The following is a 144,179-nucleotide window of genomic DNA, read 5'->3' as shown; positions in this document are numbered from 1 at the left end:
CGTCAACTCAAATCGCAGGGCTTGTTTGGTCTTGACTTCACGCTCACTGATGATGATGAGGCGGTTGAAGAGCTTGAGTGAGTCAATAACCAGCTTCTTCCCATTGACTTTGGGTCCACTTCTGAAGCTCTCTAATGATTTGACCTTGTGCTTAGTTTCCATTGTATCCAAAAAAATTTTTCCATCCATCTTGGCCTGCATGGCTCTGCCAACCTCCTCTGCCTGATCAGCATTGACTGGGTCCTCGGGAGTGCTACTGAACCCCGTGGAGAAGGATACCAGGGTCTTCGAGTCCCGTGTTGCATTCAAAGGGGTTAACCTCCTCCAACCATCCAACAATGGCGTTGACAGCATCATCGTCTTTCTTCATCTGGGCTCTTGTGACGTCTGTGTGGACAGGTACTCCACGTGTGTTCATACCTCCTTCCAGCTCCTGGTGAATGAACGAGAAGTGGTTTAGCGTCTGAACCCAAGACTTATAAGCAGATTCATTCCGGAAACGTCCTCTGTTTAGACCGCCTGAGGACTTGGCATCACACATGAGTGTGGTTTCTATCGTGATGTCGGTCCATGTGCCTGACCACTCATGGTCTGAGAACCTGACTGCATGGTTGCCATACACGGTGAATTTGGTTAAAGTTTCCTGGAACGCCGGACTGTCCTGTCGCTGCTGCATCAGCTGTACGTGCAGTGGATATACTTTTCACACGATTGTATAACTCGGTTCTGCAATCCAAATGATATCTCAACTTGGGGTCATCTCCGTTTTTCCAGTCCTCATTTAGTCTCCTGATCAGCGCCGCATCGTCCACGCACTCAGAATATGATAACATCTGTGAGTGGCCTTTTTGGGTGACTTTTGACAGCTTCTGCATCTCAGTCCCAGGATCATCACAGATGAAACACCTCAAGCCATGGCCAGGTGCAGCTATTACATCCCCTTCCATAATGAATCAATTGAGAGGTCTCAGTAGACACCTATTATTGAAGCAAGATAATAATTATTACATTTCTGGCCAAGCTATGACTTAATCCACAATTTTCACATTTTAGCGGCCATTTTGGACATCATTTTGGCCACCATCTTAGATATAAAGCAAGATAATAATACAAATATGCTTAGCAAGAGTTCACAATTGTCCTAGAACAATATTTTTGTGGTTTCTTCCCCATATTAAGTATTAAATTTCTGGCCAAACTATGACTTTATCCACAATTTTTCCATTTTGGACGCCATTTTGAATTTTGACTTTTCCCCAAGGATTTGGGAAGGAATAAATTGAGAGGTGTTTGTAGACACCTACATGAACACATTGGTGAAGAAAGCTATTGGTAAGCAATTTTTTCACAGATTTTTCAAAAAAATTATAAAATGCCCTAATTAGTACGAAACCTGCAGTAAGAAACATGTACGAACCCTGCAGTACAAAACATGCACGAAACTGCAGTAAGAAACATATACGTATACTGCAATACTAAACATGCATGAAACCTGCAGTAAGAAACATATACGTATACTGCAATACTAAACATGCATGAAACCTGCAGTAAGAAACATATACGTATACTGCAATACTAAATATGCATGAAACCTGCATTAAGAAACATATACGTATACTGCAATACTAAACATGCATGAAACCTGCAGTACAAAACATGCATGAAACCTGCAGTAAGAAACATATACGTATACTGCAATACTAAATATGCATGAAACCTGCAGTAAGAAACATATACGTATACTGCAATACTAAACATGCATGAAACCTGCAGTAAGAAACATATACGTATACTGCAATACTAAATATGCATGAAACCTGCATTAAGAAACATATACGTATACTGCAATACTAAATATGCATGAAACCTGCATTAAGAAACATATACGTATACTGCAATACTAAATATGCATGAAACCTGCAGTAAGAAACATATACGTATACTGCAATACTAAACATGCATGAAACCTGCAGTAAGAAACATATACGTATACTGCAATACTAAATATGCATGAAACCTGCAGTAAGAAACATATACGTATACTGCAATACTAAACATGCATGAAACCTGCAGTAAGAAACATATACGTATACTGCAATACTAAACATGCATGAAACCTGCAGTAAGAAACATATACGTATACTGCAATACTAAATATGCATGAAACCTGCATTAAGAAACATATACGTATACTGCAATACTAAACATGCATGAAACCTGCAGTACAAAACATGCATGAAACCTGCAGTAAGAAACATATACGTATACTGCAATACTAAATATGCATGAAACCTGCAGTAAGAAACATATACGTATACTGCAATACTAAACATGCATGAAACCTGCAGTAAGAAACATATACGTATACTGCAATACTAAACATGCATGAAACCTGCATTAAGAAACATATACGTATACTGCAATACTAAACATGCATGAAACCTGCAGTAAGAAACATATACGTATACTGCAATACTAAACATGCATGAAACCTGCAGTAAGAAACATATACGTATACTGCAATACTAAACATGCATGAAACCTGCATTAAGAAACATATACGTATACTGCAATACTAAACATGCATGAAACCTGCAGTAAGAAACATATACGTATACTGCAATACTAAACATGCATGAAACCTGCAGTACAAAACATGCATGAAACCTGCAGTAAGAAACATATACGTATACTGCAATAATAAACATGCATGAAACCTGCAGTAAGAGACGTGTACGAAACTGCAGTACTAAATACGCACGAAACCTGCAGTACTAAACATGCACGAACCCTGCAGTACAAAACATGCACGAAACCTGCAGTAAGAAACATATACGTATACTGCAATAATAAACATGCATGAAACCTGCAGTAAGAGACATGTACGAAACTGCAGCACTAAACATGCACGAAACTGCAGTACTAAATACGCACGAAACCTGCAGTAAGAAACCTGCAGTACTAAACATGCACGAACCCTGCAGTACAAAACATGCACGAAACCTGCAGTAAGAAACATATACATACGTATACTGCAATACTAAACATGCACGAAACCTGCAGTAAGAAACATATACGTATACTGCAATACTAAATATGCACGAAACCTGCAGTAAGAAACATGCACGAAACCTGCAATACTAAACATGCACGAAACCTGTAGTAAGAAACATATACGTATACTGCAATAATAAACATGCATGAAACCTGTAGTAAGAGACATGTACGAAACCTGCAATACTAAATATGCATGAAACCTGCATTAAGAAACATATACGTATACTGCAATACTAAACATGCATGAAACCTGCAGTACAAAACATGCATGAAACCTGCAGTAAGAAACATATACGTATACTGCAATACTAAATATGCATGAAACCTGCATTAAGAAACATATACGTATACTGCAATACTAAACATGCATGAAACCTGCAGTACAAAACATGCATGAAACCTGCAGTAAGAAACATATACGTATACTGCAATACTAAATATGCATGAAACCTGCAGTAAGAAACATATACGTATACTGCAATACTAAACATGCATGAAACCTGCAGTAAGAAACATATACGTATACTGCAATACTAAACATGCATGAAACCTGCATTAAGAAACATATACGTATACTGCAATACTAAACATGCATGAAACCTGCAGTAAGAAACATATACGTATACTGCAATACTAAACATGCATGAAACCTGCAGTACTAAACATGCACGATCAGGCTCATTCGTACCGATCATCGGTTGATATGTCGGTTTTTAATCGCTGCACGGAATAGTGCTCACCCGCTCGTCGATCATCTGATGCGAAGATCTACACTTTACAAAGACAACCAAAGGGATCTAAAAATGGTGTTTCACTCCTGCCCCGACGAATGTGGGACAGAATGTTATATAATGTGGGACACCGTGTCCATATTCAGCTGACACCTTTTTCTGCCAAAATCCCCAACAAGGGGTCAGTTTGGCATCTCACCCTGCCCTGCCTACGTGATCCCTCCACCCCGACACCTGCCTGCATGACACTACACTGCACGCACACACACACACACACACACACACACACACACACACACACACACACACACACCTGGGTGGGCTCCGCTCCATCTGCTAAAAACCCACATATGGAGATACCAAGCAACCTCCGCCCCCCCACCCCCCCCCGACGCCTCCCCACCTCACACACGCCCGTTTGGCCTGAAATCGAACACTTCAATCATTTAACGGTCATTCAATGGCTGTCCGTTTAGCTCCGTTTTCCCAAGTTGGACTAGAAACCGAACACCGACACCGACACCACCTCCACTCCTGGCCTATGGTGTACAACGTGAGTCGGGCCACCAGGGTTGAGAGGGTCACTTGGGTCACGGGGGTCACGTTTCTCTTGAACCGAGACAGGTGTTGTCATGCAAAAGGACGTTTCACATGTCCGAAGGTCGTACAAAGAGCGACACGTGTCGGAGATAAGATGGATGGGCTCACATGTACGAGGTGTACGGGACAAAGGGGTGACAACATGGGAAGCATTGCGGATTGTAAACACAATTGACTTGGACCGAACTAGACTTAGCCATGCGGAGCGATTGAAGGAGACGCGAATTTATACCTTTAAAAGGTGATTACAACTTGCGAGGAGATGTGATCGAGATGTTCAAGATAACGAGATGATAATGCAGGTCCCCTGCCTTTTGGGTGGGATGAGGAATAGATCTGTGTGATATGGAAGGCAACAACAAAATGGTTGTCATGGCAACATAATTCAGTCAATCACATCGAATCAGGTTGAGATAACGTTATGAGAAAAATATATCGACAACAAGTAGAGATACATTCAAAGTACACCACCTCCATACAAAACAAGCATTGAGTATTGCGCTGCAATACATGTCCCCTCCCGGCAGTCTGTCGTCCGGAAAACTGTTGGGGAAATTACCAAGGGTTATTCACCCACATGTTCTGAATCGTTCCCAATCGCTAATTATATACCGGGAGCCCAGGGGGGTCAGCCTAGCTGGAAAGTTAACCAATTTTCATGTATATAGCAATGGTCCATGTGCATGTCCATATAAGGAAATGGACGTCTGCCGGGCACATTATGGTGGGGGTGGTCAAAAGGGCCATTAGAAAGGGACCCCAAAATTGAGCTAGATCAGCTATGTGAGTTAACCCGGTGAAACCTACTGGGAAATGTTCGGCATAGTCCCAGATATCATGAATGATCACTGCCAGACAGTTTCAGTGGTGGGTTGTGCCTACCAGACTTACATAACCGGTACCCCAAAATTGAGCTCGATCAGCTCTGTGAGTTAACCTGGTGAAACCTACTGGAAAATGTTCGGCATAGTCCCAGATATCATGAATGATCACTGCCAGACAGTTTCAGTGGTGGGTTGTGCCTACCAGACTTACATAACCGGTACCCCAAAATTGAGCTAGATCAGCTCGTGAGTTAACCTGGTGAAACTTACTGGAAAATGTTTGGCATAGTCCCAGATATCATGAATGACCACTGCCAGACAGTTTCAGTGGTGGGTTGTGCCCGCCAGACACCTCCGAATGCCTCCACCCCCAAAATTGAGCTAAATCAGCTCGTAAGTTAACCCGGTGAAACCTACATGAAATAGTTCGGCATAGTCCCAGATATCATGAATGACCACTGCCAGACATTTTCAGTGGTGGGTTGTGCCCGCCAGACACCTCCGAATGCCTCCACCCCCAAAATTGAGCTAAATCAGCTCGTAAGTTAACCCGGTGAAACCTACATGAAATAGTTCGGCATAGTCCCAGATATCATGAATGGCCACTGCCAGACATTTTCAATGGTGGGGTGTGCCCGCCAGACTTACATAACCGGTACTCCAAAATTGAGCTAGATCAGCTCGTGAGTTAACCCGGTGAAACCTCCTGGAAAATGTTCGGCATAGTCCCAGAAATCATGCCAGCCAAGTTTCAGTGGTGGGGTGTGCCCGCCAGACAGCCCCAATGCCACCACCCCAAAATTGAGCTAGATCAGCTCGAGAGTTAACCTGATGATAATAAAATACTATGGAATAACAGCAACATAACTTTTGAAAATCAGATGTTTTATTTCAAGTCATGGGAAAAGCAGGGATTTGTAAGGTATAACACGTCATTTGTCGTGGGTATTGTAAAGACGCTGACGTTATCTGTTTAATGTAATACGTTGCCGAAACTATTATTTCCCTTTAAGTTCGTAATATTAAAGAAAGCGTTTCCGATATCATGATTGGATAAATTGCATACTGCTGAAACAGGTATGGATTAGTCAGGGGAACAATTTATAGAAATGTCAACGGAAAATGCTATCAATGTTTTAAACATGAAAACAAAACACTTCTACTCATTGATTGTAGAGAAAAAAAAAAAAAAAGAAGAAGATAGAACCTGATGTATTTAATCTTGGGCAACAACGATGAGCTGTGGTACCATGAGGTCGATGCTGACATCGGTACCATGTGGTTTTACGGTACCATGAGCGCCGCTGTAAATGGCATCCGATGCCATTGCAGTTACCTTTCGGTCGACTAACTTGTGTGCACCACTGAAAGTTAGTGTCATGCCACCAAGGAGACATCTGAAGAACAGGTCCAGCTGTGCTGGTATCTGTGCTGGTGCATTCCTTCAAATTTTGGACTGTTGCAGGATTTGGGGTCTTGGTCTTCGGGAGCTGCATCATCAGAGATCTAAGATGGAGAGCGGCCCATCTTAACTTGTTATCCTGTTCATACCGTTTAGAATCCTCATCAAGGCGAGCCTTGGCATCCTCTTCTGGAAGAGCAGAAGTATAGATGAAGTTGCCTTTCCGAGGGTCTGCCAGGTTTATTGTGATTTTTTTTTCTTTGAAATGGTCTTTTACCTTCCTGGTAAGATTTTGAGCTGTGTAGGTCTGGAGGTCTGCCCCATCTCCTCAGACACTGGTGTACTCCTCTTTGTACATGCAAGTAAATCACTAACTAACACAGATCGTTGCTTTCCTAGCACCTCATTCTGGATATATGAAAGCAGAGATGCAAATGCTCTCTTGTGGTAGGACTGAGATGAGCTCACTTCATTGGGCCTATCTTGATCATCAGTCTTCCTCAGGAACTGGACACGGCATGATTTGTGGTATTCTGCTTCCTTTGCGATCAGGTCCACGCCACTCCGAATGAGACTCTTGATACGTTCGTTTTTCGAAGACTTTACCCGATGGCAAAGTGACTCGCAACCGGCAACTGTCGCTATCTTCAGTCTGGGCTCCTCTTTTTCCATTTTTCTTCTTACGGATTTTGCCACAGAAAATACAAGTCCCTTTCAACAGGCCCTGCTGATCCGACTTGGGAAGGACACTGCAGCGTCTTGTTTGGATAGAAGCCTTTTTGGCAGTAGGTTCATCATCAGGTGGCAGGGGTTCTGTCAGGCGCTTCACTGCTGTGTAATGCTTAAGACAAGAAGGGTGATAGCTGACAGTAGATTCGTGATCACTGCTTACCAAAATCTGTTGTGTGAGGATAATGCATTGTATTAAAAAATCCCCAGAGCCACACTTTTGCTAACACCCATTATAAAAAGAAATGACTACAGTAATATTAAATATTAATTGAGAGGAATCAAAATTGACATTTTTCGTAGTATGGGCATTAGCTTACCTTGAGGGAAATGGTTCAGTCACATGTACAAGAATGATCATAATGGTCCAGTCAGACACGAAAAATATCTGCCTTCATTTCCCTCAATCAAGAAAAGAGCATAAATTCACATTGTTTAGCTTTAAAGTTAATGACCGTACAACTAAGCATAGAGGTGTGGTGCTATGCACACACAATTAGTTTGCCAAGAAGGCAGGCCACCACGCGTTGAACAAAACCAAACACTTTATTCTATGCTCGCACATAAGCACTGGGCGGGCTCGACTTTCGAGCCCGCGTATATATCCCGAGGCCACGCCTTGCCCTCGGGCGTGGCCGGTCGGCCGAAAGGCGGGGCGTGTGTGCCAGTTCAACCCTTAGCCTCATGACTCCTTTGCTCCGGGCGTGGCCCGAGGCTTGCATCCACGACCGGTCACTCGCGTCACCCACTGGTGCGCGGAATTATGACCCGCTGGCATTGTGTCCGCCACACGCGCCCCCCAGAATTCCCACGCACTTGAAGGGTGAGCTTGCGGGGAGGCCGGATGACTCGGAGGAAACGCCCTCTGGCGATGCGTGCAGGGCTGGGGGGTGGCGGGACGGCGGGGGTGGGGGGTGCCGGGGGTCTGCCCGCCGGGGGGCGGCCTCGACGCGGAGGCAGAGCTGCTTGCGGGGGGTGGTCCTGCGTCGCGGACCAAGGAGCCGTGGAGTCGGGGATGAATTCGCCCGGTACCCGCAGTGGTTGTCCGAAGACCAGCTCCGCCGAGGACATGCGCAGGTCGTCCTTGGGCGCCGTCCTGAGGCCCAACAGGACCCAGGGGAGCCTGTCGGCCCAGCTGCCATCGCGGAGGCTGGCCCGGAGCGTGGCCTTCATAGAGCGATGGAAGCTCTCGCACAGGCCGTTGGCCTGGGGGTGGTAGGCCGTGGCGCGGTGCAGCTTGACGCCGAGCCCTTGCGCCACCGCTCCCCAGAGCTCCGAGGTGAACTGGGGGCCGCAGTCGGACGAGATGTCCGAGGGGGCGCCGAACCGAGCAACCCAAGTGGCGATGAAAGCATGCGCGACATCAGCCGCAGCCTTCGCCGCCAATGGCATGGCCTCCGGCCACCGGGTGGTGCGGTCCACCATGGTGAGGAGGTGGGTGAAACCCCGCGAGGGGGGCAGAGGTCCCACCAAGTCGACATGCACATGGTCGAACCGACGTTCGGGCACCGTAAACGGGGCCAACGGGGCCTGGTTGTGGCGGTGGACCTTCGCGCGCTGGCACGCGAGGCACGTCCTGGCCCAGTCGCGGACGTTCTTCCGGAGGCCATGCCAGACGAACTTTGCCGCGAGCAGCTTCTGGGAGGCCTTCGTGCCCGGGTGGGACAGGCCGTGAATGGCATCAAAAACCGGGCGCTGCCAGCCAGCGGGCAGGATGGGGCGAGGCCGGCCGAGGGAGATGTCGCACAAGAGGGCAGTGCCCGTGACGTCGAACGGTACCTCGGTGACGCGGAGGCCCGTGACGGCGGTCCGAAAGGCCTGGACGTCCGGGTCGGCAGTCTGGTCCGCCGCCATCCGGGCATAGTCAATCCCGAGGTGGACCGCGTGTGCGACGGACCGGGAAAGGCAATCCGCCACCGGGTTGTCCTTACCCGTGACGTGTCGGATGTCCATCGTGTATTCGGACACGGCAGAGAGGTGACGCTGCTGCCGGGCCGACCACGGCTTGGCGACCTTGGCCATCGCGAAAACAAGGGGCTTGTGATCGACGAAGGCCGTGAACGGGTGGCCTTCGAGAGGATGGCGGAAGTGTCGGACCGCCAGGTGGAGCCCGAGAAGCTCGCGGTCGAAGGTGCTGTACCGGCGTTTGTGCGGGCGGAGCTGCCGGCTAAAAAACGCCAGCGGCTGCCAAGCACCCTTCACCCACTGTTCGTGCACAGCGCCCACCGCGTAGTCCGACGCGTCGGTGGTGAGGGCGATTGGTGCATCGGACGCCGGGTGCGCCAGCATGGTGGTGTTGGCCAAGGCCAGCTTTGCGCCCGCAAATGCCGCGTCCATCTGCTCGGTCCAGGCGATGTCATCTTTGCCGGGCTTCCCCCGGAGGGCCTCGTGCAGGGGGCACAGGAGCTGGGCGACGCGGGGCACGAAGCGGTGATAAAAATTCACCATGCCCAGGAATTCCTGGAGCCCCTTGATCGTGCGGGGGCCCGGGAAACTCCTGACCGCCTCCACCTTGGCCGGTAAAGGGATGGCCCCGTGCCTGGTGATGCGGTGCCCCAGGAAGTCGATGGCGGTGACGCCGAACCGGCACTTCGTGGGGTTGATTATCAGGCCATGCTGGCCCAGGTGTTCGGAGAGCGTGTGGAGATGGAGCAGGTGCTCCTCCCGGGACGCGCTCACGACTAGGATGTCATCCAGGTAGACGTAGACGAAGGACAAGTCACGCAAGACGCTGTCCATGAGCCGCTGGAACGCCTGGGCCGCATTTTTCAACCCAAAAGGCATCCGCAAGAACTCGAAGAGGCCGAATGGTGTTATAACGGCCGTCTTCGGTACGTCTTCCAGTTTAACGGGGACCTGGTGATAGCCCCGGATGAGGTCCACCTTGGAAAAAATGGTCGTTTTCGCCAACCGGGTGAAAAAGTCCTGAATATGCGGGACCGGGTAGCGGTCGGGGGTGGTGGCGTCGTTGAGCCGGCGGTAGTCACCGCACGGCCGCCATCCGCCGCCGGGCTTGGGCACAATATGCAGCGGTGAGGCCCATGCGCTGTTGGAGCGCCGGACGATGCCCAGCCGCTCCAGCGTGGCGAATTCCGCTTTCGCAACGGCGAGCTTCGTTAGGTCGAGGCGGCGCGCTCGGGCGTAGACCGGTGGTCCGACGGTGGGAATATGGTGTTCCACCCCGTGTTTGACGGCCACCGCTGAAAAGGTGGGCCGCGTGAGTGCCGGGAAACTGGCGAGGAGGCGGGTAAACTCGTCCGCTGCCGGAAGCGTACAGACTAACCTCGCCGGGACGGAACCGCTCAGCAAGCCGCTTGGTAAGCCGCTCGGTGAGCCGCTCAGCGAGCAAGTGAGCGAGCTGAAGGTTTCAGCCTGGACGAGGCGTCTGCGCTTAACGTCCACCAACAGCCCATGCGCACAAAGGAAATCCGCACCAAGCAGGGCCATTGGCATGCTGGCGGTGACGAAAGACCATTGGAAGCGCTGTCCCCCGAACCGCAGCGAGAGACAACGCTTCCCGAATGTTCGGATGGGAGTTCCATTGGCGGCGAGCAAGGCGGGGCCCCGGCCCGCGGCTTGCTTGTCGGACGCGGAGGCAGGGAGGACGCTTACCTGCGCTCCAGTGTCGCACAGAAATCGGCGACCAGACGAGGTGTCTGTGATGAAAAGGAGGCTGCCGGAATGGCCGACGCTCATGGCCGCAAGTGAGAGTGCCGGCCCGCCCGTTTCCCGAACCGTCGAAAGAGCACGGCGGGCGGCACGCCGTGGCCTTGCGGCCGAACCTGGCATGATAATAGCACCAGGTTTACCCCGGTGGTGGCTGCCGCGTCGGTCGTGACGGCGGTGTAGCAGCGGCCACGAGGGCATCAGCGGGCGCTGAAGCCTCCGCACCGGGATCCAGTACGGCAGCGCCATACGTCGGCCGTGTGTCGCAGGCCGCGAAAAATTTGTCCGCCTCTCTTGCCAGGTCGCGGGGTTCCGTTATGGCCGTACCGGCCAGTGCGAGCCGCACCTGCGCAGGTAGCTGGCGGAGGAAAAGCGCTCAGAAAAGGAAATCCGGGCATTTGTCTCCAAGAAGGGACAACATATAATCCATCCGAATGGACGGTCGTGTGTCGCCGAGGGCGGGAAGGTCAAGGAGGCGGTCGGCGCGGTCGGCCTCCGTGAGCCCGAACGTGGTGTGGAGAAGTCGTTTGAGCGACGTGTACTTGTGGGCGCCCGGCGGGCGCCGAAGGAAGGACACGACGCAGGCGGCAGTGCCGGGCCCAAAGGCGGCGACCACGTGAAAGTACATGGTGTCGTCCGCTGTGATGCTCCGGAGCTGGAATTGGGCCTCCGCCTGCACAAACCAAACGTCAGCCTGTGCTTCCCAGAACTCCGGGAGTTTGACGGCGACAGCGTTGGTAGCCATGGCGCGTTCAGGGGTCAGCTACGGCTGAACCAGTCAGGGTCACCAGTGTGGTGCTATGCACACACAATTCGTTTGCCAAGAAGGTAGGCCACCACGCGTTGAACAAAACCAAACACTTTATTCTATGCTCGTACGTAAGCACTGGGCGGGCTCGACTTTCGAGCCCGCGTATATATCCCGAGGCCACGCCTTGCCCTCGGGCGTGGCCGGTCGGCCGAAAGGCGGGGCGTGTAATCCAGTTCAACCCTTAGCCTCATGACTCCTTTGCTCCGGGCGTGGCCCGAGCCTTGCATCCACGACCGGTCGCTCGCGTCACCCACTGGTACGCGGAATTATGACCCGCTGGCATTGTGTCCGCCACAGAGGCTCCACTTGTAGTATATAGTGTGAGTAACCTTGGCTGCATAAGGTTCATTGACATGTCTATATCAGTGGATAAGGTAGACCTAATTAATGGACAAGTGGCCCTCCATATGATGGATGGACAGCATCAGCAGGAGGGTGAGGGTTAGGTGAATTCTAATTCTATGCATTTTGTGATTAGGCCTCAGCGCTATTCTGGTAACATACACGTACCTGATGGATTCAAAGGGATGTACATGTACCGCTTTGCATCATCATAAACACACTGATTTTGAGTATAGTTACAAAGGAGAGACTTCTCTTAAATCTTTAAGTTTTCAAGCTTGATTAATGAGATAATAGGTGGCAGCATGATATCTATGGGGAGCAATTTAAGTAACAAAACCTACCTCTCATACTGCTTCTAATATCTTCTTGGATGTGTTGATGACTGATCATTAATAAAATGAGTTGGGTTGCAGTGAAAAGAGAACTTGACTACTTGATTCCTATTTTAAACTGAGTATTTCCCACACATATATCGGTAAAAGTGTCAAAAAAGTAATACATGAAAAGTAACATGCCTGGCACCTTGTTGTCCAGGTTCAGGCTTGGTCAAATACATGCTATATTGATAATTGTGAGTAAATTACAAAGCCACAAAATCAAGAGATAAATTGGGCTTTTTCTCAGCTCAATCTAGCCGTCTAGCTTAATTTTGGGGTGGTGGCATTCGGGGGTGTTTGGCAGGCATAACCCACCACTGAAACTGTCTGGCAGTGGTCATTCATGATATCTGGGACTATGCCGAACATTTTCCAGTAAGTTTCACCGGGTTAACTCACGAGCTGATCGAGCTCAATTTTGGGGTACCGGTTATGTAAGTCTGGTAGGCACAACCCACCACTGAAACTGTCTGGCAGTGGCCATTCATGATATCTGGGACTATGCCAAACATTTTCCAGTAGGTTTCACCAGGTTAACTCACATAGCTGATCTAGCTCAATTTTGGGGTCCCTTTCTAATGGCCCTTTGGACCACCCCCACCATAATGTGCCCGGCAGAAGTCCATTTCCTAATATGGACATGCACATGGACCATTGCTATATACATGAAAATTGGTTAACTTTCCAGCTAGGCTGACCCCCCTGGGCTCCCGGTCTATTACCTCAGGACGGGCTCACCTGTGATTCGCACTCGGGACTTCGATTTATACACCTTGCAGACAGGTCAGCAGAAGCACGAGAAAATAAGTTGTTGATAAAGAACCTTTCGAGTCGCTAAATATCAGTAATTTATTATATTTTCCGGTTCACGATCAATGATCGATGTGTGTATATATATGTTGCTCGGCTTGGCTCCACCCCTCCGGAAAGCGCGTGCTGTGTCGCGCTGTTGACGTTCGCGAGACGAGGCTGAGGGCGTGCGGTGCGGCTTGAGGAGAACTCGAGAATAAACAAGAGATATCCATTTAAAAAATATTTTCGTTTAATTAACGATATCTGCCAAACCACATGCCCTATCACAAATTCCAAAAATACATTTTAGTCGACTGACATGCTCAACAGATCTGTGAAGTTTCCCCTCGATTGGATCAAAAATGAGGGAGGAGCTCGGTTTTAAAGGTTCATGCTTAAAAACGTCTTAACTCTGAAACCATGAGACACATGACGTCATGCTCGCTGAATTTTTTGTTCGTCATGGGTATGCGATCCTGCCTGCAAAGTTTGGCCTCGATTTGTTCAGCCGTTGCAGAAAAAAGGGGTTTTTGTGTTTTCACGAAAAACAATATGGCGGCCGAACCACGTGACGTCATAATTACCATTAAAATATTCTACAGACCGAGTCACTCCTACGGTGAAAACTTTGATCTCAATCGGTCCAATTATTGCAGAGAAAATCTTTTTTAAAGGAAATTAAAACATAAAATGGCACTGAGTTACTAGACGGGTCAATATACAACCAGAACAGCCGTACCCCAAAAAAATTGCAAATTTTAGTTTTATTGCATTTCCTTATATTTTAAGACTTACTTAGGAACATATCAAAAGTTGGACAGAAATGGACCATGGGAAAGTAAAAATTTTTGACATGATAAAAATGTCACAAAACCATGCACGATTCACTACGTCGAAAACGTCTTTGGTTTTTTATTTTTGTTTCTTTTTGTTTATATAAATTAATTTGTTCCACTGAGACCAGCTGCAAAGGCAACATTTTATAACACTTGTTTCGTGTCTTTAACAATGTTTACATCTGCTACCTGACACATGTCTTTAACAATATGACCTCCCAGCATGTAGGCTAATGACCTAATTCCTCACTGGTAGTTGTGCAGCTTGACTGAGTAACAACTCCACATGAATGAGTTAATTACACCTAATTAGGACTCAATTGGACAACGTTGTATGGTAAACATTGGAGATACAATACAATACAACCAAGGAGATACAGTACAATACAACCAAGGCCAAGGCAGTAGCAAAAAGACAGGTAGGCCTATGCATACAATTGCCCCATATATTCTACATGTATTTTGTACTCCTACAACTGTAGTGTATGATGGTATTTATTTTCCAGGTTCTAGAGTTGTGGGGATGCATATTTATTTAATAGGAATGGGACCAGTTGATTGGGGGAAGGGGGGGGGGGGGGGGTTCTATCAGTATGTTTTTCTTCTGGACTATACATATCTTTTCCTGGTGCACCTTGTGACTAAGCAACAGAGCCCTTGTATATAATTCATTTCAGATGCAGAAAGCAATGGGATGACCACTATGCAGATTATTCCATAGTATGTTTCCTCCTAATATATATCTTACATAAATATCTCAGTTTCAGGGGCGGAGAATGCTCTGATGGCATTCAATGTATATGGCCAATGTAAATTGACTGCATGCTTCTAAAAGATCTCATTTTTGTATTTTCAGAGATAGAAAATGAACTCTTTATATGGTAAAGAGACCTGCCCTTTATGCCAAAGGGGATTGGACTGTGAGGAAACAGTATCAGTTCGTGAGAAAGGAGCAGAAGGCATCAACCGTGCAAGTGCCGAAAGGGGTGTTGACATCAGAATTCTAGCTGGTACCAGTGTTCACAAATCATGCCGAGTGAATCACATAAACAAAAAGGACATTGCTTTAACCAAGAAGGATCATGCGGAATCAGGTCCATCAGTCAAGAGGAGTGCTCGCATTTCCCTGGGACCATATGACAGTAAAACACATTGCCTTTTCTGCGGCACTGAAGTTAAGGAAGAGGGCCCAAAGCGAGGCCATGCAGAAACAGCCAGTTTTGGCTACGTGAAGACTGACGCATTTGTTAAAACTATATCAGTTCATTGCAAAACAAGGAGCGATGAATGGGCCCTTGCTGTTCAAGGCCGCATTGAATATTTTGAGGGTGATCTCCATGCAGCTGACTGTGTGTACCACAAGTCCTGCAACATTAATTTCCGCACAATGCGAGACATTCCACAACGGTTCAAGCCGACTGAGTCAAACAAGAGACGAAAAATGGGAAGGCCTAAGGACAATGGGAAGGCAGTTTGGACTCTGTCTTCAACCATATCGTCCTCCTACAACCTTGCTATGCAAGAACTGACCTCGAGTAGCTACTCAACAAGTGAACAACATAAGGAGTTGACAACATCCAGGGTGAGTCGAGATGAAGCTGATCGTGGCAAAGTTGCCGAAAAACTGGACAGCTTCACACCATTTTCTGATGACAAGTCATTGCGCAATATCATCACAGGGGTTACTGCAAATGAGGATGTCAATGTTCATGACCTATTCAAAGTAGGTAGTGACATTGTCAAGAAGATGGATGATCACCCAGCTTACTCCTATTCACACAAAAGGAGTTCTAAAGCCAAGACACTTGCATTCAGCAGGGCAGTCAAAGTTGCTGAGGACCGCACAATAGATCCAGCGTTACTATTCCAGAGGTTCTTAGTGGTGTCACAGACGGGAGATCTCCAGATAGGTGAAGTGATGAAATATGAACTCTGCCCATACCCAATGTCTCTTTTTGAGGCAAAAAACATCCTGCGCCAGCCAGATAAACCACAGTTGGCGGAGGCAATAAGGAATTATGCTACAACCAAATCTGACAATGCTGTCAACCAGACAGTTCCAGGAACAGATCACTATGTTCTTGACGGGGGATCACTTATTCACCGCTTAAAGTGGACAGAGGGATTCACCTACAGTTCCATTGCAGATGAATATGCCTCATTTACAGTACGACACTATGGCAAAGCTACTGTTGTGTTTGATGGTTATGAGGCTGGGCCAAGCACAAAGGACTGTTCTCATCAACGTCGGAATAGAAACAAGAATGCCACCAAGGTTAACATTACGGAGTCAACAAAATTTGTTGGGAAAAAGGAGGACTTTCTGTCGAATGAGTCAAACAAGCAGGCAATGATACTGTTGATTATAGAGGTGTTGCACAAGGAAGGCTGTGAGGTGATCCAAGCAGAGGGAGATGCTGATGTTGAGATTGCAAAAGCGGCCGTCGCAAATGCGGCTTCCAGATCTACAACCCTCATTGGAGAAGATACAGATATCCTTCTCCTCCTGCTCTTCTATATGGTGGAGACAAACTGCATTGAACTCTATTTCCGTTCTGACACGGCAAAATCAAATGTCTACAATATCAAAGTCCTTCAGCAGATACTTGGAAATGCAGCCTGCAGAGATATATTGTTCCTTCATGCATTAACTGGCTGTGACGCAACGTCTCGTGTCTTTGGGATTGGAAAGAAGTCAGGGTTTCAAAGAATCATCAAGAAAGAAAAGGAACTGATAGACAGCTCAAAGGTGTTCTGTAAACCACAGCAGAGTCAGGATGTTATTGAAACTGCAGGCTGCAGAGCAATGGTGGCATTGTTTAAAGCAAATCAGAACGACTCATTGGCATCGATCAGATACAACATTCTCTGCAAAAAGGTTGCAAGGGCTAAGGCATTTGTCACTCCTGAAAGACTGCCACCCACATCCGCTGCCTGCAAGTTTCATTCTCTGCGGACCTATTACCAGGTAATGGAATGGATGGGCCTTTGTTGTGGAATGGAGCCAACGGAGTGGGGATGGAAGGTAGAAGGAGGAAAACTTGTTCTAGTGATGACAGACAAAAGCCCTGCTCCAGACATACTACTTCAGATGATTCACTGCAACTGTTCAGGGGGGTGCAAAACACTAAGGTGTTCATGTAGGAAGCATGGATTAGAGTGCACCAGTGCATGTGGACATTGCCAGGACAGCAACTGTGACAATATGAGTGTTGAACCAGACATAGAGGAGGAGGAGGAGGACGATGAAACTGGAATCTAAGACTAGAAGGCATATGGTACTTCCACATGTGTCAAAATTGTCCAATTTTTTATATGTTGCTTTCCATGTCATAGACTGGCAGAAACAATCAAAGAACATATATTTGTGCAAATATTTACTTTAAATTGCGAATGGTCTCAGGATTAGCACTGCATAAACTACCAGCAACGATCATAATACAAATATTGGTGCAAAATTAACTTTAAATTGTTAGTGGTCTGATGATTATCAGTCAATTTTTTTACGTTTTATCTGCCGGCAGCCATCTTGTTTTCTGACGTCACTGAGGGACTTTCCCATGCGTCAAAATTGTCCAACTTTTAATATGTTGTCTTCCACTTCATAAACTACGAGAAATAAGTATAAAACAAAAATTTGCAATTTTTTGGGGGTCAGGCAGTATATTGACCCGTCTATAAGGATCATCAGAATTATCAGAATTCCAAAGTTCAAAGTGCCATAACTTTGTCAAAAATGATCGAAACTTCATGAAGTTCCAACTTGACCTGTAACTTATCATGAGGAAGCCATGTGCCAAGTTTGAAATCTTTAGCGTTAAGCGTTTAGAAAAAAAGTCCGAAATACTGTTCTTTGCGTGACGGACTGACGGACGGAGGGACGGAGTGCAAACCTATAGTCCCCTCCAGTGTACACCGGTAGGGGACTAATAACAAGTAGAGATATTAGGGGACTAATAACAAGTAGGTACACCGGTAGGGGACTAATAACAAGAGAGGTAGAGATCTGCAATAATTCAAAGTACACCACCTCCGTACAAAATAAATAAATAAATAACAAGTAGAGATACATTCAAAGTACACAACCTTCATACAAAATAAATAAATAAATAACAAGTGGGGACACATTCAAAGGACACCACCTCCATACAAAATAAATAAATAAATAACAAGTAGAGATACATTCAAAGTACACCACCTCCATACAAAATAAATAAATAAATAAATAACAAGTAGAGACATTCAAAGTACACCACCTCCAAACAAAATAAATAAATAAATAACAAGTAGAGATACATTCAAAGTACACCACCTCCATGCAAAATAAATAAATAAATAAATAAGTAGAGATACATTCAAAGTACACCACCTCCATACAAATTAAATAAATAAATAACAAGTGGGCACACATTCAAAGTACACCACCTCCATACAAAATAAATAAATAAATAACAAGTAGGGATACATTCAAACTACACCACCTCCATACAAAATAAATAAATAACAAGTAGAGATACATTCAAAGCACACCACCTCCATACAAAATAAATAAATAAATAAATAACAAGTAGGGATACATTCAAAGTACACCACCTCCATACAAAATAAATAAATAAATAACAAGTAGAGATACATTCAAAGTACAACACCTCCATACAAAATAAATATATAAATAACAAGTAGAGACACATTCAAAGTACACCACCTCCATACAAAATAAATAAATAAATAACAAGTAGAGATACATTCAAAGTACACCGCCTCCATACAAAATAAATAAATAACAAGTAGAGACACATACAAAGTACACCACCTTCATGCAAAATAAATAAATAAATAACAAGTAGAGGTACATTCAAAGTACACCGCCTCCATACAAAATAAATAAATAAATAACAAGTAGTGATACATTCAAAGTACACTGCCTCCACACAAAATAAATAAATAACAAGTGGAGATACATTCAAAGTACACTGCCTCCATACAAAATAAATAAATAAATAACAAGTAGAGATACATTCAAAGTACACCGCCTCCATACAAAATAAATAAATAAATAACAAGTAGAGATACATTCAAAGTACACCGCCTCCATACAAAATAAATAAATAACAAGTAGTGATACATTCAAAGTACACTGCCTCCATACAAAATAAATAAATAAATAACAAGTCAGGATACATTCAAAGTACACCGCCTCCATACAAAATAAATAAATAAATAACAAGTAGAGATACATTCAAAGTACACTGCCTCCATACAAAAAAAACAAATAATAACAAGTAGAGATACATTCAAAGTACACCGCCTCCATACAAAATAAATATATAAACTAGAACGGGCACTCGGTAGAGCGCATACCTTCGCCGCAGCTACTGTTCTGTACTTGGCATGGGAGTGTAGGGAACAGAACAACAAAAATACGATTTTGACCTTTTCGTGACCTTGACCTTGACCTTTGACCCGATTGCTCCCAAAATCTAATCAAATGTGTCCCGTATAATAACCAATCATCCCACCAAATTTCATGCAATTCGGTTGAACACTTTTTGAGTTATGCGAATAACATACACACACACACACAGACATACAAATAAATACACAGCGATCAAAACATAACCTTCCGCTTTTGCGAAGGTAATAACAAGTAGAGATACATTCAAAGTACACCGCCTCCATACAAAATAAATAAATAAATAACAAGTAGAGGTACATTCAAAGTACACCGCCTCCATACAAAATAAATAAATAAATAACAAGTAGAGATACATTCAAAGTACACCGCCTCCATACAAAATAAATAAATAAATAACAAGTAGAGATACATTCAAAGTACACCGCCTCCATGCAAAATAAATAAATAAATAACAAGTAGGGATACATTCAAAATACACCACCTTCATACAAAATAAATAAATAAATAACAAGTAGGGATACATTCAAAGTACACAGCCTCCATACAAAATAAATAAATAAATAACAAGTAGAGATACATTCAAAGTACACTGCCTCCATAGAAAATAAATAAATAAATAACAAGTAGGGATACATTCAAAGTACACAGCCTCCATACAAAATAAATAAATAAATAACAAGTAGGGATACATTCAAAATACACCGCCTCCATACAAAATAAATAAAAAAATAACAAGTAGGGATACATTCAAAGTACACTGCCTCCATACAAAATAAATAAATAAATAACAAGTCGGGATACATTCAAAATACACCACCTTCATACAAAATAAATAAATAAATAACAAGTAGGGATACATTCAAAGTACACTGCCTCCATACAAAATAAATAAATAAATAACAAGTAGAGATACATTCAAAGTACACTGCCTCCATACAAAATAAATACATAAATAACAAGTAGGGATACATTCAAAATACACCACCTTATAAAAAAAACACCTTTAGAGGCCATTTTTCCCCGCAAAGCGGGGGTTGGCCTTTTTTGGGAACCGTGGTTGTTGTTGTTTTTTGGTCCCCTTTTTGAAGCAATGTTTTACGGCCGGATGATGCCGAAATCATGACATGGTCCCTTCCTGACGCCAACCCTTTTTGCCGCCTTTAACGACAAACAGGGAATTACCAGTGAACTGGTACCACCTTCATACAAAATAAATAAATAAATAACAAGTAGGGATACATTCAAAGTACACCACCTCCATACAAAATAAAGAAATAAATAACAAGTAGTACGTACCTATTCGCAAACAAACGGGTACGTTCACGCACAGAAACATCGATCGTGGGTCCGTGGCGAATCTGCATATGGCGATGGCAAAATATCAGAAATTGAAGGTTTTTTTATTTTAAACGATTCATATAAACATCCGTTGAATCATATCACACGCAAATCATCAAAATCTAAACAGTATCTTTAGAATTTCAACAAAAGCCACATCACTGTTCATATCGGTAAATATTATTCCATCGTGCTTCAAATCGTGATCGATACACTATGATCGTGATGATCGTGAATTGTGATCGATAATCGTGTTCACAATCGCTATGTCGAATGTACTCCCGATTCGTGTATCAAATTCCCGATACGTGTAACTGTACCAAATCAACAGTTAAAAGGATTTTGAGCCGATAGGTGTTATGGCCTTGGCAAGATCGATGGAGACAGCGATCTGTTCGATCTGATCCTACTTCATGCCGAAGTTCAGATCCTCCTTCATGCCACATCCGATCGATGCAGCTGTGCAGCGATTGGTGCAGTCATTGTGCGGCACACGGTGCAGCGATTGGTGCAGTCGTTTCTGCGGCACACGGTGCAGCCATTTGTGCGGCACACGGTGCAGCGATCGGTGCAAACGTGGACTCCCACACTGCCACATCCTGCTGATACTTGCTCCCGCATGACGTTATTTTCCCGGGTGCCGCACAATGTGAAGACGTCACAATGAACGTCATGCAAACGCGAATGTTATGCGGGAGTCCAAACCTGAGAATGCTGGAGACTAAAGCTGAAATTGGGAAAACTAAATAGCCTATTTTACTCCTGGAGATCCCAGGATTATCCACCCAAAATATCTTTGCGATCGGTTCAGCAGTTTTTACGGTACCTTCGAACGGACAGACGGACATTTGGTGAATTATAGTAAGGTACATAATGCACAACTAATGCTGCGCTTTGCAATGTGCACTAAAAACCCACATTTTGTGTATAAATATATGATATATTCACAAAAAAACAAATAAACAGTTTGTTGCAACCACCTTATTGAGTGAACTTCTAAGTTTTTATATAGTGGATTTAATTTGGGTGTGATGTGTACAAGTGCGTAGCCTAGTGCGGTTTGGGGAATTCTCGGCCAGAGCATCATCTGTGAACGTGTTTTCTGTCGTCTGCTATTGATTCTACGAATATCAAGACGTAGCCTACGGTAGGCCTATTCTTCAGTCTAGATCTAGATCGATATGTATAGATTTTTTTCCACCTGAAAATGCCTCCGAAAAGTTCAAAGAGATCCTCATCTGGAAGGTCCTCTTCAGAGGCCAGGAGAAAGAAAGCACAGCGATCTGAAGAAACTGAAGAAGCTCGGCAGGCCCGTTTAGGTGCTAACAGGATTCAAACTGCTGAGGCCAGGAGAAAGAAAGCACAGCGATCTGAAGAAACTGAAGAAGCTTGGCAGGCCCGTTTCGGTGCTAACAGGATTCAAACTGCTGTGGCACGAGCACAGGAATCAGAAGTGCAAAGACAATACCGTTTGGATCAAAACAGACAAAGGACTGCTGCTGCAAGAGAACAAGAAACTGAAGAACAACGACAAATTAGGAGAAATACTGATCAAGCACACCGTTCTACAGCCCGAGCGGAAACAAGAGCCACAATAAATATAAATTGGCTGATGGGTGCTTTCTCCAATGACCCCCAAAAGGACTACAGCAGCAACCCAAAAATCACCATTGGAAAAATGAGCAAATGCTGTCAACATTGTGGTGCCAAGAAGTGGCCTGCAGAAGCACCAGGTCTATGCTGCTCAGGAGGCAAAGTCAACCTCCCAAAAATACAAGAGCCCCCTGAATTTCTCAAGAATCTGCTCCTCCAGGATACTCCAGAAGCACGACACTTCAATAGCTACCTTAAAAAAATACAATTCAGCATTTCAAATTACATCATTTGGAGCTGACAAGAACATGACAGACTTTGGATTTTTTACGACATAAAATTCAGGGACAGTGCTACCACTTAATGGGCGGCCTTCTTCCACGAACTGAAGAGCCTCACAAATTTGTGCAGGTTTACTTCATGGGCGGCAATCAAACAGAGGCCCAACAAAGATGCACCAATGTCCATGGTGGATTGAAGTTGGACAGAGTCATGAAGTTACAGGAAATGCTTCACCAAAACCACAAGTATGTCAATGTCTTCAAATATGCACTGGAGCACATGGAAGACACCAGGAATCAAAAAATCATCATCAGAGCAGACAAACGTCCAGCTGCAGAACATGAACGGAGATACAATGCACCTGTCACTGATGAAATTGCAATCATAATGGTTGATGAACAGCACGAACGACGTGACATTGTTTTGCAACAAAGAAGTGCACATTTGGAGCGAATTTCTGAAACTCACAGGGCCTATGACTCACTCCAATACCCTCTCATCTTCTGGAATGGTCAAGATGGATACCATTTCAGATCAACCCAGGAACTTCACGAGTCACAGGAACTTCACAACCCACGAACTTCACGTCAGCTCTTTCACGAGCCTCGATTCAGTATACAAAAACAAACAAACAAAAAAAAAAACAGGACAAGAAACCGGTCAATCAATCAGTTGCAAAGACTTATACTCCGATCATTTCATGGTACGGGATCAGTTTAACCAAATTCTGCGATTCAAAGAAGTAACCAGCCAGTTGATGGTGGATATGTATGCCAAAATTGAGACAGAAAGGTTGGGCTTCATACGAAGGAATCAAGACAAGTTAAGGGCAGAGGACTACATCCACCTTTGAGATGCCATCAATTCTGACGGTGACCTGATCAATTCTGACGGTGATATCAAGACAAGTTAAGGGCAGAGGACTACATCCACCTTTGAGATGCCATCAATTCTGACGGTGACCCAAGAAATATTGGCCAGCCAATCATACTGCCATCAAGCTTCACAGGAGAACCCCGTTACATGCATGAACAAACTCAAGATGCGATGGCCTATGCCAGAAAGTTTGGCCGGCCGGATCTCTTCATTACATTCACCTGTAACTCAAAATGGACTGAAATCTCCGATGAACATTTTCGACATCAAAAACCCAATGATCGACATGACCTCATTGTTCGGGTGTTCCATGAAAAGCAAAAGAAACTCCTCTGGCTCCTAAACGAAGGAAGAATCTTTGGTGAGCTTTGTGCCTGGATGACTACTATTGAATGGCAGAAGAGAGGACTTCCTCACTCTCACACACTGATCTGGTGCAAGGAGAAGATAAGACCAGATGATGTTGACAAGATCATTTCAGTTGAGCTGCCTGATAAAGATGATGATCCAGAGCTCTTTGAAACCATCAAGACTCAACTCATCCATGGTCCATGTGGAGTCATCAATCCAGCCTCACCCTGCATGCAAGATTGAAAATGCACCAAAAGATATCCTAGAGACTTTCTTCAGGAAACTCATACCGACAATGATGGATACCCCCTTTACTGCAGGCGTAAGCCAGAAGATGGAGGCAAGACAACAACCCTAAAAGTTCGAGGAGAGGAGCTTACTTTGGACAATCGATGGGTAGCCCCACACAACAAATTGTTGTGCGAGCTTCTAAAGGCACACATCAATGTTGAGTACTGCAGCTCTGTCAAAGCAATCATATATGTCACAAAGTATGTCAAAAAGGGCAGTGACATGGCTACCTTTGCTATTGAGATGGAGCTCAATGAGGACAGGCTGCATGAAGTCAAACGATATCAGAAAGGCCTGTACATCTCCAGTAATGAGGCTATCTGGAGGATCTTTGGATTTGACATCCACCAACGCTACCCAACAGTGGTCAACCTAGCAGTCCATCTGGAGAATGGACAGAGAGTGCACTTCACCGAGGCCACAGCTCACCAGTTGGCACAGGCACCACCCGAGACTACTCTAACTGCTTTTTTCAAGCTCTGCCAGGATGACGAATTTGCTTGATCCCTCCTGTATGCAGAGGTCCCAACCTATTACACCTGAACTAATCAAAAGAAATGGAATCGACGGAAGCAGGGTCAACCAGTTGAAGGACACGAAGAAGTCAAGGCAAGCGATGCTATTGTGTTTATACTGTCCTCCCCAACAACAGAGTGTTTTTACCTGCGGCTACTTCTCCACACTGTGTTTGCTATTATGCTCACATCCTGTGAAATTGATCAACCTCATCTACTCTGGGATGAGTACAAAAACAATATGTCAGAATACTTCCTGAACCAAGCCAGAAGACAGAATGAAAATGTGTACATTGACTTTTGCCCTGAAATCTACAACCAAGCTCTCTGTGACCTATCCTGTCGAGTTCAGGCTCTTAATAGCACATTGGCTAACTGTGGGATGCCAGGGCCAAATGAAGAAATGGACGTAGCACAACAAATCTTTTGGGAAACCAACTATGATATTCAAGCCTTGGATCAGTTTTGGATGAAAATGAACCTCGATTGGTGGATGACCAGAAGCATACCTATCACAGCATCATGAACAGCATTGAAAATGACAAGGGAGGACTCTTCTTTATTGATGCTCCTGGTGGTGCAGACAAGACCTTCCTTACAAACCTCCTGCTTGCAAAAGTTCGCCAAAGACAGCATATTGCCCTTGCAGTGGCATCAAGTGGCACTGCAGCAACGCTTCTGGATGGAGGAAGAACTGCACACTCCATGTTTAAGCTGCCCCGAGACGTCACACGACATGAACGACCTCTGTGCAACATCAAGAAGAGCTCACCCAAGGCCAAGCTCCTGCAAAGATGCAAATTAATAATTTGGGATGAAGCCACCATGAGCCACAAATGAGCAGTTGAAGCCTTGTATCGGACAATGCAGGATCTGAAAGACAACACACAGATAATGGGAGGAGTGACCATGGTTCTTGCTGGTGATTTCAGACAAACCCTGCCTGTAATTCCTCGAGGGACCTGAGCTGATCAGATCAATGCCTGTCTGAAAACATCTTATCTTTGGCCCCAAGTTCAGCGACTGAGCCTTACCACCAATATGCGAGCGCACTTGAATAGTGATGATGCTGTTGGTGAGTTTGCCATCCAGCTACTCCAGGTGAGAAATGGACTTCTTGAAAGGGTTTCCAATGACCAAATTCAATTGTCCTTTTTTTTTTCTTTTTCTTTTTTGTATACATAATCGAGGCTCGTGAAAGAGCTAACATTTATCACACAAACAAATCAAACAGACAAAGAACCAAAGTATATAAAAAGGGGAGCGGTAGACAAGATGGGGAGAGAAAGGGAAGCACATAAACACAACATTTGTGAGGGACATCGGGAATGTGTGGGAGGGAGAGGGCTTGGGGGGAGGCGGTGTGGGAAGGGGGGAGGGGGGGAGTACAAACACAAGGACACTAAGGACTTCCAGGAAATAAGTTGGTATTTCAAAAAAGAGGATTTGGGGTGAAATTAGCGGGGGAAGAAAAGCTCAAGGTTTTGGATGGGGGAAGATAAGAGATGGTGGTGAACAGCTGTTTTAAAGACCTGGAGGGAGGAGTGGGATTGAAGGGAGTGGCGGAGTTTGTTCCAGAGGCGGGAGAAAAGAGGATTGAAAGAGTGAAGGTGAGCAGAGTCTTGATTTTGGCAGTTTAACCATAAGAGGGTTGCAGGCAGATCTTGTGCGACCTGAAGGAATATTTGGGGGACAGAGCCCAGAGAGAGCTGGAGGAGCAAGGCCAGAGAGGAGTCGGTAGAAGACAGAAAGACCACCAACCTGCCTGCGGTGAGTAAGTGAAAGGCCCTCAGAGGTAGCTTCATCACAGGAGATTCCAATGATTCTGAACGCTTTGGTTTCAACAGCATGAAGACGATCTAGGTGTGAGGCAGGAGCACCAGCCCAGAGGGGAGAGCAGTATTCCATTGAGCTGCGGATGAAAGCCTTGTATGCGGTGAGGAGCTCAGGTGTGCCAAGGAAGAACTTCGCATGACGGAGGATGCCCAGTCAGCGACTGGCTTTGGAGGCCAGATTTGAAATGTGGTTTTCCCAGGAAAGATCATGGCAGATAGTGAGACCCAAAAGCTTGAGTGACAGAACTTCTTGGAGAGGATTATTCAGAAAGTGGATGGGAGGGTTGTCCAGTCGGTCTTTTCGGAGAGACATCGTCACTCAGTTGGCCTGAGTGAAATGCCAGACTCGTCGACGCTGAGCAGGCTCCCTGAGAATGGTCAGAGAGATGTCCACTTTAACAAGCACATGATCAGATGAGCCGATTGGAGCAGAAGAAGAGCAGCAGACATTTTCAGGGAAGTTAGTCATAACCAAGTCCAGAAGAGAAGATGCTCCGTTGACTGAGATCCGGGTCGGGAAATTGACAGATTGTGTCAGTCCCAGTGAGTCACAGAAGTCCTTTGCTGAAGAGCCATGGATGGTGAGAGAGGTACCCACACCCAGCCAACTGGCATGGTAACAATTGAAATCACCACATATGAGGAAGAGAGAGTTGGGATGGGTAGATAGAAGTTGGTCCATATTATCAGACAGCGAGATGTAGATGGCGTCATCACTGTTTGGTGGACGGTACAACACACATATGAACAAGAGGTGGGAGCGAAAAGGGAAGCCATAGCCAGAGGTATTCCTGGGGGTGAGGTGGAGAGAGGGCAGTGGAGAGAGGGCAGTGCAGGGCGAGTGAGAAAGAGAGTTTTTGATAAAGATAGCAACCCCACCTCCAGGACGAGGCCCAGGTCTATCATACCGGAGGAGGGAGTAACCCGGGAGAGATACTAAGGAATCAAAGTCCTTTGGCCAAATCATTCAAACAGAACAGGAACTGATTGCCAGAGTCTTTCCAAACATTCACATCCGACAATCTGATCCCAAATGGCTCTGTGAGCGAGCAATCTTAGTACCAAAAATGTTGCTGTGAGGTAAATTAACAGAAGGCTACTGGAGATGCTACCCGGAGAGAAAGATGCTACAAATCAGTAGACACAGTCAGTTCCCAGGACCAGGTTGTAAATTATCCAACCGAGTTTCTGAACAGCTTTGAACCAGCAGGAACCCCTCCACACAATCTGATGCTGAAGCTTGGAGCATCGATCATGCTACTTCGTAACCTAGATCCTCCAAAACTTTGCAATGGCACAAGACTCACCATCAAAAATATGATGCCCCATGTCCTGGAGGTCACAATCATGTCAGGAAAATTTGCTGGAGACAATTGTTTCATTCCCAGAATACCTCTGAAGCCAACTGATTTGCCATTTGAATTTAAAAGGCTTCAATTTCCTGTCAGACTCAGGTTTGCCATGACCATCAATAAATCTCAAGAGCAATCATTGAAAGTTGTTGGACTGAACCTGGCGGATCCCGTCTTTTCACATGGTCAGCTTTATGTTGGTACTTCAAGAGTTGGGAACCCTGATGGTCTCTTCATCACAGCACCACAGGGCAAAACCAAGAATATTGTTTATCCTGAGGCTTTGGAATGAACAAGTCAGTGAACAAGAAAATTTTGCTGTAATTCCTACTTTAGTGAAAATACACAGAGATCCTATTTTATTAGTCAAATAGTTTGTAATGTGTGCCAAAATCTGCACATTACTGCATGGTGTTACTTTGATACAATACCCGGGCATCGCCGGGTACCTCTGCTAGTACAGAATAAATTTTTTGGAAATACATTATGTTGAAATAAATAACAAGAAATAATAACTTTTTTGTCAACATTGAAATAAATAACAAGTAGAGATACATTCAAAGTACACCGCCCCCAAAAGAAATACAAAATAAATAAATAAATAACAAGTACAGATACATTCAAGGAACACAACCTCCATACAAAATAAATACAAAATAAATAAATAAATAACAAGTAGAGACACATTCAAAGCACACAACCTCCATACAAAATAAATAAATAAATAACAAGTAGGGATACATTCAAAATACACCACCTCCATACAAAATAAATAACAAGTAGAGATACATTCAAAGCACACACACCACCTCCATACAAAATAAATAAATAAATAACAAGTAGAGATACATTCAAAGTACACCACCTCCATACAAAATAAATAAATAAATAACAAGTAGGGATACATTCAAAGCACACCACCTCCATACAAAATAAATAAATAAATAACAAGTAGGGATACATTCAAAGCACACCACCTCCATACAAAATAAATACAAAATAAATAAATAACAAGTAGAGATACATTCAAAGTACACCGCCCCCATGCCAAATAAATAAATAACATCCCCCAGCACGGCATTGCCATGGTGCTTCACATAGAGACGGTATTGGGAAGGAGAGGTGTACAGTAATTGATTGATTAATTGCATAATTAAAATCAATAAATAGTAATCTTAAAATAATTTTTTAATCAATTGTCTAATAGCATACCTAAACCACCAACCAGTGTTTCATCGAAAGCTGTAATTTTTTGAAAAATAATTAAATAAGTCATTAATCGAAATAATTAAATAATTAAATGATTAATCAATAAATAATTTATCGATTAATTGATTCATCAACAAATCAAAAATATCCTTTATAGCCACATCACTTGGTCACTGTCGTGTTCAAATATCAGCTTCCTAGCTCAAAAGGTGCCTGATTTTAGACAGACAGAATGAAAAAAAATCACTCAGAGCGACACTTGGCAAAATAGAACAAAGTAGAATGGCACTCAGTAGAGCATCCTTTTGACCTCAAAAATACTTTGTGGTAGAATTCAGTGACCTGATATGCAAATAGTCTTCAAAGTTTAAGTTCATCGGATGAAAATTGACAATTTAGAAAATTGGCCTGTGTTGACCTTTTGGCCTATGTTGACCTCAAAAATAGTTGGTGGTTGGTTTCAGTAAGCTGATGTGCAAATCCTATTCAGATTTCAAGTCAATCGGATGAAAATTGAGGATTTTAGATATTCGAAAAAAAGTGGTTAACCTTTGGCCTATGTTGACCTTTTGGCCCATGTTGATCTCAAAAATAGTTGGTGGTTCAATTCAGTTGGCTGATATGAAAATCCCATTCAAATTCCAAGTCAATCGGATGAAAATTGAGGATTTTAGAAATTTGAAATTGTTGTTGACCTTTGGCCTATGTTGACCTTTTAGCCTATGCTGATCTCAAAAATAGTTGGTGGTTGAATTCAGTTAGCTGATATAAAAATCCTAATCAAATTTGATGTCAATCGGATGAAAATTGAGGATTTTAGGAATTTGAAAAAAGTAGTTGACCTTTGGCCTATGTTGACCTTATGACTTGTTGACCTCACAAATAGTTATTGGTTGAATTCAGCTACCTGATTCGTAAATCCCATTCAATTTTCAAGTCAATCTGATGAAAATTGAGGATTTTAGAAATTTCAAAAAAGTGGTTGACCTTTGGCCTATGTTGACCTTTTGGCCTACGCTGATCTCAAATATAGTTGGTGGTTGAATTCAGTTAGCTGATATGAAAATCATATTCAAATTTCAAATCAATCAGATGAAAATTTAGGATTTTAGAAATTTGAAATTGTTGTTGACCTTTGGCCTATGTTGATCCTTTGGTCTATGCTGATCTCAAAAATAGTTGGTGGTTGAATTGAGTTAGCTGATATGTAAATCTCATTCAAATTTCAAGTCAATTGGATGAAAATTGAGGATTTTAGAAATTTGAAACAAAGTGGTTGACCTTTGGCCTATGTTTACCTTTTGACCTTTTGACCTCAAAAATATATCGGATTTTTTCGGACTACGAACTCTACCATTTGGTGAAGTTTCGTGAAGATCGGTTTAAAATTGTGACCTGTAGGCAAGTGTAAGCGAGCGGACACACACACACACACACACACACACACACACACACACACACACACACACACACACACACACACACACACACACACACACACACACACACACACACACACACACACACACACACACACACACACACACACACACGAGTGATCAACATACAGTACTTGTAGAAAAAAGATATTTTTTTTTCGCCAAGTAATAACGCACAAGACCAACCAATATACTTGAATGAATGAAAAATCTTCGATTTTGCATGTAACAAATTGTAATTGTCGACATAAAGTACGTCAGGTGGTCGTATCATGACAGGTATGATGAAAATCGAGAGAATCAATAATAATTGATTGATTAATTCCGTAATTAAAGGTCCCATGTAATTCAAAAGTTTCTGGTTATTTATATATTAACTTGACCTTCCTAGTGAAGAAATCACCCATGTTTCTTTTTTAAAACCAACAATCGGATAATTATACCAATATTTTTGAACATTTGTAGTGTTTTTCACAGCCTGCTATGCCCCGCCCCTCAAAAAAGTGGAGTTCAGCGAACCGCAGGTCACGTGACCGGTGACGTCACCTCCAGAACGAAATCCATGCCATCTCGATTCGCTATGCTTCGGCCCGCGTTCCGTTCCGTGTAATTTGTACGGACTCTACTTTTGATTTGCTTGATCTTGATCTGAGGTATGCTGAGACACATGTGTGTCACGCCTCGCCTCGTTGATAAGCCCGCAAGGTCGCTCCGTGGAGCGGCCTGCACATAATCAACTATGTGTGAATTATATAATTAACAACTCACGGTCTGAGGTAACTCGGCCAAAATAATATCCGATTTGCACCAAATAAAGTTTATGAACGGTTGCACAGACCCCTACTTCTCACTAAAAGTGGAAACAGAATGTAAATTGGAGTTAAAATAAGTGTTTGATTTGTATCAAGCAAATGCACGTGGAGCGTGCTTGCGAGCGAGCTGCGTTCTGGAGGTGACGTCACATGGATTACGTCATCGGCTTTGAGGTATGGGGCAGAATTTTTAGGGGCGTTCCCAAGTGGTTCGGTTTTCTTTCATTTCTAATGTTTCAGAGTGAATATAACAAAAAATCAATGCCATATTTGAATTCACCATAAAAACACTCATTTGGATGACATCAAATGCATTTTGAGTGAGATTCCGTGTCTGTGGACCTTTAAAATAAATAAATAATAATCATAAAATAATTACTTTTTTAACCAATTGGCTAATAGCACACCTGAACCACCACTGTTTAATCCGAATCTGTAACTTCTTGAAAATTAAGTAATTAATCGAACAATGAAATAATAAATCGATTAATTGATTAATCAATAAATCAAAAATATCCTTTACAGCCAATTCACTTGGTCACTATCATATCCAAATATCAGCTTCCCAACTCAAAAAGTGCCTGAGATATCACCCAGATGAGAAAGAAAATAAATAAGTACTTAATAAATCAATAATAATTAAATAATTAATTAATTTATTCATCAAAAAAATATATATACACAAAGAATTAAGTTAAGCACCCCCCCGTTTTTTTTACAACCTCGCACATTACAAGTTTGTTGTCGTCAAAACAGTGTAATATACCCATGATATTGCTATATTTTCTGGAGAAGTGATATTATGGTCACATAAAAACATAACAATCATGCCGTTTTCAATATTTTATTCTGAATAATTTAAGGTGAAATTTTTTGGGAATTTTAGGCATATTTTCACCTCAATTTAAGTATGGAGCTATAGGTCCATCACGGACAGTGTGGATGACGTTTATGTTTTCTAACGTACAGTCATTGTTCTGAGAAGACCTCTAGCGATCTTTGCGTCAATAACGTGTGTAGGACCCACGTGATCGGATCACTGACTCAACCCTACGTCTCATAGACCCTGTAAGCCGTCGTATGCGTTGCTGTGGCAGGTTATTGTCATACCAATCATTATTTGATCTCACATACCTTAGAATATATGCCAATGTATACATATACACAAAGAATATATATTAGGGGGTGCTTACCTTAATTCGTTGTGTAGGGGTGCTTAACTTAATTCTTTGTGTATATATCGTTTTGGCCAAAGCGCATGTTCACTATTGTGCCCAGATTCCAGCTTCCTAGCTCAAAGGATGCCTGAGATATCACCCGGACAAACAAGAGAACCTTCACCTTTGACCTATATTGTCAAAAAATATTGACAGCCTCACTTTGTCCTTCAGAATCCTCTGGTAAAGTTTGACGCAGATAGCTGAAAGGCACTCACAGACAAAAACAAACAAACGGGCCAGCCTGACATGGACACAAACAAAGACAGAATAACAGAGGTCATAGGCATGAGCACGACGCAGTCACTCCAAGCATCTGAGGTCACCAGCACGACGCAGTTCCGCCAAGCATCTGAGGTCGCCAACACAACGCAGTCCCCTCCAAGCATCTGAGGTCACCAGCACGATGCAGTACCTCCAAGCATCTGAGGTCACCAGCACGACGCAGTCCCTCCAAGCATCTGAGGTCACGACGCAGTCCCTCCAAGCATCTGAGGTCACGACGCAGTCCCTCCCAGCATCTGACGTCACCAGCACACCGCAGTCCCTCCAAACATCTGAGGTCATGACACAGTACCTCCCAGCATCTAAGGTCACCAGCATGATGCAGTCCCTCCAAGCATCTGCGGTCACCAGCATAACGCAGTCCCTCCAAGCATCTGAGGGCATGTGCCCAATACAGTCCCTTCAAGCATCTGAAGTCGCGAGCACAACGCAGTCCCTCCAACCATGTGAGGTCACCAGCACAAAGCGGTCTCTCCAAGCATCTGAGGTCACAAGCAAAATGCAGTCCCTCCAAGAATCTGAGGTCACCAGCATGACGCAGTCCCTCCAATAATCTGACGTCAGGTGCACAACACAGTCCCTCAAAGCATCTGCAGTTACCAGCGTGACATAGTTCCTCCAAGCATCTGAGGTCACAGCATGACACAGTCCCTCCAATAATCTGATGTCACATGCACAACGCAGTCCCTCCAAGCATCTGAGGTCTCAAGCACAATGCAGTCCCTCCAAGCATCTGAGGTCACCAGCACGATGCAGTCCCTTCAAGCATCTGAGGTTACCAGCATGATGTAGTGCTCCAAGCATCTGAGGTCACCAGCATGATGTAGTCTCTCCAAGCATTTGAGGTCACGTGCACAACTCAGTCCCACCAAGCATCTGAGGTCATGAGCACAATGCAGTCCCTCCAAGCATCTGAGGCCACGTGCACAATGCAGTCCCTCCAAGCATCTGAGGTCACGTGCACAATGCAGTCCCACCAAGCATCTGAGGTCATGAGCACAACGCAGTCCCTCCAAGCATCTGAGGTCACCAGCATGTTGCAGTCCCTCCAAGCATCTGAGGTCACCAGCATGACGCAGTCCCTCCAAGCATCTGAGATTCCCAGAACGGATCAGTCCGCCAAGCATCTGAGGTCACCAGCATGATGCAGTCCCTCCAAGCATCTGAGGTCATGAGCACAATGCAGCCACTCCAAGCATCTGAGGGCATGTGCCCAATTCAGTCCCTCCAACCATCTGAAGTCACGAGCACAACACAGTCCCTCCAACCGTGTAAGGTCACCAGCACGATGCAGTCTCTCCAAGCATCTGAGGTCTCGAGCAAAATGTAGTCCCTCCAAGCATCTGAGGTCACCAGTATGACGCAGTCCCTCCAAGCATCTGAGTTCACCAGCATGATACAGTCCCTCCAAGCATCTGAGGTCACCAGCATGATGCAGTCCCTCCAAGAATCTGACGTCAGGTGCACAACGCAGTCCCTCCAAGCATCTGAGATTACCAGCATGACGCAGTTCCTCCAAGCATCTGAGGTTACCAGCATGACACAGTCCCTCCAATCATCTGTGGTCACCAGCATGACGCAGTCCCTCCAAGCATCTGAGCTTCTGAGGTTACGAGCACAACACAGTCCCTGCAAGCATCTGAGGTCACAAGCATGACAGAGTCCCTGCAAGCATCTGAGGTCACCAGCATGACGCAATCCCTCCAAGCATCTGAGGTCACGAGTGTTGTATTCTGTGATAATGAGTATTGAAACTAGCCAATGAGCTTTGGGCTGTGTTTCAACGAATATGAGCGGGCGTTCTGGGAGTGCCCTCTGGCTTTGTGGAGGGCAATATCCCATAAAAAGTGCCATATGTCAACCCCAGTCTCATTCAGCTTTGATGGATTCCAAGAGGGGAGGACGCTAGTCCACCTTCCCTGCATTCAGTCGATGTCACCGTGGACATAGCCAGCCCTCTCCATGGTCAAGACATTCGACGACGCACTCCAAGGACTGTGGGTGATGTGGTGGACAACCACATTTCTGAGAGAGGTGCCCTGCCAGCGACAAGTTATGTCGCAACTGCTCCAAGAAGGAACACTATGCCAATGTTTGCTGATCGGATGACCGCAAACACAACATTCAACAAACCCATGTGAGGAACATCGAGCAGCCAGAAACTCAATACTCTTCGGACGAAGAATACGTGTTTGGCGTGTCTGGCAAGAAACCAGCAACACCCACCATCCACATTGGCATTCAAGGTGAGCCTGTTCCTTTCATAATTGACACAAGTGCGTCTGTGAACATCATGACTGAACAAACATTCATGAACATTGAGTCACACCAGTGCATGCTGAGGTCTTCGTCACCATATCTGCCCATCTATGCATACGGGTCAAGCACGCCTCTACCTGTACGTGGCCAGGTTGACCTAAAGGTAAAAGACCCAAAGGACACATCATGCCGACGATTGATGACATTCTTATGCAACTGAACAAATGAACAGTGTTCAGCAAGCTCAATTTGAACTCTGGGTATCACCAGCTGGAGATAGACGAGGAGTCGAGGAACACGATGACATTTTCGAATCACGTTGGACTGAGACGCTACAAACGTTAAAATATTGGTGTCATGAGTGCAGCTGAAATTTTTCAAACCACATTGCTGAGATTTTAGCCGACATCCTGGGAGCCCTCAACACCAACGATAACATCTCGATTCATGGCAAGACTCAGACTGAGCATAACGACATGCTGAAGAAAGTGTTCGCTCGCTTCAGAGAAAGACACCTCACACCCAACAAAGGAAAATGTGAATTCAACAAGGACACAATATAGGTACATGGCTGCATTTTCTGTAAGAATAGCATGTCGCCTGATCCAAAGAAGGTGGAAGCATCCACAACGCACAGAGGCCCACCAATGTACAGTCGTGGCCAAAAATATTGGCACCCTTGCACTTTTTTCAAATAATGCACCATTTCTTCCAGAAAATTGTTGAAATAAAAAAATATTTTGGTATCAACATTTGTATTTATTTGGTTTGCAATGAAACAAAACAACAAAAGCTGAAAAAACTACTAAATCTTAGCTTATTCCATACAACAACAAACAACAACAGGCATTTTAAGGCCATTTTCCCTGCAAGAGCGGGGGTTAGCCTTGCGGTCCCCATGACTATCTTCTCCATTTTGCCCTATTTTCTGCATCTCCCCTTGTTAACCCCCTTGCCCGCATTTCTTCTTCGACCATCTTTAACCAAGTCTTTCTCGGTCTTCCCCGTCCTCTACTTCCTTCTACATTCATTTGCATCACTCTTCTCAACCAGTCACTTTCATCCTTCCTCAACACATGACCAAACCATCTCAAACTGTTTCTCTTCACAGCATCAATCACAGGCTCTATTCCCATCATCTTTCGCAATTCATCATTTGTCTTCCTCTCTCTCAACGATACTCCACACATCCACCGAATCATTCGCATTTCCACCCTTTGTTGCTGCTCTACGTTCATTACCCATGTCTCGCTCCCATAAATCATAACACTTCTCACACATGCAGCATACACCTTTCCCTTCAGCTTCAACGACACTCCCCTCCTCGTCAGCACGCCACTCAGTTCCCGAAACTTCTTCCATGCACATCTCACTCTAGCAACCGTTGGAGTCTGATCCACCTTCTCCATTCAGCATGTCTCCGAGGTAACAAAATGTTTTCACACCTTCCAGCTTCACGGCATCTCCAAGATCCAACTCAACATTTCCTCCATCTGCAGCTCCCTCTGTGCACACCTTACACTTGAATGTAGCTACCACACTGGTTAATGACCCTCTCAAACCACTACATTTTTGATGAACCCACTCAGCGCACATTGTACATTGAATGGAATTCACTCCGACACCCTTCCTGCACACAGCACACGGCCACTTCCCAGTTCTTCCCACCTCACCACATGCTTTACCACTTGCCATCACCTTCATCTTTCCGATATTCACCTTCAGACCTTTTGTCTCCATACATTCCTTCCACTTAGCTTATTCCATACAGATATCTTAAAATTACCCGGACAAAATTATTGGCACCTTTTAGAGGTTGTTAGAAATAATTAGATTTCAAGCAGGTGATTCTCCTTTACTTTGGAATTGAACTTACCTGCAGTGAGTTTCAGGTGCCTGCAATATAAAAATCACTCATTCAACCAGTTTGTATAGAGAAAAGGAGTCATTCTGCAGTTTTGTGTCACTGTGTGTACCGCAATGAGCATGGAGAAAAGAAAGAAAACCAGAGAATTGTCGGAGGAGATTAGACAAGATTGTAGCCAAGCGTGGACAATCTCAAGGCTCTAAGTCCATCTCCAGAGACCTTGATGTTCCTGTATCCATCGTTCACAATGTTATCAGGAAGTTTAAGACCCATGACACTGTAGCCAACCTCCCTGGATGTGGCCGCAAGAGAAAACTTTATCAAAGATTGCAGTGAAGGATTGTTCGAATGGTGGAGAAAATACCTCGATCAACTGCCAAACAGATTCAAGCCGACCTTCAGACACAAGATATGACAGTTTCAACTCGCAGCATCCGTCGCCAACTCAACGAAAGGGGGTTCTATGGTAGGAGACCCAGGAGGACCCCACTGCTGAGAAAGAGACATAAGAAAGCCCGACTGGAGTCTTCCAAAACACACCTGAACAAGCCAAAATCCTTCTGGGAGAAGGTCCTGTGGACAGATGAGACCAAATTAGGGCTTTTTGGTAAAGCACATCATCTCTATGTTTACTGAAAACAAATTGAAGCCTTCAAAGAAAAGAACACCTTCCCTACAGTCAAACATGGAGAAGGTTCAGTGATGTTTTGGGGTTGCTGTGCTGCCTCTGGGACTGGGTGCCTTGAATGTGTGCATGGTATCATGAAATAAGGAGATTACCAAGGAATTTTGGAGCACAATGTTCAACCCAGTGTCAGAAAGTTGGGTCTCCATCAAAGGTCATGGGTCTTGCAGCAGGACAATGACCCCAACACACTTCAAAAAGCACCCAGGAATGGTTTAAGATAAAACGCTGGACTGTTCAAACGCTGTTCAAATGAGTTCAGATCTAAATCCCATTGAACACCTGTGGGGAGATCTGAAAACAGCAGTTGGGAGAATGTACCCTTCAAATCTGGGAGAACTGGAGCAGTTTGCACAAGAAGAGTGGGACAAACTGCAGTAGAGAGGTGGAGGGAGCTCATTCATGGCTACAGGAAGCGCTTGGCTACAGGTATTTTGTCCAAAGGTTGTGCTACCAAATGTTAAGTCTGGGGTGTCAATAATTTTGTCAATGCCATTTATTTTTATTTTCTGATTTGAAAGGATTTATTAAGTTCTGAATCAAAAACAAAGGTTCTGTAATATTAACAGTGAAATAAGAATTTTGGAGACTGTGGAAGTATATTTCAAGTTTAAATGGCTATTTATTTAAAAAAAAATATAGAAATTTAAACTATTTGCCATGATACATATAAGTTTATACATTTTTCTGATACTACACAAATATGTCCATATATTCTATATGATAATTCCTTGGGATTTAGTGGTCAAACAGCGAGTGCTTGTATATAAATTCCATTTGGAGCTGCATACGGGAAACAATGGGGTCGTGGTTTGCACGGAGACCTCCCACCTGGACAGGACGCCAGGCGCCATAAATCATAAACTGCACATGCAGCTTTGCATTTCCACGGAGATAAGCTGATAAGCTTGTCTCTCCACGTGACACGCCGTACACGCCGTACACGCGTCAATGTACACGCGTCAATGTACACGCGTCAATGTACACGTGACACGCTTTCTTGTCTGCGCATGCGCATAGCAAGTTTCAGGGCTGATCGAGTAGGGAAACTCAGATCTTTATATTTAAATATCAATTAATTGACCATTGACCACTGCAGTCGATGCAGTATGCCAAAATAAAGATGAAAGGAACACGAAATGTCAGTTTTTTTTTTTTTTGTATGCAAGATCGAGGCTCGTGAAAGAGCTAACATTAATCACACAAAAAGTCAAACCGACACATAAAACACAAAAAATAAGGGGAGCGGCAGACAAGATGGGGAGAGAGGGGGAAGGACACAAACACAACATTTGAGGGCAGGGACATCGGGAGAAATGTGGGAGGGGGAGGGCTTGGGGGGAGGTGGGAGAGGTATAAAACATATTAACACTGCAAGGACTTCCAGGAAAGAAGTTGTAATTTCAAAAAAAAAAAAAGTGTATCTGGGGTGAATTAGCGGGGGTAGAAAATATCAAGGTTTTGGATGGGGGCAGATAAGAGATGGTGGTGAACAGCTGTTTTAAAGACCTGGAGGGAGGTGTGGGATTGAAGGGAGTGGGGGAGTTTGTTCCAGAGGCGGGAGAAAAGGGGAATGAAAGAGTGAAGGTGAGCAGAGAGCCTAGATTTTGGCAGTTTAACCATAAGAAGGTTGCAGGCAGATCTTGTGCGACCTGAAGGAATATTGTGGGGACAGAGCACAGAGAGAACTGGGGGAGCAAGGCCTGAGAAGAGTCGGTAGAAGACAGAAAGACCACCAACCTGCCTGCGGTGAGTGAGTGAGAGGCCCTCGGAGTTAACTTCATCGCAGGAGATTCCAATGATTCTGAAAGCTTTGGTTTCAACAGCGTGAAGCCGAGCTTGGTGTGAGGTTGGAGCACCAAAATTCAGAGTTCAAGTCGAGATCCTTTGTTCAGACTGTTCTCTACGACGTCATCAGTGATGCGCCGACGTAGCGAATCTGCCGCCGAGAAACCGCGACTCGTGATGGTTATTGATCACGTGGTTCGCTTTTGCCTTGACCCGTGACTGGAGGGTTCGTGATCACGTGTCCCGTGTGCGGTGTGTAGCTATTGTCATGAAATTCTGTCTAACGTCTGAACCCAGGTGTCATGCGTCTTTTGCCCGCTACGCGGCTGTTATAAGAACTCGGTCATTCAGTGCTATGATCATACCTGAGACATTTACTGGAAGCTATGCTAGTGCATAAATAGATGGTACGTACCGCCACTTTGTTACGGCTTGCGTGTGCTCATCTGTAAACTCATTACTAGTTCAGATGTATGCTGAATATTGATATGATGTTGGCTGGTTCTCTTTACAGGTATTGTTAGGGATCGATTGATATTAAACTCATGATCTGAGCCAATGTTGTAACTCTGATTCTTACAACAATTAATATCAATCGTCCTTGTCTTGATCAACAACGATGACTCATAAGCTGATCCTCGTCACGATCTTCGGAGCGGATCCACAAGCATCGGACTCGGCTGCCCAGCTGCAGCACTGGCTTCGACTGCTGACGAGTTACCTCAGAGCCCAAGCTGATCTCACGGATGAGACAAAGCTCGCAGTGCTTAACTCTCGTGTGTCCCATTCTGTCTATCAGTACATTTCTCAGTGCGTCACGTACGATACTGCTGAAGCGGAACTATGCCAAATCTACATCAAGACTCGAAGCGCGGTCTACGCCCGGTACCTGCTCTCCTCGCGATGGCAGGACCCTTCGGAATCCATCGATCACTTCGTTCAGGATCTCCGCCGTTTAGCGAAGGACTGTACAGGTGAACCAAGATCCCATGAACAAGTCTGTGATGATTTAATGAGAGATGCATTTGTTTCCGGGGTACACTCACCAATGATACGTCAAAGATTGCTAGAAACTACCGATCTAACTCTTGAGACTGCCCATAAGTCGGCGCTCGTTTACGACGAGGCGCGGAGACAATCTGAGGCATACGATCGTCACGATCTTCCGTACGTCACTGCGGGGCTAACCGGTGAGCGACCGGAGAGGGCTGCGGAAGCGGAGCGAGCGGATGCTGAACCTCCGCTGGAAACGGGGACAACGGACACTCTCGAGGCTTCGAGCCCGAGCATGGCCGCCGCTGCTGCCATGACTCCATCTGCCGGCGGTACCGCAAAGTGCTATTTTTGTGGAAATCAAAATCATTTGAGAACAGTTTGATCGCGCGCAAAGCGACGTGCCATTTGTGCTCACGGAAGGGTCATTTCTCAAAAGTATGCCGATCGACACGTGTCCCGGCGAACTCGCCCGACATTGTCCGTGCTTTTCGCACAGTCCGGGGCACAATCTGCATCTCACGCGGCCTTGACTAGGCTCCACTCGCAGCCTGCGAGGCGCCGTCGCACGCCCTTGACTGGGATCTCCCCGCGCGGGCTTCGCGCAGCACGCATGCCCTTGATGGGAACTCTTTCATCGCCCGCGCGCGTGGCTCGATCGCCACCTCTGGATGTTTCGACAACTACGCCACGCTTGACACTAGCTGGCGTCGGACCTGCGCGTGTGGCTCGATCGCCAACTCTGGATGTTTCGACAACTACAGGGCCACCCGGGTTAAACAACGCTGTTATTCCAGTCATGATTGAGGGACAGATGGTCAACGCCTTGATCGACACGGGCTCTACTGATAGCTATGTTGACTTGCGGCTCATCCAGAAGCATGGCTGGCTGATTCTCGGGACAACGCGCAGGATTTTCATGGCTTCCCAAGCTCTTTGGCTGCGTACCAAAGGCGAATGCCGGCTGAAGCTAGTGATCAATGACCGCATGTTTCCGGATGTGCATTTAATGGTTTTACCAACGTTATGTGCAGAAGTGCTACTAGGTCACGATTTTCTCTGTCTACATGGACGGTTGGAAATGGAATTTGGAGGTGACAATACTCTGTGTGTGTGCTCTGGCCGGGGTGGAAATTGAACCCCTGACGCTGTTTCCAAATTTGACTCCTGACTGCACCCCGGTTGCCGTTAAATCGCGACGATACTCGCGGGCTGACACGCAATTTATAGCGGAGGAAACTAGCCGACTTCTAAAGGAGGGTATAATCGAACCTAGTCGATCGCCTTGGAGGGCTCAAGTTCTGGTAGTCCAGACAGAAAATCATCGCAAACGCATGGTAATCGACTACTCACAGATGATTAATCGGTTTACACAATTGGACGCCTACCCACTCCCGGGATTGGATTTCCTGGTACGGCAAGTGCCCCAGTACTCGATCTACAGCACATTAGATCTCCGTAGCACGTATCATCAGATCCCAATAGCGGAGGCCGATCGCATCTACAGTCACGTGAAAAAGTAAGTACACCCCATGTAAAGTTTTGACTTTTTCAACATATTTCAACATACAGCTATTTGATCTTCATTTCAACAATATTGATAGATAAAGGTGATATAATATAACAAATAACATGAAACATTTACATTTTGTAGTCCATTGTATAATTTAAATAAACATAAATGCAAATTTCGCATGTGGAAAAAGTAAGTACACCCCTACATTTATCACTACTTCAAATACCTAAAATTTGATTCAGGTGCACCAGCTCAGGTGCAAATGATTAGAACATTGTTCGAGAGGATCTTGGAGGAACCTGTCTTATTTAAACCTCAGACATTTAGTTTGGTTTGCTCTTTGTTGTTGAAGTGTGAGGCGTCACCATGCCTAGATCAAAAGAGCTCTCTGAGGCCTTCAGAAAGAAGGTTATAGATGCCTACGAGTCTGGGAAGGGATTTAAAAAGATCTCCAAACAATTTGAAATCAATCATTCGACTGTCCGGAAGATCATCTACAAGTGGAGAAGATTCCAAACAACTGCCAACTTGTTCAGGTCAGGCCGTCCCAGCAAGTTCAGCCCAAGAGCAGACCGCAAGATGCTGAAAGAAGTCTCTAGAACCCCAGAATGTCATCACGGGACCTACAGGTAGCTCTTGCCACTGTTGATGTCAAAGTGCACGAGTCTACCATTAGAAAGAGGCTGCACAAATTTTATCTACATGGGAGGTGTGCCAGGAGGAAACCTTTGCTGTCCAGAAAGAGCATCAGGGCAAGAGTAAAGTTTGCCAATGAACACCTAGGCAAAGACCAGCACTTCTGGAACAATGTCCTCTGGACAGATGAGTCAAAGGTAGAGATATTTGGCCACAGTACCAGAAGACATGTTTGGCGAAAACCAAAGACAGCATTTGACCACAAGAACCTGATACCAACTGTAAAGCATGGTGGTGGAAATATTATGGTTTGGGGCAGCTTTGCTGTATCAGGGCCTGGGCAGCTCACCATCATAGAATCCACTATGAATTCTTCATTGTACCAGAGGGTGCTTGAGGATAATGTGAGGTCATCTGTCAGAAAGTTGAAGCTCAACCGAAGGTGGACCTTGCAACATGACAATGACCCTAAACATACCAGTAAATCCACCAAGGAATGGCTCAAAAGAAAGAAATGGAGGGTTCTGGAATGGCCAAGTCAAAGACTGGATCTAAATCCCATCGAGATGTTGTGGGGGGATTTTAAACGAGCTGTGCATGCAAGAAACCCCTCAAACATCGAACAGCTGAAAGAATTCTGCATGGAGGAGTGGGCAAAAATTTCTCCCAGTCGATGTCAGAGACTTGTAGACAGTTATAAGAAATGCCGACTTGAGGTTGTTTCTGCCAAAGGGGGCAATACCACCTATTAGAGGCAAGGGTGTACTTACTTTTTCCACATGCGAAATTTGCATTTATGTTTATTTAAATTATACAATGGACTACAAAATGTAAATGTTTCATGTTATTTGTGATATTATATCACCTTTATCTATCAATATTGTTGAAATGAAGATCAAATAGCTGTATGTTGAAATATGTTGAAAAAGTCAAAACTTTACATGGGGTGTACTTACTTTTTCATGTGACTGTACACCGGGTTTGAATCCGGACAGAGGTTGTACCAGTTCACTCGATTACCTTTTGGGGTCACAAACGGGGTGGCATGCTTTCAAAGGGCTATAGATGACATAATCGCGAAGGAACACTTAACCGATGTCTTTGTTTACCTGGACAATCTAACAGTTTGTGGGTACGATCAGGCCCATCATGATGCTAATTTGCAGCGTTTCCTCCAGGTTGCGCGCACATATCGGCTAACTCTGAACGAGGCTAAATGTCGCTATTCCGCCCAAACGATAGATCTCCTGGGGTACACCGTGACCCAGGGCACTATCACTCCAGACAAGGAGTGGCTGCGACCTTTGCTCGAAATGGCCCCACAACATGATCGCGCTTTGTTGAAGCGTGCCCTATTTTGGGCACGCTATTTGCACATTACTCGAAGTGGGCCCAAAATTTTTCTGAAAAGCTCCGCCCACTTGTAGATTGCAAAGTGTTCTCCATGGGTCATGCCGCCAAGGCCGCTTTCCATGGCCTGAAGTCCGACATAGCTGGCGCCGCTGTGTCGTCTATCGATGACAGTCGACCCTTTGTTTTGGAAAGCGATGCGTCAGACCACGCGATAGCTGCCACGCTCTCTCAAGGGGGGCGACCTGTCACCTTCTTTTCAAGGACTCTTTCCTCCGCGGAGAAACGTCATGCGTTTGTCGAGAAGGAAGCGTACGCCATCGTTGAGTCTATTAAGCATTAGAGACCCTATCTGCTTGGCAAATGTTTTGAGGTCGTTACTGATCAGCAAAGCGTCGCTTTCATGTACGACACGCGCCATGTTCAACGCATTAAGAATGAAAAGATCACTCGCTGGCAGATAGTGCTAGCCGATTTTTGCTACACTATTAGGTATCACCCAGGGCGGGATAATCACACCGCAGACGCATTATCGCGTCCTTCGGTGTGTGCGAGTCTCACCTCCTTTGAGGATCTGCGTGTTCTTCATGAAACGTTGTGCCATCCCTGAGTGACGCGTTTCGCTCATTATGTGCACAGTCACAATTTGCCCTACTCTGTTGAGGACATTCGGCAGCTGTGTCGCACTCGTTCCGTTTGTGCTGAACTCAAACCTCGTTTCTACAAACCACCGATGGGTACGCTGATTCAGGCTACTCGGCCTTGGGAGAGATTGGCAATGGACTTTAAAGGGCCTCTACCGGCTTCGTGTCTCCCTGCTAGTCCTAGCCTACCGGCATCGGATAGCTCTCACTATCTCCTCGTGATATTTGATGAGTTCTCCAGATTCCCTTTAGCTTTCCAATGCAATGATATGTCCGCTGCGACAGTTATCCGGTGTCTGCAGATTTTGTTCTCCATGTTCGGGAATCCGGCTTACGTACACACCGATCGAGGTGCTGTGTTTCTGTCCCAGGATGTGAGGACCTTTTTGCTCCAGCGCAATATAGCTTCAAGCTATACTACCCCGTACAGGGCACAGGCCACAGGCGAACTGTCAGGTGGAAAGATTTAATGGCATTATATGGAAGGCCATTATTCTGGGCCTTAAGTCTAGGACTGGACCAATGGACCTGGATGGTGCACGGGGCGTTAAACTCGATCAGGACTTTATTATGCACAGCTACTAATCAAACTCCTCACGATCGTCTGCTTCGTTACTCGCGCCGTTCTGGTGCTGTTCGACCTTTGCCGGGCTGGCTAGCTGAACCCGGACCGGCTTTCCTCACACGCGCTGTTCGTCAAAGTAAATATGACCGGCTTGTCGACAAGGTTCACATTCTCCAAGCCAATCCCGAGCACGCTCGAGTGCTGCTGCCAAATGGACGCGAGTCTACAGTCTCGGTGCGTCATCTTGCTCCGTGCGGGGATACCGTTCAGCCGGAACTCAGCCAGGGGGACCCGTTGATGGGGCATTCACCGTCAACTCCGCTCCCGCACACGCCCGATCCGGTCGGCCGTGAGCCGCCGCCGCCGTCTCCCGAGATAGGCGGTTATTCAGAGGTGGGGGAATTTGGTCTCGCAGTTGAAGCTCCCGATGCTTACCGAACACGCGCCGGAAGAGAAATTTGCCACCCCGATCGCTACGGCTTGGACTGACATGCATTGCTGCTCTATGTACCCTTTTGCTAAATGACGTTTTCTATACTGCTATTCCGCTTGCTTTCACCCGTCGGGGTAGTGTAGATTTAACGCCGGGGAGAATGTCATGAAATTCTGTCTAACGTCTGAACCCAGGTGTCATACGTCTTTTGCCCGCTACGTGGCTGTTATACAAACTCGGTCATTCAGCGCTATGATCATACCTGAGACATTTACTGTATGCTATGCTGGTGCATAAATAGATGGTACGTACCGCCACTTCATTACGGCTTGCTTGCTTGTGCTCATCTGTAAACTCATTACTAGTTCAGATGTATGCTGAATATTGATTTTTTTTTTTTTTTTTTTTGGATACAAGATCGAGGCTCGTGAAAGAGCGAACATTAATCACACAGAAAGACAAACCGACACAAAAACATATACGGGAGCGGTAGACAAGATGGGGAGAGAGGGGGAAGGACACAAACACAACATTTGAGAGCAGGGACCGAGAGACATGGAGACATCGAGAGATCTGAGAGAGGGCGAGAGCTTTGGGGGGAGGGGGCATGGGAAGGGGGGGGGGGGTGGTGGGAGAGGTATAAAACATATGGACACGGCCAGGACTTCCAGGAAAGAAGTTGGAATTTCAAACAAGGTGGATTTGGGGTGAATTAGCGGGGGTAGAAAAGATCAAGGTTTTGGATGGAGGAAGATAAGAGATGGTGGTGAACAGCTGTTTTAAAGACCTGGAGGGAGGAGTGGGATTGAAGGGAGTGAGGGAGTTTGTTCCAGAGGCGGGAGAAAAGAGGAATGAAAGAGTAAAGGTGAGCAGAGAGCCGAGATTTCGGCAGTTTAACCATCAGAGGGTTGCTGGCAGATCTTGTGCGACCTGTAGGAATATTTGGGGGACAGAGCACAGAGAGAGCTGGGGGTGCAAGGCCGGAGAGGAGTCGGTAGAAGACAGAAAGACCACCTACCTGCCTGCGGTGAGTGAGTGAAAGGCCCTCAGAGATAGCCATCCTCAGAGATTTTACGTACTATATGATGTTCGCTGGTTCTCTTTACAGGTATTGTTGGGGATCGATTGATATTAAACTCATGATCTCAGCCAATGTTGTAACTCTGATTCTTACAACAGCTATTATTTTATTTTCATAAATGTAACAATGAAAAACAAGGCATTTCCCAAGTCATGATATTTCTGCTGATATTACTTGATGCCACATTATCACACATAACGTCGACACTGAGGTAAATGTGTCTAGCGGCCCTGCCCCCTTCAAACTGATTGACAGTCATAGCCACGCCTACCCCAGTCCTATTCTTTTACAAAGGCATGTAGTTTTACGTACTTTTCGTGGATTCCCTTCAAGCTATTAGAATTATAATATCAAAGGATGTTGCAGGAAGTAAAACTCTGTCGAATGGTAGCAGAATCATTGCCATTGATAGAGGCAGCTCGGAAATATGCCGTCTGAAGAAGAATATTATTATTATGAACGACAAGATGAATTCCCAGGTTTGACCGATCTAGTTTTTTTGCGTTTGCCTTGGTCTGGAGAACTGAAAAGTGATCCCCACGTCGACAATCAGCTGAATAGACCAGGTAGGCTCTCATATGTAGCCTAAGCAACTTTTTAAAGAAGATAATCCAACTTTAGTTTTGTATGTAGCCAATGGGAGCGACATTTTTTTTCCGCGCCATCCCTACATAGAGGGTACTACTCTCTGATAAAGTGTAGAATGACAAAATGTACAAACTGTTTGAAGTAATATCCACATCCAGAATAGGTTCAAAAAGAGTGGTAATAATACAGTATGTTGTTGTTGTTGTTGTTTATTGGCCATTCATCTTCCAGCAAATGTGTGTGTACTACTAAGGTGGGGAGGGATGTAGTATTGAAACTTAGCCAATGAGCTTTGAGCTGGGTTTCAACGAATATGAGCGGGAGTTCTGGGAGAGAGGAGAATTGACGTCATGGCTGCGACCGGAGGAAGTGGTTGGTTAATGTGATTGCTGTTTTCAACGAGAAGGCCTGCCGGGTTTTCATCGAGCACACTCAGCTGTGTTCGTACGTGTTGTGTGCGTGTGTAACTCTCACACCACAACAACGAGCCTGGCACGGTGTCTTCTCAAGGTGCTGCAGCACTCACGGCTCATCTCCATCCAAGCCGGTCAGCTGTCACCTGCTTCCAGAAATTTTCATTTGTGGCACACTTGGGCAGACTCTTCTTCATTACATTGTGGAGGGAAAACTTACCATCCGGAAAGCTGAGTCACATGAATTGCAAAGCATCGAAGATAAAATGTTCAAATTAATGTTTTAATGGTGGATTTACATGGAAAGATGTCTTTAAATGTTTTTTTTGAAAGCTACATATGAAGAAAGAATTCAAGATAACAGGCAGGTCGCATTTCACCACCTGAGTTCACCTCCTCCCTCTCTCCACATCTGGGTTATCATCTTGTAAAGAGCTGAATTTGCATTTTCTACAAGCTGGAAGAATGGCAATTCAGTGAAAGGAGATGTGAATACTACACATGGGCACCTCCATGTCTGAAGAAACAGACTCCCTTTTGGTTGCAGAACTTCTTTATCTGACATGAGATTATCTGAGATTTGATTATCTTTATCTGAGATTTGTGAAACTTGTACTTCCCTCGACCCATCCTGGAATTAGTATTTAATCAGACCGCCCGGAGATCGAAAGTGAATGTGGTTGTAATCTGACGCATTCCTTCCGTAGCTGCATATACAGAAAAATTCTGTTTGTAATCAACCTGTTTGCAAATGTGAATTGATAAATTGAATGAATGTTTTGACGAAACGCTGATTTTCGTCGATCAACAAGTTTCGCTTCCACAACGTGCTCGTGCCGCTTGTACTGAACACTCCGAGGTTGTCTGCTTCCGGACAACTCCTTATGAAAGACGCGATGATTATCCATCTGAGAGACACGGCCAGCCCATCTGAGTTGGGCCCTCTGGACTCTGGAAAGCGACTTTCATGTTTGTATAGCCTGCAACGTCCTGCGTTACGACCTGGCCTTTGGGTAGAGGGCTCAGGGTACGGCCCGGTGCTCCGGAGGTCCTAATTGACATACTTGGCAGGTCAATGCGTTCCCCGTGTGCGGGTCGCTCCGTTTAATCAGTCAAATGTGACCGAGCGGAGTTATCATTCGAATGTTGACAACTTTACACCCCCACTCACCGACACACAGCATGCAAATGTATGCCAATCCAGTAATACCATGCAAATTCAAAACAGTGGAATGAATGCAAATCCTTCTCAGGATAAACCAAAACACAGGATATAAAGCCAATCGATAGATAAACCATAGGAAAATCCCAAGAACATGTGGTGGTAAAGAATAAGTAATGAAATAAAGACAGACAGACCGCCCGGAGATGCCAAGACAATGCCAAGATGCCAAGACAATGCCAAGACAAGACGGAGATGCCAAACAGACAGACCGCCAAGACAATGCGGACAAGACAAGCAAATACCCCACCAGATATCCCCATATAATCCCAAGAGGGGGAGGGAGGAGCAAAATAACAAAGGAATATTTGTCGGGATATAAAAATATATATAATACGTAAAAGAAAATTGGGGGTGGGGTGGGGTGGGGATTGCAGCCTGTTTGAGATATTGTTCCGGGGGCCTCGCCTCAGCCGCACTCCCCAAGGATGGCTCCTCACCCCCCAGGGATGGCGCCTCACCACCCTTCTCTCTCTGGATGTGTCCTCAAACTTCACGAACCAACAGACCAGAACAATTCCCACAACACCAGAAAAGAACACATTACCTCACCTTCAGGTGGGCCAAGATGATATTCGATGAGGAGCAAACTCTTCTGCTCCCTCCCTCTTCATGACAACTCCACCTGCACTGATAGGCTCTCCACACCTGGCCCTCCCACAGGCATCCCTCGCAGGGATCACAAAGTCACATTCATAATATCACATCACAAAGTCACACTGTCCGCAAAGTCACATTCATAATATTTCACATCTTATGCACGCCACGTGAACCGAATCACTTTATGCAAACATCAATACCACTCCGATCTCTCCCCACATGGCATGATTTCCGCTCTCACATCCTGCCCCGACTGAACCAGCCAACAGGAGACAAAGTGTTACGGAACAGGTTTTGGTCTTCTCTTGAACAGCTGGTGGTCCGTTGAGGGACTCGTTTATCATAAATTGCTCAGCAAGTCTCTCCAGCCCACGAGAGTACTCAAGATCAATTTCCCCTTCCTAAAAACCGTGCCGCAGAACTCATAGTTTTGCAGCTTTGTCCTTCTCCGTGTCCCTGCTCCCGTCTCTCTGTACGCATCCTCTTTGAAATCCGTGTTCCACCAACATAACTCTGTGGCCGGCTGCACGAACACAGCCGGACAGACAGACAGGGGCGAAACCATAACCACAATTAAACCACAATTATCTTCCTCTGAACAGGAGATCAGAGTATACCTGCACCTGCTCCTCAATCGATTCCCCGGCCCTACATCTCAGAGCCGGGAGCACTCGACTCATAGTAAACCTGGAGAACCCGCCCGCAACCCAAAGCACACTCCTCCAGGGCAGCCCGCCAGACACAATGCCCCCAGAACCATAATCACCCCCATCACACACAACACCATTTATTTATTTATCACAACACCATTTGCATTCTGGTCAAGTCTGGCCACAACTTTTTTAGATGTCCTGCTCACAGACAAGCAGGCAAACAGACAGACAGGGGTCTAGTATGGGTTTCAATCCTGACCCCATTATAAACTCTCATCCCGATGTTTCACAGGCAGGGCGACCGAACAATGTGTGACCCGTCCCTCAGATAGACGTTAAAAATGTAAATGTATTTAACTTCATTACAATTTTGTCGCACTCCTCACATTGCAAAGTCGATGCTAGAGCTCTGTGCTATGCAGTCTGAAACGCAAGATGTCGTGCTTTTAAATGATACCCCACAAAGAACTTCGGTACGTACGTTCCTGCAGCCCATCTACGTATTACGTACGCTTGCCGGCAAACGACGGCTCTGAGGGCGACTCGCCCTTCATGTCTCTCCGATTTGCCACGTTCCTATTTTTGTATTCAACGCGAAGCCAAAGCCGATTTATTAACACCTTTAATAAATTAACACCTTTAATAAATTAACACCTTTAATAAAAATATTAACACCTATTAACACCTTTAATATTAACACCTTTATTTATTAACTCACATCCCAAGCGATCACCTCGCCTCCGGAATTCCAAATACACAGCAAATAAACGCGCATTCATTTTCTCCTCGCGATTCCCCGCTGGATCGTGGCCCGTTGCCACGGGAACCAGACTGCTCACGCAATCGCCTGCTGATCCGTGCGATGGAGGAAGGATGGGGGCCAAAAACACCTCCCACACGACCGGCGCTCACCCCGCGCACGACAATTATACTGTATTCAATGCAATAATACGACAATAATACAGACATTAATATCCGATTGCCAATACTGTATTCGCGAATCCATACATTAAGCTCACATTCATTAGAGAACGAGCTGGGTTCGGCTAACTTGGGTAGCAAGAGACTTAACTTTTGTTGCACGAATCATCCGAATCATGAAACAATACCCAGTACCTGGTTCCCAGACGTGGAGAGGCCTCCTCCAACTTCATGCTTCTTGTTTTCGCTTGTGACTACTCACCCAAGTCCAAGTGCCGTTCACATGGAACCCTTCTCCACCTCAGTCGTCAACGTCTCTCGTTTAATTTGAGTGCCTGATCCGACTGAATCCCCTGTCCCACCTACCTATCGTCCTCTCGACGGATACATTTCTCAGCCCACCAGCCAAATGGCTTCCAGTGTACCTTAGATTTGGTGATCATTTTTCATCTCCTTTCACAAGATTTTCCTTGTCCATTACCCATCTTACTGGTATTTCCTCCCTTTCTCCGCAACTCGTTGGGTTAAAGGAGGCGCCCCTTATCCGGCTTCCTCCACCGACGGGTGCACGACAATACCCATAGAGTGTTGCCGTCATTCACGTCCTCAAGGCAGAGTGTAGCGAGCATCCGAGTGTATAGGTACTACCTGTCCCTTAAAGAGACACTCAACGCATCCAACTGTGTCACTCCTGCCGGACCTCCAATGCGTGTACGTCCAGACTTTCTTTCAAGGCTGCCTCTTTGAAACACTCACAGCGCGGCCGAGTGTCCAGGCTATTCAAGCCCCCTGGAAACACTCACAAGTACTCGGGCCCCAAGCCACTTGTACCCACCCCCTTATCTTTAACAAATCTCTGCACCCTGTCAGTTCCCCTTTAACTTTCCTTCGAATCCGCGCTGGAGATAAAGCCAAGACATTATCCTTCACTCAATGGTGGCAAGTTCATCGTACTACCGAGAAAGTTCTCACCTTTTAGTAGGCGCCCAGACATCTTGCCACCACTGAGCCACGACACCGTCTCTCCCCCCTCCGGGCTGGATCCCATCCTTGTCGCCATCTGTCGATGGGTTTAATAAGTGCCTGGTCGAACTCGGACAGTGTACAAGGGATTTATTAATTATAAAAATAATACATGCATGGAAGATGCTGAAGTGGCGTGTAGGACAGCAACGCCAGTATGGATGACTTCACAGTCATTACAATCATGCACAAACCGCACCAACATCTCAGCGAGCTGCAACCCGTATTTGGCTTAACATACTTTCCCCCAGGGTCAGAATAACTCATAACACCGCTCCAAGTTGACAAGGCAGACTAGGCCTCATTCTGAGAGAATGCTTTGCCAAGGCCAAACATGGGATATGGTCAACATTTCATACGCGAGTCAGACGCCAATGAAAATAGGTCACAGTGTGTCGCTGCTGCCACTATCAGGATAGGGAATTCAATGAAATCCCCCACATATACATAAATATTATTTGAGCGGTGTATAGGCAGGTTTTGTTTGGGCAGTGTGTCAGTTCATATTGCATGAGCAGTGTGTTGGCAGGTGTTGAATGGTCAATAGGGAAAATAACTTGAGTGGTGTGCAAGTTGATATTGTGTGAGTCGTGTATAGGTAGACATTGGTATGAATGCGGTGTTGTATGCCCCAGGCGGAGCTTGCCAAGCAGAGAAGGACACCAGACTATGTCGATTGCTGGATAGTTAGTTGTCCAAGGAAATGGTCCTGACTTTGTACCGAACCAAGTGCTCACATTTGCTCACACCTCAACCACTTCACTCTAATCACACATCTTCAACACAAAGCGCAACCTTGCATGAAATAGACATTTTATTAGAAATAAAAGATCATGCAATACTAGGTCATCTCGGCCGAAGGACAACTAGGCCATCAGGTGCAAACGAGAGTATCGATCACAAAACAAAACAAATAATGCGCTCGAGAAGAGAAATGCAGATTTAGATGAGATTGTCTCTCGCTTGCTTTAGCTCGTCTGAATCACATGGTCAGACGACACTCTCCAATTACGAGTCCCACTCCTTGTAAATACCATCCATAATCCTCATACTGTGTCACAACCCCTCCCCTCTTCCACTTTTCCTCAGTCCAAAATCACTCCGTGGCCCCAACCGTCCTCAAGATGGCTCGTATTTGAAGACCACACTGTACAGCTCACCACCGAGACGCTGCGCAAGCCAAGCATTCTTGAGGACGGCCACCTTGAGGACATCACAAAGAAAAGTCGCATGGAGGTTTGTATGCACGGCTCGGCCCATACCCTCGATCAACAACAGGTCCACTTTCCGGTTTTCAACCTCAGTGACAAGAGCTTCATCCAACCGGCTGAAAGGCATGTAGGAAGGGAAAACGATGAGAAAAGGAAGTGCAACATATTATACGAGCGCAACAAAACTAGAGGGAAGTCAATGGCGCTCCATGGCAAATCCCCATGCTTCCCACCTAAAGCAAAGTTCAAATATGGCAAAACGTTTCACCAGGAATGACCCAATATCAAATTTCAAGTCCCCACACTGGGGCATGAACCGGGGGTCAAATACCAAAAATCTTTGCATGTTTCATGCGTCCCCAAATGTTGATTGCATATACAAAGTTTCATTCAATAATTTGCATGTAATTGCTATTTTGGTATTTGACCTTTTGACCCCTCACCAGGAGGGAGGGCCAAAATTTATACTACTCTTGTACCTCTGTGCCATGTGGTGATCCTAACTACCAGGTTTGGTGGATTTCTGCATAACCGTTTGAGGAGATAGCATGACAGATGAACGGAGCCAACTACAATATGCCCCCATTCTTTTCAAAAGGTGTGGGGGTGATTCAAAAGGGAGCACAGTAAAGCACCTGCTCACCTTCACACGACTCATATGCACATTAAAAAAGATTTTAGAACAGCAAATTGAAAGGCCTTGACCTATGAACCAATCGAGCAAATATAAATGACCAGCACACAGATCCATCACAGCCCATAAGGGGGAAAGGTCCTTGGGGTACATGTCATGTCCTGAAACCGGCAAAACAGTGTAATTTGAGGTTTCAATCTGTTAGCCATTTGTAGCGAGTAGGGCATCCAGCACAGCACAATCTCCGACAACAACAACATGTCGTACCCTTTAGTCACCCACCTGAAGTCCAGGCAAGGTGAACTAGATCCTGATTGGACCACAACGAGCTGGTCATTGCTGAGGGCTGAGCTGGAGGAAGAGGGTGAGGTTGGAGGCTTTATAAACATTTGGAAGATTGAAAAATGTGATAGAACGTCATTTATTCAGACAATTTCATTTATTCGTCATTTATTCATTTATTCAAAAATATTGGCACCATTGCAACTTTTTCAAATCACGCACCATTTCTTCCAGAAAATTGTTGAAATTAAAGAATATTTTGGTATCCACATGTGTATTTCTTTGGTTTGCAGTGGAACAACACAAAAAACACTGAATTTATTACTAAATATTAGCTTACTCCACACAGAAATCCTAAAATGGCCCGGACAATATTGGCACCTTTTGGAAGTTGTTAGAAATAATTAGATTTCAAGCAGGTAATTCTCCTTTACTTTGGAATTGAACTCACCTGTGGTGAGTTGCAGGTGCCTGCAATATAAAAATCACTCATTCAACCAGTTTGAAGAGAGAAAAGGAGTCATTCCTTTCAGTTTTGTGTCACTGTGTGTACTGCAATGAGCATGGAGAAAAGAAAGAAAACCAGAGAATTGTCCGAGGAGGTCAGACACAAGATTGTAGCCAAACATGGACACTCTCAAGGCTACAAGTCCATCTCCAGAGACCTTGATGTTCCTGTGTCCACCGTACGCAATGTTATCAGGAAGTTTAAGGCCCATGGCACTGTAGCCAACCTCCCTGGATGTGGCGGGAAGAGAAACCTTGTTCGAAGATTGCAGCGAAGGATTGTTCAAATGGTGGAGAAAGCACCTCCATCAATTTCCAAACAGATTCAAGCAGACCTTCAGACACAAGGTACGACAGCCTCAACTCGCAACATCCGTCGCCAACTCAATGAAAGGGGTTTATATGGTAGGAGACCCAGGAGGACCCGACTGCTGAGAAAGACCAACTGAGTTTGCCAAAATACACCTGAACAAGCCAAAATCCTTCTGGGAGAATGCCCTGTGGACAGATGAGACCAAATTAGAGCTTTTTAGTGAAGCACATCATCTCAATGTTTACCGAAAACAAAATGAAGCCTTCAAAGAAAAGAACACCTTCCCTACAGTTAAACATGGAAGAGGTTCAGTGATGTTTTGGGGTTGCTGTGCTGCCTCTGGGACTGTGTGCCTTGTATGTGTGCATGGCATCAAGAAATCAGGAGATTACCAAGGCATTTTGGAGCACAATGTTCAACCCAATGTCAGAAATCTGGGTCTCTGTTGAAGGTCATGGGTCTTGCAGTAGGACAATGACCCCAAACACACTTCAAAAAGCACCCAGGAATGGTTCAAGACAAAACGCTGGACTGTTCTGAAGTGGCCAGCAATGAGTCCAGATGTAAATCCCATTGAACACACCTGTGGGGAGATCTGAAAAGAGCAGTTGGGAGAAGGCACCCTTCAAATCTGGGAGAACTGGAACTGGTATATTATTTTGCTTTACTCTTGAGAAAGGTCAGTGGATGCACATTTATCCGTGTTGCTGATCGAAACGTCGAGCAGTTGTTTATTTGCTCATTAAAGGTTGGAGAACTCAAAATGGATTCATTTGATTTTAATCCCAACCGCAAGTCATTACTTTATATACACACATACATATATTCTAGCAAAGGTACCCATCGATGGGGGAGGGGGGGGGGGGGAGAGGGTTTTCCCAGCTGGGGACCTCGACCTCCGAAGGTTTTCTGTACCTCCGAAATACTGCTCGGAAGTAAGGGTGATATTATAAAAGCTCAGCTGGGAAATGGGTTTAGGCATGTTTTGGGCCTACAACCTGACGGAAGATCCCCAAAGTTCTTTCCATACCAACCGACCACCTTCAGGCACCTATCCCTCTCCACATCGTTTCTTCAGCTCTGACCTCCTCCCCCCCCCCCCCCCCTCTCTATATTCACCATAGCTTTGCTTTCAGCAATTTCCCACAGCATTTCATTCTGGTTTCCCATTCGATGATCCATATATCAGTAGTTTCAGTTTCACGTTTCAACATCGGTTTCACTTTGAGAAATCACTTTAGATTCATCATCGCAACTTGTGATGCAACGCGAATAGTGCACAGAAAAGGTCATCAAAACCGATTTTGGGAGGAAATTTATTCAAATTATCTAAGGGGTCCAAAGTTTTTTTTAGGGTCATAAAGGGGTCGAAAGTGTTTAAAGAATCGATTATTATCTTAAAAGTGCCAAATGGGGTTTAAGGGTGTCTAATGACAAAAGAGCAAAAGGGGTCAAAAGTACCCAAATGGTCTTAAATTGGCCAAAGTGTCTTAAGTCGATAGGTTTGAAAAGTGTCAAAAGGTGTATATGTCTCAAAAGGGTCGAAATGGGTATGAAAGGGTCAAAATGGGTGTGAAAGGGTCGAAATGGGTATGAAAGGGTCGAAATGGGTATGAAAGGGTCGAAATGGGTATGAAAGGGTCGAAATGGGTATGAAAGGGTCTAAGGGGTGTAAAAGGTCGAAGGGGGTTAAAGGGTCAAAAGGGGTGTAAAGGGTCTTAGGAGTGTAAGGGGTTTAAAGGGGTGTAAATGATGGTCAAAGGGGTGGGTCTAAGGGGTGTAAATGGTCTAAGGGGGCAAGGGTCTAAAGGTGTCTAAGGGGTGTAAAGGGTTAAAAGGGGTCTAAAGATGTTCTAAGGGGTGTAAAGGGTCAATGGTTTCTAAGGGGTGTAAAGGGTCAAAGGGGTCTAAAGGAGTGTAAAGGGTCAAAGGGATCTAAGGGGGTGTGTAAAGGGTCTAAGGGGTGGAAAGGATCTAAAAGTATTTAAAGTGTGTAAAGGAGTGAAGTTGTAGTTAAGAAATTACCTCGGGTTTGTAAATAAATCAACTCGGGAGTGCAACACGACAATAACGGGCCAAATGACCTCCTCACTGTCACGGTATGGAACCCATTTTCAGGTATATCGTGGTTAAAAATCTGACGGTAGAAAGTTTTGTTGTGATTAAACTTGAGCGCAAAGCAGTATTATATTGCTACGGTTTTGAGATTGGCACATATTGATCATTAAAGGTTAAAGGGTTGCCCCCCATAGTTAGTCCACGAGCAACACGTAGGCCACCTTGTAGTATTAGTTATGTCATAGTATGTGTAAGTATAGGCCATTTCCCCTAGTAATATCTGCGTTGTGTAAAGACATGAGTTTAGGTCCCTTCATTTTCGCGCCACCCTCCAATCACACCTCTATGGGCATAATAGATCCCGCGCCCCATTTGGCTGACCCCCTCAGTTTGTTACGCTTTGGCTACCCGCAGCATTTATTACGCTTTGGCTGCCAGCAGCGTTTGCTGCCATTTGCTCGCTCACTAGTCGAGTAACACGAGGTAGGCCTAAGAGGGAGAAGCGCGGGTTCGGGGTGGGGCGGCGTCAAGAGGCGATGACGGTAAGGGCCACCAGCCAACCAGGACTCTAACGGCACGGCGTGACAGGGCGTGGTAAGGCGTGGTAAGGCGCGTCTGGTAAGTGCTAGAAGGTTCGCGGGGCGTGCCTACAAAAGTCACTGCACAGAGGACTGCCCTTGAGAGAGTGGTGAACAGGACTTGGTCAGGACTCGCAGCACACTTGTTACAAAGAGAGCACGAGGGAGAACGAGGAGGACTGATTGGCACGAGATAACTCGCAAGGGGAGAACGCACGCGAGAGGACTGTGAAGAACGTGATTCGCAGCGCTCGCTTTGGGGGCATTGCACTATATCTCAGTATTACGTACGCGCCGAAGGAAAGGCAGCCAGACGCACCGTGGCGAATATCGCCTACTCAGCCACACGAGTGAACGCGGTAATAACGCCAGTGATAACCGCCAACCGCCAGAGCCCAGACCCTACCGTTCGCCCCGTATTAACCTCTGTGCGCCAACGACATGAGGAGAGCTCCTGCCCCTCTACTTACCATCTGCACGGGACGAGCTGGAGACCGGAGGGAGCTGCACGGGAGCCATTCTTGGACGCGGACCATCATCTCGCAGCTGCAAGCCCCGTGTGAGTGTGTCTGTGTGTGAGACGGGCCCTTTTGTCCTGGGAATTAAGTTGACTGTTTTTAAGGCTGCACTGTGTCCTCTTTTCTGGAATCCCTGTATAGTGTAAATAAATCTTGTTATTCCTTTCTTCCCAATTCGATCGCCTCTGTGATTTCTCCATTGGCTAAGCGTGGTACGAACGAGATCGCTAGAACCGGGGTCACCATATAAATGGCACGGATCGCATGTACGCACCACTCGGCGTCTCAGCACGCGTGATTCGTGCGGGGCTTATTTCCTCGTTTCAGGGCAGCGCGAGTAATTAGGTAATAGGGATTTTAGTCCTACGACCCTCTTTCGCGCAGTCCGGAAAGGACGTCATAGGTCCCGGGTCCCGTCGGCCAGTCAAAGACAAGGCGACTAATCCCCCCTTGGTAAGGGGAGAAGGCTGGTGGTGAGATCCGCAACAATATTGTGGTGAGGCAGTTGCCATGAAGCAACTTATCAACTGAACGAAATCTTAGTTCCTTTTACAAAGCTCGGAACAAGTGTGTGTCTACCCTCAGGAGATCCAGGAAACAATATCTCTCCTCTCTCAAGAATGAACTCTCAAACCTGTCTCCCTCCTACAAATCCTGGTGGCGTCTGGTCAAATCTGTTTCTGGTGTTTGTTCCCCCTCCATCCCCTCCCTTACCTCAAACGGATACACTGCTGACACCGCACGTGAAAAAGTTAAATGCCTCAACTCTGTTTGCCTCAAAATCTTGTGTCCCGAACCCATCGCTCTCTGTACCCACCTTTCCCAGTCGTACCCAGCTGCTCCAGGACTGTGTCCTTCTCTCCTGACAAGGTGGAGAAATTTTTGTCAAACCTCGACTCTGATTCTGCAACTGGACCAGACGGCATCAGCCCACGGGTCCTAAAATCCTGCTCTGCCGCTCTATCTCACCCTCTCTCTGTTCTCTTCACCCTCTCTTTTGCTCAAGGTCATCTGCCATCAGTTTGGAAATCAGCCAACATTACCGCTTTACACAAAAAGGTGCAAAAACAGATCCTTGCAACAACAGACCAATCAGCTTGCTCCCAATAATCAGCAGGGTCATGGAATCCATCATCGCTTCTGATATCAAATCCTTCCTCTTCTCCAATGACTTGATCTCGGATCATCAATTTGGATTCAGACCAGGTCATTCCACTCTGGACATGCTACTTCTGCTGTCTCCACAATGGATGGAGGTCCGTAATGCCAAACAGGAAATCAGAGCTGTCTCCCTTGACATATCACGTGCCTTCGATACGGTCTGGCACCCCGCTCTGCTCTCCAAACTCTCCTCCTGTGGTATCCATGGAATCTCAACGCATGGCTTGCGGACTTCTTGGTCGTAGTCAACGTGTGGCCCTGGATGGATTTCTCTCATCTCCCCTTCATGTTCTGGCTGGAGTTCCCCAAAGCAGTGTTCTGGGCCCTGTGCTTTTTCTGGTCTTTTTCCGTTTTTTGTTTTTTTTTGTATATTGAATCGAGGCTCGTGAAAGAGCTAACATTTACTTCACAAACAAATCAACCAGACAAACAAAATATATAAAAAGAGGGAGCGGAAGACAAGATGGGGAGAGAAGGGGAAGCACACAAACACAACATTTGAGAGCAGGGAGATGTGTGGAAGGGAGAGGGCTTGGGGGGAGGAGGCGTGGGAAGGGGGGTGGGGGGGGGGGGAGGGAAAAGTATAAAACACAAGGACACCAAGGACTTCCAGGACAGAAGTTGGTATTTCAAAAAAGTGGAATTGGGGTGAAATTAGCAGGGGTAGAAAAGATCAAGGTTTTGGATGGGGGAAGATAAGAGATTGTGGTGAACAGCTGTTTTAAAGACCTGGAGGGTGGAGTGGGATTTAAGAGAGTGGGGGAGTTTGTTCCAGAGGCGGGAGAAAAGAGGAATGAAGGAGTGAAGGTGAGCAGAGAGTCTTGATTTTGGCAGTTTAACCATAAGAGGGTTGCAGGCAGATCTTGTGCGACCTGTAGGAATATTTGCGGGACAGACCCCAGAGAGAGCTGGGGGGGGGGGGGGGCAAGGCCAGAGAGGAGTCGGTAGAAGACGGAAAGACCACCAACCTGCCTGCGGTGAGTGAGTGAGAGGCCCTTGGAGTTAGCTTCATTGCGGGAGATTCCAATGATTCTGAATGCTTTGGTTTCAACAGCGTGAAGACGAGCTAGGTGTGAGGGAGGAGCACCAGCCCAGAGGGGAGAGCAGTATTCCATTGAGCTGCGGATGAAAGCCTTGTATGTGGTGAGGAGCTCAGGTGAGCCAAGGAAGGACTTCGCACGACGGAGGATGCCCAGTCGGCGACTGGCTTTGGAGGCCAGATTTGAAATGTGGTTTTCCCAGGAAAGATCATGGCAGATAGTGAGACCCAAAAGCTTGAGTGACAGAACTTCTTGGAGAGGATTATTCAGAAAGTGGATGGGAGGGTTGTCCAGTCGGTCTTTTTGGAGAGACATCGTAAGAGTGTGAGATTTGTCAGGATTGAAAGACATAATGGTCTTCATGGTCTTCATCAATGATCTCTCCGACTCTCTGAAAAATCCTCTCTATCTCTTTGCTGATGACTCCACTCTCTGCTGCTCCCTACCACATCCCTCAGATCAGCAGTCTGCAGCCTCCTCACTCTCTGCAGACCTGGACAAAATCACAGACTGGTCAAACAAGTGGAACATGTCCTTCAATCCTGACAAATCTCACACTCTCACGATGTGTCTCCGAAAAGACCGTCTGGACAACCCTCCCATCCACTTTCCAAACAATCCTCTCCAAGAAGTTTTGTCACTCAAGCTTTTGGGTCTCACTATCTGCCATGATCCTTCCTGGGAAAACCACATACTGGCCTCCAAAGTGAGTCGCCGACTGGGCATCATCCATCGTGCGAAGTCCTTCCTTGGCACACCTGAGCTTCGCACCACATACAAAGCTTTCTTCCGCAGCTTGATGGAATACTGCTCTTCTGGTCTGGTGCTCCTGCCTCACACCTAGCTCGGCATCACGCTGCAGAAGCCAAAGCTTTCAGAATCATTGGTATCTTCCGTGATGAAGCTGATTCTGAGGGCCTTTCTCTCTCTGTCACCGCAGGCAGGTTGGTGGTCTTTCTATCTTCGACTGACTCCTCTCCGGCCTAGCTCCTCCTGCTCTGTGCTCTGTACCCCAAATATTCCTGCAGGACGCACAAGATCTGCCAGCAACCCTCTTTGGTGAAACTACCAAAATCAAGACTCTCTGCTCACCTTCACTCTTTCATTCCTCTTTACTCCCGCCTCTGGAACAAACTCCCTCACTCTGTTCAATCCCACTCCTCCCTCCAGATCTTCAAAACAGCTGTTCACCACCATCTCTTATTTTCCCCAATCCAAAACCTTGATCTTTTCTACCCCTGTTAATACACCCCAAGTCCACCTCCTTGAAATATCGTTTTCTTTCCTGAAAGTCCTATTAGTGTCCATCTTGTTTATCCCGTGTACCCCACCTCTGCCCTCTCCCTTCCACATATCTCCCAATGTCCCTGTTCTCTGCTGCTGTTGTGCTTCCCTCTCTCTCCCCCTCTTGTCTAACAATCTGTTTATTATACGTTCTATGTGTTAGCTCTTACACAAGCCTTGACTTGGTGTACAAAAAAAACCCCAAAAAACAAATAAACCAAAAAAAAAACCTCCAAATAAGATGATTGGTTTCGGAGGAGTTTGTGGGGGTAGAAAATATCATGGTTAGGGATGTGGGATAATATAGGATGGTGTTTGAACAAGTAAGGGTTTCACTAACTGGAGAAAACTGTCGTGTGCAGTCAGCCTGGATATTGGGAGTTTAACCAGGTTGGGGTTAGTGGAAGAACTTGTACATCCTCGAGGAGCTGAGGAGGGTTGGGATCGACGGTGTTATGGGAATTCAAACTAGAAGAGTACAAGGGGAGGAGAATCATTTTTTTTAAAGTGACAATTGGGGGCAGGGGAGGTGTGGATGGGGTGGGATTTTGAGCATGAGGCCTGTGGTCTTCAATCTTTTTCACAACACTGGGTGACGCAAATATATCAATAAGATCTGAGGAGACATCCTATCGCTGGGAAAACAACAACAACAACAACAACAACAACAACAACAACAACAACAACATGCATTTTAAGGCCATTTTCCCTGTTATAGCGGGGGTTAGCCTTGCGGTCCCCATGTCAATATCGCTGGGACAATCATATGAAAAAGAGCCTTGTCAAAAGGTAAACAGGTATGAGAATTTCAATTACATGTGTGGGTGTACCTCAGAGCGGTGGGGCAAGAGGGCTCACCAGATCCTGGGGTCCATCTCTGCGACTCGAGCCGTCAGGATACTCAATTCTCCGCTCGTCACGTCGTTCAGTGCCGGGCCCGAGTTAGCTGCCAGGATGACCTGTATGTGCAGAGTTATTGCTACAGCACTCGGTAGAGCACATACCTCCGCCAGGCTGATTAGTTTATATTTTGTATCCCACCGATAGGCCGAATCTGGATCCAGACCTCAACCAAAATCGAATCGGCTTGTCCTCATCACCTGACCAACTCATCCACCAAGTTTCGTCATGACTTGTCCACAACTTTTGAGATGCCATACTCCATATCGTTTTAGGCCCCATCTCTCAATGGTGAAGAATCACTTTAAAGAAATTATCGGATCCAGATCCGGATTCGGACCTTTACCGAAATCAAATCTATTCATACTTGACACACGCAACCAACCTGTCCACCAAGTTTCGTCCGAATCCGTCTAAAACCTATTGATATATTGTCCTATATGTATCTTTTTTTAAGCCCCATCTCTCAATGTTGACGAATCACGAAAAAAAATTCAGAATCCGAATCCGGACCTTCATCAAAATTAATCAATTCGTCCTTGGCACACACCCAACCTGTCCACCAAATTTTATCCGAATCCGTCCATAACGTTTTGAGATATCCTGCACACAAACAGAGAAACAAACAAACAAACGGGGGTGAAAACGTAACCTCCGTCCACCAAAATAAATAAATACAAAAAACATTTTGCCACCACCGTTTATGTTCACAATTTAACTCCACATGGTTACTTTCATCGTTATCAGTGGGAGTTGCAACGCCTGCAGGATAATCACCGCACCTGTACGGCAAGCATTTGCCGGCGTGCGTGTACCATCGAAGAACATACCTCTGTACCGTGAGAAAGCAGCTCCCTCACAAATGGCAGAACGCCCAGCACGATATCAGCACCACTGTTGTCTACAAAGAAGAGAGCACAGTGGTGTGGCGACCCCTGCACTCCAACACAGTGAGTGGAGCAACAGGATGGCAAGCGCCACGCACAGCACCCAGACAGTTTAATCACTCAACATCCGCCGAGGTACAATTCCCTGGTAACGGGCAAACAAAAGGACGTTGTGAAGCCGCCGATCAATTTATTAACCTATTCAGTTTTGAAAGGAAAAGGGGACGTGACGATTTATTTATCAATATATCGTGGTAACTCTCACGGTGATGGCGATACAATGATCACTCGGCCATAGAATAGTCATCAGACGATGCCAAAGCCATCACGATGCAAAGCCACAAGTTTGTTAACAAGTTAGTTGGACATGTTATCTGCTACATGTTTGGATGTTTGTGAAGAACAGCCTTCACTGTGTGGCATTAGGAGTTTGTGTACCTGAGATTGTTAACTTTGTGTCCTTCCCGAATAAAACGAACATCTCTGATGGCAAAAAAATTTTATTCAACAATCTGATACAAACACAATCAAACAGATTACATCGATTAGTATTTGGTAACATTTCCTTCAATATCATACGGTCCTTGAACCCATGATGACACCGAGTCGAAGGGTCCTCTATGACATCCCGATCCAGAGTTTCCGCCGAATGTGGAGTAGATTTTGTTTCATCTCTCACATGTTACTCGGTTGAGGTTGGCTTTTGGGAAGCTCTCGATGCATGTTCGATGGCATCAGTGTCGGGACCTCGAGAGGCCTGGGTAAGAAGCCGCAATCCGCTCCTTCCCTTCTGCAGAGGTGGTTTGTGACATTTGCACGTGACACCATCTTCCTGCAGTAAATGTGTTCCATAATACAGAATGTCTTGCTATTGTGGTGACAGGGTTTCTCGTATGCCAGCATGGAATTTTGGGGAATGGAAAAGGTTGATTTGGTGTCATCATGGGTTCAAGGACCATATAATACTGAAGGAAATGTTACCAGATACTTGTGTGTTTGTATCACAGATAATCTTTACAATAAATATAGAGGATCTTTACAATTAAAATAAAGAATCTTCTTTTTTTTCTTCTTTGTTTTTGTATACTGAATCGAGGCTCGTGAAAGAGCTGACAACCGCGAGGGAAAGACAGCACAGGGGGACCACGAGGGAAAGACAACACAGGGGGACCACGAGGGAAAGACAGCACAGGGGGACCACGAGGGAAAGACAGCACAGGGGGACCGCGAGGGAAAGACAGCACAGGGGGACCGCGAGGGAAAGACAGCACAGGGGGACCGCGAGGGAAAGACAGCACAGGGGGACCGCGAGGGAAAGACAGCACAGGGGGACCACGAGGGAAAGACAGCACAGGGGGACCACGAGGGAAAGACAGCACAGGGGGACCACGAGGGAAAGACAGCACAGGGGGACCACGAGGGAAAGACAGCACAGGGGGACCACGAGGGAAAGACAGCACAGGGGGACCGCGAGGGAAAGACAGCACAGGGGGACCACGAGGGAAAGACAGCACAGGGGGACCACGAGGGAAAGACAGCACAGGGGGACCACGAGGGAAAGACAGCACAGGGGGACCGCGAGGGAAAGACAGCACAGGGGGACCACGAGGGAAAGACAGCACAGGGGGACCGCGAGGGAAAGACAGCACAGGGGGACCACGAGAGAAAGACAGCACAGGGGGACCACGAGGGAAAGACAGCACAGGGGGACCACGAGGGAAAGACAACACGGGGGACCGCGAGGGAAAGACAGCACAGGGGGACCACGAGGGAAAGACAGCACAGGGGGGCCGCGAGGGAAAGACAGTAAGTACAGGGGGACCACGAGGGAAAGACAGCACAGGGGGACCGCGAGGGAAAGACAGCACAGGGGGACCACGAGGGAAAGACAGCACAGGGGGACCACGAGGGAAAGACAGCACAGGGGGACCACGAGGGAAAGACAGCACAGGGGGACCACGAGGGAAAGACAGCACAGGGGGACCACGAGGGAAAGACAGCACAGGGGGACCACGAGGGAAAGACAGCACAGGGGGACCACGAGGGAAAGACAGCACAGGGGGACCACGAGGGAAAGACAGCACAGGGGGACCACGAGGGAAAGACAGCACAGGGGGACCACGAGGGAAAGACAGCACAGGGGGACCACGAGGGAAAGACAGCACAGGGGGACCACGAGGGAAAGACAGCACAGGGGGACCGCGAGGGAAAGACAGCACAGGGGGACCGCGAGGGAAAGACAGCACAGGGGGACCACGAGGGAAAGACAGCACAGGGGGACCGCGAGGGAAAGACAGCACAGGGGGACCGCGAGGGAAAGACAGTACCGGAGGACCACGAGGGAAAGACAGCACAGGGGGACCGCGAGGGAAAGACAGTACAGGGGGACCCCGAGGGAAAGACAGCACAGGGGGACCACGAGGGAAAGACAGCACAGGGGGACCGCGAGGGAAAGACAGCACAGGGGGACCGCGAGGGAAAGACAGCACAGGGGGACCGCGAGGGAAAGACAGCACAGGGGGACCGCGAGGGAAAGACAGCACAGGGGGACTGCGAGGGAAAGACAGTACAGGGGGACCACGAGGGAAAGACAGCACAGGGGGACCGCAAGGGAAAGACAGTGAATTAAATCTTTACAATTAAAATAGAGAATCTTTACAAATAAAATAGAGAATCTTTACAAATAAAATAGAGGATCTTTACAATTAAAATAGAGAATCTTTACAATTAAAATAGAGGATCTTTCAATTAAAATAGAGGATCTTTACAATTAAAATAGAGGATCTTTACAATTAAAATAGAGGATCTTTACAATTAAAATATAGGAACTTTAGAAGAGCAGAAGACCGTACACAAAAAAACTTTACAATTAAAATAGAGGAACTTTACAATTAAAATAGAGGATCTTTACAATTAAAATAGAGGATCTTTACAATTAAAATAGAGAATCTTTACAATTAAAATAGAGGATCTATCAATTAAAATCGAGGATCTTTACAATTGAAATAGAGAATCTTTACAATTAAAATAGAGGATCTTTACAATTAAAATAGAGAATCTTTACAATTAAAATAGAGAATCTTTACAATTAAAATAGAGAATCTTTACAATTAAAATAGAGGATCTATCAATTAAAATCGAGGATCTTTACAATTGAAATAGAGAATCTTTACAATTAAAATAGAGGATCTTCACAATTAAAATAGAGAATCTTTACAATTAAAATAGAGAATCGTTACAATTAAAATAGAGAATCTTTACAATTAAAATGGAGGATCTTTACAATTAAAATAGAGAATCTTTACAATTAAAATAGAGGATCTATCAATTAAAATCGAGGATCTTTACAATTGAAATAGAGAATCTTTACAATTAAAATAGAGGATCTTTACAATTAAAATAGAGAATCTTTACAATTAAAATAGAGAATCTTTACAATTAAAATAGAGAATCTTTACAATTAAAATAGAGGATCTATCAATTAAAATCGAGGATCTTTACAATTGAAATAGAGAATCTTTACAATTAAAATAGAGGATCTTCACAATTAAAATAGAGAATCTTTACAATTAAAATAGAGAATCTTTACAATTAAAATAGAGAATCTTTACAATTAAAATAGAGGATCTTTACAATTAAAATAGAGGATCTTTACAATTAAAATAGAGGATCTTTACAATTAAAATAGAGGATCTTTACAATTAAAATAGAGGATCTTTACAATTTAAATAGAGGATCTTTACAATTAAAATAGAGAATATTTACAATAAAAATAGAGAATATTTACAATAAAAATAGAGGATCTTTCCAATTAAAATAGAGAATATTTACAATTAAAATAGAGGATCTTTACAATTAAAATAGAGGATCTTCACAATTAAAATAGAGAATCTTTACAATTAAAATGGAGGATCTTTACAATTAAAATAGAGGATCTTTACAATTAAAACATAGGATCTTTATAATTAAAAAGGAGGATCTTTATAATTAAAATAGAGAATCTTTCGTATTAAAATGGAGAATCTTTACAATTAAAATAGAGAATCTTTACAATTAAAATAGAGAATATTTAAAACTATAATAGATAATATTTACAATTAAAATAAAGAATCTTTGCAATGAAAATAGATCAAGCAATGCAGAAGTCTTTTCATCCCAAACCAATTCTCTCCTCATTAAACCAAACCAAATATGCCAAAATAGATTACCAACACTTCCTTACACATCACCATATTTAACAATTACCAGCACATCCTTACACATCATCTTATTACTTATCCCCGCTAATTTCACCCCAATTCCACTTTTTTGAAATACCAACTTCTGTCCTGGAAGTCCTTGGTGTCCTTATGTTTTATACATCTCCCACCCCCCCCCCTCCCTTCCCACACCTCCTCCCCCCAAGCCCTCTCCCTCCCACACATCACCCTGCTCTTAAATGTTGTGTGCTCTCAAGTGTTTGTGTGCTTCCCCTTCTCTTGTCTTCCGCTCCCTCTTTTTATATATTTTGTTTGTCTGGTTGATTTGTTTGTGAAGTAAATGTCAGCTCTTTCACGAGCCTCGATTCAGTATCCAAAAAAAAAAAAAAAAAAAAATCACCATATTTACCAATTACCAGCACATCATTACACATCACCATATTTACCAATTACTAGCGCATCATTACACGTCACCATATTTACCAATTACTAGCACATCATTACACATCACCATATTTACCAATTACTAGCGCATCATTACACGTCACCATATTTACCAATTACCAGCACATCGTCACACATCACGATATTTACCAATTACCAGCACATCCTTACACATCACCATATTTACCAATTACTAGCACATCATTACACGTCACCATATTTACCAATTACCAGCACATCGTCACACATCACCATATTTACCAATTACCAGCACATCGTCACACATCACCATATTTACCAATTACCAGCACATCGTCACACATCACCATATTTACCAATTACCAGCACATCGTCACACATCACCATATTTACCAATTACCAGCACATCGTCACACATCACCATATTTACCAATTACCAGCACATCGTCACACATCACCATATTTATCAATTACCAGCACATCCTTACACATCACCATATTTACCAATTACCAGCACATCCTTACACATCACCATATTTACCAATTACCAGCACATCGTCACACATCACCATATTTACCAATTACAAGCACATCGTCACACATCACCATATTTACCAATTACCAGCACATCGTCACACATCACCATATTTACCAATTACCAGCACATCCTTACACATCACCATATTTACCAATTACCAGCACATCGTCACACATCACCATATTTAACAATTACCAGCACATCGTCACACATCACCATATTTACCAATTACCAGCACATCGTCACACATCACCATATTTACCAATTACCAGCACATCCTTACACATCACCATATTTACCAATTACCAGCACATCCTCACACATCACCATATTTACCAATTACCAGCACATCCTTACACATCACCATATTTACCAATTACCAGCACATCCTTACACATCACCATATTTACCAATTACCAGCACATCGTCACACATCACCATATTTACCAATTACAAGCACATCGTCACACATCACCATATTTACCAATTACCAGCACATCGTCACACATCACCATATTTACCAATTACCAGCACATCCTTACACATCACCATATTTACCAATTACCAGCACATCCTTACACATCACCATATTTACCAATTACCAGCACATCGTCACACATCACCATATTTACCAATTACAAGCACATAGTCACACATCACCATATTTACCAATTACCAGCACATCGTCACACATCACCATATTTACCAATTACCAGCACATCCTTACACATCACCATATTTAACAATTACCAGCACATCATTACACATCACCATATTTACCAATTATTAGCAAATCATGACACATCACTATATTTACAATTACCAGCACATCATTGCACATCGCCATATTTACTAATTACCAGCACATCGTTACTCAACACCATATTTACCAATTACCAGCACATCATCACACATCACCATATTTACCAATTACGAGCACGTCATCACACATCACCATATTTCCCAATTACCAGCACATTGTTACACATTGCCATATTTACCAATTACCAGCACATCATTGCACATCACCATATTTACCAATTACCAGCACATCGTTACTCAACACCATATTTACTAATTACCAGCACGTCATCACACATCACCATATTTACCAATTACGAGCACGTCATTACACATCACCATATTTACCAATTACCAGCACATTGTTACACATTGCCATATTTACCAATTACCAGCACATCATTGCACATCACCATATTTACCAATTACCAGCACATTGTTACACATCGCCATATTTACTAATTACCAGCACATCGTTACACATTTGCCGTATTTACCAATTACCAGCACATTGTTACACATTGCCATATTTACCAATTACCAGCACATTACACGTCACCATATTTACCAATTACCAGCACATTGTTTCACATCGCCATATTTACTAATTACCAGCACATCGTTACACATTTGCCGTATTTACCAATTACCAGCACATTGTTACACATTGCCATATTTACCAATTACCAGCACATTACACGTCACCATATTTACCAATTACCAGCACATTGTTGCACATTGCCATATTTACCAATTACCAGCACATCGTCACACATCACCATATTTACCAATTACCAGCACATCGTCACACATCATCATATTTACCAATTACCAGCACATTGTTGCACATTGCCATATTTACCAATTACCAGCACATCGTCGCACATCACCATATTTACCAATTACCAGCACATTGTTACACATTGCCATATTTACCAATTACCAGCACATCGTCACACATCACCATATTTACCAATTACCAGCACATCATTACACATCACCATGTTTACCAATTACAAATATGATAAATCCAATGAGAGTGGAGGAATAAACTCACTGGTTAATTTCCACTCACCTGGAGACGCTCAAGCCACGCATCATAATCATCAAACAGCCAAGGACGCTCTGCGAGGAAATAAATGAACCATAGAGAGGTCGTACCGACTGGTCTCACAGAACCATTGTAATGGTCACCGTGATTCTCAATGTACAATTTATTAATTGGTTGACATTATTGAACATTCCACTTTCAGGAAAATAATACACATTTGAATTTTATGATTGTGGAAATGGACCTCGGGAAGAGCATCTCTGAACAAGTAGGGAAACCTTGATGTTCGTCATTTCATTAGTGTCTGTGCTTAGATAGATCCCTACCCTATGTGCAGGGGATTGGGGGGAAATGCATTGTGAGATTAGCATGTTTCATCCCCGGTGCGATTTTCCTGACTTTCCACTTTCAATCCAACTTTAAATCCATCCTATTAATCACTCTGTCTATCCATCCATCGCCATATCGCTTCCAAGCCACTATTTCCGGGGATTCCCCAACACCCTCCACCCTTTGCCTTCCAAACCCCGCAACCCCTACTGGATACTTCCCTCTCCTTGTTTAAACACCAATCCACCGGTGCATACATCAATCTCAAATCCCTCTTCCTTTCGCTTCCTAACCTCTACTTACCGAGCTCCCCTCAAATTCTGTCCCTCTTCATCCAACATCTAAATCATTTATCTTTTTGCCTCCAAATCGCTGTAACAAATCCTTTATCGTGTAAATCCTTTAAATCCATCCTCTTAATCACTCTGTCTATCCATCCATCACCATATCGCTTCCAAGCCACTATTTCCGGGGATTTCCTCGAGTTCAATAGAAGTCCCTTCCTTGCCTGCATTTCCCCATTTAAAAACACATTACAAATCGCCCCCTGCACCAAGATGTACAGAATCATGCTGAAATGGAGAGTACCACTGCCAAAGATTCGTCCAGAAAGAGGTGTGCCACTCAGTCCCCGCACACTTTGTGGAAGTCACTCGAAGACCTGACGAACCAGGAGCCAATGGAAACTCGGCACAAACGAGCAGTAAAATACACGAGCGAGCGGTAAGATGCAAAAAACGCCGTGACCACACCTTATCCCTGCCCCGATAAAAAGCCAGAGCGAGCGAGCGAGCAAATGAAGTCTGTCTCTTTGCCAAGTCACTCTCTCTGCCAGTCTGATTCTTTGTAAGCCTGACTGTTTGCAAGCTGACTCTCGGCCAAATTGACATCTGCCTGCCCTAACCACAAGAACTGTCGGGACGAGACGGAACTGCCTGGGCAAGTCTCTGCCCTGCACGAATGAGTCTGCATAGACGTCTGCTGGTTGACGGTCTGAAACACGAGGGCCACGGCCATTCCTGCCTGCTGAAACCCTCACTTTGGATCGACAGGCCTGCCTCGTCTGTGTCAGGTGAGCCAGGGGCTATAACTATGCTCCGCTCTTCTTTTCTTCTTCTTCTTCTTCTCTAGTGTTCCTGTGTGATTGTGGTACCTCTCTTGTTCATCCCTTGGCAATTACGATTGTACTCGTAGAAGGATAATTTATGTGCTAAGGGTAACTGCTTTTTATCTGTGCATGTGCTCATTTTTATTTTTTTTTATTTTTTTTTGTATACAAGATCGAGGCTCGTGAAAGCACTAACATCAATCACACAAAAAGTCAAACCGACACATAAAACACAAAATAAGGGGAGCGGTAGACAAGATGGGGAGAGATGGGGAGAGAGGGGGAAGGACACAAACACATTTGAGAGCAGGGACATCGAGAGAAATGTGGGAGGGGGAGGGCTTGGGGGGAGGTGGGAGAGGTATAAAACATATGAACACTGCAAGGACTTCCAGGAAAGAAGTTGGAATTTCCAAAAAAAAGTGTATTTGCCTCTTTAAATATGTACCCTATTGATTGTGATCTCCATATATGCTGGAAACAATTTATATTGTAAATACGTCTAACGTTTGGTAAACTGCACCTTCAAACCTGCTCGGTTGTCCTTTCCTTCATTGCTCGTGCGTGCATAGCAAAAAGATGGGATGCTATACCTCACACTCCCCCCTTCCCCCAATTCACTCATCAGATAGCTGACTCACACCCACCCTTTCGCTCGGCCGCATGTATTAAGTAGACAGGGTGCGGAGTCGAGAGCGCGGTTCCTCATTTGGGAACACCAAACCACCAACAAGGTAACGCAGTTTAATTGAAAGTGAAAACCCTGCTAGGTTTGGTGGCTTCAACCGGCGTCAGCGGTTTTTTATTTTTAAATCAACAAAATACTATCGTGTGTCTTCACTACACACCTCAAGGTGACGGATGGCCAACCGAGCTTTAACTCCGAGGCTTTCACCCAAGACTATGGCGGTGCCTTTTACACGTGCGGGAGTGGAGGGTGACAAGGCCTACCTGCTCAGATTTCACTTGGGCGTCCTCGAACCCATGACAGATAAATAAGACAGGCACACAATTGAAAATGTAACAAATAAAGGTTTGATGAAAATAAATGCAACACGATAAAAAGAATGCCGAGGTAAAATAAATCCTATATTGAGACGTCTCTATACGGACTTATATACAGACACAGACAAATAGACGTCTCTATACGGACTTATATACAAATGAAAGTAAAAATGCGGTGTGTAGTGTTAGCTGGTACTCGGCTCTGGTCTCCTCAAGCGGCCCTCGAACCCTGGCGGTTGTCGAACGGGTCCACTAGTCTCTGCGTGGGAAATGCACAATGGCGCGAACTCCCAAAGCAGCCAGGCAAAAATCTCTCCTCCGCCGTTCCACGCTCCACAAAGCTCCGCTGTTTCTCACCCAGCATGAAGCGCAGCCGTCACGAAGCCAGCACAAACGAGCGGAAAATATCCATCTGCTCACTTGAAGTCCCACACCGGGAGAGCGCGCGAACGCGACCACCAAGCCCCGAACAAAAGAGACAGGGAATGCAAATCGACTGCTTGTCACGAACCCAGGATAAGAGAGAGTGTGTAACTGTGACTGCTCGTCATGAAAGGCAGTGCAGAAGAGAGAGAGAGAGAGAGAGAGAGAGAGAGAGAGAGAGAGAGAGAGAGAGAGAGGGTGTAACTGTGACTGCTCGTCATGAAAGCCGGTGCAGAAGAGCGCGAAAATAGCGGTGCTTTGCCTTTTTACTCCTGGCACTAGAATGTTCTGAAATCACACTCACCAATCAACGAGTGCCACCCGCTCACCCCATCATTCTTTATCCGATCGTTCTTCAGGGCGTGGCCTCACGACTACCCTTGGCACCCATCGAGAAGACTTGACGAGATGGTGTTATTGGTGTCTGGGCATCGTCGGTGATTATGTTATATGTAGGTGCTGATCGCATGGCTGGTGTTGTAAGTGTCATAAGGAACGAAGGAAAAAAAAAAAAAAAAATTCAGAGGGGACTACACACAGGGGATCTACCCTTATACCCTAACTAATTAGCATAGCTTCACCCCTCACGTGGAGACAAATATACACTTATGCGACATCCGGGCCTACTTAGTTACACAGGAAGGTTTCTTCTTCGCGACATTCGGAGCACACTACACTATACAATTCTACCTGTACTAAGATATTTCATTACCTACCCCCAAAAACGTAACAATACTTTATATTAATCTACTTTTTATTTACATATACGCTTCATTTTGCGCCTTTTTAGAACGGCACTGCGAGTGCCTGTTGGAGTACCGCCGTGGGCGTCGGCAAGTATCCTGTTTTTAAACCTTTCAAACTTTCCTTGTGGCATCATCAATTATAAAATATGATGTTCAAAGTGCAACAAAAACACGAGGCACATGCAATTTGTGGTGGAAGACACAGGGCGACCTCACCTTGGAGTTGCTGCTTGGCTTCTTCAAATCCAAACCCTGGATCAGACTCCAAAACACTGGGGAGGGAAATCGAGAAACAGAAAGTGAAGACTTTTCATGTTCTGCATGCAAAGTTTGTAAAACTGAGCAAAAGTTTTAATTTTGAGCAAACCACCAAGATCAAAATGAACCCACAAAGCACCCCGAAAGAACCTCCACAAGGCACAGCCCCATGGGATTAGGAACTCAAAATCCCATTGTAGGCCTCAGCGAACTCTGCACATTAACATGACATCAGCCCTGGTGTTGGTTTAACGGTTAAGGTGGCTGGTTTGAGATCTTAGGGTCCTGAGCCCCTGTCATGCCGTTGAATTAACACTATATGGGTTGACTCAGTCATCATCCTTATGAGGTCAGCAAAATGAGTACCAGCTGACTGGTAATGGGGGCATTGCTTCAGCGGCACAGCAACGCCCCCAGAAAACGATGCAGCTAATCAGCCAAAGGAGGATGCATACAAACCACCAACATGACATCCAGGCTGCATTACACATGCGTATGATTCACCGTTACCACCAACATGACATCCAGGCTGCATTACACATGCGTATGATTCACCGTTACCACCAACATGCCATCCAGGCTGCATTACACATGCGTATGATTCACCGTTACCACCAACATGACAACCAGGCTGCATTACACATGCGTATGATTCACCGTTACCACCAACATGACATCCAAGCTGCATTACACAAATGTATGGTTCACCTTTACCACCATCTTGACAACCAGGCTGCATTACACATGCGTATGATTCACATTTTCCACTAACATGACATACAGGCTGCATTACACATGTGTATGATTCACCGTTATCACCAACATGACATTCAGGCTGCATTACACATGTGTATGATTCACATTTACCACGAACATGACATCCACACTGCATTACATATGTGTATGATTCACATTTACCACTAACATGACATACAGGCGGCATTACACGTGTATGATTCACATTTACCACTAACATGACATACAGGCGGCATTACACATGTGTATGATTCACATTTACCACTAACATGACATTCAGGCTGCATTACACATGTGATGATTCACCGTTATCACCAACATGACATTCAGGCTGCATTACACATGTGTATGATTCAAATTTTCCACTAACATGACATACAGGCTGCATTACACATGTGTATGATTCACCGTTATCACCAACATGACATTCAGGCTGCATCACACATGTGTATGATTCACATTCACCACTAACATGACATCCAGACTGCATTACATATGTGTATGATTCACATTTACCACTAACACGACATACAGGCAGCATTACACATGTGTATGATTCACATTTACCACTAACATGACATTCAGGCTGCATTAAACATGTGTATGATTCACATTCACCACTAACGTGACATACAGGCTGCATTACACATGTGTATGATTCACCGTTATCACCAACATGACATTCAGGCTGCATCACACATGTGTATGATTCACAATTACCACCAACATGACATCCAGGCTGCATTACACATGTGTATGATTCACATTTACCACCAACATGACATCCAGGCTGCATTACACATGTGTATGGTTCACATTTACAACCAACATGACATACAGGCTGCATTACACATGTGTATGATTCACATTTACCACTAACATGACATTCAGGCTGCATTACACATGTGTATGATTCCCATTTACCACTAACATGACATTCAGGCTGCATTACACATGTGTATGATTCACGTTTACCACCAACATGACATCCAGGCTGCATTACACATGTGTACGATTCACATTTACCACTAACATGACATACAGGCTGCATTACACATGTGTATGATTCACATTTACCACCAACATGACATACAGGCTGCATTACACATGTGTATGATTCACATTTACCACCAACATGACATCCAGGCTGCATTACACATGTGTATGATTCACATTTACCACCAACATGACATCCAGGCTGCATTACACATGTGTATGGTTCACATTTACCACCAACATGACATCCAGGCTGCATTACACATGTGTATGATTCACATTTACCACCAACATGACATACAGGCTGCATTACACATGTGTATGGTTCACCGTTACCACCAACATGACATACAGGCTGCATTACACATATGTATGGTTCACCGTTACCACCAACATGACATCCAGGCTGCATTACACATGTGTATGGTTCACCGTTACCACCAACATGACATACAGTCTGCATTACACATATGTATGGCTCACTGTTTGTTTTTTTTTTGTTTTTTTGTGTACTGAATCTAGGCTCGTGAAAGAGCTAACATTTACTTCACAAACAAATCAACCAGACAAACAAAAAATATATAAAGAGGGAGCGGAAGACAAGATGGGGAGAGAAGGGGAAGCACACAAACACAACATTTGAGAGCAGGGAGATGTGTGGAAGGGAGAGGGCTTGGGGGGAGGAGGCGTGGGAAGGGGGGGGGGGCGGAGGGAGAAGTATAAAACACAAGGACACCAAGGACTTCCAGGACAGAAGTTGGCATTTCAAAAAAGTGGAATTGGGGTGAAATTAGCGGGGGTAGAAAAGATCAAGGTTTTGGATGGGGGAAGATAAGAGATGGTGGTGAACAGCTGTTTTAAAGACCTTTTGGATGGGGGAAGATAAGAGATGGTGGTGAACAGCTGTTTTAAAGACCTGGAGGGTGGAGTGGGATTTAAGAGAGTGAGGGAGTTTGTTCCAGAGGCAGGAGAAAAGAGGAATGAAGGAGTGAAGGTGAGCAGAGAGTCTTGATTTTGGCAGTTTAACCATAAGAGGGTTGCAGGCAGATCTTGTGCAACCTGTAGGAATATTTGTGGGACAGAGCCCAGAGAGAGCTGGGGGGGCAAGGCCAGAGAGGAGTCGGTAGAAGACGGAAAGACCACCAACCTGCCTGCGGTGAGTGAGTGAGAGGCCCTTGGAGTTAGCTTCATCGCGGGAGATTCCAATGATTCTGAATGCTTTGGTTTCAACAGCATGAAGACGAGCTAGGTGTGAGGCAGGAGCACCAGCCCGAAGGGGAGAGCAGTATTCCATTGAGCTGCGGATGAAAGCCTTGTATGTGGTGAGGAGCTCAGGTGTGCCATGGAAGGACTTCGCATGACGGAGGATGCCCAGTCGGTGACTGGCTTTGGAGGCCAGATTTGAAATGTGGTATGACACATTTCCACCAACATGACATCCAGGCTGCATTACATATGTGTATGGTTCACCATTACCACCACCATGACATTCAGGCTGCATTACACATGTGTATGGTTCACCGTTACCACCACCATGACATACAGGCTGCATTACACATGCGTATGGTTCACCGTTACCACCACCATGACATTCAGGCTGCATTACACATGTGTATGGTTCACCGTTACCACCACCATGACATACAGGCTGCATTACACATATGTATGGTTCACCGTTACCACCAACATGACATACAGGCTGCATTACAGATATGTATGGTTCACCGTTACCACCAACATGACATACAGGCTGCATTACATATGTCTATGGTTCACCGTTACCACCACCATGACATCCAGGCTGCATTACACATGCGTACGATTCACCGTTATCACTAACATGACATACAGGCTGCATTACACATGTGTATGGTTCACCGTTACCACCAACATGACATACAGGCTGCATTACACATGTGTATGGTTCACCGTTACCACCAACATGACATCCAGGCTGCATTACATATGCGTAGGGTTCACCGTTACCACCACCATGACATCCCGGTTGCATTACACATGTGTATGGTTCACTGTTACGATTGTGAAGCAGAACAAAAGAAAAGGGTTTTTTGTCGTTCAACTTCAGTGGTGATGTCATCACAATACAGGCAAAATTGGATGAAAGGAAGATGAAAGACCGAAGATCGAAAGGAGAGGAAGAAGATAATTAAATAAATAAAACCATGCAAGTTCAGTCGAGAATGAAGAGTACAAATTAGAGATGCATTACGGCATACGAGGTTACGTCAGCCATGGGAATTTTTTTTTTTTTTTTTTTTTGTATACAAGATCGAGGCTCGTGAAAGAGCGAACATTTATCACACAGAAAGACAAACCGACAAACCGACACATAACCGACAAACCGACACATAAAACACATAACATCGGGAGCGGTAGACAAGATGGGGAGAGAGGGGGAAGGACACAAACACAACATTTGAGAGCAGGAACCGAGAGACATGGAGACATCGAGAGATCTGTGGGAGGGAGAGGGCTTTGGGGGGGAGGCATGGGAAAGGGGGTGGGAGAGGCATAAAACATATGGACACTGCCAGGACTACCAGGAAAGAAGTTGGAATTACAAACAAGGTGGATCTGGGGTGGATTAGTGGGGGTAGAAAAGATCAAGGTTTTGGATGGGGGAAGATAAGAGATGGTGGTGAACAGCTGTTTTAAAGACCTGGAGGGAGGAGTGGGATTGAAGGGAGTGTGGGAGTTTGTTCCAGAGGCGGGAGAAAAGAGGAATGAAGGAGTGAAGGTGAGCAGAGAGCCGAGATTTCGGCAGTTTAACCATCAGAGGCTTGCTGGCAGATCTTGTGCGACCTGTAGGAATATTTGGGGGACAGAGCACAGAGAGAGCTGGGGGAGCAAGGCCGGAGAGGAGTCGGTAGAAGACAGAAAGACCACCTACCTGCCTGCGGTGAGTGAGTGAAAGGCCCTCAGAGATAGCTTCATCGCGGGAGATTCCAATGATTCTGAAAGCTTTGGTTTCAACAGCGTGAAGCCGAGCTAGGTGTGAGGCAGGAGCACCAGCCCATAGGGGAGAACAGTATTCCATTGAGCTGCGGATGAAAGCCTTGTATGTGGTGAGGAGCTCAGGTGTGCCTAGGAAGGACTTCGCACGACGGAGGATGCCCAGTCGGCGACTGGCTTTGCAGGCCAGCTTGGAAATGTGGTTTTCCCAAGAAAGATCATGGCAGATAGTGAGACCCAAAAGCTTGAGCGACAGAACTTCTTGGAGAGGATTGTTGAGAAAGTAGATGGGAGGGTTGTCCAGTCGATCTTTTTGGAGAGACATAGTAAGAGTGTGAGATTTGTCAGGATTGAAAGACATGTTCCACTTGTTTGACCAGTCTGTGATTTTGTCCAGGTCTTCAGAGAGTGAGGAGGCTGCAGACTGCCGATCTGAGGGAAGAGGAATGGAGCGGCAGAGAGTGGAGTCATCAGCAAAGAGATAGAGAGGATTTTCCAGAGAGTCGGAGAGATCATTGATAAAGACCAGAAAAAGCACAGGGCCCAGCACACTGCCTTGGGGAACTCCAGCCTGAACAGGAAGGGGAGATGAGAGAAATCCATTCAGGGCCACACGTTGACTACGACCAGAGAGGAAGTCCGCAAGCCATGCATGGAGATTTCCATGGATACCATAGGAGTAGAGTTTGGTGAGCAGAGCTGGGTGCCAGACTGTATCGAAGGCACGTGATATGTCAAGGGAGACAGCTCTGATTTCCTGTTTGGCATTGAGGACCTCCATCCATTGTTGAGACAGGAGAAGCAGCATGTCCAGAGTAGAGTGACCTGGTCTGAATCCAAATTGATGATCAGAGATCAAGCCATTGGAGAAGAGGAAAGATTTCATATCCGAAGCAATGATGGATTCCATGACTTTGCTGATAATTGGGAGCAGGCTGATTGGTCTGTAGTTAAAAGGATCTGTTTTTGCACCTTTTTTGTGTAAAGCGGTAATGTTTGCTGATTTCCAGGATGCTGGCAGATGACCTTGAGCAAAAGATAGGGTGAAAATAACAGAGAGAGGGTGAGATAGAGCGGCAGAGCAGGATTTTAGGACCCGTGGGCTGATGCCGTCTGGTCCAGTTGCAGAATCAGAGTCGAGGTTAGACAAAAACTCCTCCACCTTGTCAGGAGAGAAGGACACAGAGTCCAGGAGCAGTTGGGTTCGACTGGGAAAGGTGGGAACAGAGAGAGATGGGTTTGGGACTAAAGATTTTGAGGCAAACACAGAGTTGAGGCATTCGGCTTTGTCACGTGCGATGTCAACTGTGTGGCCATTTGAGGTAAGGGAGGGGATGGAGGGGGAACAAACACCAGAAACGGATTTGAAAATGATCTTATAAGATGATCTTATAAGCAAATTCTGCCAATGTAAGGGGAAAGTATCACTAATCTCATGTGGATGAGGTGTAAGGAAAGTGGAGGCTGTGGTGGTTGCGCACTCTGTAACTGCCTTTGCTCCCCAATCGAAAACATTGCCAGCAAGCAGGCCTCGGGCGAGTACAAGCTGCCTTTCCCTCCAGCTGAGAGAATCCAAACCTCGTACAACAGCCTGGTAGCAACGTAGAGCAGCCTCGTTCTCCTGCTGCTTCACCTGCACACAAGGCATCCCTCAGTAATGAGTCATACCACTGTAATCCAGGTATGCCCCCAATCCCAACATCTGTACCCCTACTTTAGAGCTGAAAAAAACATTTTGCAAGCATCGACCTTGGCATCAAAGTCCATAAATAAACAAGTACACGTGAAAACCAAGTCTCACCGACATGATGATCAATCTTAACTTGAGCCATTTGTGAAGGGATGGGAGAGGGTATTGAAATTTGATCGCGTGTCCAACTTTAAGACAGCATTCCCAGTGGGCCTACTTAAATTTAGTACTCCAATCAGGCCTCAAGCACAGTTTGACAAATTATTCTAATGTATTTTAATGGATCAAACTTTGTGCACAGCATTGGTGCTGCTGAAGCTGTTTCTTGGCAAGTGTTATAATGGGTGGTTTGCCATTGCCTTCCCAGCGTCGTTTGTTCATCCTTAAAAATGCCGAGCGTCGAGCAAGGAAGCAGCACATACCACTTAAAAAAGAAGAAGAAGTCTTAGGTATGCCTCGGATGGGGTTTGAAGCTCATACCACCCAGACTTGGAGTGGATGCTCGAACCAATATGCCACCAAGTCTGATTTATAACAAATATTTTTACATCTAATTTAACCACAAGATTATTTTGTACCTTAAATGTGGATCATTTCAAAGTTAGCCATGCCCGTTCCTGCCTGTGTGCGCGTTTGTCCGAACCACCAGTGGCTTGAGGTCTGCCGCGAGGCCTATGGGTTTGACTAGCGTGCCAAACTGACCCATTAAGCACAGTTTGACAAAATTGTCCAAATTATCCAACAATATTTTCACATTCAATTTAACCTTAACAATAATTTCATCGAGTGCTCCCGGAAGTAACATAACTTTCCACAATTTCAGTGGCTGTTTTTGCACGAGAGTCAAGTGTGGTGTTGTGCCAAACACAGTGCACTTGGTCCTCATTTAATGTCAGAGCTGCATTCTCAAAAAATGCAACTAAGTGAAACAACGTTAAGCAAATTACATTTTCCCATAACATTTAATGTATAAACTGGAGTTAGGTTCTTTTGAACACGTCTCGTCAGAAAAAAACAGCATTAAAAGTTTAAATACATTCCTTAATTAAATAACATTTTAAAACTACAACAGCACTCTGTAGACTGCAAATATCCACCAGGCTGAACAGTTTGTTTTGTATCCACAGATAGGCCGGATCTGGATCCCGATCTGAACCAAAATCTAATCAAAATCCAAGTTAAATTGGGCAGGTGACAAGAACAACTTCATATCGATCGTTTTTGGCCCTAACTCTCAATAGAGGAATAGCCTGGTGTTGGCTTAGCGGTTAGGGTGCCGGCTTGGGATCCGAGGATCCTGGGTTCGAATCCCGGTCGATCGCTGAATTAACGCCAGGGGGGTTGACTCAGCCTGTCATCCTTCCGAGGTCGGCAAATTGAGTACCAGCTTGCTGGGATGAATGATCACGGTGTGTACCCCGATTTAGAATAGGTACACCGTATCCCTGCGCATCGTAAGAGGCGATCAAGGGTTGGCATCAGGAAGGGCATCCGGCCATAAAAACATTGCCTCAAACAGGGAACCATGATTGTCATGGGGCCCGCAAGGTTAACCCCTGCTCTAGCGGGGAAAATGGCCTTAAAACGATCATTCATTCATTCATTCATTCATCTGGTCCCGAATTAATATCTCCAACACCTTCCCCACAACTGAAGTCAAACTAACACCAACAGGTCTACACGTCTCCAATCCTTTTCTGGATCCTTTATTAAATAACAGAGTTACATTTACTACTCTCCAATCCTCTGGTACCTGTCCTGACTCAGGTGAGCTTTTAAAGATATCTGTTAACATCTTGCTTACCCGCTCAGCCACCTCCAACAACTCGCAGGTGCATATTGTCGCCCCCGGAGCTTAATCTACTCTTAGCTTTCTGAGCTGTTCCTTTACTTCCTCCACTCTGACCTGGATCTTCTGTAAAAGCTCTTCCTCGGCTACTTGATAGATATTCTCACCTATTGGCAATTACCCTGCGCTCGCAAAGCGAAACACGGGGTTTAGCATTCGGTTGCGTACGTATGCCGTATGTGTGCCGAGTCTGCATTTAAAAAAAAATCATTTTCTCGGCCACCGTTGGTCCGATTGACAAGAAATTTCATCATAGGAGTGCCTCCGCCTGTATAATTTTTTTATTCATAATTATGACGTCATAGGTCACGTGTTATGGACGCATTCTATGGACGCCATCTTGGAAAAACGTTACACCTCTATCTCCCAAACCGCTCAATGGAAAAAATTGAAATATGTCTCATTGTCAAGTACTCCCCTTGGGGAATAAGATATGTTAATGGTGATCTCATCAGTGCCTTAATTATGATGTCATAATTCGACAAGTACAACGCTTGATCTGATCAGTATGAATAAAACAAAAATTCCTCTGCAACTGTTAGTCCGATGGACACGAAATTTTCAGAATATGTGTGGATCCTCCTGTATAATTTTTATGTTAATTATAATGTCATAGGTCACGTGGTGCAGACGCCATCTTGGAAAAAAAATCGAAAAAAGTTGCACCTCTATATCTCCGAAACCGCTCCATGGAAAAAATTGAGCCATGGATCATTGTCAATGAAAACATTTTGCTACCGAGGAGACATGCTGAATGGAGAAGGTGGATCAGACTCGGCAACGGTTGCTCGAGTGAGATGTGCATGGAAGAAGTTTCGGGAACTGAGTGGCGTGCTGACGAGGGGGGGAGTGTCGTTGAAGCTGAAGGGAAAGGTGTATGCTGCATGTGTGAGAAGTGTTATGATTTATGGGTAATGAAGAGACATGGCTTTAGTTATGACATCATAATTCGACAGGTACAACACGTATCCGATCATTGTGAATTGTTTTTCTCAGCAACTGCTGGTCTGATGGGCACGAAATTTTCACCATAGGAGCACCTCCTCAAGTAGAATATTTTAATGATAATCATGACGTCATAGGTCATGTGGTACAGGCGCCATCTTGGAAAAACAGAAAAATGTTGCATGTTTATATCTCCCCTTCGACAGGGAAAACGCTTCGTCTGATCAGTGTGAAATGTATTGAGCATGATATATGCAACAATTATATTAGAGAATATAAATTTATGTTGTCATCGCTCACGTGGTCTGGCAGCCATATTGGATCAATTTAACCATAACATTATAATCTATAATTTTTAATTTAACTATAACTATAATTAACTATAACTAAAATCTATAATTTAACCATAACATTATAATCTATAATTTAACCATGACATTATAATCTATAATTTAACCATAACATTATAATCTATAATTTAACCATAACATTAAAATCTATAATTTAACCATAACATTATAATCTATAATTTAACCATAACATTATAATCTAGAATTTAACCATAACATTAAAATCTATAATTTAACCATGACATTATAATCTAGAATTTAACCATAACATTATAATCTAGAATTTAACCATAACATTATAATCTAGAATTTAACCACAACATTATAATCTACTAGCTGAATGCACCCGGCGTTGCACCTGTTATTTTTGAATGAATTTAATCTTCTGTACTAAAAAAGGAATAAAATGCGGTCTTGTGAAGCAGCGGAGTTTGACTATCCAGCCGCGGCCGCATTTCGTTCATTTACTTCTATAATTCAGCTTTTACTCGTGGCCGTAGAAGATTGACTACTATAATTCAGCTTTTACTCGTGGCCGTAGAAGATTGACTACTATAATTCAGCTTTTACTCGCGGCCGTAGAAGATTGACTACTGTAATTCAGCTTTTACTCGCGGCCGTAGAAGATTGACTACTATAATTCAGCTTTTACTCGCGGCCGTAGAAGATTGACTACTATAATTCAGCTCAGCTTTTAATTGGGAAATGGGCCCAGCCCGGCCGAAGCGGCGTCGCCACCTCGCCTATAACCTTCCCGGGGCCCGTCCCGACATTTTTGGTTCTTTTTGAATGAATTTATTACTATAATTCAGCTTTTAGTCGCGGCCGGAGAAGATTGACTACTATAATTCAGCTTTTACTCGCGGCCGTAGAAGATTGACTACTATAATTCAGCTCAGCTTTTAATTGGGAAATGGGCCCAGCCCGGCCGAAGCGGCCTCGACCGGCCTCACCACCTCGCCTTCCCGGGGCCCGTCCCGACATTTTTTGTTTCAGAGGTTTCCTCCTATCTTTCACCGTTCAGGAGATTAGCGTGTGCAAACAAACAAACAAACAAAAACTTTCTTTTACATATATAGATAAAGATAATTTAACCATAATATTATAATCTATACAATTATAATTACCAGAGGATTTAAAACAGATTTTTGAATGAAATACCAATATTTGGGGACAATACATCCCTCCCCCCCCCCCCCACCCCCCTTATAGGGGGCGCATCAGGATGGAGAGCACAACCCTATGAGACCTCGCCGTCCTGAAGCATCATACCCAATTTGGTCCATAAATCAGTAGGGCAGTGTGTGAGATGTTTTTGTCGAATGTTAACAGACGTACGTGCGTACTCATGCTAGGTCGGACATCGGAACCCACCCTATGAGGTTATTTCGGAGAAATAACCTAATAATGATTAGACAGGTTAGCGTTTACTATACATGAAGCATTACCATGGTATTGTGCATGACACATATGGATGTGGAAATTTATTTCTCAATGTAGTTGCACATTCACGAAGGAACATGAAAACCTATTGTAATGGTGCACTGTTTCAATCAATGGGTGTGAGTCCACATTGGTTCTCAAATCTACTCTAATCTATAAATCCTAGCAATGGTCTGCATTGTGAAATACTGTCATTTCAAAGTAGTGTTGTGGAAACGCACTGTAACATATACCTTGCAGTAAGGATCAGGAAAATGAAACTCATTCTGGCAGTGCTCGCGTGTGTCCAGCAGACTTCGTACGGTCAACGAACCAAATGCACTGTGTGCACACGGCCACGTGTTCCTCTGATGCACACATCAAACAGACACAGTTGCTCTCACCAAGCCAAGCCGGTGCCATCTTATCTCACCATAGGGTAATCGCCTATCGGATCTCGCCAAATGCTACAACCTGGTATTGGGTCTCACCGCATCATGAAACGTTTCGCAAAGTCGAACGCTCGACAGTGCAACGAGCCCATTACATCTCACCCATGCATCCAAGACATTACATAATAATGCGTGCCTCATGACTTTTCTAACACACAAAGTTACAAGATTGGTGGCAAAGACCCCAAGAGACGTGTGGCAAAGCGATTACACGGGCATGCGCATAAAGGTTATGTAAACATGTGGAGATGCATGTGAGCACGCGAGGTACATCGTGCAGATTTGTCCGTGCAGAGTTTTCTCTACAGCCACCATCTCTAGGTACCAAAACAAAAATTTACCACTTCAGATGGCAGTCAAACTTGCTGCCCTGATGTATCAACTTTAAATTATGGATTTATAAAAGGACACTGCCATTTTGATAGCATTCTCACAGACCAGGTCCAATCCAAAGTCACGACCCTCCTGCGCCAGCACATATTGATGAGACAAAAGGTGTTGTTAAAATACATTCGTCTAACAGGATAGCAAAGACAGAGCATACTTGCCTTTCCGCTGTCCAACCTGGGTTTGATTTCAGTCCCGACTATAAACAAAGACCTGCCGTACTGGTGTTCCATCAATGTGTGCCGTGATTTGGAGATATATCAGGTCGTTTGTGCCATCCGCTAGTATTTAGACTGCAACTACCTTTTAAGAGTTGCCCATCGCACATCAACACCCTGGCTAAAGTAAATATATCTGACCTATGTGCATAGACACTGCGCGGGTGCGGGTGACATGGACACTGCGCGGGTGCGGGTGACATGGACACTGCGCGGGTGCGGGTGACATGGACACTGCGCAGGTGCGGGTGACATGGACACTGCGCGGGTGCGGGTGACATGGACACTGCGCGGGTGCGGGTGACATGGACACTGCGCAGGTGCAGGTGACATGGACACTGCGCGGGTGCGGGTGACGGACACTGCGCAGGTGCGGGTGACATGGACACTGCACAAGTGCGGGTGACATGGACACTGCACAAGTGCGGGTGACATGGACACTGCACAAGTGCGGGTGACATGGACACTGCACGAGTGCGGGTGACATGGACACTGCACTAGTGCGGGTGACATGGACACTGCACCAGTGCGGGTGACATGGACACTGCACAAGTGCGGGTGACATGGACACTGCACAAGTGCGGGTGACATGGACACTGCACAAGTGTGGGTGACACGGCCACTGCAGGTGACAATTATCCAAACTATAAATACAACATGTATTCTAAGGCCATTTTCCCTGCTCGAGCGGGGGTTAGCCTTGCGGTCCCCATGACAATCTTCTCCATTTTGCCCTATTTTCTGCATCTCTCCTTGTTAACCCCCTTGCCCACATTTATTCTTCCACCATCTTTAGCCAAGTCTTTCTCGGTCTTCTCCGTCCTCTACTTCCTTCTGCATTCATTTCCATCACTCTTCTCAACCAGTCACTTTCATCCTTCCTCAACACATGACCAAACCATCTCAACCTGTTCCTCTTCACAGCATCAATCACAGGCTCTATTCCCATCATCTTTCGCAATTCATCATTTGTCTTCCTCTCTCTCAACGATACTCCACACATCCACCGAACCATTCGCATTTCCACCCTTTCCAACCTTCGTTGCTGCTCGACGTTCATTACCCATGTCTCGCTCCCATAAATCACAACACTTCTCACACATGCAGCATACACCTTTCCCTTCAGCTTCAACGACACTCCCCTCCTCATCAGCACGCCACTCAGTTCCCGAAACTTCTTCCATGCACATCTCACTCGAGCAACCGTTGCCGAGTCTGATCCACCTTCTCCATTCAGCACGTCTCCGAGGTAGCAAAATGTTTTCACACCTTCCAGCTTCATGCCGTCTCCAACTCTAAACTCTAAATGTGAATCAAAAAACAACTACAAAACACTCTGTACCACCAATGTGTGAAGAAACCCATCATTCTTCAACGACATCTCAACATCCATCAGTGTAATCATAAAAACCAGAATAATGATGCTTGAAGTTGAGCAGCTCATGGAAGAGGACTGTTCAAGACCATACCAAGGCTGCTGTTTCAGGATCTGCAACTTCTCCCAGAACTTATTTCTGAAGAGCTCACCACGCCGTGCTGCATCTGGGGACTGTGGCTGACTTGCAACTGCCCTGCGTGCAACCTGCACCAGTCACCATCACGCAACCTGACAACCAATGTTCAGATGAACCGGCGAGTAGAACTAACATGCATCAGCAAGGGAGAGTGAAAAAAACGGGATCGTTGGCAAGAAGGAAAGAGGACGAGTACAAAAAGGCACGTTACCCCAGGCAGAGAATCTGCAAAGCAGCTCAGCCAGTAGTGACAGGCCGGCAGGTCTTGTGCGAGATCGTGAGAATCGGGAACGTAGTCCTGAGGATCACGGAGTAGGGGCAGCGGAACGAGGCGGGCTAGTCTGTCCATCTCCAACATGTCAAACTGGGAAGGTTGAAATAAATGAATGAAAATAGGAATCATGAACACGTTTCATCAGCGCAATGGGTGAATAAACGTTACATCGTGAAAGAACGGGGTTGTAGCATTAAAGGTTGTTGCTAAAAGGATTGTAGGACCCTTTTTATTTTTCAGGCAAAGAAGTCCACACCGTGTAAACTATCGTCATCATGGTCTCCAAAGGCGGCAAAGTGTTCACTATATAGTCTTAGAAGTAGAGATCGCTAAAGTTTGATCAAACTGCCTTTTACATTCAAATAAAAGATCTACCAGTGTACAATTCAAATCCACAACCATTTTGGGGATATATTAACAATGTAACATTAATGTGACTAAAACACCAGGGAAGAGCAATGGAAAATGCATGAAAGGTGGTGCAAATGCAGGTGGTGCTGCACCGTGCCACTACGGGAACGAGCCACAGGGAAGAGTTCCGGAGAGGTGCTCATGAGCCCAGAGCTTCCGGCATAGTTTTCACCCCAACTGTACTGATCGGGCTCTGTGAAGCGCAAACACCTGTCATCAGCCAGAGCAGCATCTCTGGACCACCTGTCGCAATCCCCAAAACATACACTTTGAGCCCCACCTACCCCGACTTACCATCTTCCTCAGCACCCTTCAGAAACGCTCCAATAGCACCTAGGTACCCCTCATGTCGCAAGAAGAGGGCCTGGACCTCACCCTGAAGCACAAAAATCACAAGAACCACCAAATAAAGATCATGAAATGGTCCAACAAGCCAAAACATGCCCAAAAAAGCTGCACCAGCCAAAACGTGCCCCAAAAAGCTGCACAAGCCAAAACGTGCCCCAAAAAGCTGCACCAGCCAAAATGTGCCCAAAAAAGCTGGACCAGCCAAAACGTGCCCAAAAAAGCTGTACAAGCCAAAACGTGCCCAAAAAAGCTGCACCAGCCAAAACGTGTCCCAAAAAGCTGGACCAGCCAAAACGTGTCCCAAAAAGCTGGACCAGCCAAAAGGTGTCCCAAAAAGCTGCACCAGCCAAAACGTGCCCCAAAAAGCTGTACAAGCCAAAACGTGCCCAAAAAAGCTGCACCAGCCAAAACGTGCCCCAAAAAGCTGGACCAGCCAAAAGGTGTCCCAAAAAGCTGCACCAGCCAAAACGTGCCCCAAAAAGCTGCACCAGCCAAAACGTGCCCAAAAAGCTGTACAAGCCAAAACGTGTCCCAAAAAGCTGCACCAGCCAAAACGTGTCCCAAAAATCTGCACCAGCCAAAACGTGTCCCAAAAAGCTGCACCAGCCAAAAGGTGTCCCAAAAAGCTGCACCAGCCAAAACGTGTCCCAAAAAGCTGCACCAGCCAAAACGTGTCCCAAAAAGCTGCACCAGCCAAAACGTGCCCAAAAAATCTGCACCAGCCAAAACGTGCCCAAAAAGCTGTACAAGCCAAAACGTGTCCCAAAAAGCTGCACCAGCCAAAACGTGTCCCAAAAATCTGCACCAGCCAAAACGTGCCCCAAAAAGCTGCACAACCTTGGACCAGTAGTTGATGCCAAAAGAGATAGAGTGCATTGTGGCCGGGTGTTCGCGAATGAAGAATCCCCCAAAGTAGACAGTGCGCAGCGAGTGCAGCTTTGCATACAGTGATGCCAACTGCCCCACATTGTTGCTTATCATATGCAGCAGGCTCTTTGCCATGTCCTCCGCCTGGAACCCTGGGGAGAGCAAGCACCCCGCCGAGTTCAACGACGCCATTACGGTGTGAAGGTTAACGTACAAAACGCGACAAAAATGAGAAAAATGTCAAATCAACAAAATGAAAACTCCATTCCCATTTTCCTTTCCTTCTCACCGTCCTGTGCTGTTGCCCCCTTTCCGAAGCTGCTGGCTATTATTCCCCCAGAGAGGCCCCCAGCACCGTAGTTGCCTCCATAAATATCCCTAACCAGCATGTCCACAGGTGTGTGTTGGCCGGCCGCAGCGAGCGCAAGCAAGTCATCAAAGTTCTGGGGAGGAGACGGAAAAGTGATATGCACTTGGACACGGTAAACATATCATGTGGAAATTATGGATCACAAAGGGGAGGTTACACCCCGGCACATGTGCTGCCTCCCTTTGGCAACCTCTGTCCGTGGGCACAAAGTGCGCGACCAATGTGCATTAGTAAGTGCGAGTGTGTGAGTGGCATGTTTACGATGGAAGATTTGCTCCGAAAAACCTCAATTTGATGGAAAGGCGAGGTCACGACCGGAATCCTCAAACTTACTCGTGAGTTCAAACATACAGGTCATCCTGTGCGAGGGAGTAGTACAGGTGATGGGTGTGCATGCAAGAAACTCACCTTGGTGTGGGTAAGCAGTGCGCCGAGACCCCAAAACGTACCCCCTCCGATGGAACTGCCACCGATCCGCTCATAATTCTCCTCGGATTCCACCTAGAGTACGACAAACACGTGACTAATCAACGACCATGGCTAGAACCAGTGAGAAACAACGATCGGTACGATAAACAAACCGTATAGTCCCTGTTACAACTAAACGGAGCCACTCAATGTGGCAGTATTTGCAACATCTTTTCATTTGAAGGTTTGAATTTGTAAGCCACAAACAATCCCCCAAATGAAAATCAAAATTACGAGGTGTAAAATGGAGAAGACGGTTCAAGGAAACGGCAAAGAGCACACCCGAGTTAGCAGTTAGCACAACACCTTGATTACAGATACGCCAGAGCCAACGGACACAAGCAGGTAAGGGAAGATGTCCGGGTGAGTGTTCTGGAAGCGGAATCGAGGAGTACTGTGCTTGCAGTACGAGAATGCCTCATGGGGGATGTTACGCAGAAGGAAGTTACAACCTTTGATGAGACATTCCAACTCGTCCTCTTTGTCCACCCTATGGGAAAGAAGATTGGTTAGAATATTCCGGGACGAGGGGCCCACCCGGGACCCCCCATAACATTCATGAACCACCGCCCAGTCCCACCTTATCCGCACCCAAAACCACACCTGAGACCGAGCTTTTCCTCGATGAGCTCCTTGTACTTGTGCGCACCGCCCCCAGTAGCTTTGATCAACGTCGGTGCATTCGGTCCCCCCAAATGCCCTTTAACGAAGTCCAAACAAGCTTCCACAAAGGCATTCTCAAAGCGCACAAAGTGCAGGCGTGCGCTCTCCTCGTGCTGCTCCGATATCTCGTACAAGCACTCGGCCTGAACAGCGGCGGGGGCGGCAGGTCACACGGTTGGCAAAAGCTTCGCATCTCAAAGGAAAGAAGCACAGCAAAAGGATAGTCGGCAGGTCAAGCCTGTTCCACATCACCATCGTTCAGGCTCAAGAAGTGTGATTTTCTACAATTAAATGCACTTCCTCATTATAGTTACAAGAGAGTTCATAGAACACCTTACCCCACACTGTGTTAAAGTGTATAATACAACTGAATTAAAATAATGATTTTAAAGGTCGTATAAAAATATTAATTCAGGTTTACCGCCATTGATGCAGCATCTATTACACCACCTTGTATAACATGTCTTAGTACTGCTACACTGGAGGTTGTTGGAAGGAATAAGGAGGTGATTTGTGTTCTACAGAGGTCAGGTATACAATTACATTTAAATAAAATAATGATTTTAAAGGTCGTATAAAAATATTAATTCAGGTTTACCGCCATTGATGCAGCCTCTATTACACCACCTTGTATAACATGTCCTCGTACTGCTACACTGGAGGTTGATGCAAGGAATAAGGAGGTGTTTTGTGTTCTGCAGGTCAGGTATACAATTACATTTAAATACAGACTTCGCATTTAATATGGTATATTTTTTTTTTCTTGACTTGGGTTTACTTTCTTAACTCAGTATATCAATCTGGTGAGTTTCTTTTACACTTTGGTGATTTATTTGTTAAAAGAACCATGTCACTGATTGTCTGTCGCAGCAAGAAGTCAACAACAGGATTATATCACAGGTGGCGTGGCAAAATGTACGGACAGGTGCATTTGATGATTGGCTTCACAGTCGGGTATGCAAGGGTTGTTGCGTTCTGTATTAGTGGAAAACAACTGCTGCACATCTCCAAAAGTTATTGCCGCTTTCTCTGGAGATGGTCCGTCAACTCGACAATGCTGTTTGTCATGGAGTGGTGGCTTTACGAAATTCTGGCATGAAACAGCGTGCTATTGCTCGGCAGTATGGCATCACTCAAGGTCAGGTGTCAAAGATCCTGAAACGAAATGCTCAGAGGGGTGTCCCTACTCCAATAGCGAGGCCAGGACGTCCCCGCAGAACCACAAGGAGGGATGATCGCCAGCTGCACCGGTTAGTCCGCAATGGCCGGACCAAGTCAGCTAATCGGCTTAGGGCTGAGTGGCAGCAACTGACAAATGTGCCTGTATCCAGAAGGCTAGTCAACCAACGACTGGTTCAAGCAGGCTGTCGTGCCAGGCGTCCCCTGAGAAAGCCACGCCTGACCAGACAACACCGCCAGCGCTGATTGCAGTGGGCCAGAAAGCACCGTCAATGGCAGCCAGGACACTGGAATCACGTGATCTTCACTGACGAGTCTAGATTTCTGGTCTATCGTCAAGATGGCCACGTCCGAGTGCGCAGACAAGTGCATGAAGCCTACAACAAAGATTGTATAGTGCCAAGAGTCCAAGCTGGAGGTGATGGGGTGACCGTTTGGGCTGCTTTTCATGCAGGGGGCAAAACTGACCTGGTTGTTCTGAATGGAAACCTGAACCAGTTCAAGTACAGGGCCATTCTGGAAGAAACATTGCTTCCATTTGCTCGTGCAGCCTTTCGAGGAAACTTTGTCTTCCAAGATGACAATGCACGGCCTCATCGTGCTCGCATGATCCAACACTTTCTTGCTGACCATGGTGTAGAGCATGCTCGCATGATCCAACACTTTCTTGCTGACCATGGTGTAGAGCATATGGAGTGGCCTGCCATGTCCCCGGATATGAATCCGATAGAGAACTTGTGGGCAGAATTAACGGGTCAAATCGACCACTTGGACCAGCAGCCGACCTCTGTGCGTGAATTGCAGCAGACTATTGTCACTGCATGGCAAGCAATTCCTGTCCAAACCTTGGCAAATCTCGTGAACAGCATGCCTCAACGTGTACATGCTCTCCTGAATGCTCGTGGGGGTTACACGTAGTACTGAACTGTAATTTTACTGTCCGTAATCCCAGGCGTAATTTAACTTTTGTTTTTGTTAAAAAAAAATTTGGCTAATGTGCAAAATAAAGAGATAGTTCTGGAAAACGCACAGAAGTTTAACACAGTACTGTCCATGAATTGAGTTCGATATCAGTTTACATCACTTTCAATGATCAATTTATTTGTTTCGAAATGTCAAATGTGTTTTTTGTTTCTTTTAAAGGTCACATTAACAAAATCTAGAATAATTTCAACATAATTCCAATGAACTTTTGGTTCTAGGACATCTTGAAAAGTAAGTTCACCCCCCAAAAAAAATATTCCATATTAAATGCCAAGTCTGTAAAATAATGATCTTAAAGGTCGTATAAAAATATTAATTCAGGTTTACCACCATTGATGCAGCCTCTATTACACCACCTTATTTAACACATTACATGAGTTATTCATGCTTGTTGTTTGTGTCCTTTATGACGTCCTTAAAAACACAACATTTCCCATTTGGAATGATTTAAAATTTTCTTTGACCGCCAGACAACAACAAACAACATGCATTTTAAAGGCCATTTTCCCTGCTAGAGCGGGGTTAAGCCTTGCGGTCCCCATGACGATCTTCTCCATTTTGCCCTATTTGCTGCATCTCTCCTTGATAACCCCCTTGCCCGCATTTCTTCTTCCACCATCTTTAGCCAAGTCTTTCTCGGTCTTCCCCGTCCTCTGCTTCCTTCTCCATTCATTTCCATCACTCTTCTCAACCAGTCACTTTCATCCTTCCTCAACACATGACCAAACCAAACAATCACAAACTTTCATGACCGCCAGACAGACAGATTTAAAACGATCTCACTCCTCTGCGCTTACGCGAGCGGGATGAATTCAGAGCCGAAATTCTGTTAAAGTACAAGATCGTTTTTCCCATTCATGTTCAAAATATAACATTGAATTTAAATTAAGTTGTTCCTTGATTATAAGCTGACGTTTGTAGATGGACGGCCACACAAAAGTGAACCAATTGCTTAACCGCACTTTTTGCTTCATGTGTGCGGGGTAACTATTCCGGTTTAGTGGGTACAGCACGCCGTTTCAGGGTTGAAACGGACAGCCTCGAGCTTACGGTGGCATCTTTAACCACACCAAAGTTCCGCTCGGTGGACCTCTCGGCTCTAACCCAGGGGAGGACGTCTCCAACTCACCCAAATCACCGAGGGATCTCTCCCTCACACGTTCAAGGCACAGTCACCTCAAATCGAGCCAAGTGTGAGCATCCGGGTTTGTTTTAGCGTTTCACGGTACCCGAGTAGCTCTCTGTGTCATTTCATGCCATCGTTACCCAACTCACTATTTGGCACCACCTATTGGGAGCGTTTACATCACAGAGTGTCATTCGCCTCAAAAAGTAAGCCTGTTCTGTCGCATGGGATGGAAGTTCTCTTCGATGAGAAGCAAGTGCGGAGTGCTCATGCTCCAGAAAGAACACCGACGGAGTTAGTGACCTTCCATTCCCAGGTAGCGTGCGCTGCTCCGTTTGCTCTAAAATCGAAATAGTCATCTCAGCCCTTTACACAATATTCTGATGCTCAACCCGATAGATTAAATAAGCCTTGGGTCAGAATCGCATTCAAGGGTCAAACATTTTCACGACCCACCTCCTCCCAAAACCACACGTACCATGGAGTGCTTGCTTGAGTGAACTCGTGCCACTTTGTGCTGTACCGTTGCATAATAGGCCAACTTCGTCAACGAGCCACCTGCTCATAAAACATGAATAGTTCATAAATCATTGCACGGTTAACATAATCACCAAGTGAGCCCACAACTACTTCACTACCCCTCTTGTCCACCTGTCACCCTCCAACTACCACCACCCCAGCAGCCCTTCAACCCCTACTCTCTAACCAACGCATCTTCGCAAAAGGCCTCCTCGCCAAGACCGCCAGTCACCGGCGAGATGCAGCACCAGCCACAAGGAGTTGTAGGTGTTGTGATAGACCCCCAAAGTCATCGTGAGGATGTGCCAACACGAGCGCATACAGGGTCTAGTGTTGGCACATTCACATTCCCGACCACGTGGTCAAAGCACAATGAGAGTGAAGGCGAAAAAAGCGTTTCAACAACAAGGCTGAACCACCAAGACTTGGTACTCCACCTGGAGTGGTCTCCTTAACATCGGCTAATGCATCGAAGCTAAGAGACATCAGTTCTGGGAAACCACCAGCACTGGTTCTTAATTCACATTCTCACATTTTACTCTTCATCTTTGATGTTAATCGTCAATTTGATTAAATTCACATTTACATGGAGGGGACCAGAAACTTTCCTTTTCTCCTTGACAAGTTCGTCACAAACAAATGGAAACGAGAACACAAACTCATCCCATTATCTTTCAGCTGTATCTCTCCAATACACTTCTCACCTCCTCTTCCCTTTCTCCCAACACCCCACACATTCTCTTTCCTCCCAACACCGACTCTCACCCCCCCCTATTACCTCCCAACACCCACGCCTCCTCTTCACTCCCAACACCGACACCTACTCTCTCCCCCCTCCCACCCCCCAACACCAACACCTACACCTCTTTCCTCACAACACCCCACACCTCCTCTTTCATCACAACACCCTCACTAACCCCCTCTTTCATCACAACACCCTCACTAACCCCCTCTTTCATCACAACACCCTCACTAACCCACTCTTCCCTCCCAACACCCACACCTCCTCTTCCATCACAACGCCCCAACACCCACTCTTCTCCAACCACCCTCCCCCCCACCCTCTTCTCCCATCCTCTCCTCCACTCTCTCACCCCCCCCTACTCCACTCAGCCCCTCCACACCCACTATTCTCCACTCTCTCTCCCCCCCCCCTCTTCTCCTCTCTCCCCCCCCCCCACTTCTCCACTCCCCCCCTCTTCTCCACTCCCCCCCCCTCTTCTCCACTCTCTCCTCCACAGTCCTTTCCTCCACTCCACTCCCCCCCCTCTACCCCTCTCCTCTCCTCCCCTCTCCTCTCCTCCCCTCTCCTCCCCTCTCCTCTCCTCTCCTTCCCTTACCCTCTCTCCTCACTCAACTCTACTCCACTCCACTCCACTTCACTTCTTCTCCACTCTCACACCCCTCTACCCTCTCCTCTTCTCTCCACCCCCTCTTCTCCACTCTCCCTCATCTCTCCTGCACTCTCCCCCCCTTCTTCTCCACTTTCCCCTCCCCCTCTTCTCCACTTCCCCCTCCCCCTCTTCTCCACTTTCCCCTCCCCCTCTTCTCCACTTTCCCCTCCCCCTCTTCTCCACTTTCCCCTCCCCCTCTTCTCCACTTTCCCCTCCCCCTCTTCTCCACTTTCCCCTCCCCCTCTTCTCCACTTTCCCCTCCCCCTCTTCTCCACTTTCCCCTCCCCCTCTTCTCCACTTTCCCCTCCCCCTCTTCTCCACTTTCCCCTCCCCCTCTTCTCCACTTTCCCCTCCCCCTCTTCTCCACTTTCCCCTCCCCCTCTTCTCCACTTTCCCCTCCCCCTCTTCTCCACTTTCCCCTCCCCCTCTTCTCCACTTTCCCCTCCCCCTCTTCTCCACTTACCCTTCCCCCTCTTCTCCACTTTTCCCTTCCCCCTTTTCTCCACTTTTCCCTTCCCCCTTTTCTCCACTTTTCCCTTCCCCCTCTTCTCCACTTTTCCCTTCCCCCTCTTCTCCACTTTTCCCTTCCCCCTCTTCTCCACTTTCCCCTCCCCTCTTCTCTCCTGCACTCTCCCCCACCCCCCACCTCTCCAACATTAAAACCCCACTCTCTTCCCCAATCTCCCTCCCCCCTCTCCTCCACTCTCCCTCTCACCCCCACCCCCATCTCTCACCTCTTCCCTTCCCCCATTTCCCCTACACTCTCCCCCTTCCTTCCCCCATCTCCCCTGCACTCTCACCCCTCCCTTCCCCCATCTCCCCTGCACTCTCACCCCTCCCTTCCCCCATCTCACCTGCACTCTCACCCCTCCCTTCCCCCATCTCCCCCTCCCTTCCCCCATCTCCCCTGCACTCTCACCCCTCCCTTCCCTCATCTCCCCTGCACTCTCACCCCTCCCTTCCCTCATCTCCCCTGCACTCTCACCCCTCCCTTCCCCCATCTCCCCTGCACTCTCACCCCTCCCTTCCCCCATCTCCCCTGCACTCTCACCTCTTCCCTTCCCCCATTTCCCCTGCACTCTCACCCCTCCCTTCCCTCATCTCCCCTGCACTCTCACCCCTCCCTTCCCCCATCTCCCCTGCACTCTCACCCCTCCCTTCCCCCATCTCCCCTGCACTCTCCCCCCTCCCATCCCCCATGCACTCTCACCCCTCCCTTCCCCCATCTCCCCTGCACTCTCACCCCTCCCTTCCCTCATCTCCCCTGCACTCTCACCCCTCATCTCCCCTGCACTCTCACCCCTCCCTTCCCCCATCTCCCCTGCACTCTCACCCCTCCCTTCCCTAATCTCCCCTGCACTCTCACCCCTCCCTTCCCCCATCTCCCCTGCACTCTCACCCCTCCCTTCCCCCATCTCCCCTGCACTCTCACCCCTCCCTTTCCTCATCTCCCCTGCACTCTCACCCCTCCCTTCCCTCATCTCCCCTGCACTCTCACCCCTCCCTTCCCTCATCTCCCCTGCACTCTCACTCCTCCCTTCCCCCATCTCCCCTGCACTCTCACCCCTCCCTTCCCCCATCTCCCCTGCACTCTCACTCCTCCCTTCCCCCATCTACCCTGCACTCTCACCCCTCCCTTCCCCCATCTCCCCTGCACTCTCACCCCTCCCTTCCCTCATCTCCCCTGCACTCTCACCCCTCCCTTCCCTCATCTCCCCTGCACTCTCACCCCTCCCTTCCCCCATCTCCCCTGCACTCTCACCCCTCCCTTCCCCCATCTCCCCTGCACTCTCACCCCTCCCTTCCCCCATCTCCCCTGCACTCTCACCCCTCCCTTCCCCCATCTCCCCTGCACTCTCACTCCTCCCTTCCCCCATCTCCCCTGCACTCTCACCCCTCCCTTCCCCCATCTCCCCTGCACCCTCACCCCTTCCCCCATCTCCCCTGCCCTCTCACCCTTCCCTTCCCCCATCTCCCCTGCACTCTCACTCCTCCCTTCCTTCCTTCATCTCCCCTGCACTCTCACTCCTCCCTTCCTTCATCTCCCCTGCACTGTCACCCCTCCCTTCATCTCCCCTGCACTCTCACCCCTCCCTTCCTTCATCTCCCCTGCACTCTCACTCCTCCCTTCCTTCATCTCCCCTGTACTGTCACCCCTCCCTTCATCTCCCCTGCACTCTCACTCCTCCCTTCCTTCATCTCCCCTGCACTGTCACCCCTCCCTTCATCTCCCCTGCACTCTCACCCCTCCCTTCCCTCATCTCCCCTGCACTCTCACCCCTCCCTTCCCCCATCTTCCTCCCAAGAACTGAGCCCGCACCGATATCGATAGCAAAGCGCTTCGCGTTCGCCAGGTTTCGGAATATCTCTCCAGAAGGAAGTCGGAGGCTGTGGTCGAAGTATCCCTCGCTCCCTCCTCTCCCACTCTCCGAATCACGAGCTTCATCCGGTGAAATCGGCGCGCCGGGCGCGGCCATCTTGGAGCGTCTGACGGTTGTTTCATTCACTAAACTCAATCCGTTTCATTCATTATTATTTGGTGTTTTATTCATCGCGTTTATTGTTACATCACTTTGATATTAAATCTATTTACATTTGTCGCTGTCCGATGGATGTAATGGAATGTAAAGCGTTAAATAGATTTTTTGATTTAAATAATGATAGCGCGGCCTCATGGTCTCCTACTGCGTCGAAGTTCCCTGTGAGGGAACTCTTATTATTATTAAATCAATGTTCTGTTGATGAAGCACAGGCATGATCTGATGTACCAAATGGCCTCCTCCTGTGTCCATCGTACTAACGGAACGGTGCAACAGGTCTTGCATTCCGCTAACATAGCTGGTACATTGTGTGTTTCGATAAAAAACAAAATGTAAATAAACACGATATAACTTATGACTGAAATAAAAACCGTGAAACAACAACAAACAGCAAACACACACATACGTCATATCCGTGGCACGTGATCTACCGGCCTGATTCCAGTTCAGTATTGGGAACTTTATTCGCTTCGTAAGTCCATTTTCCTCGTAGTTGTGATGAAAGTTAATTCTCATTTTCATGGGAAGAGATCGTTTTTATCTGGAATTATTTTATATTTATAAACACGAATATTTATAAATAATCAGCTGGAATTACAATTACATGGCTACAAACTTTTGCGTGTGTCGGTGTGACTGTGCATCGGTGGTGGGACTGTGCGTCCGTGTGACTGTGCATCGGTGGTGTGACTGTGCATCGGTGGTGTGACTGTGCATCGGTGGTGTGACTGTGCATCCGTGTGACGTATCCGTGTCACACGTGTGACGTGTGACGTCCGTATAAACACGAATATTTATAAATTAATCAGCTGGAATTACATGGCTACAAACTTTTGCGTGTGTCGGTGTGACTGTGTATCGGTGGTGTGACTGCGCGTCCATGTGATGGTGTGTTGGTGGTGTGACTGTGCGTCCATGTGACGGTGTGTTGGTGGTGTGACTGTGCATCGGTGGTGTGACTGCGCGTCCGTGTCTCCAGGTGCTGAACATGGCAGACGCCCAGCAGGTGAGCTCTTTGCCACTACCACCGCCACAGTATTATCGTCAGTACACGGATGAAGCCATTCAACGGGGCACGACTCCTCGCCCACCAGCACCTGTCTTGGACCGTTACCAGATGTTTGGAAGTGATTTCCATTGCGATGATCTGATCATTCGACCCCTAGAGAGCCAGGTACACACCTCTCCACTCACCTGCTTTCACAACACCTCCTTTGATGAAAATACCTTTCCCCTCCCCTCCCCTCCCAACCCCAATTCTCCCTCTCCTCTCCCAACCCCAATTCTCCCTCCCCCCTCCCAACCCCAATTCTCCCTCCCCCCTCCCAACCCCAATTCTCCCTCCCCCCCCTCCCAACCCCAATTCTCCCTCCCCCCCCTCCCAACCCCAATTCTCCCTCCCCCCTCCCAACCCCAATTCTCCCTCCCCCCTCCCAACCCCAATTCTCCTTCCCCCAATTCTCCCTCCCCCAATGTCTCCCTCCCCCCTCCCAACCCCAATTCTCCCTCCCCCCTCCCACCCAACCCCAATTCTCCCTTCCCCCTCCCACCCAACCCCAATTCTCCCTCCCAACCCCAATTCTCCCTCCCAACCCCAATTCTCCCTCCCCTCCCACCCAACCCCAATTCTCCCTCCCCTCCCACCAAACCCCAATTCTCCCTCCCCTCCCACCAAACCCCAATTCTCCCTCCCCTCCCACCAAACCCCAATTCTCCCTCCCCTCCCACCAAACCCCAATTCTCCCTCCCCTCCCACCAAACCCCAATTCTCCCTCCCCTCCCAGCCAACCCCAATTCTCCCTCCCCTCCCACCCAACCCCCCCTCCCCTCCCACCCAACCCCCCCTCCCCTCCCTCCCCTCCCACCCAACCCCCCCTCCCCTCCCACCCAACCCCAATTCTCCCTCCCCTCCCACCCAACCCCAATTCTCCCTCCCCTCCCACCCAACCCCAATTCTCCCTCCCCTCCCACCCAACCCCAATTCTCCCACCCAAACCAACCCACTTCTCCCACCCAAACCAACCCACTTCTCCCACCCAAACCAACCCACGTCTCCCACCCAAACCAACCCACTTCTCCCACCCAAACCAACCCACTTCTCCCACCCAAACCAACCCACTTCTCCCACCCAAACCAACCCACTTCTCCCACCCAAACCAACCCACTTCTCCCACCCAAACCAACCCACTTCTCCCACCCAAACCAACCCACTTCTCCCACCCAAACCAACCCACTTCTCCCACCCAAACCAACCCACTTCTCCCACCCAAACCAACCCACTTCTCCCTCCCCTCTCAACCAACCCCAATTCTCCCACCCAAACCAACTTCTCCCTCCCCCCAGACACCACCCACCTATCCTAACCCTCACTAGGTTCAAGTGTGGGTGGTTATAAGAAGCTTGGTAGCATGGGGGTTGGGGTTAAAATAAATAGATTAAAAAGGGGTCAGGGACTCCAGCAACATGCCCTTAAATGATCGACCCTTTCAATCGCAGGAACTACTCGACAGAATCTCAATACAAATTACATTTTGATTTGAATGGTGAGCACATCCACTTTAAACATCACTAGTAGCATTCCATTGGATCTCGACGTCTCAAAGGGTCTTCGCAGGGTCCACAAGGGTCAAGAAAATTCCTTGTCTGCTCGGCCGTATCATAAAGGCAGCAGAATCTTTCGGAGGAGAGAGGGGATCGAGGGTTGCTTTATGATGAATGGTACCAGATGTATTTGATTTAACATACAAATATGTGTTTATTTACTGTAAGTAACTGTATCTTTCAGATTGACACTTCATATCCAAAGTCATCAACTCGAATAACCTGTGATTTTCCCTGCTATTGCTAAATAGAGAAAGTGGGGGAGACAGAGCAAGTGTGACAGACCGAGTGAGACCGACCGAGTGAGACCGACCGAGTGAGACCGACCGAGTGAGACCGACCGAGTGAGACCGACCGAGTGAGACCGACCGAGTGAGACCGACCGAGTGAGACCGACCGAGTGAGACCGACCGAGTGAGACCGACCGAGTGAGACCGACCGACCGAGTGAGACCGACCGAGTGAGACCGACCGAGTGAGACAGACCGATTGAGACCGACCGAGTGAGACAGACCGATTGAGACCGACCGAGTGTGACAGAGATAGCACGATAGCCTCCGTAATGAAATATGATAATTTAAATATTATAATTGTCCTTACTGACCTCTCCAGACACACTCCCACCCGCAACCTCCGCTCTGCTGGTACCAACCTCCTGACCCCCTCTCCCCCCCCCCCCCCCATGCGGACCAAATTCAGATCCTGGGGGGACAGGGCCTTCTCCATCACTGCTCCCACCCTCTGGAACTCACTACCTCACACCATCAGAGACTCCTCCTCACTCACCACATTCAAAACATCACTCAAGACCCACCTGTTCAACACTGCATTCAACATTTAACCCACAGCATTTAACCCCTATCTCTTCTCCTTCTCCTTCCTTTTGCTTTGATTATTTACCTGTTGATTTTTGTCTTTTTGCACTTGCTTTTTTGTACTCTGTCAAAGCGTCTTTGGGCTTCTTGAAAAGCGCTATATAAAATAAATGTATTATTATTATTATTATAATCTTCAGACTGCAAAAAAGTAAGACTATTTTCTGGAATTACAAGTGGGCCTGTGCACCTGAATCAATGTGAATAAATTAATTACTACATTTCAAGGTACCAAGAGTCCGACCAGCGATAGGTGATTCAGTAGAGAACACCACGTATGGTGGAACAACACAGTCCCAGACGCATGAACCATGAATGATATTTTATGGTTAATGAATAATAATTGAATTTTTTTTTAACTCAGTGAAAATTGATCCTGGGTTCTTGGACCTGAATCAAACATGGCATACTGAGCAGGACAAAATTCATTTTGGGATTCATGGAGATCAATGTTCTCTCATTCAATGATCCTTGAAATAGGTCAGATAGCTGACCTTACCTCCTCCCCCTACCCCCTTCCCCCCTCACCTCTAAACTAACCAGCTCCCCACTCCCCAACACCTTTCGACAAACTCGCTCCTCCCTCACCCCCCCAACCCTAACAGGGGGTGCCCAGCCCCTAGCCCCTTGTAGGTTACAGCAGCAATTTGATTTGTTCAAGGTGTCAGCAATAGCTCACCTACTCTTCACAAAAGACGCCGTGAGCTCTAACATCATCCACTGACTAATGCCGGCAGACGGGACCCCAAATTTAATGTCCGTGCAAGAGGGATGGGATGGCACACATTGATGCCTCGCCATTCCTGCGAAACACCAAGATGGCAGTTTATATCTGGGTTGGGATTCAAACCCAAACTGGGCAGCTCATACATCCATGTTATCGTTCCAGGGCTGACCTGCCATCTTGGTTACAGCAGGAATTTGATCACAAGGTCTATAAAAGTAACATCCCAAGCTGTACCTTCCTCTCTGCGTACATATCAAGATTGAGCACATGGAAGTGCTTCAAACATCTTTGTTCCACTCAGTCGCGGAGCTCGTTACTTGATTTGGTTTGACAAGTATGTTGATCACTCCGGTTTGTGTGTTTGTTTGTCCGCTCACTTATACTTGACTACAAGGCACAATTTTAAACCGATCTTCACTAAACATTGGAGTTCGTGGTCCGACAGAATCCTATTTATTTTTGAGGTCAAAGGTCAACATAGATCAAAGGTCAACCACGTTTTTTCAAATTTCTAAAATCCTCAATTTTCATCCAATTGACTTGAAATTTGAATAGGATTTACATATCAGGTCACTGAATTCAACCACCAACTATTTGAGGTCAAAAGGATGCTCTACTAAGTGCCATTCTACTTTGTTCTCTTTCTCACATGTTGCTCCATATGAGTGATTTTTCATTACCATGTTGGCCTCTTTCTTGGTCATCAGTTATCCAAGTCCAGACCCATTTACACAGAAAATAACTCAAACCCAACAAGGCATCACTATTCAAACATTTCTCACAAGCATGCTGTCCATCTTTGTTTTTGGATTGATGCCTTGCAGCCAATCGAGGTCTAATAAAGACAAGACTTGGTCCCCAGGCCCACAGAAATTATGGAGAAACTCACCAAGTCACATTTGCTGTTTACTGGTTAAGGATGCGAGGTTACCTTGATCATATGTAGTAGTTCCGTGAAATTTTTGGTTAACTCGTGCTTTGTATTATGGGTATTTTTGTTTTTGTATGAACATGTCACATCCCTTCCCTCAGGGAATCTCACGCCTATATCCCCCTGATGTGGATCGCCGACAAGAACTCAAGAAACTAAACGTGTCCATTTTGGTCAACTTCCTGGACCTTCTGGAGGTCCTGGCACGCAACCCAGCGAACGCAAGACGCGAGGAAAAGCTGGAGGATCTCAAACTACTCTTTGTTCACGCGCATCACCTCGTCAATGAGTTCCGCCCCCACCAAGCACGAGAGACTCTTCGAGTGTTGCTCGAGGTCCAGCGAAGGCAACGGCGAGATGCCGCTCAACGGTTCAAATGGCAGCTGGAACGTGTGCGGGAGGTGCTCGGGGCCTGTCGCGCCACCCTCTCCTCCACCTTGCCGGAGATCGAAACGCAACCAACCACAGAGCCAGAAGGGGATGCGACGGGGCGCGTCAGCCCCCTCGACGCAGAGCATAGGGTTGGTGAAGTCCGGGGAGACGAGGGTGTGCCAGTGGGAAAAAGCCGGCGAGAACCTGATCTGCACCCCGAGGCTGGACCACAAACTCTGGCGAAAGAACAGACCTTGGATACCCCGAGCCGGAAAGACGTGCTGTTGTGCGAGATAGTTGATGCAATGACGTAAGGGAGTAGAGATCGCCATTGGATAATGTATTTGCCAGGGTTTCCCATAATTAGTCTGGTTGAAGTGGGGTAGAGGGGAAGGTTTTGGGTGAACACCCCTTCCTGGAACCCTTTCACAAAATAGTTCAAGGCTAGTTGAGGGGTGTTGTTGCAATGGTAAAGTCCATTCCTGTATTAACCAAAATGGATTGATCCATGTATACACCTTTCACTGCCTGTAAAAATGCTGAAGTTAAATCAGCATTTACTAACATCAAGCACGAATCATAACAAACTTGTATAATAAAACCAATGGATAAAAAAGGTTATGTGATGCACTTCACACCACTACAGGAAGTTAACGTGCTCGTTCAAAAATAAAATAATCTCAAATCAGTGAGAGGTAGCCGAGTCTCAGGGGAAGCCTAAACTCGAGGTTCAAACTGACTCGGCAGTTGCTTTTATTGGGAAACGAGGAAAAGGTTTGGGATTAGAAAGCCATGGTGGGAGCGAGAGAAAGGTGACATGCTGTTTTGTGGAATTGTGAGGATCCTGACTAAATTGTAGTTCACAAACTTGGATCTGCTGGGCATTTGCTTCCGCAGTGACTACCTTTTGTGTCCAGTGGTTGAAATGTTATGAAGGATAAATTGTAAGAATATTTTGGGAACAAAAATTATATTTCAGTAGCAAGCAGCAGGTGCAAGGTGTGCTTTCTGTCCATCCAGGGGAAGATGAGACAGCATGATAGTCAGGCCCAAAAACCGATATACTAGCCCCAAGTTATATTATTGGGGAAAAATGCCCCTTTATATGGTATGTACCATGTGGCAAAATACGAACTTTTCTAGAGCATTACTTCGGTCCTCCCAAGAACACAAGGGTAGTCGAACATGAAGATTTTTTGAATGTCCCTTTTCTATTGTTTGGCATTTTCTTCATATGGAATGTCACTTCTTTTCTATACTTTGCCACATACCATGTAAAGGGACCTTTTCTATGCCCCTGGCAATTTTCCCAAAAATTACTACCAGGGTCAAATTTTTTCTATGTCCAACGATTTGGGGATCGCCCCTCTGAGCTAAGCAAAAATAGGACCGTGGATCCTGAAGCTCACCTGGATCAGGAGAAAGAAGAGAGCAAATACCTATTTTCAGAGAAGAGCAAATAACCTTTTGGGGGTGGGGGGGGGGGTTAAACCCCCCCCCCCATAACTCCCTTGATGAGCGCAGATTTTGATTTGATTTTGTTTTGAAAGCCATTAATAAAATATTCTGGCCAATGTATATTCCAAGTTTCAGCTAGTTTTGATGCATAGCTTTTGTGATATGTGATATGATTTTGTGATATGAGTGCCAACACATTTCGGATGGACAGACAGATACCAATGTGAATTTGAGGGTTTTCTTAGTAAAACTCAAGAATGTGGAAACTGACGTTGTTGAAATTTGGAACATATTACCTCTATGTACAAAGCATTTACTTCTAATATTTGCAGCCGATTTCGTCCAGGAGAAACCGAGAAACGTATTTTCAGTCCCCATGTTAAAGTTGCATACAGCGGAACGATCCCTTATATAAAGGGAGGAAGCGCTTTGCACCTTCCTAGATTCCCATTTGAGCAGATAGATCCCCTAAGGTTTCTCCTTATAAACCACCATGGGGGTTTTGTGGGTAGACTTCAGATGTGAGTTGTCCTACACAGGGGACATTACACTGGTCCAAACTTAAATTACATTCCACCCTCGAGTGCCTTCGAGTCAGAATCGAACTCAGTTAAATTCCTGCAGGGGTCAAGGTGGTATTAAACTAAAGAGGAATACTAATCTCTGAAGGCTTGGTTCAGTGGACAAGATAAACGATGGATTTCAACTGAAGGCCGCCCGGTACCGATTTAACCGAAGGTCACAACACCGGGACCAGACCCTTGCAAAACAAAACTGAACGATATACTTCCGAATGTCATATATATAAAATCATAATCACACAGTCTCAAATTCTGCAATAATCACCAGATTTGACAAAATTATGTAAAGACAAAAAACACAAAATTGATCACAAATAATCTACCATTCACATTTTATAGAACAAGAAATATACATCATATACCCACTAACCGTAAGACTCGCTGCCGTTTGATGAAACGGTAACTGCTCCGTGAGCACAAAGGACTCGTCAAAAGATTTTCAATAAAAACCAGGAAGGAATGAGAGACGAGGATACAAATTTGTATCCCAAGAATAAATCAGGTGTAAATCACAGTGATGGATCAATGGTCGCTATCTAATGGTCATCATTTACCAGCCTTCGGGGGGGGGGAGGGGGGGGCTGCACCCAATTATAATTGCGGTCACAGGTGATCTCGATGAACCGCCCTCAGCAAACCATGGTCAAAGTTTAAAGGGAACAGCCAAGAAAAAGGCAAGTAAGACTGGAGGATGCCAACCAATGGTTAGAAAAAACATTTCCCATCTATAATAAATAGGAGCAAATCATACATGTAGTTTTGCAAAAATACAGATTTCATAAACCCACACTATACAGGACTGCCCCATCCCTCTGCCCCACACCCCAAGACAGCCACGTCCCCACGAGTCAACCATCATGGTGAGAAGAGATGCTTCGGCCGGATGAAGTCATTGGTCTGACATCTCAGAATATCCCAAAGCCTTAAAACTCAACCCACGGGTTGGAGGATTGATCTGGTGTTGATGTTTCAGGTCTTTGGGAGGGAATAAAACAACAAGTAAAACATCAAGGATCTTCCAAAATGGCTTCATAAACTGGTAAAACCAACAGTGGCACAGCACCGCTCATTAACTAGGTTACAAGACGCTAAATGAACCATGACCAAAGCATTCAAAACTATGAACCTCGCTCGCACTTCAGTAGCCTCGGTGCACACCTGGTCCACTGTGACCCTTACCCTGCGCTGGTGAAGTCCCCCCACAAGTCCCCCTTTGTGGAGGGCGCCTGCTGAGTACTTGGCTCATCCAGGTCAAGTAGCAGCGCTGCCAGAGATAGGAAACACGAAATAATATGGAATCCAACCACCTTATCCACAGCCATGTTACCGATACAAACCACAGCTGCAACATAAATACGTTCAGAACAAATTACAACTTTTAACGATAAACCCTTATTTTACCCACAATCATTTGTGATGGCATGGCGTACAGGTAGCACACCTACGTTTGTGGCCAAAAATATTGGCACCCTTGCAATTTTTTCAAATTATGCACCATTTCTTCCAGAAAATTGTTGAAATTTAAAAAATCTTTTGGTACCCACAAATGTATTTCTTTGGTTTGCAGTGGAACAAAACAAAACATAGGGGCAGCACCCCTGGTAGAATAAACTATAATGTACTGACTAAAGGTATTTTAAACCAATTTCAATGGTTGCTAGAAGACAGGGCAGCACGTAGAATCATACAAACATAATCATAAGACTTTAAACAAACAAACAAAACAATACCTATTTTGGGGGCAACCCACCCCCCCCCCCCCAACCCCATATACCTCCACGGAGTTTCAATTTTTCTAATGCCTTGAACAAACTTTGGTAAATCATGGGTGATGAAGGTTGTGGTCAAGTTTCAACAAAATACTGTATGTAGTTTCAGAGGAGAAAGCAAATTCCTATATTGGGGAGGTCAAACCTCGATCCACTTTGACCCCCGGTACACACCCTTAGTCCCCGAATTTTTTTTAATGCTGTGAACAAAATTTAGTCACAACACAACAATCATTTGTGTCAAATTTGGTCACAATCCCATCAGCGGTTTCGGAGAAGAAGTTTCAAGTGTTTACGGACGGACGGACAGACCGACGACGCGCCATCGCATAAGCTCCACTGAACTTCGTTCCAGGAGAGCTAAAAAGCTGAAAAAATTATTAAAAGGAAGTTCAAGGCCCAATTGTTGCCCAGTTGCCAATCTCCCGGGATGTGGCCGCAAAAGAAAACTTGATGTAAGATTGCAGCGAAGGATTGTTCGAATGGTGGAGAAAGCACCTCGATCAACTCCCAAACAGATTCAAGCTGAAATTCAGACACAAGTTACGACAGTTTCAACTCACACCATCCATCGCCAACTCAATGAAAGTGTGTTCTATGGTAGGAGACCCAGGAGGACCCCACTGCTGAGAGAGACATAACAAATCCTGACTGCAATTTACCAAAACACACCTGAACAAGCCAAAAACCTTCTGGGAGAATGTCCTGCGGACAGACGAGACCAAACCAGAGCTTTTTTGGAAAGCACATCATCTCTATGTTTACAGAAAACAAAATGAAGCCTTCAAAGAAAAGAACACCTTCCCTCCAGTCAAACATGGAGGAGGTTCAGTGATGTTTTGGGGATGCTGTGCTGCCTCTGGCACTGGGTACCTTGAATGTGTGCATGGCATCATTAAATCAGGAGATTACCAAGACATTTTGGAGCATAAGGCCACATAAAAATAAAAAGTTGTTGAGCGTCCTTTTTTTCTCAAAAGTTCGGGTAGGGAGGGAGGTTTTTATTTTTATTTTTTTTTACTTTTTTTCCTACTTTCCATTGAGTTTTGTTGACATGGAAAAATATGAAATAAAGACTCCTTTCTCCTCAAAATGATTTAATTTCTTCATTCATCGGGTTCCATCCTGTGATCCGTGGCCGTGTCTGCAGCCAACACAAATTTGAGAAATGAGCCAAGAGTCTTTGTCACATCAGAAACTTTGCAAGCTGGTGAAACTTTCGTCATGTCAGTTTTACTGGGGCCGGCGAATACTTTGACAAAAGTACCGCGTGTATCGTCAGGCAATGGCTCCCTATCCCCATCATACTTGTCGTCTGAGAACTCTGCATAGAAGTCCGAGATTGTAACATCCAACTCGATATTGCACGCAAACCAGTCCTTCACCGTCTTGGAAGAGCCCTCACGGGCTATTGATGCGATCACAATAGGCATTTCAAGCCGATTCTAGCACGAATCAATACAGATTTCAGCGGGAAAAATCTCACACAATAGCCGCCATGAATGGCCAACGTAAAATGGGTGAAGTTGCCCGAGGCACTTGCGACGCTCCGCGCAGCACGCACTGCGCATGCGGTGCAGAACGGCGCCAAATTTGAATGTGAAAAGATCGTTTTTTAATGATTTTTTTCAAAATAAAAAATAAAAAAAGTTTCGGGTCGGGTGTGTTTCGTCGGGTCGGGCGGGGCCGATCAACAACTCTTTTTTTTAAATCTGGCCTAATGTTCAACCCAGTGTCAGAAAGCTGGGTCTCCGTTGAAGACCATGGGTCTTGCAGCAGGACAATGACCCCAAACACACTTCAAAAAGCACCCAGGAATGGTTCAAGACAAAACGCTGGACTGTGCTGAAGTGTCCAGCAATGAGTCCAGATCAAAATCCCATTGAACACATGTGGGGAGATCTGAAAACCAGTTGGGAGAAGGCACCCTTCAAATCTGGGAGAACTGGAGAAGTTTGCACAAGAAGAGTGGGACAAACTTCCAGTAGAGAGGTGGAGGAAGGTCATTCATGGCTATAGGAAGTGTTTGACTGCAGTTATTAGCGCTGAGGAAGCGCCTCTAGCGAATGACTTCCAGCCAGTGTAACGCGAATTCCTGTCACAGGAATTCTGAGATCATATAAGTGTGACGTGGCAGTTCCTGATTGGTTCGTGTTGGGGAACCCCTTCTCGCTGCCGACGTGACGTAAATTCGCGCACGCGCACTGGTGAAGCGCGAGATTCGGCCCAAGGTTCTTATTATTATTATTATTATTATTTGTATACAAGATCGAGGCTCGAACCATGATCGAGGCTCGAAATTCCATGCCCGAACCTCAGCGCAATCCAAGAGGATTCACTTGTTTTGTCCAAAGTCTGTGCTACCAAATATTAAGTCTTGAGTGCCAATAATTTTGTCAATGCCATTTTTTATTTTCTGATTTAAAAGGATTTATTAAGTTCTGAATAAAAAACAAAGGTTCTGTAATGTTAACAGTGAAATAAAGAATTGTGGAGATCAAACACTTTCGTCAATTTCAACTTATTTTGAGAGAAAATTGTGAGTTATTTGAAAAAAGTGCAAGGGTGCCAATATTTTTGGCCACGACTGTACCTCTGAGCTCTAACCCGGGTTCAATTTGACTCAACTATAAACTGCCATCCTGGTGTTTCGCAGGCAGGGAGGCATCAATGCGTGTGCCGTCCCTCGGATGGACGTTAAGCCGGGTGTCCCATCTTCTGGCATTAGATGGTGGATGTTAAAGGTCTCCCGGTGTCTCGTAAAGAAGGCACGTTATCACCTGTAACCTGGCAACGTCACACGTTCCTGTCACAAAGTGCAGGGGGGCACTGCATCCACAGTACAGCAGTGCCCTCGTAATAACGCAACCAGCACTACAAATTAACGATGGAATCCCAGTCCAGCGTGCATTTGCTAGCAATGACCAACAATCATAGTATTTGTAAAATAATCAACTTTTACAACAGTATGGACCAGCACTTATTTACAGCTCACGGATGGCAGTCACCGTCGGTGGTTGTCCCCACCAACACATCACATTCCCACTGGCGTTACGGGATGGGCCTTTGACGAAGCTGGCTAACCAGGTTACTCTTCGTCTCACCCACCCAGGATTAATCAGCACAGCCAAATTAAAGGTACGAAGACCAACAACCTGCAGCACTCCCTTCATTAAGGTTGACGCACCTCTTCAAGCAATGTACATCAGAATCAATCACAGCATCTGACCACGGCTCGACATAACGGAAAACGCTTGGGCCACTGGTGGTTTAACATTAGTCTTCAATGACAAGTTCCTGCCATACCAGCACTTGCCGTCTCGGGCTTCGTGACCGGCTGGCCGGTGGATTGGCCGACCGTCTGACACGCCGTCCCGGGAGGAGGTGCCAGGGTGGGAACTTTGCAGCCGGGTGGTGGGGGCAGCAGTCCAATGGGACCAGCCGCGGATGCCCGAGGCTTGGCTGGTGTTCCTCCATCCTTCTTCATAATGTTCTTAACATGCAAGTACAAAGTGCAAAAATCTCGTTTATAATCGAACATTTTTGATCTTGGTCAAAAAAAAAAAATTGTCACCACTTGACCCAGCAATGCATCACTCGCGGTTTCATGGATCGTAATAAAACGCAATTGCTGCGATGAATCATTGTTAGTCACGTAACTCATGCAGGCTCCTATAATATCCTTTTGTCCATTTCACCAGTGCAGGTCTTGCCTCAAACGCAGAACAAGTCATCATACTAAAATACACAATTTGGTGTCTGTCTGTTTGACGATTTGTGACCGTGATACATTGAGCCGTTACTTATCCAATCTCAACAAAACTTGATAGGAGGATTAAGGGTCACACAATGAAGGTTGTAGCGAATTCATTTGCCCCCCTCCCCAAGGGGGGTTTCTCCACCAAGGGGGTTGTGTGTTGAATTGTTAGGGTTAGGGTCAAGACTGCCACTTCTAAAAACAAAACTAATGACTAGAACTGCCATTTTATAACTGCTGACAGTGATGGCCGGTTTCCTCCGCCTTCCTGCTTTCATCATAATTAAAGAAAAATACACTGAAAAGTCACATGGCTGAAGAAGATAAAATGTAGTTTCTTCTTCTTCACTCAATAACAACTTCTACCAGACCGTACAACCAATCATGTTGAAATTTTAAACACTTCTTCCACTTGACGGCATCTACATTCGTTTCAAGTTTCACGTTTATCAATCAAGCGGTTCAAGATTTTAAAAAATTTGGAACATTTCCCTTCAATTGTTTATGGCTGCCTAACTGAACAACCAATAATGTTGAAATTTCATACATTTATTCCACTTGACCCCTTCTACATTACTTTAAAGTTTCACATTGATCAATGAAGAGGTTCAATAGATACAACGTTTTTAAGATTACCGTTGAATTATTTATCGCTGCCAGACGATGTGACCGATTGCAAATTCCAAAAAGGCCATTTTAGCATTCAAACATGGGGAACATAATTGTGAAGTTTTCAGTCGATATGATCAAAAATGAGGGAGGAGGTAGGTTTTAAAGGTTTATGCTTCAAAACATCATAGCTCCTAAACCATGTGACTTATGAAGTCATGGTCGGTGAACTTTTTGTTTGTCTTGGGTATGTGATTATGCATGCAAAGTTTTGCCTCGACCTGTTCAGCTGTTTCTGAGAAAATGGGTTTTTGGTGGTTTTTAAGGCTCTTCTCTTAAAACAATATGGCGGCCGAACCACGTGACCTATTGTCATTATTTTAAAAATTCTGCATCAATTTATACCTAGATGATGCTCATGAGATTTCATCCTGATCGGATAAAGTTTTTTACTTGTCAAATTATGACGTCATAATGGAGGCACCTATGACATCATTCACATATGTTGTTCTGCATGGAGAGTTCTTTACAATGAGCCATGTCTCAATCTTTTCTAGACAGCGCTTTTGGAGATAGAGGTGCAAAGTTTTTCGTATTTTCCAGGCTGGTGCCCGTACCACGTGACCTATGATGTCATAATTACCATTAAAAGATTACACAGGCCAAGGCGCTCCTGTGGTGAAAATGTCCTGTCAATCATTACGACTGCTGAGAAAATGATTTTTAAAGGAAATAAATCTGAAAAATGGCAGTGGCACAATCATTCACATGGCCTGAGAAGAAAAAATATAAAGTTTCTTCTTCTTCCAATAATAACTTCTGGCTTCCAGACCATACAACCAATCATGTTGAAATTTTAAACACTTTTTTCCCTTGATGACAGCTACATTACATTAAAGTTTCACGTCGATCAATGCAGCAGTTCAAGAAATAGAGGATTTTGAAAGATTTTCGATCAATTTTATTTATTGCTGCGACTTGACACAAATTCCAAAAGACCATTTGAGATTCCCAACATGGGGAACATATGCTGATTACCGACACGGCTGCGATAGTGATACCGATATGGGTCTGTGCTGGTTACCAATACGGCGATCCACCGATAGTGATACCGATATGGGCCTGTGCTGGTCACCGATACGGCGATCCGCGATAGTGATACTGATATCGGCCTGTGCTGATTACCGACATGGCCATCCGCGATAGTGATACCGATATTGGCCTGTGCTGATTACCGACACGGCCATCCACGATAGTGATACCGATACCGATATCAGCCTATGCTGATGATTACCGTCACGGCCATCCGCGATAGTGATACCAATACCAATATCAGCCTATGCTGCTTCCCGATACGGCGATCTGCGATAGCGATACCGATATCAGCCGATGCTGCTTACCGATACGGCGATCCGCAATAGTGACACCAATATCAGCCTATACTGATTACCGATTGGGCATGGTTTGCCTATGCTGATTACCGATATGGTGATCCGTGATACCGATATCGGCCTGTGCTGATTACCAACACGGCGATCCACGATAGTGATACCGATATCAGCCGATGCTGATCAGCGATACGCCGATCCGCAGTAGTGACACCGATATCGGCCTGTGCTGATTACCGACGAGGCGATCCGCAATTGTGATACCGACACGGCGATCCACGTTGGTGATACCGATACCGATATCAGCCTATGCTGATTACCGATACGGTGATCCGTGATAGTGATACCGACACGGCGATCCACGATAGCGATACCGATACCGATATCAGCCTATGCTGATTACCGACACGGCGACATACGATAGTGATACCGATATGGGCCTGTGCTGATTACCGATGCGACGATCCACGATGGTGATAATGATATGGGCCTGTGCTGGTTACCAATACTAGATGACGCACAAGAAATTTCATCTTGATCAGATGAAGTTTTGTACTTTTCGAATTATGACGTCATAATGCAGGCACCTATGACAATCATTAACACATGTTATTTATTCCCCATGGAGAGTTATTTGCAATGAGCATTGTCTCAATTTTTTTAACGCAGTGTTTTTGGAGATATAGAGGTGCAAATTTTTGTTTTTTCCCCAAGATGGAGCTCATGCCACGTGACCTTTGACGTCATAATTATCATTAAATAATTCCACAGGAGGAGGTGCACCTATCGTGAAAATTTCCTGCCAATCGGACCAACGGATGCAGAGAAAATCATATTTATTCTGTGCGGACAAACAAACAAACAAAGACTCAAATGCAATACCCTCTCATCTGGCAAGGGTAACAACAACAGCTGCTCACTCGGGAGGGGAGGGGGGGGGGGGGTCTGTGCCGATTACCGATACTGTACATGTCGTCATCGCGTGTGCCAATATCAGGCATATATTATATGTATACATATATATATATATATATATATATATATATATATATATATTAGGGTGCATCAAACGCCCCATGATTTTCAAAAAGTTGTTGTATTTTAATGTCTATTCCCTCAAATGTTACACTTGTTGGTAGAAGTATGTATGCAAAAAATAGATGAAATCAGAGGTGGTCCTGGGTGGCCACCGGCCACTTTTATATATTTAGGGCCACAGCTAAACTACTTTACAAGATAATGTAAAATTAACTACAAGATAATGTAAAATTAACCATTATACCTATATACAAAAGTAAAGTCCTACTTTTACTAAATGCCTAATATCAAACAGTTAAAACAACCTTACATGTCAATGTAAAATTAACCAAAATCGTTCTTCATATTACAAAGTTGTAGTACAGTGTTGTAGTATTGTACTTTCATTGATTAAAAGTTTGAAAATGTATTAAGCACAACGCCAATGTCACTACTCCAACTTTGCTCGTTTCCGCAAATTTGGCCTCGCTTTGCGGTCACATTCAACCACTTGAAGAAGATTTTGGAAGTGGTCTTCTCTTCTTGCAGTTGAGACAAAATCAGTTGCGAGCTTTACTGCTCTCTCCGCAGGGTCATTCACAACATTAAGCCCATCCACAATGGACTTGGCTGCCTTGAAGTGCTCATTGTTCTGCCAAGTGTCAACATCCTCTGTTAGGAAGGTCATATCTAGGTGAAGAAGGTTTACTGTAAACCACGAGTCCTCGTTCACAAGATCAGCCAGGGTTGTCGCTTCTGTAATTTTTGGAAATGACGGTTTGCCATATCCAGAACCGTAGCGGTGTTTTGGAGTGCTTGGCATTTCATCTGGTTGTATGGCCAGTAACACATCTGCAAGGGCACGACGATCCTTTTGAGGAATTGCATTGCTGAACAGTGCCAAAACAACCAGTTCTGGGGTTAAATACCACAAATGTCTATCAAAGGCTTTCACAGCGCTGACTGAAATGGTTGAGTTGACAGCTTTATAGTTGAGCAGAGTCTTGTAAAAGCACAAATCAAACCATGGGGCATTTGAAGCAGACTGACATATGAGCCACCAATCACAATAAATATAAACAACAAAAACAACAAACTCCTTCAGTTTTTTCTGTTGATGTTGTGTTGTTACAGTTCCTCGAGGTAGTAGAGAAATTTGCTCTTCAAGTAGGCATATTTTGATGGAATAAAGAATCTTTGACATCCACCTTGCTTTATGCATGGCCCCTGGTCTGTGGAGTGTTCCTTGTTTTGTGACATCATCATCGAGGACTACCTGGCAGAGTTGTGCCATTTCCTTGTAGTCTTCCCTACAGTATGAAGCGCTTGTGCGGATTGTGCTTAAAACCTTGTTTTTGCAGGATAAAAGCAGCTGTTGTGCATAGTCATTGTACATGGAAATGTCAATTTTGGTTAAACTTTCATTCTTTGCATGCGATATGCGTTCCCAATTCTTCTGGAATTTTTGGAACAAAGATACTTCTGGAGACTTTGATGCCTCAATTTTGAGAACGTCAAACACATGATCCAGGATTACCTCTCCAACATGATGGCGACATGCACACCACAGAAGAGCACGGTCCAGTTTTGATTGAATGGTAACACAGGCAGCTGTAACGTGTCCAGTGTTTGATGCTGTTGTGTCAAAACATAAGTTGACAACTGATTGTTTGCACTTCCATGAATGTAGATACGTGTAAGTGTGCTCGGCAATGATGTCACCTGATGACCTATCACTTCCAGGAGGATATCTAGCCACCCCCAGTAGCTTTACATCAGTGGCATTCCCAACCAACACTGGCAATCTTTCTTCCTTGACATTCTTGTTTGTGAGCGTTGGTATCTGCTTGCCATCCCAGTGAAGTGTTGCAGCTGTTGGGGCGATCCAATTTTCTTGAATATCTTTGGCGATAGCACTTGTTATTGATCGTCGAGCCTTATCAGCAGTTGAGTACGACTTGGCCACACGACGTGGATCACCTCCTGCCTCTTGAATTACAGCTTTGGTGAGCGCAACCTGTTGAACAGGAGTTATGTTTAGTCGAGTAGCAACAGACACAACTGAATGTCTTTTCAGAATATCATGAGGAATAAAGGCAGATGTACCTGCATATGTTGATCTGTGGTGACTACGCTTCCTTTGAAACTCTGGAATCGCCTCTTCTTCAGTTTCTTCCAAGCTATCTGCAGAGTCACTATCATCAGAGCATACAGAACTAATTGTCATCTCTTGTACACTGGATGATTCATGACGTTCTCGTCTTGAAGCTTCCGCTAAGAGGCGTTTTTCTTTTCTATGATCTTTATCAACTTTCTTCTTGTCAACACCACCAAATGAGGCTACTCTGTCAGATTTCATTGACTCTAAAAATACTCTATCTTCCTCATTCTTAATGTTTGTCATTGCATCTTTTGTCCATACACCAAAGGTCTTATCAAGACGTTCATTCATGGTTTGCAACTTAGCCAAAGTGCTTGGAGATTCTCGGCGAGAAACAGGTATTTGACGCAATTTGTTATTGTCATTAAGAAGGTCAAGTATTAGTTTGCAGCATTGATGGTCTGAAAGCATAGGAATATTTGCTTTAGTGTAGAATTTTTTCAGCTGGATAAGGACGATGCTGGCAGATTTCCATTTCAGTGGCTGAGTTTGTTTGCCTTCACATATTTCTTTCTGGATGTACCACATCACGCATCGAAGAACCTGCCGGCAAGTTGGGAGGCGGACTCCTGTCAATGTACCATCTGCTTCTGTAAAAGCATTGCCAAGACCAAAAATGGCACTTGCTAATCTGGTCTTCTTATCTGCCATCTGAAAGAAAATAAAGGATATTATTAGACTACTAGTATGGGACCCACGATTAGACCTCCGATTTCATTCATGTAAAAATACAAACTAATTATCAAACCATCGTTTTTTGCATAAAATTGTTATATTTGTATTCCTCTCATCAAGACCTTCAATTTGATACCAAACATGACTAGGTTTGGGTGTAAAATAACAAAATCAAACATTTTTACATAGTGCGGCCCCGAAAATGGCCCTAAATATATAAAAGTGGCCGGTGGCCACCCAGGACCACCTCTGATTTCATTTATTTTTTGCATACATACTTCTACCAACAAGTGTAACATTTGAGAGAATAGACATTAAAATCCAAGAACCTAAGGGCGTTTGATGCACCCTAATATATATATATATATATATATATATATATATATATATATATATATTTACGGTTTTTAGAACCTTCACATGAAATTTAGTATTAAATTTCCTTATAAATAACCCCTGTGTACATTTCCCCTTAATTGGCTGTTAATTGAAATAATCGCACCTTAGTTAGTCCACATTGCAACACGTAGCAAATCATAGGCCCTTTCGTAGTTATTTCATTATTCTGTGTTCCAGATAAGGCTGTGTGTCCAATAAATTGACTCTACGTTGCATCAAATCAAATAAGATAGAGCCCTTTCAATATCCCCAATGGCCTCCTAAAAGTGCCAGTAATGCGGCGTTCGCCGCCATTGCATGGGGCTGTGTTTACTGGCTCCACATCGCCCCAAACTCCATTACGCATGTGGTCAAGCCGGAGAAGAAGGGTGTGGCCCACACCTCGTCATTGAAGGTGGAGCCAGGGAGCACCCTAACAACCAACCAGGAATCAGTGGGCATGGCTTGAGAGGGCGGAGAAAGAAAGATCTGGCAGGTTCATGAAGGTTCGACGGGGCGGGCTATAAAACCCGTTGCGCGGCGCCCCCACCAGGTTCGGTTCGGTTCTGGAGGTTGAGTTGAGTTCTGAGGGAAGGTGCGCTGAAACAAGTTCTGAGTTCTGTGGAGGGAGAGCGCATGAGGCAGAGGACGCAGGAGAAAGCTGCCGGTGTGAAGCCGAATACATGGCGCTGCCGGCTCTTCGCCTCCAGCCCGCAGCGGACCTGCTTGCCGTGACCTGCAAGAAAACCTTCCAGCCCGGTTGTCCCACCTGAACCTTCTCATCCCTCCATTCATTCCTGTCTGCAATCCCCTTTCGTGTACGTGAGTTCGTTCTGTCTGTATTGTCCCTGGGAGTACGTAAGCCTGTATAAGTTAAGAATTACACTGTGTCTTCTGCTCCTTCTGTAAATGACCTTCGTTTCTTCTTCTTCTTTGGGTTTTGTGTAAATAGTAATTAATAAATATCTGTTCTCCCTTCACTTTGGTTTCCTTTCTCATCCGACCGCTTTAGTGATTTCCCGATTGAGTTCCTGTGGCGCGATTTCGGCCAACGCTTTATAATCGGGTTTAGTCCTTGTTAACGGCTCGGATTCCGCGGTTCGCTTCGCTCGGCGTAATCCATTAATGACACTGCGGTCCGGGTGGGAGTATTTCCTTGCGTACCGGGAGGCGCTGGTACTTAGGTCATAGGACGGATAGGTCTAATACCCTATTCAGCGCTGACCGGGCGTGACGTCATACTTCCAGGACTGGGGGAATCGGCCAGTGTAAAACACAAGGGGATTGACCCCCCCCTTGGTAAGGGGAGCACCCACCCCAGATCCGTAACAATATATTATCTGTATATCTATATTATATGTACATCTATCTATATTATATGTACATCTATCTATATTATATGTATATCTATCTATCTATCTCTGTGTGTGTGTATGTGTATGTATGTAGATAGATAGATAGATAGATTATATAGAGATAGATAGATAGAGTGCTGTTAGCTAGATTCAAAATCCCGTCTCGGAACCGTCTCGATAAATTTTCAATTTTCATAACGGGATCTCGGATCGGCTCGGTTCCCGGCAAAGTAAAAAAAATAAAATAAAAAAAAATAAAAATAATAAGGCTTCAAAAATAATGGAATTTCATTATAATATATAAACAACAATGAAAAAAATTCATTTCTGATGTTGAGTACTTAAATTCCGACTTAGCTTCCATTTACCGGGATGAAATAAAATACACCGCCTACATGCAGATGATCGGCCACCGATGGGACCGGGTTATCTCATTACAGTTTGTATTGTCGTGTAATTTCTTGCTCGGAATGTCAGAGAGAGGGAGAAAATGTTTCTGCCCAGGCATATTCGAGTCCCGGTTGGAGTTTCATTATCATTTTGTGAGTTGTGATCGCCAAGGGGCTCGCTCCCCCCCCCCCCCCCCGTTCCCCTCCCCTCCCCCGCCCGGCAATGCCGGGTACTTCTGCTAGTAAATTATAAAGCAGGCGGTGTAGTGATCACCCCCCCCCCCCCTCCTTATTTTGACTCTGTGACTAAAGTAAACGTAATCAACTTATCAGGCCTAAAGTGGAGATAAGATAACCAAAATACTTTCACATTCAAACCGTCACACCAAACCCCGAGGGATTCTTACAATTTATAGATTTAGCGTTGCAATTAAACATAAACGTTCATCAAAAACTCATTTCGTAAAACTACATAATGTATTGTACTTGTATTAATACATTGTGTGTAGAATAATCCGTTATAAACGTGTTTTTAATCTAAATAAACATCGTCCCTCCATTCACGGGGCCTCGAGCGAATCCCTCGATATTAATGTGCAAAAGACCATCGCAACCACATTCCGTAACTCGTCTCCAAGGACGGACACGTGACCGCAGCGTAGAGCGGAGCGAGGCGGAGTGATACAGCGGAAGGATTCAACGGTTTAAATAAAGCCGCGATGCGGCAGATTTTCATTGGGACCTTTATCCTGATTTCGTTCCCTCCGCACCAAAGGTAGATGGAGGTTATGTTTTCACTCCTGTCTGTTTGTCCGTTTGTTTGTGAACACAATATCTCAAAAAGTTGTGGACGGATTCGGACGAAATTTTGTGGAGATGCAGCGTGTGTGACAAGGACAACATGATTAGATGTTGGTGAAGATCCGGATTCGTTTGCAGTGCATTGTTTGTTGACGAGGGGAAAATCCTGGAACAGTGAGTTTACTTTATCTATCATCGTTTGTGTCAGTTCAGCTGCACTTGCGAAAAATGATGCTTGTGCAGAAGCAGAGTAATGAAAGCAAGGCTCAATAAATGCCTCTATTATGGAAAATATCTGCAAGAAGTTGGAATTTTAACCGGGATTTTTTTACCGAGAAATTGCGTCAATCAATTTATCTCGGGACCGTCCCGAGACCGTCTCGAAAGCCGAAACCGCCGGGATTTCGTCCCGGTCTCGGCTCGGTTGACAGCCCTAGATAGATAGATAGATAGATAGATAGATATATTATATATATATATATATATATATATATATATATATATATATATATATATATATATATATATACACAGTCATCCCTCGTTTATCGCGGGGGTTACGTTCCAGAACCCCCCGCGATAGGTGAAAATCCGCGAAGTAGAAACCATATATTAATTTTATTATTTTTATATATTTTAAGCCTTTAAAAACCCTCCCCATACTCTTATAAACCTTTCCCACGCTCTTATAAACCCTTTCTACACTCTTAAACACACTTTTGAGACCCATCCTTACGTATTAGAAAAATATTTGTACGTGTATATATAGCTGTACAGTATATTTGAAAATACTGTAATAGATACTGGGTAAGTATATCAATAATAGTTTTTACTGTACTGCACAGCAAAGAAGAGCATTACAGCTCTTCTTTAACACCGTGGGATATTTAATGTCCACCAACTAATATCGGCAGATGAGACAACCGTTTAATGATGCACCCTGCCTGTGAAAGCCCCTTAGATGACAGTTTATAGCTGGGCCGAGATTCAAACTCCAGTTAAACTATTTAGAAGCGAGTGTGCGTACCTCTCGGCCATCCTGCCGCCCATCTTTATCAGCCAATCTTGCTTATGTATTGCGTGAGAAAAAGAAATGACTTGTACTTCCACTACTAGTGTTGGGTGCTTGCAGTACTTGCACTTCGCTACGACTGAACCTCTGCTTAAACACGTGTATGAGAACTGAGCAAGGCGAGATGCTGAATGCTGCGTATGCAGCACATAGACGCTGTGGTCGCTGAGCCAATCAGCGCCCAGGATACTGAACAGTGTGCTCTGATTGGTCGCGTCTCATCCATCTGCCAATAGTGTGCCGTGTACGAAATCATCTGCGCAAACTAGCGCAAGCAACCCAAGCTTGGTTTTCCATACGCGCGATTCTTTGTCTACTCATTTATAATGCGTATTTTATTTCGATTTACTGTAATATTCTTTTAATATAGGTTTTAATTAATGTGTTATATTTTTATTTATATTATTATTAATTTTTTAGGCTAGAAAATGCTTATTTTACCGCAAAAATAATTAAAATCTAAAAAAAATAAAAATACCTATAGGCCGCAGAATCCCGCGATATAATGAAAAATCCGATATATAATTTTACATATACTAGCGAGAAAAACCCGCGATGTACCGAAGCCGCGAAAAGTGAAGCGCGATATAGCGAGGGATGACAGTATATCAGTCATGTGAAAAAGTAAGTACACCCCATGTAAAGTTTTGACTTTTTCAACACATTTCAACATACAACTATTTGATCTTCATTTCAACAATATTGATAGATAAAGGTGATATAATATAACAAATATCATGAAACATTTACATTTTGTAGTCCATTGAATAATTTAAATAAACATAAATGCAAATTTCGCATGTGGAAAAAGTAAGTACACCATTGGCTCTAAAGGTGGTATTGCCCCCTTTGGCAGAAACAACCTCAAGTACCGTAAATTTCGGACCATTGAGCGCATCGTTATACAAGCCGCATCCCCTAAATTTTAAAAAAATCTGGAATTTAAACACACACAAGCCGCACTGGTTTATAAGCCGCAACCGTTTATTAACCACAAAAAGTGAGAAACTCGACAGCCACAGAAACTTGTCAGACACGCGCAAAGCACAAATTCAATCACAAATTCAGTGACAAAGCAACACAAAAATAAAAATACAGCTACACCAAAGATACACAATAATACACACAATCAAAAAATACCGGTAGTCACATTTATTGGCGCTGAGGAAGCGCCTTTAGCGATTGACTTCCAGCCAGTGTAACGCTAATTCCTGTCACAGGAATTCTGAGATCATATAAGTGGGCATGGCAGTTCCTGATTGGTTCGTGTTGGGGAACGCCTTCTCGCTGCCGACGTGACGTAAATTCGCGCACGCGCACTGGTGATTGGCGCTGAGGAAGCGCCTCTAGCGAATGACTTCCAGCCAGTGTAACGCTAATTCCTGTCACAGGAATTCTGAGATCATATAAGTGGGCGTGGCAGTTCCTGATTGGTTCGTGTTGGGGAATGTCTTCTCGCTGCCGACGTGACGTAAATTCGCGCACGCGCACTGGTGAAGCTTACTCGATCTTACTCGATCCCATATTACATGTACTTTCATTGCATACAAATTATACTTCCTCCTAGAAATTCCATGCCCGAACCTCAGCGCAATCCAAGAGGATTCACTTGTTCGTCGTCGTCATAATTTCCACTGAAGCCACTGAAAGCTTCGTCTTCAGTGTCAGAGTAGAACAACAGAAGCACAGCTTCTTCTGCTATGGCGGCATCGCTGACCCCGGCCTCTTTTTCACCGTCGGATGAATCCGAGTCTTGCTGGCTGGAGCTGGTGGCTTCTCTGTCGTCTGCTACATACAAGAGTTCAGCTTTGCGAAAGCTGTTGACGATCGTAGATTGTTTTACTTTTCCCCACGCTGTCAAAATCCATTGACAGACCTCCGCGAAGCTTGCTCGTCGCATACGTCCAATTTTGGTGAAAGATTTTTCACCACTGGTCATCCATGTTTCCCATTCGACATGCAGTGCTACTTTGAAAGCACGATTAACACCGATATCAAGAGGTTGAAGATATTTGGTCGTGCCGCCTGGGATCACTGCTGGGATGGAATTAGTCGGTCTGATTGCTTCTTTTACGGTATCAGTAATGTGGGCCCTCATGCTTTCCAAAACCAACATGGCCTTGTTTCGGTGGAAGAACCCTCCCGGTCGCTTGCCGTAGCACTCAGTGAGCCACGTCTTCATTAGCGTTTCATTCATCCACCCTTTCTTGTTCACTTTAATAACGATTCCTTTTGGAAACTTCTCCTTTGGCAACGTAACGCGTTTAAATATGACCATTGGTGGAAGTTTTTCTCCGGATGCCGTGCAGCTCAGGACGCAAGTAAAATTGGTTTTCTCGTGACCAGTTGTTTTTAAACAGATGGACGATTCGCCTTTTTTGTTTACAGTCCGAGAGGTAGGTCAAAGGTCAGAGGGACCTCATCCATATTAATTATGTCCTGCGGAGCAATGAAGTTCTCTGCTATTTTCTCCTGCGTGTAGTTCCGAAACTTTGCGATTTTTTCTTCGAAGTCAGGAGGGGGTTGTTGACAGAGAGTCGTGCGTGCTCTGACAGAAATCTGAAATTGAATCTGAAAATGAATTCATAAATCTGAAACACCATGACTGCCCACCCTGAAATTCTTCTATTTTCTTTTCTGCAGTGATCGATCTTGCTTTGAGTCTAATCTGAACAGTAGAAACACCCCGACCATCCACTCTCTGTGTGTTAACCCAGTCTTCGAGTTCGTCTTCCAGTTCGGGCCATCGGCATTTCCTACCTCTGAAAGCCTTTGTTGTCTTTTTGCAGCGAGAAAGTTCGCCCCTCTGCTTTCTCCAACGTCTGATCATGGATTCATTCACTCCAAGTTCATAGGCAGCAGCTCGGTTTCCCTTTTCAATAGCCAGTTCGATCGCCTTCAATTTGAAAGCTGCATCGTAAGCATTGTGTTGTGTTTTCGGCATGATGGAAGTTGTCTGCGCAAGGGCGATTAACTGAATGTTTCGTGTGTGTAAAGGCCGTGTGTAAATTTGGAGGAAAAAACCGTAAACAGTTATCACTAGCACACTTTTACAGTGAGTTTTGAATTCACGAAGAGTCAAAACCAGTTTGGAAACCTAATGTGAATCTAAACATAGACTGGAGACCGACGACAACAAATTGATTTGGCCTGAACGCGTCATCAGGAAAACCCGCAACATCGGAAAATTCCATAAACAAGCCGCATCGTTATTTTAGCCGCAGAGGTCGAAGTTGAGGGAAAAAGTTGTGGCCAATAGTCCGAATTTTACGGTATGCGTTTCTTATAACTGTCTACCAGTCTCTGACATCGACTGGGAGAAATTTTTGCCCACTCCTCCATGCAGAATTCTTTCAGCTGTTCGATGTTTGAGGGGTTTCTTGCATGCACAGCTCGTTTCAAATCCCCCCCACAACATCTCGATGGGATTTAGATCCGGGCTTTGTCTTGGCCATTCCAGAACCCTCCATTTCTTTCTTTTCAGCCATTCCTTGGTGGATTTACTGGTATGTTTAGGGCCATTGTCAAGTTGCAAGGTCCACCTTCGGTTGAGCTTCAACTTTCCGACAGATGGCCTCACATTATCCTCAAGCACCCTCTGTTACAATGAAGAATTCATAGTGGATTCTATGATGGTGAGCTGCCCAGGCCCTGATGCAGCAAAGCTGCCCCAAACCATAATATTTCCACCACCATGCTTTACAGTTGGTATCAGGTTCTTGTGGTCAAATGCTGTCTTTGGTTTTCGCCAAACATGTCTTCTGGTACTGTGGCCAAATATCTCTACCTTTGACTCATCTGTCCAGAGCACATTGTTCCAGAAGTGCTGGTCTTTGCCGAGGTGTTCATTGGCAAACTTTAGTCTTGATGCCCTGATGTTCTTTCTGGACAGCAAAGGTTTCCTCCTGGCACACCTCCCATGTAGATAAAATTTGTGCAGCCTCTTTCTAATGGTAGACTCGTGGACTTTGACATCAACAGGGGCAAGAGCTGCCTGTAGGTCCCGTGGTGACATTCTGGGGTTCTTAGAGACTTCTTTCAGCATCCTGGTCTGCTCTCAGGCTGAACTTGCTGGGGCGGCCTGGCCTGAACAACTTGGCAGTTGTTTGGAATCTTCTCCACTTGTCGATGATCTTCCGGACAGTCGAATGATTGATTTCAAATTGTTTGGAGATCTTTTTAAATCCCTTCCCAGACTCGTAGGCATCTATAACCTTCTTTGTGAAGGCCTCAGAGAGCTCTTTTGATCTCGGCATGGCAACGCCGCACACTTCAACAACAAAGAGCAAACCAAACTAAATGTCTGAGGTTTAAATAAGACAGGTTGAGGTGGTTTCCTCTCTAACGATGCTCTAATCATTTGCACCTGAGCTGGTGCACCTGATTCTAATTTTAGGTATTTGAAGTAGTGATAAATGTAGGGGTGTACTTACTTTTTCCACATGCGAAATTTGCATTTATGTTTATTTAAATTATACAATGGACTACAAAATGTAAATGTTTCATGATATCTATATTATAATAGCCATAGATGATTCTGTCTGTCTGTCTGTCTGTCTGTTGGGCGTCTGTCCGGGGTGTGGCTTACTCGGTTTGCAGAGTAGCTCCACCCATAGCTCCACCCATTCTGGGAGTGGCTTCATATAATTATAAACAAAAAATATCCACCATTTTATTAACTCGCATAGCTTTGAGGCCTGTTTTGTAGGCCCGTGGTGTCTTGCTCTCTCTCCCAGTTTTATTTCAAATCAACTTCGATATATCATTTCATTTTTCACAGTCGCTAACATAGTTTTAGACTCGGTTGAAAAAAAACGGGAAGAAAATCCAATGAAAGTTGCCGTTTATAGAACGAAATGAATTCTCAAACGCCTGTAACTTCAAGGCCATCGAGTCTCTCTCACGCCTTTATCTCCAATCTAACTCACCATATGATTTCATTTTTATCGATGGTTTTAGACTCGGTGTCAGCAATAATTGAGAACATTCCACACACGCGGGAAAATGCAGATATATTTTTAAAAATCGCGTCATGGTGTATCATACACCGCCCAACATGACACCGACGGCAACGTGTCGATCCATATTAAAAATTCGATATATCATTTCATTTTTTACAGTCGCTAACATAGTTTTAGACTCGGTTGAAAAAAAACGTGAAGAAAATCCGATGAAAGTTGCCGTTTATAGAACGAAATGAATTCTCAAACGCCTGTAACTTCAAGGCCATTGAGTCTCTCACGCCTTTATCTCCAATCTAACTCACCATATGATTTCATTTTTATCGATGGTTTTGGACTCGGTGTCAACAATAATTGAGAACATTCCACACACGCGGGAAAATGCAGAGATATATTTTTTTAAATCGCGTCATGGTATATCATACACCGCCCAACATGACACTGACGGCAACGTGTCGATATATATTAAAAATTCGCTTTTGCTTTTCCGTTAAGATATATTACTTTTTCGTTTGATGACAGTCGTCACAAAAATGTCAACAATGATGCCGACATATATTTCTTCGTTTTTATTTCATTCAACATTATTAGCCGGAAGTAAAATATGTTTCAGGAAATTACCGAGAGATATTTCTTCGTTTTTTAAATTAGTTATGTGCGCATACACTTTAAATAGGTTTATTTGAAATCTTTAATTTTCCACAATATAATTTACTTGCCATTTATCATTTGATGATTACGAGACAAATTCCTCTTGAGGATCGTGACAATTCATGCGCTGCGTGCAAACTTCTATTTCCAAAATGAATGAGACGATCGATGAAGAACGCTGACTTGAACAGGATGTAGCAAGAAAACGAATGAGACGGGCGAACGAGTCCATCGACGAACGTCAATGCAAACTTGCGGGGTCACCCGTGGGAATCCCACGGGCATGGATGTGTGTGACATTTCGACATATTGAGTTAGATGCTGCACATTCATTTTTACAAAATGGTTACTGGCAAGTCATCAGATCCAGAAATGGTGTAATGAACACAATTTATTTATGCGCAAGCACGAAAGCAAGACGGGCCGATTTCCGATTCCGACGGGCGAGACGGGCCGATTTGGAGCAAGAAAAAGAACGAGACGGGAGAAAAACGAGAGAAACGAGACGGGGAAAGCCGATTGGAGAGGCGAGTGAGGAGCGATTGGAGAGGCGAGTGAGGAGCGAATGGAGAGGAGAGTGAGGCGCGATTGGAGAGGAGTGTGAGGCATGATTGGAGAGGAGTGTGAGGCACGATTGGAGAGGAGTGTGAGGCACGATTGGAGAGGAGTGTGAGGCGCGATTGTAGAGGAGCGTGAGGCGCGATTGGAGAGGAGCGTGAGGCGCGATTGGAGAGGAGCGTGAGGCGCGATTGGAGAGGAGTTATTGGAGGGGAGTGTGAGGTGCGATTGGAGAGGAGTGTGAGGTGCGATTGGAGAGGAGTGTGAGGCGCGATTGGAGAGGAGTGTGAGGCGCGATTGGAGAGGAGTGTGAGGCGCGATTGGAGAGGAGTGTGAGGCGCGATTGGAGAGGCGTGTGAGGGATTGGAGAGGAGAGGAGTGTGAGGGATTGGAGAGGTGAGGGATTGGAAAGGAGAGGAATGTGAGGGATTGGAGAGGAGAGGAGTGCTAGGTGGAGAGAGGAGAGTGTCAGGTGGAGACAGGAGAGTGTCAGGTGGAGAGGAGTGAGGGGTCACATATTATGTGAAATAAATAAATTGTGTTCATCACACCATTTCTGGATCTGATGACTTGCCAGTAACCATTTTGTAAAAATGAATGTGCAGCATCTAACTCAATATGTCGAAATGTCACACACATCCATGCCCGTGGGATTCCCACGGGTGACCCCGCTAGTTTGTTATATTATATCACCTTTATCTATCAATATTGTTGAAATGAAGATCAAATAGCTGTATGTTGAAATATGTTGAAAAAGTCAAAACTTTACATGGGGTGTACTTACTTTTTCACATGACTGTACACACACTGTACACACGCACCACACACACACACCACACACGTGGTATACTTACACATTGTAAGCAATAACAAACCATGGTTTGTACGTGGATACATAATAAATAGAAGCTTTATAACTATGGGCAAGCATCACCGACCTCTTGCTGGATAGATATTAATTGAGGTTTTCTTCTTTTTTTTAAATGGACGCTTTCACGGTTTTTATGTAAAGTTTCATTTACAGACGCTTATTTTTCCAATTACGGATATTATTGTCATGTTTATATCATAGTTTACAATTAGAAATTACAATTTTCAAATGCTATATATATCGATTGAGGTTCGTTTTATTTTATTATTTTACGGAAGCGCTTACGGGTTTTTACGTACATTTTCATTTACAGATACTTTACGACAGTTCTGTGATTTTTCCTGGTGCATCGGCTTTGATGTCCATCGGCATGCAAAATTTCAGCTTTCTACGTCACCAGGAAGGTACCAAACAATAATATTAGTGAGGGAGTGGTTAGAATGACCTTTATATATTATAAGATATATTCTGGTATGAGGCCACCGATATATCGATACCGACGGAGCGTGTTAGTAGGTTTAAACACTCGTCGCGTGGGTGGGGGCAGGAAACCCATAGCTAGGACTGTCCTGTCCATCAAGCAAGTTAAAAAGGCAGATTTGGCAGATGCAGATGGAGGATGACCAACAACAACAACAATATGCATTTTAAGGCCATTTTCACTGCGAGAGCGGGGGTTAGCCTTGCGGTCTGGTCCCCATGACAATCTTCTCCATTTTGCCCTATTTTCTGCATCTCTCCTTGTTAACCCCCTTGCCCGCATTTCTTCTTCCACCATCTTTAGCCAAGTCTTTCTCGGTCTTCCCCGTCCTCTACTTCCTTCTACATTCATTTCCATCACTCTTCTCAACCAGTCACTTTCATCCTTCATCAAAACATGACCAAACCATCTCAACCTGTTCCTCTTCACAGCATCAATCACAGGCTCTATTCCCATCATCTTTCGCAATTCATCATTTGTCTTCCTCTCTCTCAACGATACTCCGCACATCCACCGAACCATTCGCATTTCCACCCTTTCCAGCCTTCGTTGCTGCTCTGCATTCATGACCCATGTCTCGCTCCCATAAATCATAACACTTCTCAAAACATGCAGCATACACCTTTCCCTTCAGCTTCAACGACACTCCCCTCCTCATCAGCGTGCCACTCAGTTCCCGAATCTTCTTCCATGCACATCTCACTCCAGCAACCGTTGCCGAGTCTGATCCACCTTTTCCATTCAGCATGTCTCCAAGGCAGCAAAATGTTTTCACACCTTCCAGCTTCACGCCGTCTCCAAGATCCAACTCAACATTTGCTCCATCTGCAGCTCCCTCTGTGCACACTTTACATTTGAATGTAGCTGCCACACTGGTTAATGACCCTCTCAGACCACTACATTTTTGATAAACCCACTCAGCGCACATTGTACATTGAATTGAGTTCACTCCGACACCCTTCCTACACACAGCACAGGGCCACTTCCCAGTTCTTTCCACCTCACCACATGCTTTACCACTTGCCGTCACCTTCATCTTCATCTTTCCTATATTCACCTTCAGACGTTTTGTCTCCATACATTCCTTCCACTTGTTCATCTTTTCCTTCAGTCCATCCATACTTTCCGCAATCAACACCAGATCATCTGCATACAACAACTCCCACAGTAAACCCTCCTTTACGTTCTGAGGCAGCACATCCATCACAGCTACAAATAGTAGTGGACTTAGTACCGACCCCTGATGCACTCCCACCTTCACCTCAAACTCACCACTGTTCCAGTCCTTCGTCCTTACAGCTGTGCGTGCTCTTTTGTACATTGCCATCACTACTCTGAACAACCATTCCTCCACTTCTAACTTCCTCAATGCCCATGTCAATACTTCTTATGGAACCCTAACGAATGCTTTCTCCAGATCAACAAACCCAAGAAACAACTTCTTCCTCTTCTCCATGTACTCCTCCTGCAACTGCCTCACAATAAAGAGCGCGTCTGTCGTTCCTCTTCCTGGCATAAATCCAAACTGCATTTCGTCGATCTTCACCTTCTTCCTTATCCTCCTCTCCAACACCTTCATTCCATGCTCCAATAACTTTATCGCTCGGTACGAGCCACACTCCAGAGGGTCACCTTTCGCCTTGTATAGAGGGACGAGGGTACTCGGTTCCCAATCCACTGGAATGCGGCCTTCTTTTACCACCAGATTACAGATCTCTGTCATTCTCTACACACCCCAACTTCCTGCTGCCTTCAACATATCTCCCACAACTCCCATCGGCCCTCCCGCTTTTCTACTCTTCATTGCTTTTATTGCTTCCTCAACTTCCTTCTCAGTTATCTTCTCTGCCAGTCCTAAAACTGGGGTACTCTCTATGTTGCCATCCCATTCATTCTCTGTATTCAACAGCATTTCCATATATCTTTTCCATCTTCCTTTAATTCCATCTGGGTCCACAACGATTTGTCCCACTGCATCCTTCAAGCAACTACACCCCATCACATCACACCTCTCTTTCGTTATCTGCTTTGCAATCCTGAATACCGCTCTCTGACCCTCTTCCGAATCCAAGCGTTCTCCGAACATTTTCCTACATGCCTCCTGCGCGTTTGCTACCTCTTTCTTTGCAGCCTTCTTGGCTGCCTTATAACTTTCATGCTCTGCTTTTTCTGCTCCCGTACCCTTCGCCTTCTGCCACTATTTTAACTTCTTCCTCTTCTCGTCAATCTGCTTTCCAACTTCATCATCCCACCACCATGTTTCCGAGTACCTCGGTGGTCCTTTTGTCCATCCACATACCTCACCAACGGCTCCCAACAGACTATCTTTCATTGACACCCAACCACATTCAAGCTCAACCACATCATCCTCTACCCTACTCAGCCTCTCTTTTAATGCCTCCCTTACTGTCACCTCTTTCAACCTCCACACCTTCATTCTCGGTTGGTACTTCATCCGCCGAGCTCTCCTCGCACCTTTCACCCTTATGTCGCAGACAACCAAGTGGTGCTGTGAAACAGCCTCCCCCGGGATCACCTTTGTGTCCCGGAGGTGCCCCCTATCTCGCGTACGCACCATCAGGTAGTCAACGGTTGTCGTCGACCCACCTGACGTGTATGTAACAAGCTTATTATCCCCTTTCTGGAACTGAGTATTACAAATCAACAAATCAGCTCCATCAGCAAACTCCAAAATCCTTTCACCTTCTCCATTTCTCACACCATATCCGTAACCCCCCATGAACTCCCTCAAAACCGTCCATACTCCTTCCCACATGTCCATTTAGGTCTCCTCCTACCACAACAACTTCATTATCTTTCACGTTTTCCTTCAGCTTCTCTGTCGCACACCAGAACTTGTCCTTCTCTTCATCGCTTCGACCAACCTGCGGAGCATATCCCGGGATGACGTTCACCAAGAGCTTTCCAATCATCATTTTCACCATCATCAACCTATCACTCACTCGAGTCACACTCACCACACTGTCTACAAACTCCTCAGAAAACAGGACACCAACACCATTCATGCCCTCTGGGCACCCTTGCCACACAAACTTGTATTTCTGTCCCTGCCTACCCTTCACCATTCTCACACCACTTCCCTTCCATCTCGTCTCTTGCACACAACATATGTCCACTCTTCTTCTGATCAATACTTCCATCACTTCTCCTGATCTCTCTGTCATTGGCCCTACATTCCATGTCCCAAACCTCAGAAACCGATCTCCACTTCGGGCTGTACCCTGCCCATATGTCGTTGTAATTGTCATGGTTTTCTTTTTGAGGCAATGTTTTTATGGCCGTATGCCCTTCCTGATGCCAACCCTCTTTGTCGCCTCTTCCGACACGCAGGGATACGGTGTACCTATTCTAACCAGGGTACACACCGGGATAAAGCTTTGAATAAAACCAAACGGGTTTAATCCCGAACAAATAAACGGAGAATGAAATCAATAATAACTACAGACTTGGCATTTAATATGGAATTTTTTTTTTTTTCTTGACTTGGGTTTACTTTCTTAACTCAGTATATCAATCTGGTGAGTTTCTTTTTTCCACTTTGGTGATTTATTTGTTAAAAGAACCATGTCACTGATTGTCTGTCGCAGCAAGAAGTCAACAACAGGATTATATCACAGGTGGCATGGCAAAATGTACGGACAGGTGCATTTAATGATTGGCTTCACAGTCGGGTATACAAGGGTTGTTGCGTTCTGTATTCGTGGAAAACAACTGCTGCACATCTCCAAAGGTTATTGCCGCTTCCTCTGGAGATGGTCCGTCAACTCGACAATGCTGTTTGTCATGGAGTGGTGGCTTTACGAAATTACGGCATGAAACAGCATGCTATTGCTCGGCAGTATGGCATCACTCAAGGTCAGGTGTCAAAGATCCTGAAACGAAATGCTCAGAGGGGTGTCCCTACTCCAATACCGAGGCCAGGACGTCCCCGCAGAACCACAAGGAGGGATGATCGCCAGCTGCACCGGTTAGTCCGCAATGGCCGTACCAAGTCAGCTAATCGGCTTGGGGCTGAGTGGCGGTTGAGTGGCAGCAACTGGCAAATATGCCTGTATCCAGAAGGCTATTCAACCAACGACTGCTTCAAGCAGGCTATCGTGCCAGGCGTCCCCTGAGAAAGCCACGCCTGACCAGACAACACCGCCAGCGCCGATTGCAGTGGGCCAGAGAGCACCGTCAATGGCAGCCAGGACACTGGAATCACGTGATCTTCAGTGACGAGTCTAGATTTCTGGTCTATCGTCAAGATGGCCGCGTCCGAGTGCACAGACAAGTGCATGAAGCCTACAACAAAGATTGTATAGTGCCAAGAGTCCAAGCTGGAGGTGGTGGGGTGACCGTTTGGGCTGCTTTTCATGCAGGGGGAAAAACTGACCTGGTTGTTCTGAATGGAAACCTGAACCAGTTCAAGTACAGGACCATTCTGGAAGAAACATTGCTCCATTTGCTCGTGCAGCCTTTCCAGGAAACTTTGTCTTCCAAGATGACAATGCATGGCCTCATCGTTCTCGCATGATCCAACACTTTCTTGCTGACCGTGGTGTAGAGCATATGGAGTGGCCTGCCATGTCCCCGGATATGAATCCGATAGAGAACTTGTGGGCAGAATTAACGCTTCAAATCGACCACTTGGACCAGCAGCCGACCTCTGTGCGTGAATTGCAGCAGGCTATTGTCACTGAATGGCAAGCGATTCCTGTCCAAACCTTGGCAAATCTCATGAACAGCATGCCTCAACGTGTACGTGCTCTCCTGAATGCTCGTGGGGGTTACACGAAGTACTGAACTGTAATTTTACTGTCCGTAATCCCAGTCGTAATTTAACTTTTGTTTTTGTTATAAAAAAATTTTGGCTAATGTGCAAAATAAAGAGATACTTCTGGAAAACGTACAGAAGTTTAACACAGTACTGTCCATGAATTGATTTCGATATCAGTTTACATGCTGTTTACATGATGTGATGGGGGTGAGTTGCTTGAAGGATGAAGTGGGACAAATCGTTGTCGACTCAGATGGAATTAAAGGAAGATGGAAAAGATATATGGAAATGCTGTTGAATACAGAGAATGAATGGGATGGCAACATAGAGAGTAACCCAGTTTTAGGACCGGCAGAGAAGATAACTGAGAAGGAAGTTGAGGAAGCGATAAAAGCAATGAAGGGTAGAAAAGCGGGAGGGCTGACGGGAGTTGTGGGAGATATGTTGAAGGCAGCAGGAAGTTGGGGTGTGTAGAGAATGACAGAGATCTGTAATCTGGTGGTGAAAGAAGGCCGCATTCCAGTGGTTTGGGAACTGAGTACCCTCGTCCCTCTATAGAAGGGGAAAGGTGACCCTCTGGAGTGTGGCTCATACCGAGCGATAAAGTTATTGGAGCATGGAATGAAGGTATTGGAAAGGGTGTTGGAGAGGAGGATAAGGAAGAAAGTGAAGATTGACGAAATGCAGTTTGGATTCATGCCAGGAAGAGGAACGACAGATACGCTTTTCATTGTGAGGCAGTTGCAGGAGAAGTACATGGAGAAGAGGAAGAAGTTGTTTCTTGGGTTTGTTGATCTGGAGAAAGCATTTGATCGGGTTCCACGCAAAGTATTGACATGGGCATTGAGGAAGTTAGGAGTGGAGGAATGGTTGATCAGAGTAGTGATGGCAATGTACGAAAGAGCGCGCATAGCTGTAAGGACGAAGGACGGGAACAGTGGTGAGTTTGAGGTGAAGGTGGGAGTGCATCAGGGGTCGGTACTAAGTCCACTACTATTTGTAGCTGTGATGGAGGTGCTGGCTCAGAACGTAAAGGAGGGTTTACCGTGGGAGTTGTTGTATGCAGATGATCTGGTGTTGATTGCGGAAAGTATGGATGGACTGAAGGAAAAGATGAACACGTGGAAGGAATGTATGGAGACAAAAGGTCTGAAGGTGAATATCGGAAAGACGAAGGTGATGGCAAGTGGTAAAGCATATGGTGAGGTGGAAAGAACTGGGAAGTGGCCCTGTGCTGTGTGTAGGAAGGGTGTCGGAGTGAACTCCATTCAGTGTACAATGTGCACTGAGTGGGTTCATCAAAAATGTAGTGGTCTGAGAGGGTCATTAACCAGTGTGGCAGCTACATTCAAATGTAAGGTGTGCACAGAGGGAGCTGCAGATGGAGGAAATGTTGAGTTGGATCTTGGAGACGGCGTGAAGCTGGAAGGTGTGAAAACATTTTGCTACCTCGGAGACATGCTGAATGGAGAAGGTGGATCAGACTCGGCAACGGTTGATCGAGTGAGATGTGCATGGAAGAAGTTTCGGGAATTGAGTGGCGTGCTGATGATGAGGGGAGTGTCGTTGAAGCTGAAGGGAAAGGTGTATGCTGCATGTGTGAGAGGTGTTATGATTTATGGGAGCGAGACATGGGTAATGAATGTAGAGCAGCAACGAAGGTTGGAAAGGGTGGAAATACGAATGGTTCGACGGATGTGCGGAGTATCGTTGAGAGAGAGGAAGACAAATGATAAATTGCGAAAGATGATGGGAATAGAGCCTGTGATTGATGCTGTGAAGAGGAACAGGTTGAGATGGTTTGGTCATGTGTTGAGGAAGGATGAAAGTGACTGGTTGAGAAGAGTGATGGAAATGAATGGAGAAGGAAGTAGAAGACGGGGAAGACCGAGAAAGACTTGGCGAAAGATGGTGGAAGAAGAAATGCGGGCAAGGGGGTTAACAAGGAGAGATGCAGAAAATAGGGCAAAATGGAGAAGATTGTCATGGGGACCGCAAGGCTAACCCCTGCTCTAGCAGGGAAAATGGCCTTTAAAATGCATGTTGCATGTGTTGTTGTATCAGTTTACATCACTTTCAAGGATCAATTTATTTGTTTCGAAATGTCAAACGTGGTTTTTGTTTCTTTTAAAGGTCACATTAACAAAATCTAGAATAATTTCAACATAATTCCAATGAACTTTTGGTTCTAAGACATCTTGAATAGTTAGTTCACCCCCAGAAAAAAAAAATTCCATATTAAATGCCAAGTCTGTATATACAATAAAGGAAAATAATCCGATAAAAACTAAGGCGTCAAAGTCACAAGCACAGACGGGGCGAGGGACACAAAATGGCGAATTATCTCTGCTCTTTCAGATGACACAAGCTTCCCAAGAGAAACCAGCACACAAAGCATTTTGAACAAAACCGCAATGCTGGTGTCCATGTTGCATTCAGTGCCGTAAGCTTGCTTTGATAGAGCTGATATTTTTGGTGACGCATTCTTGTGAGCTGACGGAACCAGGAGCCCTATGCCCCCATCCGTCTAGGCCCTTCGGGTTGAAGGCACGGCCGCATTTTCTTTTCCTTGGCACGTCGGTGTTGGTGAACGAGATCGTGAGGACGAGCCCGGCCCGAGCGACTGAGTGGGTGCGGCCTGTTTGATGACCGAGATGGAGGATGACCGAGTCAAGATAATCATCTCATCAATAGCAACCAATCAACATGGATATCAACCCTCTCACCCCGATATTCAACTTGATCGTCTGCCCTTCCTTGAAGCCGAGGTCTAACTTTGGACCAGTATCTGGATGCTGTGCTTCACGAGACATCTCCAACTCCTGCTTTACCCACCTGTGAGGATAACAAATCGGTCAAAAACGAAGGTCTCATAACCGCAGGAAGAATCGGGAATGCAGTGTTGGCATCTCAAGCCGCTATATAGACAACTATCAATTCAACAAAAATGCACACGTTTTACTTTTATATCAATTCTTCCAAACAGATGTCCTTCAGACCCACTTGAAATGGTCTTGGAGTGAAACGTTGAAGTCGAAAGCATCTCCTCGATCCGCGAAACCGATTCCAATAAAAGCACTTCGTCCTAGGGAGAAGGCACGAGAGAGACAGCAAGCAACGTCATTGGCATCATCAAAACTGAAATGTCCCCTCAAAACTTTACCATATATTTCAATCTATTGTCGTGTTCCCGGGGATTAAGATCCCCTGGGGACGAATAGCCGATCGAGCTTTACACTCCGAGGCGTTCAATCCAACTATGGCAGTGTTAATACGTTTGGGAGAGGGCAGCGAAGTGTAGCGAACCTCTTACCTGCACAGATTCCACTGGATGTCATTGAACCACGCTGAACAAATCATCTGCCATGATCTTTCCTGGGAAAACCACATTTTCAAGCTGGCCTCCAAAGCCAGTCCGTCGTGCGAAGTCCTTCCTTGGCACACCTGAGCTCCTCACCACATACAAGGCTTTCATCCGCAGCTCAATGGAATACTGTTCCCCCCCCCTCTGGTCCGGTGCTCCTGCCTCACACCTAGCTCGGCTTCACGCTGTTGAAACCAAAGCTTTCAGAATCATTGGAATCTCCTGCGATGAAGCTAACTTCGAGGGCCTTTCACTCACTCACCGCAGGCAGGTTGGTGGTCTTTCTGTCTTCTCCAGACTGCTGCTCCCCCAGCTCTCTCTGTGCGCTGTCCCCAAAATATTCCTGCAGGACACACAAGATCTGCCAGCAACCCTCTTCTGGTGAAACTGCCAAAATCAAGACTCTCTGCTCACCTTCACTCCTTCATTCCTCTTTTCTCCCGCCTCTGGAACAAACTCCCTCACTCTCTTCAATACATCTGTTCACCACAATCTCTTATCTTCCCCCATCCAAAACTTTGATCTTTTCTACCCCCGCTAATTCACCCCAGATACACTTTTCTTATAAACAGACTTCTTTCCTGGAAGTCCTCGCTGTGTCCATGTGGTTTTTTTTTTTAACCTCTCCCACCCCACCAAATGTAGTGGTCTGATGCCTCCTTCCCCCAAGCCCTCTCCCTCCCACAGATCGTCCGATGTCCCTGCTCTCAAATGTTGTACTTGTGTGCTTCCCTCTCTCCCCATCTTGTCTCCTGCTCCCTTTTTTATATGTTTTATGTGTCCATTTGTTTTTTTGTGATCAATGTTACCTCTTGCACGAGCTACGATCTTGTATACAAAACAAACAACAACAAAAAAAAACACATTCATTTCCTGTCACGACTGTGTACCTACTATTTTCATCACAAACAGCCCGGAAGTGGCAATGGCAAAAGTTACAGATTCGGGGTTTGTGCCTTACCCAACATGCAATAGGGATCACGTATTTCAACAAACCATCGGTTCCCTAAAACAGCTCTCCCCTATGGTCAATGATGCATGTTGGGTAATCAAGCTACACTTTATACTGCGGTATCACCCTTGGTTTATTTCCGACCACATCATCGGTCTCACCATTATCATCTTGGATACGAATTACAAAGTAACGGCTCGAGTCGGTGACGCTCTCGATGGTGATGCCGGGATACTGGTCCACCGGTGCTTGCGCGAACAGCTCCCCTAAGTGCAGATAAATGGGGGGGGGGGGGGGGGTTGAGCTACAAGGCACAAGGAAGTTGGACATTTTACTTGTAGAATGTAAAGTTTGAGGAAGCAGTGAGAACGTGAGTTTTCTTTAAATTCGAACATCTCACTCTAACGCAAGTCGACTCATCCACGGGTTCGGTATTTTGGTAACAACGGAGGGTGAGAAACAAAGGTCAACGGCATCCTCACCTGACGTCTTGTCCTCCAGTTTTATGTACGCCACCTTGCCCTTTGAAGTTATCCGCATCCGGCCTGTCCAATCCGGCCTGTCCAACTTCCAATCTGCTGCTCTGGGTGGTGGGTAGAAAAGCCACGATAGGAAGCCATGTGAATGTCGACAGTTTTGAGAAAGGGGATTTAATGGGGGAAATGTGGCAAAACGGGAGTTCACAATGTGTTACATCATTAAAATTTCACCTTTTCACAAATTACAAAACATCACATTTTAATAAAAATGATCAGGGCTCAAAAAATGGAGAAAATAAACTTGATTTGTCAACACATTCGAGATGGTGGAAAACAACATGATAACGTTCAACATGGCGACCAATGAATCCGAGGTTTCAAATCAGACATCATTCGTGAACCCCGAATCACGGTCATCCTGAACACATCACAAATTCCTGCTCGAGCCGACCAGGATCACTGCATCACCTGTACTGTCACACCTCTGCAAAAGGTCATTCTAACCCACAACCCCGCTCTACATGCGAATGACGCTCTGGTCCCATTACATCTGGAGCGGCTGATACCGAATTGTTAGAATCCCATTACAAGCACCATACAGGTATAAACGTACCCACATTACAAGCACCATACAGGTATAAACGTACCCACATTACAAGCACCATACACGTATAAACGTACCCACATTACAAGCACCATACAGGTATAAACGTACCCACATTACAAGCACCATACAGGTATAAATGTACGCACATTACAAGCACCATACAGGTATAAACGTACCCACATTACAAGCACCATACAGGTATAAACGTACCCACATTACAAGCACCATACGGGTATAAACGTACCCACATTACAAGCACCATACAGGTATAAACGTACCCACATTACAAGCACCATACGGGTATAAACGTACCCACATTACAAGCACCATACAGGTATAAACGTACCCACATTACAAGCACCATACAGGTATAAACGTACCCACATTACAAGCACCATACAGGTATAAACGTACCCACATTGCAAGCACCATACAGGTATAAACGTACCCACATTACAAGCACCATACACGTATAAACGTACCCACATTACAAGCACCATACAGGTATAAACGTACCCACATTGCAAGCACCATACAGGTATAAACGTACCCACATTACAAGCACCATACAGGTATAAACGTACCCACATTACAAGCACCATACAGGTATAAACGTACCCACATTACAAGCACCATACACGTATAAACGTACCCACATTACAAGCACCATACGGGTATAAACGTACCCACATTACAAGCACCATACAGGTATAAACGTACCCACATTACAAGCACCATACAGGTATAAAGATACCCACATTACAAGCACCATACAGGTATAAAGATACCCACATTACAAGCACCATACAGGTATAAACGTACCCACATTGCAAGCACCATACGGGTGTAAAGGTACCCACATTACAAGCACCAAACGGGTATAAACGTATCCACATTACAAGCACCAAACGGGTATAAACGTACCCACATTACAAGCACCATACAGGTATAAACGCACCCACATTACAAGCACCATACAGGTATAAACGTACCCACATTGCAAGCACCATACGGGTATAAAGGTACCCACATTACAAGCACCATACAGGTATAAACGTACCCACATTACAAGCACCATATAGGTATAAACGTACCCACATTACAAGCACCATACGAGTATAAAGGTACCCACATTACAAGCACCATACGGGTATGAACGTACCCACATTACAAGCACCATACAGGTATAAACGTACCCACATTACAAGCACCACACAGGTATAAACGTACCCACATTACAAGCACCATACAGGTGAGGTATAAACGTACCCACATTACAAGCACCACACAGGTATAAACGTACCCCATGACCGGCACCAAATAGGTATCAACGTACCCCATTACCTGCACCAAACGGGTATTAACGTACCCCATAACCTGCACCAAACGGGTATCAACGTACCCAATTAGTAATGCACCACACGGGTATCAACGTACCCAATTACCTGCACCAAGCGGGTATTAACGTACCCCGTTACCAGCACCAAACGGGTATCAACGTACCCCGTTATCAGCACCAAACGGGTATCAACGTACCCCGTTACCAGCACCAAACGGGTATCAACGTACCCCGTTACCAGCACCAAACGGGTATCAACGTACCCCATTGCCTGCACCAAACGGGTATCAACGTACCCACATTACAAGCACCAAACGGGTATCAACGTACCCCGTTACCAGCACCAAACGAGTATCAACGTACCCCGTTACCAGCACCACACAGGTATTACTATTAACGTACCGGTACCAGTGCAGTACCACACGGATATTATTATTAAAATACACGATTCGGATCATTCATGCAATTAGCACATTAGAAAGAGAGAGAGAGATCCTGTTCCAAACGAACTCTTTTCTGACCTGTAGCCGCGATTTGAAGCTCGAGGTGGAATCCGATAAACAAGAACCTCGGTCTTCACACACAGAACCGACTCATAAACCGCCTCAGCCATTGCGTTGAAACTGCGGAACCGGAAACACGTCGCACTCTCAAGTCTCAAGGCCGCGTCACGCAACGGCAGAAGTTACGTGTCCTGTGACGTCATCGCCACTTGGGTGGGCAAAAGTTCTGCAAAGTAGGGGCGGGGCTGAAAATTCAATATTTATCAACCATCCAATAGAAGAAGTAGGGGTGAAAGTGCACCACGTTTGGGGTCCGGACTCCGGAGTTATTCCTCCCCCACCCCCAGACTCCTCCCCACAGGGTCATGTCCCCTTCCCCAAGTCTCCGCCCACAGAGTTTTCCTGTTGTATGGTGTTTTTGTGGGATTTTTCTGTTATTTAATGGTTTTTTGTGTTGTTTTATAGTGTTTTTTGGGGGTTTGTTGTTTTATGGTGTTTTTGTGGGGTTTTTTCTGTTTATGGTGTTTTCTGTTGTTTTATAGTGTTTTGTGGGGTTTCTGTTGTTTTTGTGTTGTTTGTGGTGTTCTGTTGTTGTGCTTTTTCTGTTTTATGGAGTTTTTCTGTTTAATGGTGTTTTTCTGTTGTTTCATGGTCTTTTGTGGGGTTTTTCTGTTTTATGATGTTATTGTGTTTTTCTGTTGTTTGTGGTGTTTTTGTGGGGGCTCTGTTGTTTTATGGTGTTTCTTTTTTTTTTCTTTTTTTTTGTATACTGAATCGAGGCTCGTGAAAGAGCTAACATTTATTTCACAAACAAACAAACAAAACAAACCAGACAAACACGTTGGGTTTCTGTTGTTTTATGGTGTTTTTGTGTTGTTTTATGGTGTTTTTGTGTTGTTTTATGGTGTTTTGTGTTGTTTATGGTGTTATTTTGTGGTGTTTTCTGTTTTACGGTGTTTTTCTGTTGTTTCATGGTGTTTTGTGTTGTTCTATAGTGTTTTTGTGCGTTTTTTCTGTTTCATGGTGGTTTGTGTTGTTGTATAGTGTTTTTGTGTTGTTCATGGTGTTTTTGTGGGTTTTCTGTTGTTTTATGGTGTTTTGTGTTGTTTTATGGTGTTTTGTGGGGGTTTTCTGTTTTATGGTGTTTTTTTGTGTTGTAGATAAATTGGTAATTGTAGTTTGTAGACACGAGATTATTTATGTGATTTAGGAAAACCCCATCAACGTATGTGGTAATGATATACAGGTATCGATACAATATCAATTATCAGGAGGTTCTGCCAGAATTATCAGAATTCCCACAATTTAATTATTGTTCTGTGAATAAATTGCAGAAATCCCAGAAAAAGTGACATACTTCACTTTCCCAGGTGAACCAAGTCCAAGGTGATGAAATAAAAGGCAGGGGTTACCTGTATTAGTATTGTTATAAAGATCAGACATTAATTAACAAGTCAACCCTCTTTGGCCATGAATGACGGACCTAACCTAGCGTTGAAAGCCTTGGCATTGCCTCATCCTCCATGACTGGTTGGAGGAGGATTACCGGACTATTACCTGGAAGCATGTCATACTGCAAGGATATCCTTGTTCCTGAACACTTGATCAAGACATGCCATATCATTATCAAGTTTACCACTTTCCATTTCTCTTCCCTCATCTTTTCCTGCTCTGACCACCTCTTCTGCCTCAGCACCTGCTCTTTTCAATGTGGCCAAGTAATGCCCGACAATTGGCATGGAGTCGTTGTCGACTCCGGGTACCTCTCCGCCACCATAGACTATTTTCACCATCACCACGGTGATGAGGTCTTCGTGGTGGCGAGTGAAGGTATGAAGTGGTGCCACCACAACATTGATGCTTCACAAGTGGACGTCCATTTTGTGGGTGGTGTCTATCTAACCTCACCAGCACGAGACCTTGCAATCCTAGCTCACTGCAACCACATGATCACGATCATTGGGACCTTTGGGTACTGGGCAACTTACCTGGCCGGTGGCCACACAATCTATTTGGCTAATTTCATGCTCCCAAAGTCACCATTCCTGCAGATATTTCGCTATTCCACTGCCTTTCTTGCAAGGTGGCAAGGGATTGCTGGAAACTTTTCACAACTACTGGATGTTCAGGGAAGGAGTTGAGGTAACAAACACATGAGATTATGGTAGTCATGGATGTGGATACAGGTCAACACAGACCAAAGTAGTTGAACTTACCTGGATTGTTGGTGTTATAGATACAGAATGGGCTAAGCTTGAGCCAAGTGAGTCATTGGAGCTCAGGTGTTGCTGTTCAATCGTAACATATGAGAAGTGTGTGTGTGTGTGTGTGTGTGTGTGTGTGTGTGTGTGTGTGTGTGTCGTTGGTTATCTCCAAAATTTGGGTTTTATAAGGTGGAATGGAGTCCTCCCAGGACTCGAAGTATCCACCCCCGTTTCGGTGAAGGAATGCGATTCATGGGCGAAGTTGTGAAGTTTTGTTCTCAGAGTTTTGTTCCAAGGGCTCTTTTCAGGATCGTCACCTACAGCCTCCAACTGTAGTTCGTTTGTG

The 144,179-nt window shown here is 45.3% G+C and overlaps 5 protein-coding genes and 2 pseudogenes across 9 annotated transcripts in view; 4 read left to right on the top strand and 3 right to left on the bottom strand.

Annotated features, from left to right (window-relative positions):
- The window catches only part of LOC137417463 (protein-lysine methyltransferase METTL21C-like), a 42,304-nt gene extending 38,423 nt beyond the window's left edge, over positions 1-3,881 (bottom strand). The window contains exon 1 of one of the 2 annotated variants that reach the window (XM_068103377.2): positions 3,798-3,881. The gene's annotated coding sequence lies outside the window, so the exon portion shown is untranslated. Of the gene's footprint in view, positions 1-3,745 lie in introns of both variants that reach the window. The other variant, XM_068103378.2, reaches the window with a different exon arrangement.
- Positions 3,882-23,499: 19,618 nt separating this feature from the next.
- LOC144890793 (uncharacterized) lies at positions 23,500-24,821 on the top strand (annotated as a pseudogene).
- An 875-nt stretch (positions 24,822-25,696) lies between these two features.
- On the top strand, positions 25,697-28,311 carry LOC144890792 (ATP-dependent DNA helicase PIF1-like; annotated as a pseudogene).
- Positions 28,312-52,293: 23,982 nt separating this feature from the next.
- PANK4 (pantothenate kinase 4 (inactive)) lies at positions 52,294-99,130 on the bottom strand. Of its 3 annotated transcripts, none has more exons than XM_078771551.1 (19): positions 98,949-99,130; positions 95,194-95,273; positions 91,367-91,569; positions 91,070-91,253; positions 90,704-90,796; positions 90,215-90,368; positions 89,896-90,077; positions 89,005-89,086; positions 88,803-88,903; positions 88,237-88,389; positions 87,981-88,093; positions 85,709-85,796; positions 80,680-80,831; positions 74,432-74,487; positions 70,628-70,677; positions 63,535-63,639; positions 62,663-62,763; positions 54,331-54,414; positions 52,294-53,545 (listed from the first exon to the last, which is right to left on the bottom strand). In XM_078771551.1, the coding sequence occupies exons 1-19, from the start codon at positions 99,103-99,105 to the stop codon at positions 53,338-53,340; spliced, it is 2,346 nt and encodes a 781-aa protein (XP_078627677.1). In that variant the 5' UTR covers positions 99,106-99,130; the 3' UTR covers positions 52,294-53,337. The 3 variants fall into 3 exon arrangements, 2 of the variants coding, with proteins under 2 accessions (XP_078627677.1, XP_067959470.2); XM_068103369.2 differs by having other exon boundaries at positions 54,346-54,414; XR_013622348.1 differs by having other exon boundaries at positions 53,488-53,545; positions 54,346-54,414; positions 62,635-62,763; positions 98,949-99,127.
- MED7 (mediator complex subunit 7) lies at positions 99,015-106,397 on the top strand. Of its 2 annotated transcripts, none has more exons than XM_068103367.2 (3): positions 99,015-99,121; positions 100,148-100,342; positions 104,403-106,397. In XM_068103367.2, the coding sequence occupies exons 2-3, from the start codon at positions 100,157-100,159 to the stop codon at positions 104,985-104,987; spliced, it is 771 nt and encodes a 256-aa protein (XP_067959468.1). In that variant the 5' UTR covers positions 99,015-99,121; positions 100,148-100,156; the 3' UTR covers positions 104,988-106,397. The 2 variants fall into 2 exon arrangements, with proteins under 2 accessions (XP_067959468.1, XP_067959467.1); XM_068103366.2 differs by lacking the exon at positions 99,015-99,121 and adding an exon at positions 99,565-99,640.
- Positions 106,398-106,915: 518 nt separating this feature from the next.
- NECAP2 (NECAP endocytosis associated 2) lies at positions 106,916-141,974 on the bottom strand. The gene is made up of 8 exons (XM_068103365.2): positions 141,648-141,974; positions 139,184-139,284; positions 138,863-138,967; positions 137,389-137,470; positions 137,112-137,220; positions 111,788-111,974; positions 107,892-107,976; positions 106,916-107,687 (listed from the first exon to the last, which is right to left on the bottom strand). Exons 1-8 carry the CDS (start codon positions 141,737-141,739, stop codon positions 107,636-107,638), a joined length of 813 nt encoding a protein of 270 aa, XP_067959466.1. The 5' UTR covers positions 141,740-141,974; the 3' UTR covers positions 106,916-107,635.
- Positions 141,975-142,864: 890 nt separating this feature from the next.
- On the top strand, positions 142,865-143,835 carry LOC137417458 (galactoside alpha-(1,2)-fucosyltransferase 2-like). Its single transcript, XM_078772627.1, has 3 exons — positions 142,865-142,903; positions 143,131-143,218; positions 143,409-143,835. The coding sequence occupies exons 1-3, from the start codon at positions 142,865-142,867 to the stop codon at positions 143,768-143,770; spliced, it is 489 nt and encodes a 162-aa protein (XP_078628753.1). The 3' UTR covers positions 143,771-143,835.
- The last annotated feature ends 344 nt before the right edge of the window (positions 143,836-144,179 follow it).

The sequence above is a fragment of the Myxine glutinosa genome, chromosome 2 (assembly GCF_964187855.1).
Source record: "Myxine glutinosa chromosome 2, kmMyxGlut1.1, whole genome shotgun sequence".
Classification (NCBI taxonomy): Eukaryota; Metazoa; Chordata; class Myxini; order Myxiniformes; family Myxinidae; genus Myxine; species Myxine glutinosa.
Note: the sequence above shows the minus strand (reverse complement) of the source record. Positions and strands in the feature narration are given on the sequence as shown.

Excerpts from the sequence above, each read along its gene's own strand:
- PANK4 (XM_078771551.1), bottom strand. The coding sequence starts at position 99,105 with ATGGCCGCGCCCGGCGCGCCGATTTCACCGGATGAAGCTCGTGATTCG. Across the intron at positions 90,369-90,703 it reads CACTGCTTACCCACACCAAG|AACTTTGATGACTTGCTTGC; the intron begins GTGAGTTTCTTG and ends TCTCCTCCCCAG. Across the intron at positions 90,078-90,214 it reads GGGGGCAACAGCACAGGACG|GGTTCCAGGCGGAGGACATG; the intron begins GTGAGAAGGAAA and ends TGCTCTCCCCAG.
- LOC137417458 (XM_078772627.1), top strand. The coding sequence starts at position 142,865 with ATGATATACAGGTATCGATACAATATCAATTATCAGGAG. Across the intron at positions 142,904-143,130 it reads ACAATATCAATTATCAGGAG|CCTTGGCATTGCCTCATCCT; the intron begins GTTCTGCCAGAA and ends TAGCGTTGAAAG. Across the intron at positions 143,219-143,408 it reads CATACTGCAAGGATATCCTT|ACTATTTTCACCATCACCAC; the intron begins GTTCCTGAACAC and ends CCGCCACCATAG.
- MED7 (XM_068103367.2), top strand. The coding sequence starts at position 100,157 with ATGGCAGACGCCCAGCAGGTGAGCTCTTTGCCACTACCACCGCCACAG. Across the intron at positions 100,343-104,402 it reads TTCGACCCCTAGAGAGCCAG|GGAATCTCACGCCTATATCC; the intron begins GTACACACCTCT and ends CCCTTCCCTCAG.
- NECAP2 (XM_068103365.2), bottom strand. The coding sequence starts at position 141,739 with ATGGCTGAGGCGGTTTATGAGTCGGTTCTGTGTGTGAAGACCGAGGTT. Across the intron at positions 137,471-138,862 it reads TCGTATCCAAGATGATAATG|GACGAAGTGCTTTTATTGGA; the intron begins GTGAGACCGATG and ends CCTTCTCCCTAG. Across the intron at positions 107,977-111,787 it reads GCCCGAGACGGCAAGTGCTG|CGCTGCTACTTGACCTGGAT; the intron begins GTATGGCAGGAA and ends TATCTCTGGCAG.